The sequence below is a fragment of the Anser brachyrhynchus genome (genome assembly GCF_964034855.1).
Source record: "Anser brachyrhynchus genome assembly, chromosome: 8".
NCBI lineage: Eukaryota > Metazoa > Chordata > Aves > Anseriformes > Anatidae > Anser > Anser brachyrhynchus.
In genome coordinates this window covers 24,423,802-24,530,001 of record NC_137702.1, presented here as the reverse complement: position 1 = coordinate 24,530,001, position 106,200 = coordinate 24,423,802, and the positions used below count along the sequence as shown (strand labels likewise).

General features: G+C 41.3%; 3 protein-coding genes across 5 annotated transcripts; 1 reads left to right on the top strand and 2 right to left on the bottom strand.

Moving 5' to 3' along the window:
• Nucleotides 1-22,647: 22,647 nt before the first annotated feature.
• Nucleotides 22,648-25,500, bottom strand: LOC308198913 (regulator of G-protein signaling 2-like). Its single transcript, XM_080602158.1, has 5 exons — nucleotides 25,356-25,500; nucleotides 25,142-25,243; nucleotides 24,970-25,031; nucleotides 24,048-24,214; nucleotides 22,648-23,630 (listed from the first exon to the last, which is right to left on the bottom strand). Exons 1-5 carry the CDS (start codon nucleotides 25,466-25,468, stop codon nucleotides 23,436-23,438), a joined length of 639 nt encoding a protein of 212 aa, XP_080458284.1. The 5' UTR covers nucleotides 25,469-25,500; the 3' UTR covers nucleotides 22,648-23,435.
• Nucleotides 25,501-44,214: 18,714 nt separating this feature from the next.
• LOC308198975 (uncharacterized protein) lies at nucleotides 44,215-94,399 on the top strand. Of its 3 annotated transcripts, XM_080602285.1 has the most exons (5): nucleotides 44,219-47,362; nucleotides 89,860-89,928; nucleotides 90,033-90,137; nucleotides 91,192-91,294; nucleotides 91,906-94,399. In XM_080602285.1, exons 1-5 carry the CDS (start codon nucleotides 47,340-47,342, stop codon nucleotides 91,930-91,932), a joined length of 327 nt encoding a protein of 108 aa, XP_080458411.1. In that variant the 5' UTR covers nucleotides 44,219-47,339; the 3' UTR covers nucleotides 91,933-94,399. The 3 variants fall into 3 exon arrangements, 1 of the variants encoding a protein (XP_080458411.1); XR_013954303.1 differs by lacking the exons at nucleotides 89,860-89,928; nucleotides 90,033-90,137; nucleotides 91,192-91,294; nucleotides 91,906-94,399 and adding exons at nucleotides 64,012-64,228; nucleotides 64,996-66,903 and having other exon boundaries at nucleotides 45,672-47,362; XR_013954302.1 differs by lacking the exons at nucleotides 89,860-89,928; nucleotides 90,033-90,137; nucleotides 91,192-91,294; nucleotides 91,906-94,399 and adding an exon at nucleotides 85,246-85,488 and having other exon boundaries at nucleotides 44,215-47,362.
• On the bottom strand, nucleotides 82,970-86,738 carry RGS1 (regulator of G protein signaling 1). The gene is made up of 5 exons (XM_080602281.1): nucleotides 86,426-86,738; nucleotides 85,968-86,051; nucleotides 85,282-85,343; nucleotides 84,552-84,715; nucleotides 82,970-83,839 (listed from the first exon to the last, which is right to left on the bottom strand). The coding sequence occupies exons 1-5, from the start codon at nucleotides 86,527-86,529 to the stop codon at nucleotides 83,654-83,656; spliced, it is 600 nt and encodes a 199-aa protein (XP_080458407.1). The 5' UTR covers nucleotides 86,530-86,738; the 3' UTR covers nucleotides 82,970-83,653.
• Nucleotides 94,400-106,200: the final 11,801 nt, after the last annotated feature.

Genomic DNA, 106,200 nt, shown 5'->3' with positions numbered 1-106,200 from the left:
AGCTAAAAGGTGTGATACACATTAATTTTAGTCAGTGGTGCAAATGCAGTTCTCTGAGTGTTCAGGCTTTTAGAACAGCTGTGGTTTTGTGTAGTTTCTTTGTTCGGTGTCTCTTTTTTCACCTTCGTTCTTATCTCTAATAAATCCAGATTCTCGAGGAGATTAAAAAGGTCTTTGACCTGTACAGAAAGTTGAAGGGATGGAGTTATACGCAGGGAAGTAATTTGAAATGTGATAGCAAAAAATAAATAAGTATCCATTCTAAGCATAAAATAAATGAGTTTCTGAAGTCTGTACAGTGATGTAATAAATGTGAAATGACTCCATCCCTGTGAAGGTCATAAGGGCTCCACTGTAACTCAGTGACATTATGAATGCTTTGTTGCATTAAAAAAAAAAAAGTTTAAAAAAAAAAAAGTTTTTAAACACTGAGATTCCCCAAATCCTGAAGGTTCTTATGCAACAGAAGCTGGACTGCTTGAGTCCTTGGTTATGCTTCTCATCTGTGATAAGGAAAGAGTGGTAAAAAAAGTAATGGTGAAGACTGGAGTGTTCTGCACCAGGAGTGAAGTGAAAGGACAGAAGACACTAAATGTGCAAGGGGTTAAGGATTCAGCTCTGAACTCTGACCTGTCTTCTTGTCATCACCACTTTTTTTTCCCCTGGTGTGTAATGAATAGAGTTCTTTCTCTTCTACATATTGCCAGTTATTGTAGTAATTTCCACAAATGTCTTTTTTCAATCCTAAAAGTTTTCTGTTCTGTACTACATTTTCATGCTATTTTTAACTGTTAGATGACTGTAAAACAAACTGCATTTCATCAGCTGTGCTGGTAATACAAGAGGAAGCATCCTCCTAAACCTCCTCTTTCCTGGCAGCCTTCATCACTTGTGATCTTTTTCCAGCTCTAATATTCTCGGCTATTGGATACTGCGGGTAACTGGATAATGTGAGTAAAGAAAGTTTGTCTTTGGACAAAGTGGAGGTTATCTGAGGTGCAGGTTGCATGTATGAAGATACTGGTTTTTAAATGTCCAGCCTTCTCATTTTCATCTCTCCTGTCATTACATCGGTCATCTCTCCTACATATTCATGGGCACCCAGCTCAACTGGAAGTGCCGTAAGAGTGTGAAGGTGTCTCTCAGTGAAACATCGTTATCTTGGCAGTCGTTAGTCTTTTAGATCTTCTAGAAAAGATTTGGTAAGAAACATCACGTGGGATCTATGCGGGAAATGTAAGCTGAGTGACAAAGCAATCCAACATAGGTAATATTTATAGAAGCAATGCAATAAATTATCAGGGTTAACAAACGTATAATCACAGAAATAGAGGGAAGTTGCAAGTAGAAGATAGCTCCACCGTGGTTTTAAACTGGCTCTATCACTCAGAAGATTTTTCTGTTTATTGGTTTGCTAGTTTCTGATAACTATTGTATCACTTGGCTTTTGCAGGTTTTTAAGATTAGTGTTGTTATTCCACCAAATCTCCCTTCTTCTCATCTTCCCTTATTATTCTTTAAGTTCCAGCCAACGTATATCTTGACTGCCAGGATAAAATGTTTGAGGTATTCAGCAATGCTTTCAGTGGCAGTCTAGCCAGCGGAATGGCTCAGTGTGTTTCTGTTCCTCCTTCCCTGCCCTCTCCTTCCTCAGCTCTCTGGGCTATGCAGTCCTGCCCCTCCCTGGGACCACTTCTGAGCTGTAAGTAACCTAACTTACCTTTCTAAAAATAACACAAAACCTGTCATTCCCAGCTCAGTGGGGTTTTCCTGACTGGTGGGACGATGGGCCTGGACTGGAATTTCAGGTAAATGTGGGGGAAAAAATGGTTGCTTCTGGTGTTTTGAAAGGATACTGCAGCACCTGAAGGAATCCTCTCAGTCTATCCTTTCTCCTGATCCTCCTCCCAGGAGGAGGGAAGGATCCACCCTTTCTTCAGCTGGGCAATGGCTGGAAGATAAATGGTCTGTGCAGGTAGATCTTACAGTAACATCATGGTCTAATTTGCATCTGTTTGTACTTTTCCTGCTGAAAGACTATAGGGGAACTGTAGGTTCATATGGAAATAGTTGGCCGAAATATAACAGTCCGGTGAAAAATTATGGTTTAGAGCATGTCTATCAGAATAAATGCAGCCCATAGAGCAAGCCCTGAATGGCATAATGGCAAATATTACCCCAGTTATCCTTGCCTCTGTTGTTTCCTTCCTACCCCATATGAAAAGCATTCTCTTCCTGGACTTTACATTGTGTTTCCTTGAAACATTTCAGTCTCTGCCATGCAAATTATGCAAACATCAGCATGAGCGCTTAAAGATTGTGACAGTGGCACAAAAAGTACAGGACCCAAATAGGTTTTGCTAAAAACAACCAAAAACATGGCAATGAGAGACCTGATTTCGCTGTTACGTATTTAAATTCTTTGCGGATAAATTCTGTTTACCAATCAACAAATCTGACAGTCAAAAAAAAAAAGTATCTGGATGTTGTAAGGGAGGTTGGGATCTGTGAATACAGTGACAGTGATGAAGCAGAAAAGAGATCTAAGAGTGAATTAATTTGCTACCATGCAGCTTTGACAGCTGAAAGAGTTTATGGTCATGTTTCAGAACGAACTGACCTTCTAGCAGGGGGCAGGCACGAAGCTTTTTGCCAAAGGTGAGTGGCTGGAAAGCTTCTGAGCATTTGCGAAAAGGGCAACAGTGGAAACTGTTTTTTGTTTGGAACGCACTTGTATGCTGAAACGCAGTTATGTGCAAATGTCAGCCTCCTTCTAACCAGGTCTTTTTTCTGTGCGTCTAACCAGCCTCAGCGCTCTCCACGTTCCGTGTCGTGCATGCAGGTAGTTACAACCGCTGTAGTCTATGGATGCATTTTAACGTTTTTAGTCAGACAGTGCTTCCCTGCCGACCCTTTCATGGGTACCACTCCAAATCCTCCAGGCAGGAAGCACTGAGACATTGGTCTAGCAAAGCATGAGTAATGCTGCTTAAGACAATATAACTTCTCTTAGAGTTTTGCTGATGGCTTGAGGTCCTAAATCGTGATAGGAGCCATCCAGAAACAGCTGCTTTGAAGTAAATACATCTATTACACATTGCTACTTGTATATTTCAGATTTCAGTCAGATTTTAAGCTCGTCCAGGACCTCCTGAGGTGTAAGAGGCGCAGGCATTAATGGCCTAAAATCAAGCGTCATTTGTCTGACAGGAAAGTTAATAACGTTAGTCTTTGAGGGAACTATTACAGAAAACATAAATAGCAGAACACTGTGTTCCTTTTTCAGTGTCTTGCACTAATCCTGACGCGTGAGCAATCTACCACCACAAATAACATTATCAGTTCAAAATCTCCAGCCAACCATAAATCACTCCTGGGCTAGCGAGGCTCTTGCTGTGCAGCAATGTGACCTCTGGCCAGGAAGAGGCTTTCTGCTTTGTCAGATACGGTTGCGTTTGGTCAGAAGCAACTCGAGGCAGTACAGCACAGGGCGGAAAAACTGATAGATGTGGGAAGGTGTAAATTCACACGGAATATGTATTGATGAAGCTGTCTTCCAGCTACCCAGAACAGCTGCAGAGGCCAGTAAGTGTTTACAAGTGGGCGGACAGCAGGTGCTCGGCAGCATATGGGTTATAGCCCAGAATTAGACACTGTTGATTGCAAACGGCTCGCTGCTAGCTTGCGTTGGCGAAGGTAAACCTCTCCATACAAAGGTGTAATACTTGAAAAAAATGATTATAGATAATGAAACATGTCTGGAAAGTTACCAGCACTTCCACTTAGAGATTTTTTTTTAATCCTAAAAACAATTTCAGAATAACCAGTGTAGATACCTCAATGTAATATGAGGATATAATTCGCCTCTTTTTAAATGAGCTGAATGTGGAAGAGCAAAACTCCGCATTTTTTTATTTATAGACACCTTGGTGGCAGTGGGTGTGGTGTTGTAACTGAGTGCCTACGCGCTGTCAGCATACAGCAATGTGTTTGAGCTAGAGCCCAAACCAGGAGCTTGAGGGTTTTCCCATCCTCTCCTTTGCATTTTACAAGCTTTTGTAATCCCAACTGCAAAACAGTATCAAGAGTCACAACAGGTGGATAAAGCATTAGCAAGAATATCAAGATACTGTTTGTCTCAAAAAAAAAAAAAAAAAAGTAATATTTGTTTTGAAATTATTGGCTAGGATTAAAATCTATTTTGAAGTCAATGAGAATCTACTGACCCTAATACAAGATGAACTATTCCAAGAGAGCCAGCATAAACATTCAGAGCTACTTAGCTATTAGTAGCAGGCTCAAAAACAGAGACAAAATAGCACATTAAACACACACACACATTGCTGTTTGCATACTAAGGAGAAAAAGAAGGGTGTACAGCACACCAGAGCCACAGGAGAGAGAAGGTAGCTCCTATTTTATGCCATGACGCTGCAGCTGACAGCACAGTGCATCTAATTATGAATAGTGTAAATGTACCCGAGCCATATAGGGAAGTAAATAAGATGAGGTCTGCACAGTCAGGTGTGCCTCTGAGAGCTGAGGGCATTCATGGTGCTGTTCGTACTGTGCTGAGGGGAAGGAAGGGAAGGTTGTGCGAAGGCACCACCAGGCAGGCAGGATTTCCTCCTCGAAAATTTTACCCCGGTGAATGACACAGAGCATTGTGTGTTACACAAATAGATGCAGTGTCAGTGTGTGTTATACGTGTAAATTTGTCCCAAAAGAACATAATTATGGATGCAAAAGGGGGCATGCAAAAAAAAAAAAAAAAAAAAAAGCTTGAATTATTGTTGCTTGTAAAATTTTGCTTAGTCTTCCCTGAGTTTATACGCATCTAGACATGGTCTTTAAAGCTAGAATCCATGTGCTGCTTTGGTTTCTGAAGACGCTTGACATGCTTACTGTTTTCCTAGCCCAGCCATGGCAGCAGCCCACATGAACTCCCACCTCCCTGCAGATCGTTCACAGGTAGGTGACATACGAAATCCGCCTGGAACTGGTAATTTTTGGTGCCCTTCTGTGTTCCCTGGTTTCTGTACTGCTTTGCCACTGCACAGTACGTCTATAAACATAACCCACAGTCACCTTTTGTACTTTCTCATTTTCTCCCCAAACAAGAATGGTCTAGTCTGGACTTTGCAGTAATCTCTGATGTACAAGGAAATCTATCTCCAGTGATGCAGGAAAGGAGCCGCAACCTCTGTCGGCGATCTGTTCTTGTTGGTAGGAGGTGCCAGGCCCTGCCTGTGAATGAAAGCAGGGCAGAACTTAGCACAGACCAAGGGGGCTTGGCTGCTCTTCCAGCACACGCAGAAACCTGCTGGGCCTGCAGGGTGGTGTCGGAGCCAAAACACCTGAAGCCCAGCCTGTGTTTCCCTGCAGTAAGGGCTGGCGGGTGATGGAAATGTCCTCCTGCCTGCTTGCACCCTGGCCTGCAGCACCGCTCTGTCCTCACCCTGCAGTCTCACCATGACATTTATCTGTGACCCTGTTCCTCATTTCTGCTGAGACCCCGTACAGCCCGCGGCCTGCCTCGGTACACGGGGAAGGCCCAGGTCTGCCTCCAGCCTGGTAGAAAATCAGAGAGTGACTGGCACTGGGGGTCTTTACTTGGTAGCACTTTGAGCTATCTGAGAGGCCTGTGTATTGCGCTAGCAGCTTCTCAGAAAGAATAATCAAGTCCTCTAAGTGTTTTAGGAAAATATGGCAAGAATGTTAAGTCTTCTGTTAGAAAAATCGTTGGTGTCATTCCCCAGGGAATTTATTTATAAATAATGTTGCCTTACACTAACTTTCTGTGTACCTGGTCTTAACCCCATTCTCTTTCTGGCTATTGAAATGTTTAAATAGAAAATATAAATATATTTTGTTATGCTTATTTACTTTGTCTCTTGTATTTGCAAAGATACAAGGCTGAGCGCTAAACTACAGCACTTGTACAAAAATATGCAGTGTTAGCGACTCAAATGAAATGTCTGAATTTAGGGTTTAGCTTGTATTTTATTCTTTCTTTCTATAAATTTTTCTTCCTCAAGGTCATCCACATTGAGGAGAGCTTTTGTGTGATAAAAAGTGAGGTAAACCCAACGTATCTAGGGCAGTTACACTCATCTGATCGGATCCTACAGCCAAGTAGATGGAGGTGTGAGGTGTGGCCTGCACATTTCAGACAAGGCCTTTCCCCAGGGACTGTCCCAGCGTCTGTAAATGCTCGCTGCCCGAGTCCACGGGTTGTCCCTGGAAGCCAATGACGCTTGTCACAAGATAATGTGCTACTAAATAAATGGGATCGAAACTGGGGGTACCCAACTAGCAGGAATCAAGAAAAAACACCCTGAAACTGTTCAGGCTCTTTCATGCCACATTTAGGATTTCATTTAAAAAGGCCCTCATGTGTGAGACAATAGCTGCACCCATTTAAGCACAAGGTGTTTCACTGAAAAGTGAGAGACTCCCATGCCAGGGAAGAAAGTACGGAGGTTGCAACACTCCCGGGGAGCTGTGATGAATTCAGCAGCCTGTTTCGTTTCTGCGCTAGTTGTGAAACCATCTCTGTTCTCAGCGAGGTGAGTTTTGCCTGCCCTTGTGGCAGCCTGCGCTTGCCAGGCTGGTGACCTGACGGGGAGCAGTGGCTGTAATGAGCGGGGCCCACGTTTGCTGTGCTGTGCTTGCACACCTCACGACGTTAAATCGAGGATGCGGCGCCTGTTTCTGGATTCACGTGCGGTTCCGTGCTCCTGTGTCGCCTCCCCAGCCTGCCCACAGGTTTTCTGTGGTGTGTCGTCATTTTGGCAGTTTGGTTTGATCCTATTGGTCCGAAACACTAGGTTTGTATATCAGAAGGGAACACACACCCCCTCTCTGTGGTGCTGTGTCCATAAATGGTATTTAAATTTATAAACTGAGAAAAATGGTTGCTATTTTAAGCAGCTGCTGCTGGAAGTCTGGCTCTGACCCTCCACAGCGAGGTCTAAATAATAATTTTTTGAAGTTCCACACTGTTAGGATTCTGCCATCTGCAGCAGCAGCAGAGGCTGCAAGCAGAGACAATGACATTGCACCACTTTATGTTAGTCCTAAATGTTAAATTTAATAATAATTTAAAAACTAAAAACCTTTTACATTTAAAAAAAAAAGAGGATTTACGTTGGGGGAGGATGGGGAGAGGTTGTTAGCCTTGCAGTCTCTTGGACATTTGGAAGTTGTATTTCAGTATTTGTTTTGCAACCACAGGTGTTGTAAAAAGAAAATTGAATTTGTCATGTTAAGCCACAGCTCCAGCAGCTGTGGACTCTCAGACAAGCAAAGCAGATCGCAGGAGCTAGAAGTGCTGCCTGAGGACAACGTACTTTTAATCTGTGTGCAGCTCTAAGTCAGAAAGACCTAGTCCTGCTTAAAGCAAAATCTTGAGTCTTAAACTTTCACTTTTCATTTTTCCTTGCTGAAACCTTGTCAAATAATCTCACTACAGCGTATTACTAAATACCCACTTAATTAATGTGCCATGATTGATTGCTGCCACTGCTATGGCAGCAGCTAGGAGTTGTTTCCTAACCACCCGACTTTTACTGCTCTGCTTAGGAAGCTGTGTCACGAGGTAGTGTAAGTGACACCGCGCTGACATCTGTGGCGGTGCATGATGACATTTCTGAATGAATCAAAAGGGAAGGGCAAATTTCAATATGTATATCCTGGTGTGCAGCAGTGACTGATATGGAAAATATTAAGAAGCAGCATAATGAGTGGTGTAAGTGGGAGTGCTGTGTGTATGTGAGACTTTGCTAAAAAAAAAAAAAAAAGCTTCACGCTGTCTGACAGTTGTTTGAATAAATCTTAAATCTACAGAGCAAGGGCTGCACCTTCCCGGGCTCACTGATGTGAAAAGAAAAATCAAACAAGCAGAGAACATCAGATTTCTATTCTTAAATTCAGTACACTTTTTTTGTTTTCGTTCAGTGCAATGTGTGAGCAGCAAAGGGTGCAACCTCTTCGTGGTAGAGATGGGAGGATGGCGAATGGATGTGAGTCCTTGCTCCTGCTGACTCCGAGCGTGGGAACGTGCACAGACTCTGTACATAAACACTGTCCCAGCACAGGCTGGTGCACTGGGATGTGTGTGAGGCGTAATTAGCTGCCGGGTGGTTGTTAATAATGTTGTCGTGGCTCACAGCGTGAGAGGTCATCCAAGTCGACTCTGTGGGTCAGGCTCTGGGTGTGTTGCAGACAGCTCCTACGAGAACTGCACGTGTAGGTTTATCACTGTGTGCTATTGAGTATTTGAGAGCTCTGAGTCACTTCTTAGCATTTTCTCAATCGATTAAGTGGCTGGAAGTGAGGAGCAGTTTTGCCACCAAGTCCTGCCTCACCGTGGGCTCTCGCCCCAGCACATGCACAAGAGCCAACACTTGTGACTTTGGGATTTAGGGAGCCAGCACACTCTCGGCTGCAGAGATGCCAGAGCCAGCATCCTGCTGAGGGTGAGAACGTGTGGGTGAGAGGGTAGGATTGCAACACCCTAAATATAGATGGGAAGTGCCCAGCCCAAGTCTCTGTGGGACCGCATTCCAGCCTCTGACAGCAAGAAATGATTCTCAGACCTCGCTTTGGCAGCACAATGCTGCTTTTACCTCTTTCTCAGGTAACGCATCCCTAAAATAAAAGCTAGGAAAGCTTTCATGTTGATGTGTGCATGGTTGTCTGTGCTGTTAAACAAGCTCATCCTAAGGTCTTCCAGTGTGAGTGCAGACAGAGAACTTTTAATACCTTAGATTTTTACCATCTGCAAGCAGCTGCATTTTGCCCTTCCTTAGCTGCACAATTCAGTAGCTGTCAGCACTATCTGTGTGTGTTTACAGGAGTGTGAAAGACAGATAAAACACGCTGCTCTTGAGCCCTAATTACAACCTCAGCAAAAGCTTTTCAGCTCTGCTTCAACCCTTCTTGGTTTCCAGATCTGCTCAGTCAGCCGAACCCCTGGTCTCAGCACCTAAGGGTTCTCTGCTCCAGCCTTCTAGCCAGGAGCAGCAACAGCCACCGCACCTCTGCAGGCTTTTGGGATGTCCCCAACACACCAAGTCCCTGTGGTTTTGCCCGCTGCCAGTCAGAGGGGGTGAGGGAAGGGCACAAATCGCTGCCTGTTGCCTTTCACACCCCTCTCTGGGTAGCATCAGGGTACCCAAAGCCCAGAGCTCCAGTATCGGGGAGCCTTCTCCTGCCAGTGGCTGGGAGCAGGGCGTTACTGTGGGGCCGAAGGGGGCAAACACAACATGATCCCTCTCCTTGCATGCCCAGCTGCAAACCACCCCTTGGAGATTTCTCACAAGTGAGCTATCAGCTCTAATAACCACGCAGACCAACATCGCTTTTGCTCTACGAGTCATACATTAAAGCTGCTGATACTTTCGGCCCCTGGATGATCCACAGAGTCACAGCAGAGTGTGCGAGGACGTGCTCCTGCTTGTTTGTTTTAATCTGCCGCCTGGCAAGTGTAGCTGGGTGCCAGGCGCTTCCCGTAGCGCAAGAAGCAGGGAGGGCTTTTGTAAATTTATATGCTATTTCTTTCCTTCTCTGTGCTATTTGTCAAACCATGAGCAGAACCCTCGGCCACCCTTTTTTTTTCTCAGCTTGAAGCATTATCCCTACTCCAAGCTGACGGCGAAGTTGTTCCAAGAACTGATCTGAGGGAAATGAGCGTGACTCGGGTTTCACAATCCGGGTCTTTCTGCCTGTCCTCCGTTCCCATGGGCTTTCCTGTGGGAAGTTCTTTGAAAGGGAAAGTTGTAAGACACAGTGCAGTAACGGGAGTTTCCTTAAAGAGCTTGCTACTGTGCTCAGCAGGATCCCGGTGAAGCCACATCCCTTTGAAAACCGTATTGAAGGGGATATCTGGGGGTTTTGTACATTTCTTCATTTTCCATTTCCTCCCAGGAATGTACGGCAATAAAATAAGGCCTAGTGTTAGGAAATTGCTCTGGAGTTAACTCTGTTAAATTTTAAATTTAAAGAGATTTATGAACATCTCTGTTACTGGAAACTTATTTCAAATGAGAATCCATTTTAGCTTAATGTAATTCCCCAAATGGGCTAAACTAGGAAAAAGCTGTGTACCCAAGCCGGAACATTTCTATCCTGGACCGGGTACTGGGGAATATTTTATTCCATGTTAACTATTCCAGCAAATTCTCCTGTGAGGAAAATGCTTAATGGAGCTGCGGAAAGAATTAAAACCTTTCATTTTCCAGTAAACTGAAGCATCACTGTAACCTCATTGAATCGCTTCATATTTTCCCAGACATAAGAACCAAGAAGGATATTTTTGAACAGAAAAGTCAAAATTTCTGTTAGACTGACATTTGCAGATGCCAGTCTTTGTACCAACCATCCCTCTTTTTGTAAAACCTTATTCTCTGTTTAACTCAGAATTGTCTTCAGAGTGACAGGCCTGGTTTTGGTTTGAGAAGCAAGAAAGATTTACCAGTAACTTCCCTTTTTATAACAAAAATATGCCAAATGTATTGTATGACAGAGCCAAGTTCAAACCAGGGTATATTTCCTCATTTGTATAAAGGTATCCCCCAAATCTAGGGTACTTCACACAACGAGGTGTCTCATCTTGTGTCCCCATGCACCTGAGCAGTAGCCTGGTGGCTGGAAGACCTCGTGGCTCAGCTGCTCACCAAACTGCTAGTGCTGAATGCGGTCCCAATTTCTCAGGCAGCCCTTCTCAGCAAACACTGTTTTCATGAGGCGAGGGCAGAGAACTGCACAGTTGGAAAGCTGATGCTTATTACTTTTGCCTGTTCTTGTGGCTTTCCTGCCACCCAGTATTGTATTTCTTTGTTTTTCATGTCATACCAATTTCAGTTCAAGAAAACAGTCCTCCTCGTTGCCTTTTGATGCACCAAATCCAGACCAGGCCTCAGCCCGAGAACTGAGCAAGGACAGGGTTGATGCTTCTGTGGCCAATTATTTGGTTTAAATTTCAGGCTTATCTGAAAGGCTGAACTTGAGAGGAATGTCTGTCTATTCAAAATGCGTGTTACAGATACCTGCTAATGTTAGAATAAGATATATATGAATTTTAAATAGAGCCATTTAACTTCTAAGCACTAGCTCCCTCTGCGTTGGATCTAGCTATTGATCAATGATTTGGATGTATTATCTAACCAGTCAGAAAGAAAATTCACTCTAGCCACTTACAGAGTGCACAGGTATCTTGTACCTTACTGTGGTGTATTTTGGGTCTAAATCCAGAGTTGTACCACTTACCTTTCTGTATCAGACATTTTTGGGCCATTTTTGAAGCTAAGACTTCAGGCAGGCAGGTGCTTGGAGGGCTTGGTCCCGGTCCTGAAAGGGAACTGGACGGTGCCACTGCAGTGTCACCTGCCAGGGCTGGTGCTGGCCGAGTGTCCGGCGTCTGCTCAATTTCAGACAAACCCAGCCTGTAAAGGTTAATCGGAAATGTCAGTGCTGGCTGCACAAGGAGTCTTTTTGGAAAACTTGCGCCGGGTGATCCCCAGGGAGGAGAGTGGCTGCTCTTAAGAAGGTCAATGAAAAAATAAAGTTGTGCTGGCAGTGCGAAGCGAGACGTGCCCATCGGTAACTGGCAATTGTTTGGTGGCATAGAAAAGCTGCATTTCAGAGCTGTTTCCAACCAGACATGGAGCTCCAAGATCATCTCACAGTTGCTTTCTATCCCTCGGATCAGCTTTATTGACCAAGGACATATCTGTTTCTCTATGTTTGCAAAAATATGACATGGAGAAAAAAAGACATTTGACACAGCTGACTTCATTTTCTCTTGCCAAGGAGGAAATATGGGTGAGAAGGATTCCCTGGGTTTTGCAAGGCAAATTCAGGGAATATCTTTGCAAGCTAGGGCAGTAAATAGAAACAGTAGTTGTGGAATCAGAGAAGACTGCAAGAATAGAAATAATTATCTTCGTGCATCAGGGCTTGGGAAAGGGAAAAGACCTCCTGCTTCAACTTACCCCCGTCCCCTGGTGTTCCTAAAACTGCAACAGGGCTCAATCACGGGGCTTCCTTGCTGGAGCCCTAGCAGAACAGCAAGTTACATACCCCCCTGCCTGTTTGGGAGAGAGCAATTTAGGAGGTGTGGGTTATTTAGAAGCATGTATATACTCTAAATACATTTTCTATGAAGCTTTAGCAAATTTTAGGTGAATATTCAAGCAAGAACTGTTAAAATTCTTGCTTTAATCGGAATCAGTTTGTTTGGCCTTAGTCAAACTGTGATTCTGGATACTGCAGAAGAGACCATGCAGTCAATAATAACAATAGCTTCAGCTGCTGTGGCTGAGTTGTGCCTGTTTCTAGTAAATCATTTTCTCCATTACAGGTAGTGCATGGCAGGGAGAGAATATTTATAAACTACACAGTAAGAAATCAGCATCAACAAGCAAAATTAGAGGTAACATTCATCTCAAATGTACTGAATTCTTGATGACGTCAGTCCAATCCTATCTAGTGTAGGAAAATATCACTGCTTGGCGGTATCAAAATGCTGTTGAAAATGGCAAATTCAGTTGGTTACCTTAATCACCAGTAAATCTGACTTCTGGCAATGGATCTGTAGCAAGGTGTTATTCAATCTGATATTTGCCTTGTAAAAATCTCTACAGTAGTTTTAAAGTGTATTTCCTTGTTCCATAACAGCATGGGTTTTGCTTGTACTGGAAACTGCACTCATCACCGGAAAGCCACTGAATACATGAAAATGTACTGCTGGAAGGTATGAATTTGCACTGGTGCTTTCCTGGCTCTATTTGGAAATCAGCTGAGCTGCTTTGGGAAAATGATGATGCTGTGCTGCTTTGTCCATTTACACTTTTACCCACTTGTATTAAGCCAGTGACTCATATCAGGACACATTGCCAATGTGCTAAAATTATTTTTAGGCTGTATTTGACCCTTGAACCTCCCAACAAGGCTGAGTACCGTCAGTAGGTATTCAGGTGATCTGTAACATGAATTCATTCATTGGATCTTAAACCAGCCAACAAGCTTTTTTCTGGGAACCAACCCAAGGTGTCCCCTCCCTATCTGGGCATCACCATGCTCCCAGCTTTGCTGCTGATATCCAGCACGGGGATGTTGCTCCCGCAGTCTTTGAACATCTCAATGTGCTGTTACATGACCGGTCTGGTCAGGTTTTCGAGGAAGGAGGGGCAGAAAATCAGCAGTGCCGTTTCCAGATTAATTGCATTCCTTACAAGAGGCTGGTGATGTGCCCAAGGAGGAGCGCAAAGGGAAGAGTATGACAGGGCGGTGATGAGGGGTGTGAACCTGGAGGTCGGTCACCCCACCTTCCTGCCTGTCTGGCCGTGTCCTCACCAGAGAGAGCAAAGGCTCTCTACTTCAAAATACAGCCCAGGCTTCAAACAGCCTTCCCTTGAAGGCTCCTTTGGCTGAGGGGAAAGGACAAGGACCCTGCCCCTCACCCATGTTCACTATGTTAACACTGCTCCCAGCTGATTCAGGCAGGATCCCTCTTTGAGCAATCTGAACAGTTTCCCAAAATAGCTGTTTCTCAAGGCAACCTGCTGCAGCAAGGTACCCTGCACCCTGCCATGGTCCTGCAGCCCTAGCTGGTGCAGCCCACTGAAAGCCAATATATTTTACTCAGCAGAGGGTTTTTTGTTTGTTCATTTTGTTTTGTTTTAAGAAGCAGGGCAGAAAGTTTTTGGCTTTTAAGCAGTGACCTGGGACAGAGAGGGAAAGGACGTGTTTCTGTACCCAGGATTGCTGCCATTCCAGCTCCGTCTTTTCACAAATCCTGGTGTCACACCAGGTGACCCTGAAGTTCTGTTTCTCAAAGGGAGAGCAGATCAAAGAAGCCTGTCTTTTCACAAGTTTTGTCGTTGGCAGAAGGAAGGAAATTTCGGCTGTATGGACAGCACAGCTTAGGGTACTGCAAAAGATTTGTCAACACTGGGGCCACAGATGCTGCAGACTGATTTGAACTGCATTTTAATGACCTACTAGAGCTCTCTGGCAGTACCAGCAGATGGACAGACTGCTCAGCACAGCCTGCAAAGTGTACCCAAGGTGCTGGGTAAAGGGTGGGAGGATGATGTGGTTGGAGGCTGCAACGGACCAGGCTGTGTACCCCCACCAGAAGGTTCCTCTCTTCCCATCACCGTCCAGAGGCTGGGTGGCTGGACAGTCAGGTGGACCAGCCAGCTGATCCCACGGAAAAGAAGAAAAACTTCCTGCCAGATCAGCTTCCTCATTCAGCTGCGCAGCAGCTCCACAGTTGCTAAATCAGATGCAAGGACAGCGAGGGACGTGCAGGGAGCAGGGATGGGGAGGGAGCTCTTCCCAGTAAGGCAGCTGCTGCTGGTACGTCATGCTGCAGCGTAACGTGCAAACCATATCCTTAGTCCTTCTGAGCAAAATTCCCTGAATCTGTGCTGCTAGCAATACGCAAGTTCGACCATTGGAAAGCTCACGTGGGAAAGCTGATGCTGTCCCAAAGCATATCCTGTGCAGTGTCACTCACCGAATGTGGCGGGGGAATTGGGAAGGATGTGACAAAACAGCTGTCATCCAGCTGGGGATGTTGCTCAAGGTCCTTTGATACGCATGTTGACATCATGCTGAGATTGAAAAAAAAAAAAGACTTAAATGTGGCTGGTTTTGGTAAACTGCTACTAAAATAATTCTGTGTATCCTTTTGTGGTTATATGCAAGTGGCTTATTCCAGGAATAAGCAATTGGCCACATTAGCTCCCACAAGTGCAAACTACATTTTGCTGCCAGTAAAGCAGCAAAGCAGCTTCATTGCTTCTTTCCTTGTGGAGTGTAAATGTTGATGCTTCTGCCAGCACGCCTTGATCTGAGGGGGGATTTCTATCTGCTGGTGATCTGCTATCAACTGTCCCCATGCTTCCTGAGTGCCACTTCATCCGTGCTCCTCTGTTGTTTGTGGTGCTAAAGCCTCGTGCAAACCCTGCAGCTGGCATTGTTCTTTGCCTATAAAAAGAACTTTGCTCCCCTTGTGTTTGTTGGTGGTGGTGTTTGTATTTTTTTTTCCTGGTAGCATCGACACCACAGTCCTCCCACTGCCAGGACGAGCACCTGCCTGCGCCCAGCCCGCCCTGCAGGGCAGCAGCAGGGCGATGCTCCGCCAACCTGCGCTTACTCAGAGGAGCTGCTGCTGTCTTTGGACGTTATTTCCTGACTCGCCTTCTTGTTAATGACTGCCATCGTCATTAGTCACTTACTGTTTCCTAGTGGAAAATATGCTGGTCTGTATATTGTAACCCTTCCCCTCCGAGTCCGCACTGATCCTACTCGTTCACGTACTGACAGGACTGAGTCCCCCCAGCCGGGGATGAGACCCCAGTGCAGCAGCAATTCATGGGGCTGAAGCAGTGCTCGGTGGTTTGTTTCCCTCACTGGTGCCCAGCCAGCCCCACGATGTCCTTCCTAGCTTCACCTGCCCCGTGTCCACCCCGACACAAAGGCCCTGCTGGTGTGGGGAAGCCGTGGCCCATGCCAGTGGCTCTCCTCTCTCATCTTGCCAATCCCCGTGCTCCTGTCATGAGGGTGCAGTCATGTTTCAGTCCAGAAAGCCCCCAGGGAGTGCTGAAGTGGTGTTTCAGAGAGAGTCACCCCGCTCTGAGGCCTCTAGGTGCTACTTTTGGGAGCCTGTTGTTACAGTCCAGTCACAGGCACACTCCCTGCTTTGCTGCGCCAGCCATGCAGCACTACCTGAGATCTGCTGGGTGCTCTAGGCTGGTCTAATTGCTCTGTACAAAGCTGCAGATCTCTGATATTTCCTAAAATATCATTCCGTCTCTTAACCAAGTCCTTATCTCCCTTGTGGGAAGAAGGGCCCTGTCGCTGAGGCACCCACGACTGGACGTGAAGCAGGGCCAGGCCGACATGAGGCCACAGGGGGCTGACAGAAACTGCTGACAGAAAACCACTGCGTGTGTTACGGTACCCAGTGGAGCTGGTTGAGAAGTGAGTTTCCTTGAATTTCAGCTGTGAAGAGGCAAGGCAGTTAAGAGTCATTTTCAGTAGGTTCCCCTGTAACTAGCAGCCTCGGGAAAAACATTCGGGGAGATTTGCTAAAGCTCCTGTGTGTGGTATAGGTGCCTTCTCTGGAAGCTGAAGCACATCTGCATGCCAAGAGACAAATGACCTTTCAGCGTGCAGGCTGCTTATTCCAGAGTACAGTACTTTTTAAATTATTATTATTATTATTATGTCAGTGTAATTTGTTGGTTTTGTAAGGGAACGTACAAGAAGAGAAATAGTTTACATGTGTCTGTGTTCCAGAACACCACGCTTCATAAAAACCGTGCACTCTCATATCTCCTCAGAGCCAAACAGCTTCAAGACATTATTAAGCAAATGTGACGTTTTAGACAGGGTAACTTTTTCAGAGAAGAAATATTTGGATGTGGGGAGAGGGGTGTCAAAAAGAGAAAAGAGGTTGGCTAGAAAGGAGGGCTGGTGCTCTTCAAGCCATTTCAGACTCTATCTACACACATAGCTTAAGTGTTGATCTCTGGAAAGATGATCTATTTGTCTTCTAGGTATTAAATATCCCAATTCTGCTGCCTTGTTCTAACGTGACCTTTCTATGGCCCTGTGTGAAGACCCACGCCTGGTGACCACTGCTAGCTTCAGGAAGATCCCTGGGGCAGAGGGAAACTCAGTTTAGCTGGGAGCTGTCGTAGGGTAAGTATCGTTTTTCACCACTTTCCAAACCTGCCTGCTGGCAATCGTGCTGCTCCAGAGCTCACTTAGCACAACCCCTTATCTTGGTTCACTGCACCAACAGACCCCGCAGGCAGCTCTGAGGCACAGAGCACATTTAACACAGCAAGACCTGCAGAGGCCTTCTTAACCTTTGGGAAATTGCTCTGAAAAAGCTCTGCCACTTGGATTCTTCCAGTTATTGGAAAGGTTTCACTTCCATGATTGTCACAAATAGCTGCCAAGGATTCCAGCTTCTCAGCTTTAATAAAGCATACATACTGCTGTGGGGCTTGGGGGTAACTGAAGGATTTCTACAGTACCTCTAGCTGCTATAGCTTCTACCAGGATCAGGAGTCTAGGCCCAACAAATAGTTAGCAAATGTTAATTATAGGAAAATTGAAAGGGTGACAGTATATATTGCTGCTTTGGTGCTAGCAAAAGGCACGTCCACTATTCCTTCCTCACTGACTTATGGACAGAGCCATACGAATGCAGATCTGGGTCCTGGCCCAGTGAGTTCTCCAGAGTGATAGATTTGGCCCTTATTTGTAAGTGGCTCTCCAGAGGCAGAATCTATCTGTGAGAATTTGAAATTAAAACAAATTTGGTCTCTTTGTGTTAGGATAAACCAATTTATTCACACAGCTGGCTCTGGAGAGTGCCTTGTTTTTTCCTGTATAAAAATTAAGCCAAGAGGCTTTATTGGGAAAATTCTGTGCATATTCAATAGCACTGATGTGCTTATGCAGGCATCATTAACCTGTTGAAACAAGCGTTATCCCTCTAGCAGTATGAAGATGCAGCCAGTTGGATCGTGTAACTACGTAACTCCACCCTTCCATCCAAACGGCTCTTTTACCACCTAATCCTAAGGTCACAACTGTTCTTTTTCTCAGCTCTCAACCGTGACCCATTTATGCTGCAGATTTTACTTGGCACTTCCACCCGGAAGAGCCAAGCTGCACTGCTGCAGCATGAGCTGCACTCTCCCTGTGGGAATGGAAGGAACCTGCTCCCAAACCTTTGTATTCCTGCTGGGAATATAAGGTGCAAAAGCAATGCTTCAGACCGCTGATGGCACTGAGTGCAGCTGGAGGAGCCCTGGCCTTCCTGGCCGTCATTTCTCTCCTTGGTCAGACTCCTGGTCCCAGCCTCGGAGTGGGTATCAGGCAGTGTAAACAGCAGGAATCAGATGCAGCCAAATCGGGAGACAGCTCAGCTCTGCAAACAGACGCATGAAGCCTGGGTGGACGCCAGGGCGGGCAGCCACACACGACAGATAATCTCCGTGACGCAACACGAAGCCTGCTGGAAGCAGGAGGACCTCCGACCTCCATGAGTCTGCAATTGCCACGGCCCTGTCCTGCTGCAGGACTGCTCTATCACCTCCCGAGCTCAGCCCTGGCAGCAGCCCTCATCTCTGGCAGGTCCAGGCAGAAGGGTTAATCCTGTCAGTCTTTACAAAATGGCTGAGCCAGGAGGGTGCTAGCACAGTGCCTCACTTACCCTCTGTAATACTCGTGTCCTTTCACGTCGCTGTTATTTCGATTTCCCTTTGACATCCATGAAGGCGAAGGAGCATACCAGCTAAGTAAACAGCCCGCTCTGATCCTAAGTGCCTTTTCCATATTGGCCAGCCGACTTTCCAAGCCCTATAAATTTTAGATTAGTACCATGTCCTCTGAAAACCCAAAGGCAGGCTCCGAGCCAGGAGGCCACAGAGCTGCTCTCTGTCTAAATCTGTAATGCAGAAACACAACTTATTCCATTAGATCTGAAGTGGGAAAATTGGCTGGGAAACACAAGTACTAATTTCTGTCAATTAGATTATCTTGAATGGGATATTTAATATTTTTAATGGAACATCATGTAATTGCTGCTCATGGGTACTCTGTAGCTGTTGGAAACTCTGATCTCAATGCTTACTCTAATGAAAGATTGCCAACAGACACAAAGGACTCGCATTTGAAACTCCTGCGTAGGAGAACTGTTGGGACTATTTTGCCCACGTTTCTTTGCTGGCCAGCAGTCATTTCTCAGTTACAGCGCTGAGGATAAAGTCAATTAGTGCATCTACAAAAGCGTATGAGGCTAACCTCTGTGGGGTGTTTCTGAGGATGCTCACCACAAATCCTGCTGCAGAGACTCCATAAAAAATCAGAGTGCTTAAAGATGGTGAGCTGATGGGACCATACAGCTAGCCCAGTAACCCTCAGAAAAGAGCTCCTACACAGTTGTGTCAGGGCCCTGAGGGCACTGATGGCCTCGATGGCCCTGATCAGACCCACCTGTGTCCCCCACACCTGCTGCAATGGAGTGGGAGCTCCATTTAAGCTCAGCCTTGATTACCCTGCCCCTCCTTGTGTTGTAGGTGCAGCTGTGTGTCTGTCCCTCTCTCCTGGATGGATCTTGGACCTATATTGCAGGTAGGTCTGTCTCCAGCCCTACTTCTGCACTGTCTGTGGCATGGACCGTGGGTTGATGTTGTAGTCTTGCCAGCAGTCATCCCCATCTCCTGCTGCTCCCTGGCAGTTTGTTACTGGCATGCGTGAACCAGTAGGGACACCAGCTGTCGCTGTACTGGTGGGATGAGGAGAAGCCATAGGTAATGCTTCGTCACCTGAAGGAAGATGAGTTTGGGATGTTGTCCCAGGCTCCAAACAGTTTTTCCCCACTTAAATAATATTAAGCCAAGTTTGCAGAAATATATTTACATACAAAAATCCCCAGACTTCTAAAGGTTGATGATTTTGTGCTGCACAGAAGTCGTGAAGCCCCATCCGAGGAACCCTTCCATGCACGTGCACACATGCCTATAAAGCCCTGCAAAGCCGTCATCAGCCTCCCCTTCTCCAAATAGGATTTTGGAATTTCAAGTGGAAATGCATTTTTATTTATAGTCTTGGTACATTTTTGACCACAATAAACAAATACAAGGAGCAAGAGCAGCGCATTTCAATTTGTTTACGGGGTGGCATTGTTTTCCCATTGGCCTGGAGTGGTGAGTCAGCTTTGCTGTTTAGCTCACCCTGTTCTCAGAGGTCCTCTCCAGCCTTTGGGCCAGAGTGCACTTGCCAAGGGTCAGCTGCCTTGGCTTCACGTTTTAAGAGATTATTTTACATGTTTCCTTCTTGATAGCATGGTGGGCTCTCAGTCAGATAGCCCTGTGCTGCAGTATCAGAGCAAATTCTTTAAAACAGGCTATTGCCAGATGCATTCATTTGAAATTCATGACCTAGTTTCTCCAAATTGTGAAACTGTAGTTAATAATTCAAAAAATATATACAACTTAAGCAGAAGCGTTTATGTTCTGGTGTGGGGATTTACTAGGGGTGCACAGACTCAGTTTGCAATTTCAAATTTTTCTGCATAATTATAAGGGTGAGAAATGTATCTTTCGATCTGAAAGCAGGGGAACCACTTGCCTCCAGCAACCAGAGCTGTAAGAAAAGCACAAAATACTGGGAGACTAGAGGCTAAAAAAAAAAATTGATACATAAATAGTTAAAAGTTTCTTTTGTTCTGGATTTGCTGGTGTTTTTCAGCAAGTCAGGATCTCCAGACTCACTGTCCCAATGTTGGTTGTTGCGTTAATAGTGCATGAGCTAGCGCTGACTTCTCGGGATCAGCCAGGACTTGTGGTGCAGCTGGAGGCTGTGACAGCAGAGCTGGGGTGAACCCCTACCACCACCCTCTGGGAGGTGTCCACTTCTTTCCATCCTCAGCTTTCTGCAGCAAGTCCTTTCTCTAAAAAAGCGAGCTTTGTTTGCAGACTGACGTGCTCACAGCCTGTTCTCATTTGCAGCTATGGTTCCTGGAATGATGTTACCTAGAGGCATCCCTTCTCTTTATTTTTTTCTGCCTGGGAGGCTGTCAACATGGCCAAGGGCTGGAGCAACTTGACAACACGATGAGAGCTTTAAAAAATGAAAATACAACCATGCCCTGGCCTTACCTTTGCTTGCAGGATCCCAGCTCTGCTGAACCTCCCTCTGCCATTCCCAGAGCTGCCTTTCCCCACCAGAATCACTGGGGAAATCAGCAGCTCATTTGTTGCTGTTGGGTACTGATAGCAGGGTACCAGTTTTAACTGTAGCTGTACGGGTGCCCACAGTATGGCAGCAGCACCTCTTAAAGCAGTTGGTATGCTCGTGCTTCTCCACAAAGTGTTCGTAGCAATCTCCCACGGGTTGTAGGGCTCCCGACATGCCTGTACCGACCTTTTCATGATGAAGCTTACCCTGGGAGCTGGGAAAGTAGGGCTTTCTGCAAACTGGTAAAGCATAATAGATGTTGTCTCCACAGATGTGTTAAGCATTTTACTAAAATTCAGATTATTTTTTTTGTAGTTGTTGATGCACCAAACTGTTGTGCTGCAAAGCTTACCCTTAAAATCAGGGCTCTCAGGCTGCATGAAAACCTTCCTGGGGGCATGGCCCAACTTGGCTCTTGGTACCCTGATGGCATGCTCAGTGCAAGCTAAGGAGCTGCCTGCACAGACTGCAAGTTCCATGTAAACAACTCAAATATTAAGAATATACAAGAATAGCCCTCAGGCAGCGATGCCTTGCCTAGCAGCCCCACCTAATTTTCCCCTCTGGACTTCAGGCTGTGCTATAAGTAGTTCTGGCACCTGCTGAAATTAGAAATGTTTCTTTCCCTGAAACCAGACACCAGCAATGGTTAATTACCACGTCCCAGATTGGCACAGGTTGATGAGGCTTTACTGAAGCCAATGAACTTTCATGGAATTATTCCTGCCCTGGCTCTGAGTCATTAGTAGGTATAATTCTGGCTATTTTTATGCTCTTCAAATTTTGTTGGATTACAAAAGCACTTATCAGCCCAAACCTTTTTTCCTGGTTAGGTGTTGGGGGAAAGCTTTCTGTTACAGTAAATTATCGGCCAGATTTTATTTTTTATTGTGCTTATTTCATGTAGATACAACTAAACTGGTCAGAAAGCTTGGTTGTAGGAGCCAGCTCTCACAGGTAAAACTCAGCCCCGGAAACAGGTCTATGTTGCCTCTGTTTTTACCTCTTTCCATGCATAGAGGCAGTATAATGTGTGTACTGGTGTATGTGTATTGCAGAATATGTAGCAGCATATAGATGCTTAAAATAGTTGCCTTTGCACAATCTGTAGGTGCACAATTAAAACAGGAAATTCTGTAGGGAGTTTTCTTGGTGTATGAAGTGGATCCCTGTGGAAGTGACTGCTGGGGGTATATAGGGACCAAACAGGTGAAGCTGGGACCTGAGGAGTGTGGTCAACACAGCTGGAGCCAGGATGTTGAGCAGCCCAAGTTCAGAAGTCAGGAAGCTTGCAAATTATGGCCTACAACTGTGGGACTGTTGGAGGTAATATTTTGGGATGTTGTCAATTAGAAAAAGCATCCATGGAGGAAGGATGACCAGTAACTCTCCCTGCTAAGGAGTGCTCACCCAGCAGGCAGTCAAGTGTTTTTATTATAGTCTTACCTCCACTGACACTGCACAGGTTTGCAGCCTGAAAAATCAGGTCCTGCTTGAGCAGCTGTACTGCTGCAGTAGTACAGGTACCTGTATTCCAGGGAGCATCCTGGGCCTTTGAGCTCCAGCAGCAATGCTGCTGCTGTTTTCTGGTTGATTTGTCATCACTCCTAGCCCTGCATGCAAACTGCACCATCTAAGAGATTATTTCCATGGGGAGGTAGTTAAAACAGGATGCGCTGAAATTTATCGCCCCTGTTAAGCTTTCAGGCTCTGAGGATTTTTACTTTGCTGAAAACAACCTGCCTGGTAGATTAGGAGCTAACAGCTTAAAAACTAGCCTGGAGATCACCCCCATGAGAAGGGTTACTGCAGAACACCCCATCCAGTGCCAGACCATGTATCTGTGTGTGCAAAACAAGCAACAAAAGCAGCTTTGTATCAAAATAGTTTATTAAAAACAGTAAGACTTCACTGAAGCTTGCTGTCCTCGAGACAGAATTATGACATTATTGCAGAATTCAACACAATCCTAACCCACCTTTAAATATAGTACTACATAGCTCCTGTTCGCTGTGGCCAAGTTTTGCCCTCTGTCTGGCCTTGTGCAGCCCTGCTGGCACAACCCAGCCCTGGATGCTCAGCTGTACAACCTGTCCCTCTGGGAACAGGGGGATCTCCCTTCCTCACTTCGCACAGCGTAGTGACGGTGGTAGCAGTGTCTACAAGTCACACACAAACCCAACGCATTTCTTTTCAAGTGGTGTCAGTTTACACAACCGGTGTTAAAATACCAAGTGACTGATGACAGCAATACTGGTTGATGTTTAGGAAAAATAAATACCCAACTCAAGTTCCCAGCACTGCCCAACTGTACAGAGCCACTTCTGTTTACAACAAGGAAGCCCTGTTCTGACCTGCTCTATCAACACCACAGCTGTGACAAGGACTTTACACTGCACAGCTCAGTCTGAGGCATGGAGGCACCTTTCCACTGCAGCACTCAGATAAGTGCATTGCCAGCAGCTGCCTGGCACACTTCTGCTGCCCTCTGACAATGTCATTCTTTACCATCAGCTTTCACTGAAGTCAGTAGTTGTCCTTTTGCACCGTGGAAAACAGACTGAGTACTCAGTACCTCGGTCTTTCAGGTCAGCTGTGGCTTGCTTCCTCAGTGACTAAAAGGCTTCTCCTTGCGAAGAGCAAGCTCATAGCTCCACAGCTCATGTCCCTTGGGCAGCTCTGGTGATAGGTGTCTTCTTGCACAGCTCCTGGTAGAACTCAGATTCCAAAAACCGGGGGTACGAGTTGTTTTCCATTAAGCTGTAAACCCTCTTCTGTGCTGCGCTGAAGCAAGTATGCGTAGCTTCTTGGATGTTCTGCGCGATTATGTTCTTGGTTTGGAAGTCTATATTTATCTGAAACAGAAAGGACATTTACTTCTGAGAACTGAATTCAAACAAGTATAATACAACAAAATTTCTGAAGAGGTTAAAAGATCCTATTAGTACAGGGTTAGTTTCCTTTAAGAAAATTCTTTAATGCAAAAACCCGAAGTAATTCAGATGATACTATCTTTCAGTGCTAAACTCAAGCAGTTGTACAGGTGTTCAATGAGACCATTGGTTTTCCCCAGCTTAGATGGGAACTCCCTGAAATGCTCTTTGTGCCATATTCCAACTTGGTGAAAAGGCAGTTAGTGGGGAGTTGTATTTGGTGAGACACGTATGATGCATTTCAGACATCTGTGTCTCAAAAGGAGTTCAGAGAAATAAAGTAGGGCCAAAATTTCATAGAACAGGGAGGGCAGTTATGTTTAAATAGGTTTTCTTTACCTCTTTGGGAGCCTCCTTCTCAATGAAATCATTGTAGATCTTCTTTGCTTTTGATGTGAGCTTCTGGGGTGACTTGGTTTTCTTGAAGTCCTCGCAGGCCAGCCAGAACTCAATGTTCTCTTCGCAGAACTCAGACTTCAGAAAGGCTCGGAAAGCAGCAAGACCATCTAGGGAAAGGAGGGGAAAAAAATGCATCAAGTAAGTATTTCAGGCATCTTGAATTTACCCATTTATCACATCTGTTCCTACCAAAACACTTTGCTCTGTTTCTGATCTGGTTCTTTCTGGGATGGCAATGAAAAGTCTGCTTTTACGTATGAAAGCAGACTAACGCCCTAACAGCTTGGCAGGCTTCAAGTTAGTCATTTTTAATGAAACACAAATGAAAGGCATTTCTAGTCATTGTGCTCCCTTTTGTGATGCCCCCATGCATAAAAAAAATCTCTAGATGGGATCTCCTGTATTAACCTTCAGACTGGAGTAAATATTTATGACGGGGCTACAACCCCCTGGAATCCTTCTTGCAATGGAAAGGATGACTCAACGGTTCAAAGAGCAAACAGTAATATTTCTTAGTCTCTTTTGCTCTGCTGTTGTGTGCTCTTCCTTGTAGAGCTACAGCAAAACCTGGAGAGCACTGAACCTTGTTGCAGAACCCTTCCCAAGTTTTAATGCATTTGTCTTAGATAAACAGAGAGCACAGCGCACAGCCTTTGGCAAAGCCAAGCTAACAGGTATGGTTTAACTACACAGTTTACAGCTACCTCTGGGACAAGAATACTCCACAGCAGGGGAATTTCAAAGTTTTAATACTGGTTTACAAAGCAAGGCACAACGCCGACGTGCAGGGAAGCAATCTCTTCAAGACACAAAGTTCCCCATCATTTTAGTGTTAAATGCTACAGTTTGAAAACAAACTTACATTTATTAGCAAGGAGTTCATCAAAGGCTTCTGACCACAGCCGAGCTTCTTCAGGGGAAGGCCTGCAGAGAGCCACAGAGAACATCAGGATCTGCTCCAGAAGCTTTAGTCTTTCTTTTTTTTAATTTTGTGCAATACTGGAGTTATTTAAGCAGAACCGGCCGTAACTTACCTGAAGTAGGCGTGGTGCTTCCCCCCCTTATTGGCTTTCATGTTGGTGGAAGTGGAAGAGTTCTGCAGAAAGTAGCTCAGCCTCTTCTTCCAGTCCTTAATGCTGGGAGAAGGGAGAAGCGCCTTCAGCACCGGGAGCACCCAGCGGAGGGGACCCGACCTCCCCCGACAGCCCTGCCCCCATCCCCACCGCTCCCCGCCGGCGGCACACTCACATCGTCCTCTTCATGCGGCCCTTCTCCGCCTCCTCCAGCTCCCCGCGGCGCCGCCCGCCCCGCTCCGAGTGCCGCCCGCCGGGCCGCAGCGCCAGCAGCACCGCGCTCTGCATCGCACCGCCACTGCCGCGCCGGCCGCCGCGCGCCCCTTATATAGGCCCGCGGGCCCCGCCCCCGGCCCGGCCACGCCCCTCGGGGCGGACACGCCCCCTCGCCTAGGCCACGCCCACAGCGGCACGGCCCCGCCCGGCCTGTGGAAGTGGGGATCCCCCTTTTTCCCTTTTTTCCCTTTTTTCCCTTTTTTCCCTTTTTTCCCCCTTTTTCCCCTTTTTTCCCCTTTTTTTCTTTTCTTTTTTTTCTTTTCCTTTCCTTTTTTTTTTCTTTTTTCTCTTTTTTGGGAGGGGCGAGTTTGTTTTTTTTTGTTGTTGTTGTGTTTTTTTTTTTTTTAAAGGGAATTTTTCAAGGAGATTTAGCGCGCAGCCTGCACGCCGAACAGGCAAGCGGACAAACAAGAGACAAGGGGCCGCCCCTATCGCGCCGCGGGATGGCCGCACGTTTGGGGGGCGGCTTCCCTTTCCTCGCAGCCTGCCGCCCCTAAATCGGCTCTGCGGCCCCGTGCAGCGTGCAGCACCACCCTCCTGTCCTGCAGCCCCACAAGAGCAGCTGCAGACTCCTCGTTTCCCAAAGACCTGACTTCAGCACAGCCCTGCAGCATCGGGGCTGCGGCAGCACCCCCTGCCCCTCCCAGGGAACCAGCCCCCAGGCTGACATCCCCTGCTCGCAGAACATGCACAAAGCTGTGCAAAGGCGTTTTGCCTCAGGTGAGATATACGCAGGGCAAGCGGATCCTGTTTGATTTGTGAGCACACTTGCACAAGGATGCTTTTCAGCACTAGTTGTAAGTCCTTTGCAAGACGTGTAGGGGCTCTGGTACAAAAATCAAGTCCCATCCCCTACGCGTTACCAAAGGGCTTTTGCAGCAGGTAGCCCTTTAGCCTCGTACCTCATATATAAAGTTGTTACGGGAAATTATTACGAGGCTGTTACCCCGGGAGGGAGGGGATATGGAAATATTAGTGGCGGTGAGGCGCCAAGTGCCATAAGGGCACCAGCACCTTTGCTGACAGGAACTTGCCAAGACGGGCCGAGGGCAGCCCGGGCCTGCGTGAGGGACGGAGCCGTGCTGGCTCGCTTCCAGGCATTAAAATCATCGCCCGCCTCGGCGAGCTGTGCAGCTGCAGATGGTTTGGGCAGGAGCTGGCCAGGGGCTGCCTGCAACGCATGAGGGTGGGGGCATCGTCTGCACGTGTGAAACTCACAGCACGCAGCCCCTGCTAGGGGCAGGCAGGCTGCTTCCGAGTAAAGAAACAGCTCGAAACTCAGCCCTGGGCCTCATTTGGGCCTTGACATAGCAGAGCCTATGTAAAGGACCACATGCTCTGCAAGGAGAGTTTCCTTCACCTGAGTGCTGCGATGCCACAGTGCTCAGTACATCCTCATCTCCCTCATTTGTAGGAGGTTTCCCCACTTTCAGTGCTGGCTTCAAGTTTCTTTTGCCCTGATTCTCCTTGAGTTCCTTTTCTTTGAACATCTGCCCTGGATTTAGGGGCGTGCTACCAATTGTAACCTGGTGAGCTTTGGGGTTTTGTACTTGTTCGCTGGACAAACGCACCGACCTCTCCTAGGAAGCAGGATCCACAGCTAACATGGAACTGGGGGGAAGAGAAACTGCAGGGAAGCTCCAAGGGAGAGAGAGAACAGTCTGTGTGAGGAATGGGTAATTGTTACAGGCTTGACAGGTGTGTGAGGTATGCAAAACTGATTAGAGGGAAACATCCAGGGTAGTGGGAAAATCAGGCAGTAATTGCAAGGGTACGGAACTGGTGACCATGGGAGAGACATAAGGAGGGATGTGCTGCGGAACAGGGGGATGAGACAACTTCAAAGTCTCATAAGCTGCAGTAAGGTTTGGTTAAGCATTTATACTTTGGGAGCTTCCCCGTAGCACACCTGAGGACCTGCTGTTTGGAAGCTGATGAAAGGCTTTCTTGATACCTCAGGGGGAGGCTGGCAAGGTAGAGCAGGGGCATTCCCATGCCTCTGCCCAGCTGCGGAGCTGGCAGCAGTCAGTGCATGGAAAATGGCCACGTGAATCACGTCTGTGACAGCTTTTGTTCTAAACTTTTTAATCGCTTCTTTCAGAGACCCATAAAAATGGAAGTGACTGTTAAGGGAGGTAGTTATAACAACCGTAATATCTTTGGACAGTGGAAAAAGCGTTTCAGGTTAAGAAAAAAAGCAGAATATGGAATTGTGAGTTCAGATGGCCTTATAAAATGTACTCACTATAACATTTGGTTTAAGAAATATTTAGATTAAAATTGAATTTTATTGGCTGCATTAGTATGTATTTTTAGTTTACATTTTTATTACGCCCTTGAAGCACGGATACTACTGTTCCTTCAGTAAAAGGGAAACTTCACAGAACCGTTTCTTGCTTCACCATGCTGTGCAGCGTGCTTTGTGGTTCCGATACTAACCTTTGCCAGAAGGTTAAACATTTGCATGACAGAAGATCTTTTGCATTTGCATTTTTTTAAGAAAGAAGAGGCACCTGGCATCAAGCACCGTGACCAGCGCCCTGCCGAGTGACCCAGCCAGGCCTGAGGGGGCCGCGGGCTGCCCCGTGCTGCCCCGCTGGGAGCTGGACGTGTGCTGCTACCCAGAGCTTGGGCTCACCAAGTGGCCCGTTTTGGACATCCCAAACGTAATATTGCCTGATTTCACCAACTTCTGGTTTTCTTCTGTGTTGTTTTTTTTTTCTCCGACTCTGTGCGCGCTGACCTCAGCTCTGTCAAAACAGCGAGGCTCTGGGTTGCAGAGGCCAAATACAGACGTGGTGCCAAATCTTTTCCTTTACGCGCTTCTGAGGACTTCATCTATTTCTGTAACCGTAATCTCGTTGTAAAGCAGCAAGGCCAGTGGAAAGTGGTGGGGGTGGGGAGCCTATAGCCCCAACTTTGCAGCTGAAGTCGGTGAGAATTTAGCTATTGCCAGCGACGAAATCTGATGTCAGGCACTTAATGACACAAGCTCTCACCCTGGAGATCACACTTCTCGTTGCAGAGGCTTTCTTGAGAATGTTCTGTTCTTTTTCTGCTTATGCGTTTCCACTAGCATCAGTGATAGCCAGATGTACAGAGGACTGTAATGTATGCAATAAACATCCAGGATGGAAGATGAGGTTTTTTCCATCTTGGTTACGTTCTGTGTTGCAATAGCTGTGCTGATCTCTTCCAAGTCCCCAGTGAGTTGCTGTTCTCACTGCATAAAATTTAAATCTGGGGCTGCGTTTTCTAAAATGCCAGTCCTTGCTTCTTCTTTTTATAGTGGAGATTTGGATGATAGGAAAGAACATGAAAAATGCTCCAAAGACTTTATAGTTGTGTTTTGTAAAGCCAGGAGGAGAGAATATGCTGTCGCATGGCAGCTCAAACTATATGTCAAAGTTATCTGAGGAATGGCTTACAGAACCCTTATTGTCCGTGACAAACATAATAATCATATTCAAAAGAAAGTATAAGTCATTGAGATACGTCTTTTTGTTCTGCGATATGTATTGCAAATGGTACAGGTGCACTTTCACGTGTTTTCAGTGTTCTTTCTGAATTTGCAGCTACACAGTCCTCACAGTCCCAGTGCTGTGTGTGTGAGATGGAAGCACCAGCACAGGAGCTGGGTGAGGAACGCCACCGCGCCACTTGGGACAGCGTTGGCTGGGCCTCTGCTCTCACCTCGCCTCGATGCTGTGCCTTCTCTGAAGCACCCAGGATTGATATGTGTCTGTGAAGAGCCCAGAGGTGCCTGGCTACAGGTGAAAGCACGTGCTTCCACGCTGAACTTTGGTCAATAATAGCAATCGTGTGGCACGGTAGGGCGCTGTTTTCTAGATGGATATTACAATTGTCAGTCTTTTGATATTTTTGTGTAAGAGGAGTTGTTTACTCCTCCTAGAAGCGTTAGTCTGCTTCTAATTCCCTTGTTTGCGTTCTGACTTTCTAGTCCCGTTTACAGCTTCAGTGGTATGTAGCATGAGGGCGTGTTGGTTTTCTAGTTATTTTTGTTGCCGTTTTCTATAAATTGCTTGAAGCTTGTTGAGGTCAGCTTGTTGCACTCACTGACTCGGGCACTGCTCTCCCTGGGCAGCTCTTCTTCACCCAGCACTATTTTCCAGTCGTAAAACTGCAAACCTGCAAATAATAAGGAGCCATTTCTGGATCTAAATTTAGCACTACCGTGGCTTAACACTAAGACTGGAGCAATTAAATGTTCAGTCTTTGCTAAACAAAAAATAAAATATATCTTATTACAGATGGATCTCATTTCACTTAACAACAAAATCGTCTGAGTAATGTATAAACTAGACAGCTCTGTGAGCGCTCATCATTCCCAGCTGTTAGCCACCTTGTTTTACATAAACAGCCATGGCAGCTTACAAAGCTTCCAAAATTAGAGCTGAAATTTATCCAAAAGTGGATAAACTGGGACTGTATGCCTACTTGCAGCACTGCTGTGATGTGGATGTATACGTCTTTATTTATAGCGACACTGTAAAAAGAATCCGAATTTAGGCATTGAACAGTTGATTCTGATTCCACCTCTGATCTGCTTCTTTAAGCACTGGGAAATGTTGGTTTTCAAAGGTGAGACCATCAATAATGGGAGTCAGAACAGCGGCTGGTGTGCTGTCCTGCTGGTGGGAGACCTGCTCCATCCTGCTGGAAGCAAAAGCTGAATGGAGGCCCACTAAAATAGCCTACCTTGTAAAGGACAGGACATTCTCATATTCCTTACATCTTTTGTCAACACAGAAAACAAACAGCTTAGCAAGAAGCAGCGTATTTTTAACAATGAAATTTTCTTTGCAGACACTATCTGGGTTACACCATCTCAGCTGAAGAGATGTGATTAATCTTGTTTGAGGTTAACTGGGTGATGCAAAACACTGGCTCTATGTTTTGTTCAAAAAGCAGTCTATTTTGTTTTCTCCCCAAAGGCCATATTTGTTAAACTGAGTGTGCAGAGGGACATTAAACAATCAAATACGTTTGTTAAATCTGGATATGGGCACTGTCTTTATCGTATTATTTGTGTGTAACACAGTCAACATGCAGTCCTTTTGAGGACTATTTAATCCAAGTTAATGAAACTCTCTGTAAGTGCCTAAATGGCATTAGTCAGATACTGAGCTAGAAAGTCTCCGTAGCTTATAAAACCAATCCCTTTTACAATTCCTACAGGTGAACACAGTCAGGAGCACAGTGCTGGGCAAGCTGAAGGTTAGAGAGGAGAAAAATTTGTACCACCTCCAATGTTCGCATTTTTGAAAATAAGCATTTCATCTGAGCTGGAGACAAAAAGTCAGTCTTTCCTATTTCATGGTGGGGGAAAGTTTAAACAAAACCATTTCTTGGAAGAACCTGATTTCAATGTTGGGTGGAACTACCAGTGGATTTAATTAGACGTTCTTAATGAAAAAAAGGCAAAATATTATTTTTTTCAGTGGGAAAAAATCATTCTCTTTATTTAAGGATAGTATTTTCTTTATAATATTCAGTGTTAGAGTATAGGCTTTTCTGTGAAAAGAAGCAAGGTAATAAATGTGTTTCAGATGCAGTAAAAGACACATGATAATCGAGGAGACAGAAAGCACTGCCTGAGCACATCCACTTATTAAAGTCAGAGGGCATTGCATCTGAATAAGGGCTGCCACCTCATAGAGTTCCTATTCACCGTATTGACAAAAGCAGTTGCAGAGTTTGTAAAGGCAAGCTCTCTGAATCTAAAGAAGGCCGGAAGGAAGGTTTCCTGTGCAATATTAGTAATCCCACTGTATATATCCAGTGGCATCCTGATCTACTCCCAGTGTGAAGGGAGAGACAAATAAATGAATGGTCGGGTGATATTTGTCTGGTTTCATCAAGCCCTGGAAATTCCCTCCTGGCTGGTGAAGGAGTGCACTGAAGAGGTCAGGCTGTGGCCAGGACTGGACTGGGGGTGCCGACTGTCTCAGAGCTAGCCTGGGAAAGAGGCACAGGCGAGCAGCTCGACAGATTAGTCATTCACTTAATGCTAAGCATTGCAAAACAACGTCTCAGTCCTCCAACTGAAGTGCATTAGTTGTAGGCAGGTACATTGTTCTCCTGGAACATTTTTCTCATCAGTTATTTGTTCAGCATTCAGACAGATCTTCAGAAGACAGCAGATCAGAGCAGCTTCAGGTGAGTCATTCCATGCGGAAAATAATGGTCCAAACTTTTAAACTATGTGAACAGAGTGATAAAGTCACTTCTTGTATTTCAGTGCATGCTAAACAAGTAAAACTCCCCAGAAATCAGTGGAGCTATGTTCTGCTGTTGTTCCAGCAGTAGACTTGCTCATAGCAGTTACTGCCACAGCAGACAAGGGTGACAGGTAATTTTACATTAAACAAACATTTTCTGTTTACCACACTAGCAAACAGCAGTGCAGGACTGCACATTTCGACAGGTTGCACTTAGAAGTCTGAAGGGGATGCACGTAACTGCATGTACCTTACTGACTGTGTTTTGGCAAGCTCTGTTTTAAATTGACAGCATTTGGTTCCACTCCACGTCGCAGCCTTCAGCTGGGAACTGTGATGAGACCTCTACTTGAAAGTACTCCGTATTTTTCTGGTTGCAAAAAGAGGCACTCCAAGGATGGACTGAAGCATCATTGACAAATGAGAGCAAGAAACATTCATTAAGGTTCAGATTAGATTTTCCCACTTGCACAGGAGTGGCCAAATGTTTCTTGAGACCACCTGTGGATGCTTCCTTTGCTTTCCTCAGGTGCAACCCTGCCAACCAGTGTTTCTTTCTAGGCTGGTGGCTTCTCAGAGATGAGCAGCTACCACATAGCAGGTGCATACCCTGTGCTATTAACTGTGATTTTATCTGATCCTTTCATTAAACTTTTCTTAATACCAAATTCTTTTAAAAATTGAACCAACTGTGTGGCAGTTTCTAAACCCATACTTTGAAATATCCTTCTCTACTTTTTGTGATATACGTTGCTCTGAGGTGTGACATGTGAGCTACAGTTCAAGTTCTGGAATGGTAAGATTATTTTCCAGCTAACATAAACTAGTGTTTAGCTGCTGTGGATTTTATTTTATTTTTTTATTTTTAAATCAAGTTGTTTACTTAAACTCTGCTTTAAATAAGGTTGTGGATTATTTTTTTTTGGTAGCTTTCCAACCAAAGCTGTTATTTGAAGACTGAGACAGCATTCCTGGCGAGACTGGAACTTAGGGGATAAGATGGTTCAGATCAACCCTTTGGAATATACTTGAACATATCAGATAAATTACAAGAAGAAAAAGAAAGAAGAACAAAAAAATATCTTGAGGAAATTACTCCCTGCCATGTCCTATGCTAATATCCACTAAAAACTAATGTCCATTATATTAATTATCATCTGCTTCCTTCGGGTACAAGATAAGAAGATATTTTCCTCCATTTATTATGGAATGATTATGGAATTATTCCTCCCTTGCATGCTGTACTGTGTTTTCTTTATTTCAGACAAATGCCAGTGTTGTAATCGTATACAGTAAGCGGTTATGCGAGATCAATTTCACATCTGTGGAGAAGCCTCTGAGAAATACAGTGCACTTCAGGGGAAGAGGAGCTGTTAGTTCTAAGAAGAGATTCCATTTTAAAATATCATACTTGCCCAGAAGCCAAATTAGGAAAACAACTGTACAAGCAGATTAAGTTATAAAAGAAAAAACAGCCACTAAAACCTCCCAGGGCTTTCAGCATGTAGGCCCGCCTGGGGTGGCTCTTCCAGCATCATTCAGTGAAGGGTCCGTTCAAAGATGCTCAGCTCAAACATCCGTTGTTTTCTCATTCTTTCCATAACTCATTCAGAAGTAGCCCCAAATTTATTCAAGGCACTGTGTTTACTGTGATGGGGAAGAAGATTAGGCAGCAAAAAATCACAAAAGATGCCTGAGTTTGAAAGCCCAAGCTTCTGTAACTAGTCTAAAATTGGACCAACACTGGGACTCAGCAGCAGAGAGGACCCTCAGCATTGCTGTTGACTGCTTCTTTCCTGGTTTTGTGAAAGCTGCTCTGATAGCAGAGAACCGCCTGCAGTGGTAAACTGCATGTTGCAGCTCACAAAGGGATTTCTTTCTGAATAAATGTCAAATCATCACCTCCAGATCAAATGTCAGATCATGTCTATCTTTGGTTTATCTTTGCTGGACATCAGCAAAGTACTGGTGGGGTTAGTGGTTTGTGGATTTTTGCACTTTATGATTAACGTCAGCTGAAGGGAGAACGTGAACAGTGTAAATAAGCATGTTGTCTTGGTATGTGTAAAGAAAATAACATGCATTACCATTTACTCTTGAACCTGAAAGAGAAATTCAGAGACTGGGGGGAAAAGCAAATGGAACCAGGATGAACACACGCAGTCTTCTTGGTTTATAATGTGCTGCGTGTTTTGGGAAACCAGTGAATCAGATTTGCAATGCTTTTTCCTGAGCAGACAAGGGAGAGTTACTCTTGCTCGCTGCCTTAGCTGTGTGGTCCTCAGTGGCTAAAATATTTTAAGTGTCAGCTCTCAGGGGTAAGTTAAAACGTGTTTGTAATCAGGGATGTAACCTCGCAGCTCATTTTAAACGAGTTCCAAAGTATGAAAACATGAGTGCAGACATGCAGAAAATACTGTGTAAACTGAATATTAACTTGTTTTTTTAATATGTAACAGCGTTTTTATTATTGACATTAATTACTGATGCTAACATGGTTTGGCACCAGTTTCTTAGTACCATGCTTGTGTTGCTGCTGCTAAGAAGTAAGGACATGGTTTCAGTCACTACTATGACTTTGTCTAGCTGCCTTTACTATGGCCTGCGACATTAATGCTTGATTTTTTTGTTTTAAATAGTTCAAATTAGAAAAAAAAATAGAAATGCAAATAGAATTGGTATTTAGTTTTCCTGGTTTCCCTTCATATGCAGAACGTATCATAATTGTATTTTTGTTATATATTTCACAGAGAAAGGACAGATATTTGGGACTGGGACTAGATGCAGAATCAACACAAGAAAATCCTTTTGATACAAGAGGATATCCTTGCAGTGATGGCTCCTCTATAGGTAGTTTGCAAGGAAATGGAGAATAAATATATGTTGGTAGCCAGTTTCTTCTGTGCTATACTTTCTGCTTTCCTGGGGCACAACTACTCTGTATGCATGATGCAGGCTTACTACTTTGAATATGTACTTACTAAATCTTCTGTCTGTCCCATGTTATTTTATTTGTATTTATTAAAACTAAAAAATGTGGAACTAAAATAAACGTTCATTTTGTTATAATCCAAAACAACTAAGACATTTATTTTCTTTGTCAATGTGCATTTACATTTATAACAGCATTACTAGCCAGCTCAGTCTTCTGATAGACTTTATTTCCAGTTATACTGGTAACTGGGAAATCACCAGCTTTTTATTCAACTAAATCCTCATTTTTTTTTTCTACCCTCACGGACACAGGACTATTCTGGAAAAAAAGAATCAAGAAATCTAAAATCAGGTCTCTATTACCTTTTGCATTCACAATATCCTGGGTAGAATCTGATGACAGACTCAGAAGGCCAGAGATCAGCTTGCAGCTACCCAGCCCCTCGATAATGATCTATGGCCCGTCAGCAGAAGAAATTGTTGCAGTTTGCTCAAGTTCTACTGTTGTTCCTGGATTTAATCTCCCTCTTTTTCTATTTTTTATGTCTTGGACTACCTAAGTTTTAATCATCAGCTCTCCCATTTTGTGGTCGGTATCATTTCTGTTCATATTTCAGCATCACTTATTTATAGAAGGATGTTTTATCCTGTTTAAGCGATAGAACTGTAAGAATCCGGTCTGATAACACTGTTAACAGATTGCAGATTTACAAGATGCTTGCAAATATGTGTTTCTTTTTTTTACATATCATATCTCTTGGGTTATATATAATTTACATCCATAGAGGATAGTGACTAACTTTTGCTTAATAGCAAGAATCATAACTCTGGATTGCTGTTTGAGACACGTGTTGAAGTTTTACAGCTAGTCAGAATACCACATAAGAAAATTGTAGAAGAAACTGTATGAGACAGTGACAACACTTGCTGTGAAGAGGATGTGATGAGGTTCTTAGATCACTTTAGTTAGTACTGCATGATTTTTAAGTCATAAGCAGCTGGGTACTTAATTGTGCAGCTGCATTGTCTTTTGTATGACTAGGCTATTACATTTTAGGGGAGAAGCATTTATCCTGTGTTTTGTCTCACGTTTCTTTGCCATTAGCAAGAATTCACGTGCTCAGAGACTTTTCTTCCTTAAGATGCATGTAACCTTTGAATATTTTCAGCCATCATTGTAATACATTGTCTGCTGAATCCAGTTTCCGCTTTGAAATAGGTACCTTTTTTGAATAAACCTTTTGCAAAGCAGACCCAAATGCATGTGGAATTATCCACATCTATGGCACACTGCAATTTGGACAGGAATATTCTCCGAGGGTGATAACAGCATTTTGTGCTTTTTGGAATTTAGGATAATTGTACATAGAGAGAGCTCCAACCATTCTTTTATGAAACCATTTTCATGTGAGAGCCTGTCTGGAGAGAGAGATCTATTTGTGTTGCTTACTTTGCCATAGTCACCCTTTGCTCAATCCTTAAAACGCTGGTTTTCCATCAGCACCTAGATAAGCTGAGCTGCTTTTCTGCTAGTTTCTTAGTTACTACACCACCTTTCATGACCTTACAAGACATCCATTCTCTACGCACACACTTTGAAATTCCTAAGCATTTTTCTTGCTCTTGGTTTCTTTATCCATGTTTTCTAACTAGATTTTAGTCAGTAATTAAAAGTGGATGCCATTGACAAGTGTTCCAAGTACTCAGATGTAAGACAAAAACATTACTAAGCAGTTCCTGATTACTGCTTAATTGTCAATCTTTTTGGAATATCACGTTCAGAGCCACTTGGAAAATATAGAGAAGGTAAATCTTGTTATTTTGTTTCCTGATGCACAGGGCCTTGTGGCACTTGGTGTTCTTGTTGGGGAGCAGGCAGGGATGCTGCTGTTGATGGACAACAGACAAAGATCCTCTAGCACGCCTAATACAACAACTGTGAATGTTGAAGGACTGTCTGGGAAAGGAGCAGGAAACTGGTTCCTTATGCTTTCTTACCTATCTTCTTCTAGAGACGTACTGCTGGGCAAGATCAGGCATTACTCCGACCCACTGGGGCATTTCATGTGTCCTTATGAGATTTACTTGTGCAGACCACTGCACAATTAGGATTTTAAGCATTTACCCCTGAAAAGCCTACAATTAAGGACCTTGTATGTGCACAAGATTTTGCTAGACTCAGGGCATATACTTTATTTGGTTAAATAGCACCATGAACATTTACACGGCTATATAAATAATCACTTCCAGTTAGAGCTGTCAGCTGAGCCAAAGTAGAGATTTGAAGTGCCAAGGACTTAGAACATCTCCTTCTAATTTTACCCCAGCTCAAAGTATGTTTAGAAGATGAGGTATAGATAAAAATCAGATAAGCAAAATTATTTAGTGTTCTGTCACTTGTAAAATGTTTATCTGTTAAAAATACGAGGTGAGAAAAACATGTTAATCTTTTGCAAGAAACAAAACCATATCTAAAGGCTGGATGAGGAGGCTGTGTTTAGTAAGTGACAAGAGATGATTGCAAACCGTCCACGCTGGATGTTGACAGAGATCCCATTATTTGTAGTTTGTGCATGCTTCACAAACAGATGCTACCTGCAGAGGTAGAAAATCTCCACGCGTTGTCCTAGCAGTAGCTAATTAGCTGGAAGATGGGAGTAAAAACACCAGTGACTAAAACGAGTGCTGGAGTTGTTTGTAGATGTTCCAGCTGACTGCTCTGCTCTTAGAAAATGCTGATTCTTCCAAAAGAAAACATTTTGCTGGAATATGTAGCAGCGTGGAGACTATAATCTGTGCTCCTTCCAGGCTGTTTTCCCACTTTGCCAGGCTCCTTGGTGCTCTGCCAGGTGGCTGGTATAAAGCTGAGCTCTTTGCCTTTTCCTCTGCTGGATGTGCGGGGCCTCCTGGCTGGTGCGGGCATCCCAGCTCTCTGGGCTCTCCCACGCTGGGCTGGGTAGCCAGCGACCATATCTGTTCTGCCAGCTCCATCAGCTGACTATATTGGTTTTTCAAGTCTACCATTCCAGATGGGATCTTTAAATGTGTTTGAAATATTTCACAGGTTAGAAAGTCTTCCAGGCAGGTCCATCAATGTACAAAAACCCTAGTAGCAAGCGGCACCTTTAGAGAAAACACAACAGATGCACTTTTACTTCTGCAAGAAAAAACTTCCATAGGTTCCTGATTACTGATTTTCAGATCAGGAGGGATCTTCAATGTTTTTCTTGTATTCTTTCCAGTTAACACTGGGCTTTTCTTTTCCTTAGCCTGAAAAAAAAATATCTAATGGTATGTACTAAGTTTCACCCTTAATTTGTTTATAAAATTGTGGTACAATTGGGTTTGTGGCACAAAGAATGCTGAGATAGGTTCATATGCACAAAAAAGTTTTAGTGGGTTTTCATAGCTGATAACAAACATCAGATGTAATGATCAATGTTATTTCGGTGGAAGAATCAAAACAACATTGGAGAGTGAGAGACAGAGATGGGAAAACTCAAAATCTCCTCAGTAGCCACCAGAGAAGAAATAAGCTTCTTCCCTTGGCCGCCCGCTCCAGAGCAGCAGGTGATTCCTCCATCTGTAATACTTTTCTGATAATAATCTCCTTCAGTATCTCATTTGTTATCAAACATTCCTTTTAAAATTCACAGTAAGCCCACTGTTTTTTCATATGTTTGGATGATTTTGTATTAGTCTGGTAGATCATTAATCAAGAATATTGCTTTAGCTATTTTACTGCTTTTGCAACCATGAATATATAGCTGGAATGACAGAGCAGAAACAAACAACTGACTGATCCTCTTCATCAGCAAACAGTTCTTTATCTCAGTTATAAAATGTGCATGACTTTTTTCTTTTCTCCTCTCTGAGGTGTACAGTTTCTCCATTAGAGAGATTTATTTTGTGCCTGGTAATTTATATCTTTGTTTCATGGATGTGGAGGCTTTCCATCATAAAAGGAATTAAAAATGTTGAGCTCAGCAAGTCGTATTCCAGGAAGAAATGTCAACCATGGACTTATCCCTGCTGGAAGCAGAGACAAGGTATTACCTCAAGGAGAAACAGAGGAGTCACTTATGCTTGTTTATCAAAGCATAAGGACAAACTTACCACGGTGGTGGGAAATTTGTATTCATCTTTGTCTTTTCTATATTAAAACTACTGTACTAATAAGGAAGGAAGGAAGAAGAAAAATAGGGCTATTACTAGACAATTAATTCTTGCAAAAGAGAAAAAATATGTTTACAGAACAATGTTTATGTTATGGGAAGGAACAACCATCAGTGACTTTAAACATTAGCCGTTTCAGTCTCTGCAACCTCCAGATGTTCCTGCTGGCAGAGGCCCACTGTTCCTCAGCCTTAGCATTTGTGCATCCTTAAAAGGGATGTGGAGTGATGTGGTTTCACTTTACAGCTAAACAGAGCAAATGGTGCTTTGCTTCTGCAGGGAGTGGTCTTGCTCCTGTTCCTCTATGTGCTGGATCTAGACCGCATGCAGCTTCTGGGTGCAATTCAGCTGGCTATTCCAGCACAGATCACTGGCCTCACTTGCCCAGTCACTGCAAGCGATAGGAGAGAAACAATGGGAAGAAGGTGCAGGGGAAAGCTCTTGTCGGTGTTTCTTTCTATGTTGTCCAGGCTTGGCTTCAAGGCATTATACCCTAAGGACTGTGCAGATTACTCCTTTTTTTTCTGGAGTGAATCCTGTGCCTGGAGATGGGGGCATCTACAAAAGGATCCTCTGAGGGATAAACGTTTAGGAGGAAAAAAAATAGTCTTTGGTGTGCCCCTGAAAATCAAACTAACTTCAGAAAAAAAGTAGATTCCTTTCTATAGCCGACCCTGTTTAATATTTGCACAGTTCAAATGACTTACCCACGTTTTGGATAACTGAAGGAAACACAAATCGCTTTTTGTTTCTTTCAAGTCAAAATCCAGGCCTTTACAGATGGTGAGGCTATAAAGACAGCATTAATTTTTACCTACACAATACATATTTTGTGGTTCAGATGACTTCCCCTGTTTAGTGACAACTGCTGAAATAAGAATGGAGCAAATTTTTAGAACTGTGTGTCGTAAGGATGAGGAAAAACAGGGTTGGGCTGAAGGACTAGATATGGTCCTACAGCACAGCATTTAATCTGCATCTGGAATCATGCATTTTCCCATTGTTTTCCTTGGGACTCTGTTTTTGTTTTATTATTATTTCAAAGTAAAAAAATAAAGTCCAGTACAGCAGCTAGATGAAGCCAGATGTTTAAAACAAAACAAAACAAAACAAAACATTTTTTCTCCTGTGAAACATGTTCTTTTAATCCCGAACTGATGGACATTGGAGAACCAAATTATTATTCCTTCCCTTTTAAAGGAGATTGCACAAGTCTTTCCTTATTTCTGATCAGCAGATTTCACCAAGGATAAACACAACATAAAATACGTATTTTTTTTAATGTTATATACACTAGCAAAATATACTAATCACAGTTCAGAGTACTTATGAGATGGCCAGGTTTTAATCTTCGAACAAAACTATGCCTGTCCTTTCCAACCTATTTGTCCTATTTATTGACCTTTTTAAAGATAACAAGCTAGCTCCCAAAAATAAGGCAACACATGAGAAACGTTGTGGCAGGAATCTCAGTGCAGTGCAGCCTATAAAGACATTCAAAGAAAGGCTGTCAGCGCTAAGCCAGAGTTAAGGAGAGGGCTCAGTAAAGGATGGCTGATAGTACTTTTTAAATAGATCATTGTGGACTAGAAAAACTGCAATAGCAGCAGGTGTTCATGATGATTTATGCTGAATTTTAGCTAATAGATGGTGCTGGGATTAGTGCTAGGTTCTGTAAATATTATTGCTGAACATTGCATGGTCCAAAAGCTAGAATAACAGGGTCCAGTAACTTACAATTGGTTTTGGTATATGTATTATATGGGCTGTCTTGATGGGCTGAATACTGCAGTCAGGATTGAGCATAAGTTTCAAAAAACAAGTTCTTTAACAACACATCTTGGGTTTGTGGTTGCAATGATTTCTGCTGTGGTCAAGTTTCAGTGACAGCGGCTTAGTTTTAGTACTGGTATGTATTATAAACAGGGCACAGCAAGTTTGTCTGGGGTTTGTTTGTTAAAAATATAAACAATCAATTTCTTCAATGAAATCTCTAGTTCTCAAGTTCTCACGTTCCTTAGGTCCCTGGAAAGGGACAGGAGAGGCACAAGCTCCAAGAAATAAGAACATCTTACATTTTTAGAAGGTACTTTGGAGAATGCGTTAGCATTATTTTGCTTATATGCATTCCAAAATTAATGGAAAGATAAGCATTTGCAGTACAGGAAGATCTTAAAATAATCCAATCTCATCTAGAAAAAGCGGAAAATGAACTTTGCAAAGTAATATTTAAAGGTTTTGAAGTCTCCTTGTATTAAATTATCCTGTCTCTTGCAGTGCAATACCCAAAGAAACAACCATCTAATGACCAGAGCTAAAAAAGATGAGAAAGAATAGCTGCCAGACAGAGCAGCTTTTCTAGGAAAGATTCTTCTTGCAAGCTTGCTGGAAAAGAAGCAAGGAATAAAAACAAGAGTGCTTAGCTGCCTTCTTTTACTCCAAATATATTCTAGAAATGACCTGCAAGATATTCCTTCTCTAACCTTGCAATGGATGTACTCATGTCTCTCCAAGCTCTCTCCAGTAATGTGAGAATTTCTTTAACAGGATAAGAACAACTCCATATCTGGGTATTTTTAATTTATTTTATTTTGTTTTACTGGAAATAGGTTGTTAAAAGAACAACTTGGAACTAGATTTGCTCCTCAGTATTTTGTAGAAATGCTAGCTTGGCAGTGTGTGTATAAAAGTCAAAAGAATATCCTCAATGCTCTAGGATTTTTGTTTACTAATTTCGAAAACAAAAAATGTGCCTCAGAAGGTAAATGATCTCAACTATTATTTGCAGACATTCCCACAAGGCACAGTTTCAGTGCCTATGAGAATGTAAACAGATCTGTATCATTTGGTTTCTACTGATTATATATTTTCGCTTGGCTTTGGTAGCATAAACATTAGAGTTTTGGTTGGTCTACTATAAATGCCATGAGGTTGCAGAACATTCAAAAATGCATTATTACTGTCATGTGCTATTTTCTTTTACCTGTGTAGGATAGCTAATGACCAAACCTATTCTATTGTGTAGCTTTGCTACATGGAATAAGAGATATTAGTGCTAAGGTTTCTTAACAGGCCTAGAAGGACCTTTGGGGCTCCCAGTTCTCAAAAAATGATGTCTGTTGTTCTGTCTCCAAAATGTGTGTCTTCCACATCTGTCATAATAGAGTATTAGCATTATGAGGCATTCTGCATCCTGACTCTTCTCTCTTTCTCATGACTAGATGGAAGAGGCTTTATAAGAGTCCCTTTCAGAGGGATATTGTTTGAATAACAGCTCTCTAATACTGGAACAATTTTGAAAAGTAAAGTGCAATGTTTAGTTAAGTTTATTTTCTGGACAGCTATTTAAGATGGTAAGTTAATACACTTTAAGTCATCATGTTCAACATATAAATTAGATGATTCCACTTAACATCTGTACCATTTATCTGTAAACAAACGAAGCAAATAAAGGAGGATTAGGCAGCACTGGCTTGTTTTCTTCACGTAGCTCTAGGTTCAAAGTCAGAGTGGTCTTCCAACCCAAAAAACACAACAGGCTTCTTGGATATGAAGTGCATGTTGATGGCTGTTTTGAGAAAAAAAAATAATGATTTCTGTGCAAGAGCTCAGAAATTCAGAAGCATCAAGTTGGTAAGGGGAGAAGGACATTTTCTATGGCTTCATTCAAAGGATAACAATAAGCCAAATTCAAGAAACTACTCACCAAGAAGATGAATTTAAAAGAAAAGAAAAGAAAAGAAAAGAAAAGAAAAGAAAAGAAAAGAAAAGAAAAGAAAAGAAAAGAAAAGAAAAGAAAAGAAAAGAAAAGAAAAGAAAAGAAAAGAAAAGAAAAGAAAAGAAAAGAAAAGAAAAGAAAAGAAAAGAAAAGAAAAGAAAAGAAAAGAAAAGAAAAGAAAAGAAAAGAAAAGAAAAGAAAAGAAAAGAAAAGAAAAGAAACACCCACCACCACCACCAAATAAATAAATAAATAAATAAAAACCCAAACCAAAAACAACAACAAACAAGCAGAAAAGGCCTAATGGTTTGCAAGCTGGAGGTGATCTTCCATACCCAGAAGGTCGACAAGTTTGGACGACATGGAAATTCTTCTTCTATCTTAATGAGAATAAATATTTGTAGTCTAGCATTGTCTAGGGTGAGAATTGCTTGTATATCTAATGACAAATAAAAGCATATTGAGGATTTGGATGGAGGAATTGGATGGGTGTTGCCATTTCTGGGAACAATCTCCCAGGCATGCCCACACAGCTCCCTCTGTGCCTCCTGCCTGCCTTCCCCTCAGCACACCGAGCAGGATGGCCACCTGTGGCGGAAGACCCCGTGGCCATCCTGGCTCTCCTAGCTCGCCTTCCTTGTGGAATGGTGACAGCTGGTGAGGGTAAGGCCCCACAGCAGTTGCCAGCGGCCATGGCCCCTTCCTGAGGGGCCTCTCTTCAGAAGGGGAAGGCCCGGCCATAGGGAGGTCACCAGCAAAGGAAAAATCAGGATTCCGGATAGGATTTCAGAGAGGTTGTGAGGCAATAGCTCCACTGTGGAGAGCAGTGCAGTCATCAGGAGCGAAAATGCAGTGTGTTGGACAGAATGGTTGTGTATGACAAGAAGGCCGTGCCCGGGCTGGGCAGCTGTGACTGGCCTGGGCAGCCGTTTCGTACAGGGGATCTGCTGCAGGTGTGAGGCGACTTTGTTCCTGGCAAAGTAGTGGACAACTGAATGGGAAAAGCCAAGCTTGACACCCTGCCAGCATGATTTTCTGCCTGTGTTCCTGTGACTGTACCTTTTGATTTCCTCATCTGCACATTTGTGCTTTATTTGTGTCTGCCTTTTCCAAAAGAGCCAGTTAGCCTGTTGTCTCTCGTTGCCTGCCTGTGTGCACCAAAAACCATCTCCAGGTGTTCATGTTGTCTCCTAATCGCTCCCCTGGAGAACCTGTCAAGCACTGCTGGCCGTCCATGCCGAGCTCCTGCTAGAGTCTCTGACATTAATATCACTGCCCTTTCCTCTCCCTGAAGAGAATTTGTACTGCTATAAATATTCTGACTTCAGCCATTTAAAAACTTATACAAATGAACAACACAGAAGGATAAGAATGCATGTTCTGGGCAGTCAGAAGGGCTATTTATTCCTGCCGGAGAAGTCAAAACCAGGGTACACAGAAGCAGTTCCCCATGCTAGCAGAGGGGTGCCTGCAGGCGCTGCTGGGGTGAGTCTCTGGCTAAAAAATCTCCAGGGAGATTACTCTTGTTTGCCAATATTCCCTTACCAGGAACGTTACCTTAACGCTTGTGGATTGATCCCTAACAAACAATTGTTATCGTAAAGATATTGAGCCACTAAATGTTCACAGATATTTTTGATGACTGTAATAAACTTATTCTGGAGAAAGCATCGTATCACAACCGTGCTATAAGCTCTAATTGCAGTTATATTATTAATGGAGACGGAAATATGCTTACTCTTTTACTATTAAGAGAATGAGTCAGAGGACTTGTTTAACCCATATAATATAATATTTTTTTCCTCTTTGTGGTTTCCTGGCTTCACCTTACTAATCACAGTGTAAACACCAGACATATTTCCAGGTAAACTCTTCTGAGAAGTCTTATATGCATAAAACAGTATTTTACATTATTGACCAAAATATTTAATCCTCAATTCATAGGAAGGAGGCTGAAGGTCTTTCATAGAAAGGAACAGTCAGGGTTTGCAGGAACTTCCTTTAGCATGAATGTTTATTTTTGACTGGCTTTTCTAGCAAACCCATGACAAAACCATACAGCTGCTGAAGTACTCTTGTAAAAACAGAGTTGCACAGGAGACAGTGAAGCCTAGCTGAAGCATGCTTTAGACTTCTTCCTCTGGATGGCTGCAGCAGTTCCTGCCTTGCCTTGCTTTAAGGAGAGCAGCTCAGCTGCCACCACCTGAGCCCCTTCTGATCTGGCAAGACTTGCAGGCTATAAAGACAAACTAAAATTTGTCTGTATTGTGGGTGTATGTTAGGGGTAGGGGTTTTGGTCTTCAGCAGTTGTTTCGTTATCATTCCTGCAACAGGAAAGGAAATCTCAAAATAATAGGGCGGGTAGCTGGATATAAACTGTCCATTCAAGGAATAAATTGTCCCCAATAGGGAAAAGGTAAAAATGGGAGATAATTAAATTCCACAGCACAACTGCAAAACAGAAGAATGGTAATAGAGAAATGGTAATAGAGAAATGTGGGATAAAAAAGAGCTACTGAGAAGGTCAGGAAAAATATAATGGGTATTGCACGGCTTGCAGGATCCCATGATTTCTTGTTTTTGAGTATGTGTATGTTTGGAAGGGAATAGGAAACTAGAGGCAAGTTTTGGAGTGTTAAATTTGGCAAGCAGTTCCTTTAGGAATGAAGCAGTTAGTTTTAAAATGCCTATATTTACAGCCAGGATTTGCTACATAATACTGAAATGAACATTGTAAAAGGAGGGTCATAGGAATTACTAGGCTCTTCCAAAGCAGTTTCCTTTGTCTCTTAACAGCAATATTTTTCCTTCTTTTTGGTAGGGAAACGGAAACTTTATGAATAGGTGCAGTATTTGTGAATTATATCAAATACTGTTGAAGATTGGATTAATAATTGGCATGTAAAATACAGCAGGAAAAGATATACCAAATTCTTCTTGCCCATCTTGTATGTCTTGGACAACCCACACTGTATGCAGGAAAGTTCCTGTGTGTATAATACATTGACTTGAAACGGCAATAAATCTGAAACGTTACAGTACAAACTGAATGTACTGAACCATGAAATTTACGAAAAATGGTCTTATCTTATGTTCTGTTGTAGTTCAGCTGTTTCCGAGCTGGATGCCAAAATTCAGTTGACTAAGTGTTTTTTAAAGACTAATAGGATTTGGAAAGAAAATATTTGCATAGGCATCAGATGCGCTTTTTGTTCCATCCTCTTTCTCTAAACTAATATTAAGGATGTGCCACAGGTACTGAAAGCTAATACACCCTTTTTGTTGACAAAAGTTTACTACATTTTGGCAAGACATATTGTAGCAGTCACATTTAAGAAAATCACAATAAATCTTTAAAATCTCTTCGTTACCTGTCAGTACTAAGACCTAGCTTTGTCCACAATGGTTATTTAAATGCTAAATTCAGTCTTTCAACAATGGCTTCTCCCGGTGAAATGACTTCTTGTGATACCTTGCGAGGCTAGTTATGTTATTAGCTTGGGGAGGATTTTTTTTTCCACTTTGCCTCCCAGTCCTAAGCTTCCAGCTTTGTGTAAAAAGCATGCAAATAAATGGCTGGAATTTAAGAAAGGGCAGAGTGACCGGATAGCTAATTAAAACCTTGCACAGTTGTGATTCAGGCTTCTAAATCAAAGTTCATGGGCACTAATCACATGCAGGCCATATAACTATGTGCATAAACACAGACAAGGATCTCACTTCTGGCACCTGGCTTTTGGAGAAGTTTGGCTCAGGTCTCCTGAAGTGCAGCATACAAGCCATTGTTACTTGACACCTTCTCCAAAGAGTAACCATGAGACCTACCTTGTGATGCACCTCTATTAAGAAAACAAGGACAGGCTCAGATTTTCATATTTTAATCTCCCCCTCTGTATTTCTTCTGAACTTGGAAGGAATTCAGCCAGGGTTCGTTCGGCAATAGTCTATCTTTACTGGAAATTCATGCTGAATTAATTGGCAGGCTCAAATTCTTTTCTACTTTTGCTGATAGTGATTACAAATCATTGCAATAGTGATGTAGAGATGGTAACTGTTCAGTTGCTTCAAAAAGTAGTAGATAGCTTTTCTCCCAGGGATACAGAATACCAGCAAAAAGTTCTCTTTTTGTTAATGATCCTCAATGGAATGTCTGTTTCAGGTTTCTCTAGCTTTCTAATTATGGTGTGATGTCAAGGAGTTTTGCAATTTCAAATTTAACAGAATGCCTTTTTTGCACGCCAAGAATATGTACATATAATAAAATGCAGTGCTTCAAACTAGACAAGAGAATGTATCAGAAAACACTAAAGAGAAGAAATAACAGGTAAAACATGCAATGTTTTTTGAGGGAGATATTCACATCTAAAATTAGCCATCTGAGTGATATGAGTCAGGACGGCCTCAGTTGGAACAGGTAGTTGTTCCTGCCTTACTGTAGATACAGCTTAACAACTCACATAGCAGCTGCTGATGATGATTACAGTCATGAATCTCTATTGATTTGGGGCTGCCCTAAATGGTAAACAGGTGATGTGGTAACTAGTATTTGAGCATCTAACTGCCACTATACAGAGATGATAAAGTTTTTGGAGGTTTTGAGTGGAAGAAGGGGATGTATTCAGAGGAAGGGAGGTGTTTTGGAAATTTTAAAGTGATGAGTTTATTTTATAGAGGGTACTTACATAAAATACATGGCTGAGTGACTTAGGAAGTAAAAGCTATGCTGAATTTACCTATTTAATCCAATAACAGGATTTTTTGCACCTGAGTGACCAAGGCTAAAGCACTCCTGTAGCAAGCTCCTGCAGTACAGATGGTTGGATTTACAACTTGCAGGTAAATTAAGTAGGATTCTAGTATAGTAAAACATTGTTTTAAGTATTCAAGTTTAAAGAATTAAATAATTGCTCGCATTTTATCAGAAGCTTCCTGCAATGTGGGCCTGAACCCCTTCAGGGAGAGGAATGAACAGAAGTTGGGTTTCTGGCATCCCAGCTAATGTCCCTTTGCTTGCTGCCAATGGTAGCTGTATTTTAAAGTAAAGATTGTGACCTCTGTTCAGCCTGTTAGAGACACAATTTAGAGTAGCAAAGTCTGAGTGAATGCTATGATGATGTTGTTCTAGGTATTACAGTGCCTAGAAGTGGTATTTCTCAGGAGTTGTTTGCAGGCAGCAGTGACCTTGCTCTGTGTATGTGTTGAGCTGTTGGGAAGGGACATCACTCCTGCTGCCTTGGACCCAGCAGTGCGTTAGGCTTGTCTGCAAGGCCAAGAGTCTTACTTCAGGATTTTTCCTGTACAACTTGTGAGCATCTTGGAGAATAGGCAAGAACCTGTGTCTGATTTGATAACGAGCAAGTCAAGTGTGCTTCTGCCTAGCAAGTATGAGGACAACCTATAGGTTCATTTTCAGACTGAGATGTATCAGGCCAGAATATGCTTGTGTTGTCTCTTATCAGTTCTATTTCTTCTTTGTATTTTCCATTATCTTTTGATAAGGAGTTGATTATAATGCTTCCCATAACTGGTGAGAAATACGCTTAGGGAGCGGGGGTATAGATTTGGACTGCTACCAGGAAGGAGGACAGAATGTACTCACTGCTCAGTACTAATTCATTAAAGCTAGTACACACAGCAGGGCATGTGGAGCTGATACTTAGGGTCTGACTAGGAACATTTCCCAGTGTTACACAGAGATACGTGCATACATTTTTTTGTTCTCACTGTTTCAAACCCATCTTTGTGCTGTGTCTGGGAAAAGAATCTTTAGCAAAGGTTTGCATTTGCCACCTTCTGCTGTCTGTGTGCCCTGCACCCTGGGATGCTCAACAGAGAGCAATGCTGGTAGATCTGAGCCCACACCTGCTCCAACAAGCTGCTTCTTTGCTCTTCTGGCACTTAGTGAGCTGCACTAGCTGCTTATCTGTGAAACATGTTATGTTACTGAAGCTGTTTCCTTGGGCAGGTACATGACCATCTCAGAAATAAATGTGTGCCTTTTTTTATTGTTACTATGTGGCGCTTCTGTAGCTTTCATATAATTCAGTTTTGAAATCCAATGTGGAGTCTGGGAGTGTCTCCTTTAAGAGCTGTAGCATTTTGATCACATTATAGTACGTGATGATGTCCAACATGTAAAGTATAACATATGCTTTAGAATGAATAAAGGATGGCTTTTGTTTTGTTACTGACAACATTAAATGCATCAAAAAGAAACTGAGGCATTGTTTTGTTGTATGATCTGTTATGTCTGCATCTACTGGGCATAGTACAGCTATGCAGACCTCTACCTTGGTGAAGAATGTCTTTAATCCTCCAAGTAAGAAAAATGCCATCAATATACCTGTTACTTATATTTGCAGCTCTGTTCTCCGGACTTGATTATCTTCAGATTTGGGCATCACAAGAAGTGAGTTCTTTTCTCCACCCAAGTCATGTTTATATGAAAACTGCACTGCCTCTAAATTTGTACAAATGATGTTAGGTGTTTCATGCAAACACCAGGAGAGTTTTTTTACTTTGCTTTTTCTTGTATAATGCATTTTGTGGTCATTAACAGGGAAAGGGGAGAAAGTTATATTACAGGTTCTTTCCTAGATTAAAATTAGGCTGCAGATGAGTTTTAAAAACATTTTACAAATTAAAGGGTCAAAAAAGTCAATAGGTACAGAAGATTGCAGTAATGAAAAATGATCACAAAAAATGCTGACTATTGCATGTCTCATCCTGAAGAGAATAAATGTCAGAGAATGTTTCCCTACTTCCATCTGAAGTACTTTCTTGATAATAGTTGTAGAAGATTGGTGTAGGAATGTTTTTGATATTGCAAATGGATACAATATAATATTATGTATGCCTTTTACATCAAAGAAATCTACCTGGGCTTAACAAATTACTCTCCTTGCTAGCCTTCCTTGAAGCAATTTGGCACTTGCTTTATTAGCTGAAGTTTGACATAATTATGTTTTTTGATATATTGCTACTATGTCATAGGAGATAGTATCTGAAAAAGAAAAACAGAGCAACAATAAGTGTCACAGAGAATTAATGTTCCGGTTATAAATCTGCAAGCAAATCTGAACAGTCTGTTCTAAGATATTTTGTACTTCTGTCAAAGACAGAAAAGCAGTGTTGGTAAGCTGCTGAAAGTTGTGTTTGTGTGTATGGTGTGTGCGTGTGGTTATTTTGTGTTTTATATCCAGACTGATCTGAATGTGGTCTGAAGTTGGTACAGCTTTGCTGGTCATTACGAGGCTTATTGCTGGCTTTAATTTTATGTTGGAGATCACACTTGATGTTCCCATCCTATCTTTTATGTGTGAATTTTTGCAAAACTCATCTCACAAATCGCCTTTAATTTCTCTATAAAATAAAAACAAAGCTTACTTAATCTACCAGGAGACCAGAAGGATTTAAATTGCTAGTGACCATTAATACCACGCCCTGGGTGAAGCTGGATTAAAACCTCTCCACCTGTAAACTCTGCCTCCTTGAATTTCTCTTCTTGAGAGACAGGATTATTCACCTCTTCCTTTTCTAAAGTACTTTCAAAAACACGTTTTCACACTTTCTTTGCAGAAGCTAGAAGAAAATGTGGCTTAAAATGTAACCCCGAATGAACTGATCCAAAAAATCCCTTGCGTTATTTCAGTTTTACTATGGGTTTGGTGTACTAACAGGGCACACACTGTGGCTTGGACACAGCAGGAAAGGAAAGAAGATAAAAGCACCCACCACTCACTCCTCTTGACGGTAATCCTGGGCAGGGGAAGGAGGAGGGTTGTCTTTCAGCAGGCTGGCCTTTGCTGCTGAGGTGTTGCACGTGGCTCTGCTCAGCTCCGAGAGCTGCATGATGCAGCTGTGCAGTGCAGCCCCATGCACTGGGGGAAGCAAGCAAAAGTTCCCACCGCAGAGATTCTCCTGAGGTAGCAATGTTGGTGGAGAGGGACGTGTAACTTTTACATCGTTACTTCTGTATTGCTTTAAATTGTGCTGTAGAAGCCGCCCTTCTATTTGCCAGCTGTCACCTTCCCTTGTCACCTTCTGGTTCCTTTCCTTGATAAAAGAAAGTTATCTGTATGAACAAGGCTTGCTAATCTCACCAGGTAGCAAGTGCTCTTTCTCCTGTAGCTGAGACTTTGAGAATTTTTTGCCCTACCCCAACAGAAAACCTGACAGAGATCACGAGTGGTCTTCTGAAGGCACCACTGAATAAATGTTTGTGGTACAGGTAGGTTCCCTGAATGTGTTGTGCTCTTTCCAAGTATACCAGAGGAAGTACGCCTCATCGACTAGGGACATTTGTGGTTCTACTGAAAGACAGAAGAATGAATAAACAGAACAATTTTTTTAAACAAAAAGGGAAAAAACCCACCCCTTTCTCCCGGGTGCCAGAAGCAGTGCTATTTGCTTTTATCTTTTATTTGCACGGTACCAATGTCTGATACCAATTATAGCAGTAAGTACGTGTTGCCCATTTCACTTTTGTTATTAGCTTTTCTGTTCCGAGTTTCCTAGTCTGTGTAGGATTGCCTGGGAATGCTAGGCTCATTCTCGAGGTGAATTCATTGCAGTCAGTTGATTTCTGAGTAGGGTTTTGGCCTGTATCTGATAGATGAGAGATCAGCAGTGGTGTGTTATGCATGATGAGGAAATAACAAGGGCAATCTCTTTATCTCATCTAAGTGTCTGGAGAGGATTCTTATTTTTGCCTGTCTGATTCTTTAAACTTGCGCACTTAAACACGAGGCTGATGTTCTCCTCAATTACACATCTCATTTGCTGTTGGATCGTTTTCTAAATAAATTTGATAAACCTATGTAGTAATTGTGCTCTTTTTTCCACTTATGCCTTTGATTTCCCTTTATTTTCATTGGAAGACTTATTGACATGAGAAGGGAGCTAGAGCCATTCAGCAGATCCATATGATAAATAATGGAACACTTTACTTACAGCAAATATCACTTGGAGATCTGTAAGTTAGAGATGTAGCTGATGAACTTCAGCTTTCTTGTCCTTCCTTCCCATGTTCATCTACAGACCTGCTAACAAGCTTCTTAAAAACAACCATTGTAAGGTTGGTTTCTTGTCTTATTCCAGTCCGTTTCCATAAACAAACCCAAAGCAAAATTCATGTGGCTTTTAGCTGCAAGCTTTCACTCTTGTCAAAAATAAAAAGTTGAACACTTCTCATGAAGCTGAACACGTCAGCTGCCCTGGCTGCAAACACTGTGTGGTGTATAGGAGACCTGGCTCCAAAACCCACCTTTCTTCTTTCTTCCCTTTTCCCCTCCTCTCCTTTTCTCCAGAAGTCTGACTAAAGCAGCAGACTGCTCCTTAGCTTTGTGCAAATGAACTTATCAGTCATTTTTTTCCATACAGCAGTTGAGGGTGCTGATTAAATGGTCATTTCAATCAGGTTTTTGTCTGGATGTGAAGAGACACTGTGGAATAACCTAAAGGTGTCTTTAGGAATTTGAGGTGTCTACTCTGGGTTTTGAATGAGGCACAGGAAGGACTAGCAGCTAGTGATTGCCTGTGGTATGACTCCTGAAAAATGCAAAACTGACAGGGGTCATTCCTAGCTTGTGCTTGGCCTTAGTTAAAGATTGGTTTAACTCATTGACTCGTTGGTTAACTTCATTAACTCTAAATGAACCTTTTGGTAATTCATAATTGTGCTTTGTGAGATGGCCTGGACAGTTTGTGCTTTACAGGAGAAGCTTTTCTGATACTGATGTTGTGATCACAGCGCTCATCTCCATCAGCAAGTGGGAATGAAATCAGGTGTTCCCAACAGCCTGAGTGAGCCCTGGGAAAAACATGCAGCTAAAACTAAGCACAGTAAGAGCCTCAGTCACTGCCGGTGTCCTGAGCAATGTGTATTTTATTTGATTTTGAAATAGCTGGTTTTCGAGACTAAACAAAAACCTGCTTCATAAAGGCTAGTTTATTTCTGTTGCTAACATTATTGGGTCTACGCTGAGCTCGTTCTGGGTCTTGGATTATTTTCTGATCTGCTGCTGATAAACCATAATTTTGGAACTAGTGCACCATAACAAATAATCGATTAACCGAAACGTCTGCTGTGCAGTAGTCGTGTTCTCTTTCTTCGATTGTTGAGCCAGCACTATGAAATACTAATTTACTGTAAGGGTATGTTACCATCTAATGTTTTGTTCATTTGCCCAGTGTTAGATGGTTGAGTTTTTCAGCAGCGTTACCATGTGGAACTCTCTGGTTTTCTTGATTTTCATCCTTTTAACTAATTATTCCACGTCACCAGCACAATGACTCACCCAATATGCTAAAGTTATTTGGTAATATTCCTGGAACACTCCTTAAAACAGTCTTTTCTGAGAAGTTGCCAACTAATACTGACAAACTCTTACTCAGCAGATCTACTCCTCTTACTCATTATTCCAGTTGACACTAGAGGCAGTATGGTTCTTGCTACTTTTTGTTCCTGGTAAGCTTTTGGTCAAATATATCACTTTCCAAATCTGTGGTATCACAGTGCCAGATCTATGTGGAAAAATTGCTGTCTTCAGATATCTCCAAGAGGAAAGTGATCTCCAGTGACACTGCAGTTAAGTTTAATCCCATTCCCTCAAAACTGCAGAGTTTATGCACACAAACAGAGGAGAGGAGGGTAGAAAAGGATGACAAGGTAACTTACATGACTTTGTATGATTAATACGTTAGAAAAAAATCCACATGTATTATCCCACATGTTGGAAATACCATTGTCTCACCTATTTGTTGATGCAAATTCCAGCAATGGGCAGAGAGATTCATAACGAGTGCTCTGGATTTTACAAGGCTGATACAGCCAGCTCTGTATGTTCTGCTCCCCCCTTCCTGTGAGCAATACAAGAACAATTGATTATGCAAAACGTTCTGGAGTTGTAATTTCTCGGATGAGGGTTGTTTGATGGCAACAACTGTTGCTAAAGCAAAACCCTGTGTTTTATATATATCTTTAAAGAGGTTTAGACACCTCTCTTTAAATCGTTCCTGGAAAACTGTGGTGGTGGAAGGTATTGTTTTGCAATCGGCTAGTTATAAGCTTGCATGCTTTCCAGTTGTATAGCCTCTGAGAAGAAAAGGATCATTTCTGAAAAATCCCTTCAAGACCTCTATTGGTAAATCAATGTGATTTCTGGCTCCCCGCCAAACCTCAAGGTTGCATCCTTCCGTTTAGAGTATGCCTTGCTAATGCTGAGGACACTGTATTGTTGCATGTTGTCTCTTCTAATGGGAATAAGTGTGATTTTTTTGAAGAATTATTGGATTTTTCTTTTTTTTTTTAATGATGTTGAATGAAGGGCTCAGTAGGTAGCTGGTATTCCAAAACACCTAGGCATCATACACATACAGTTTTGAAGAGTTCAGTAGCTTTTACAAGTTTGTTTACTTCTGTGAGCAGTATTTAATTAGCTAATAGCTGGATTTGAAGGGTAATTTGCAGATGATTTAAATGCTTTTGTTTTCCCCCTTTCATTCTTTATACTGGCAGCTATGGATGGGACAGGGGAAAGGCTTTATGCTAAGCACTGACTATGCTTTGCCATATGATGAGGGACCAAGTTGGTTTTTTTCATTGGTCATCAGATCACGCAGAAGAGCACCCAGTCAGCTGGTTGGGTGCTCAGAGGTGTTGGGAATCCACCTCTCCTCTGTGCCACCACCTGCAGTAACAATTGACTAGATGAGACAGGCTGGAAGAGCTGTGTTAGAAGCACAGCTTATCTTCCTGCTAGAGGAAATTACTGTCTTTCAAGTAATGACTTGAGGGGAACTGTTTAGCTGGCCACATCTAGAGGAGTTGAATATAAATTATGAAAAATTCCATTCCAGATTTTTTCTTCCTTCAGATAAGGGGCCCGAAACTGACTTAGTATGCTCACCAGTATGGGATGTTATTTCTTTTGATATTGCTGCTTGCTGTATTTTTTTATTACTATTTTTATTTAGAAAGTAAAAGAAGCTTATCAATACTTCATGGAGGGACAAAATTGCAGTTCCGATTTGTGTGAAATTCCATCAGTTTTCTATTTATACAACACTTTTCATACTCTTGGCTTATTTTAATTCATGTTTGAACTTTAAAAAATATTTTTATATTATTCCACCTCCCCCCCCTTTTTTTTTTACACGTATCTCAGTGTTAATTCATTCATTTGTGACTAATAGCTGGCTGTTTTCCAGAATTCAGAAATCTCTAAAGAAACCTGAAACAGAGCCACATTGTTTATAGTTGTGGGAAGAAATAAGTGGCACCTCTCGTGGTAGCAGCTTTTTAAATTACTAAAAGGGAACACAAGTGACGCAGCTTAATGAATATTTATTAATGTGCTAGAACAGGATGAGCTGCTTGATTGGCTACTGTGTGTTCTGTAACGTGCACGTACCCATTACGGTTTTTAGCAATAGCAGCTATTAGCCACATCACCTTCCTCCCATTAAACAAACAAACTGCTGTCTTCACAAAGGGGAGGTAAATATGAATTTCACTGCAAACAGCTTGTTGGGGCTGCTTCATGTGGACAAGACTGTGACAAGACCAAGGGCCAGTGTAGCTTTTGGCAGGCTTCCAGTCTAACTTGGTCCAAGGCAGAAAAGCAAGTTTTCAGTGCTTTTAGGACTTCCTTATCAGTAATGAGAAAAGAATTCCTATAAGGAAGCTGTCAAGGTTTAACAAATTTTAGGCCTTTTAACATGAGATAGAAAATTCTAAGAATTAGACTTGGACAGTTGTTCAAGCGTATCTTCAGATTTTTTTTTTAGCTTGGTTCATTAACTGAGCCCTGCACAATCCTGACACTTGAATTAAAAGCATAGGCTTCAAATGCACCCCTAAAATTTGAACAGTCTTCTGCCTCAGATTTTTTTTTTTTTTACTTTCTGTCAAGGTAGCCTGTATGTAAAGAAATGGAAATGAAAATCCGTTTCTACACAGAACGCGGTTAGTGTGAGCAACAGTAAGAGAAGCTCCTTGTCCGTTTTCTACATGGGGGCTCAGTCTTCCCTGGGTGAGTGATCTCTACCTGGTGACTGTAAGCTGCTGAACACGCTTCCCCTTACACAGCTCAGTGCCCTAACGTGTGTGGTGCCTTGGTGTTTTGAACACCCAGATCTGCTCAGTTAGAGTGGTGTGAATGTTGTGTCAGTGATGAGCTGTGCTTCATGAAAAGGGCTGTGCAGACTCAATGGTTGGGGGCTGGAATACCTCCTCTGCAGCTTCAGGTCATGTCGCCTGTAGACCGGCCCCCCTCTCTGGAAATTCTGCTGTGTTTTGGGGAGGAGGAGTAACTGTCTAGTCCTCTTACTGAAGGGTAAGAGTCTTGGGCTTAGTCTCCTCAAAGTGCCATGGAGGCCTGTCTTTCAGTCCTTTGCTTGGTATGTTAGGTGTCAGTGAGGAACGTCTTGCAGAGGAGAAAATGGGCCTACAGGCCCAATATTAGTCATCTAATAACCAACCAATACCAAACATTTTGTTTCAAAATATTTGACTGCTGTTTGCCACCATAATTGGTTGGCTTAGGTTTGCTGTCCAGGAGGCTGGCCTGCTCTACAGCCATGATGCCCAGTGTGTGGGTGTTGTAAAATGGCGGCCTAGGCCCTAAACCCCTGCTGCGTTTAGAATTAGTAGTTCAAGCTTTGTTCAGAAAACTTCAGGCAAAGGCTCAGTGATGGTAACCACCCTGGAACTTGTGCTCTTGATATCTGTCTCAGCTGACACAGCTGTGACAGCTTTCAGCAGATCACATCAGAAAAGTCAGCAATGTCGGTTCTTCCTGCCTATATAGTGTGTTTGTGTTACAGTGTGCTGCTATGGTGGAGGCACAGGAACAGACTTTTCTGGAGGCCTGAGAGCACATATAGAGTGTACCACCAGGTCTCAGATCAGTATGGAGGTTTCTTTCCTAAAGAAATATTGTGGTTCTGGGGCAGATACTAAACTCCTTGCCCCCAAGGTTTGAATATGCATATTCCCCCTAGGGAATATGCAAAACAGATGAAGGCCTCTTGATTTCTTCTCCTGCTGTCTTCTGAGTGAAAAGCACTCAGCTTTGGGTGGTATTCCCATACTGAAATGTAGCAAGCAGATGATAATAAAGCAATAATTAAATACTGTGTTGGGGGAGCTTCCTTCTGTATTGTAAGAATTGCCATTTTTTGGTAGAATTTTTCTGAAGACACTGAAGATGGTTGACATGCACTGATCCCTTTCAGGATCATGTTAGATAACTATTCAACATTTTCAGTACATCTAGAGTTACAGTAGCATGGTCTTAAAAAAAAAAAAAGTGGGCAAAGCAAGGCTCCCTTGTCACGGTGGCACTTAGCACGCTTAAGGCCCTATGCCAGATGATTTCATGTTCCAGCTGTTACTGAAAAGGTGAGCTGCTAGGCCCAGCAGCTGACTGAGTAGCAGAGTACATGAACCATCAGCAAAGGTGTTTGTCTTGTTTCTCTAACACCAGAACTTCAACCTGCTTTTAAGGGTTAATTCTCAGAGTGTCTGGAAAAGGTGGAGTTTCTCTTCTCTCTGTGAGAAGGATAAAAAGCAGTAATGGGAAATTAGACCTACCCTGCCAGAGCTCACGCAAGGATTCTGCCCTCTCTTACTGACAAGGCTAGCTGCATATGGATTCCTTAACCTGTAAATGCTGATAGAACTGCACGTGAGGCAGAATAATATGTAGCCATAACAAAAGGCAGATAATTCCCCACACTTTTCTTACTTAACATATATATAGTTCTGATCCCTGTTTGGTTTTTTTTTGTGTATATATATATACACATGGAGTATGTTATAAAACAGTTTCTCTCTAACCTTGCCTAACAGCTCTTATTAACTTTTTGAAGACTGACAATTATTACTCTTACCTAATCAGAAGTAGCACCTGAATATCTTGGCATGTTGAGGCCTTGTGTGCAACATACTTACAGTGGGTAAATAAAGCCACATTGTTCTTCAAAGCTGGATGGCAGAGAGAAATTTTCTTTCCAGCAGCTGCTGCTTTCCAGTTACTAAAAGAAACCAGCAATGATATACCCCAGTATTTCTTGATAAACAATTGTCAGGTAGGGAAGTGAGAGGAAACTAGCTGGCACAGGAAGCTTTTGCTTGATTTTTTTCCCCAGGCGGAAAAGATAAGGAAAAATATATAGTAAGTCTAATTGTATAATTTGTGCTGTGCTAAGAAAGCTCTTAATTTAAGCTATTTAAAACACTACATTCTTCTCTAAGAAGAGAAAAAGTATATAGTTTAAGAAAAATAATGCAAAACATGTTACTCATGCTGAGAACCAAGAATGGCATGCACATCAACCAGCACAAAGCATACCCAACATGACTGGGCTAATCAGAACCTTTCGTGAGGCCACATGCTTCTGCTGGCATGAGGGGAATAAAAGAAAAACCCAAGCAGAAAACAAACACCTCCCTCCTCAAGAAGGTACTTGGGGAAAGGCTGATGCAGTAAGAACTTGACAGGTAAAGGAAGGACATAGGTGTTTTACTTACCCCGACCACCACCGCCACTCCCTGACAGTAGTTATTGTACATCCCCATCTGTTATCTGCAGTTCTAGGAGGGCTTTGACATCATATTTCACTAGATAGAATTGCTTTACTGCTTTGGTATATTAGATTAGTAGCTGGCTAATGTAATCTGTGTTGAATAGTAAAAAGAAGAGTTACAACCGCAGGTTGTGCAGATATGGTGAGGTTGTAGAGATACCATTATACTTGAAGTAAAATTTCTCCCACCAAACATGTGGGTTACATGTCTAAGAACAAAAATTAGAAGTTGTAATTAAACAAGGAAGTCAGACTTGTGTATTTTGTAATGGGATCTTCAACAAAGAACAAGAGAGGAACAAGAAAATCAAGAAACAAGTACTGAAACAAATCTTCATATACACCAAAAGGCTACAATTTTTTTTAATGCTGTTAGTGAGCTTACTCTTTTGGAGCCCAGTTTTTATTTTTGGTGTGATTAAATTATTGTGATAAGTATCTTCTACTTTAAGCTGCTGAGAAATACCTTTCAGATGTCTTTGCTTTCAAACTGATGCTTGACAGTGTTACTTTTAAAAGCATGAGTTATGAAATGGAGCAAAGTATAAGATCTATGGTTACATGACAGAAATTGTGGATTGTATTTACTTGCTGCTTTTCCCCTCTCTGTGGGTAATTTTGGCTGAACAGTAATGCCAACTGAGGGATGGTCCCAACTGAACGTTAAGTGAGGGAGTGATACAACTGGTCCTTCTGCGTGTTGAAATCAATGCAGCATTGAGGAGGTCAGAAAGGGTATAAAAGGGCGTAACTCGCACATCTCCTCATGTTTTTCTTTAAATGCTCTTCTGTTCATGGAGATACCCTTGAAATCTCACTTCTGTACCACTGATAAATTCTTTTGCTATCCTCATGCATGCCCAGATGCTGCTGCTTGTTCATCCCCTTTCCTGACCAGTATGGGTCAGGACCAGTACAAGACCAAGACAGGAATAAAATATTATGTACCTTAAATTTTTTTTACGTGAAAGCTGTTCACTTTGTCACTTCGCTTTTAAAGCACCACTTTGTGTTTTGTTTCTCTTGCTCTTTTCTGACTGATGCTGCAGGTATGGGCACATGCCTTCTTGTTATACTGTGCTTCTTTTTTCTTTGCTTGTCTGAGTCTGTTGTAGGATTATTTCTGTGTGGTTGCGTGGTCGCATCTGCTGCTTCATTGTAATGCTGGAGTTAAGTGGAGTACAGTTTGTGCTTTTAGCTTCAGTGAACTTTATCATTCATTAATTGCCATGGACTTAAATTATTTGTTGATGTAAATTACTTCTAAATCTTTTACTTCACACTCAAAATTACGATAATTGTAAGTAGATGAACCAAAACGACAAACCTAATGATGCAATTGCTTCCTGATAGAGCTCTTTAGATAAGAGGCAGTAACAACTTTAGTTTTGTCAGTGTCTCTAAGGACTGTATTTTTCTTCATCACGTAAAACTCCTATAACTATCCAGGCTGGTCTGATTTGTACATCTATCAGTAGAGCTGCTTGGCCAAAAGACGAGTGGTGCTCCAAACAAAAAGATAAATAGCCAATATGGAAAATTGATTAAAAGCAATCTTATTTCATTGAGAACCAAAGGAGTGTTGAGTTCCCATATGAATGTTTCATATGGGTTCTGAATTGTACAGCGTTGCAAAGTGGATGCAAATACTTTCCTCATTGCTTCACTAATACGATTGCAAATCTGGGCAAATATTACAAATATGATGAATCTTATGTCTTGCTGTTCCAATATATGCCACAACTGTGCACAAGCTGGGAGGAGGAGGAAGAAAACTTTCAATCTCCATATATGGTAGACTTTAAAATGTGAGTGGTATAGAAAGTTTTGTGTTAGACAAAATGGGAAAGCAGAGTCTTTTTATAGTTCTGTTCTTCTTCATTTTTAGCTCTTGTTATTCTGGTCTTGCAGGAGCCAGTGTACTAATTAAATCATTCTGCCTTCTGAAGCCTGTTGGTCATGTTTTAATTGTGCATTCAATGATTTTTTCAAATAAAATGGAATGAGAAAAGTCTGTTGGAAAATTTTGTGATTTATATTTAGATTTTTGGTGCAGTTTGCTTCTCTAAATGCCTCTGTATGCCTAATTGCTTAAGCCTGATTGTTTTCTAAGCTGTATTAAAAACACTTCTAATATAAAAATATGGAATTATACAGTCTTACTGAAATAGAAACTATAACTTAAGATGGCTTGATGTGGATATTCTGGTTTTCAGACAAATTTTAGAAGCGTCTTGCTAAGAAGTTGAGTTTTATTCATATTGTCTCTGTTCCTTTGAACACTTAACAATTGCCTGTAACAGCACAGCAGTAGCATCTAAAATCTTCCTGTAACTGATAGATTACAGAAGTACAAAGTAGTGCTTTGGTTGCCCCCTGAGGGATGGGGCAGCTTTCGGCTCGCCGAGTAAAGCAGGTGCCCAGGCCGTGTGGCTTTCTGCTCCCTGAGGCCCACAAACATGGCCGCCCTGGGGCAAGGCCTGTGCCCCTGGGGGCGGCTGGAGGCCTTCCGCAGCTTACCCAGTGTGTCCGAGGGACTCTGCTCCAGCTCTTCTTATGGCTGGCAGCACGTTCAACAAGGGTGTAGGCCCTCGGTAATGAAGAACAAGGTAGAGGTGACGCTGGCTGTGAGCCGGCCTTCTTCCAGACTCTTCAGCTGTTCACTTAGGGCTGTTTCCCCAGGAAACAGCATGCTAAGTTCTTCATCTAGCTAAGTTTCTTACCTGCTGGCATTTCAGCTCAGTGGTTCCTTCACAAGTTCTTTAAAACAGAAAGCTCTAATGCCCCAAGGTTTTCCAAGATGACTGCTGGCATTAGCATAATATAAATATGACAGTCTAGTCCTCTGTGTCCAGAAATCCTTCCAAGTTACATCATGGCTAAAACCTCGCTGCTTCAGAGTCATGAGATGTGCTTTTATCAAATCAATTTCTCTACAATTATTGTAAACTTGTGCTAGTGGGGCCAGATCGTTCTTGGCAATGGTACTCTTTCTTCTGCTGATGTGAAGTGCAGGCAGGGCAGATTAGCACCTTTCTACAAAAGGCTGTAGATGTATTCTGGCTGGTTGACTTCACTTCTAAACCTTTCAATGCTGGGTAGAAAAAGCTATTTTTGTAGCCAAAATGGCTAACAGAGCCAGTACAGATACAAAAGTGAAAAGAATTTTTTACAGAGTTGTGGAAAAAAATGGATTATTTAGACCACTAGCTTCGTTGTAGCACTGCACAGTGATCAATAAATCCAGACAAAGTTGCTAGAGACAAAATAATTAGTATGCTCTTTTAAACCCTTTCATCAATAATTAACAGTTAATTCCCTGTTTGCAGAGCAGTTGACCCTTTGTCAAGGCTGTTGGAGCAGGTAATTTGTCTGCTGGATTTCTTCCTTGTTTCTGGATGTCACCTCTAAGGCTGGAAAAAAAAGTACTGTACCTTAGCAAATTGGCTAGAGAGGCAGAGCTAGACAGAAAATAATTATCGCAGTAACTGTTTTTATTTTTTACAGCAGTGTATATTACTTTTATGACTGATAGTAGAGGTGGATTTTTCCTTCTCTTCAATACTCAGCAATGTAAGACTATCTGGTCTTAAATGTCAGTGAACAGTTCATCCAGTGCACTCTAAGTGCAAAGACAATACAGGCTTATCATCCTCTGAGCAATTTTATCCTGCCTTAGCACTAACCATGTTGCTAGGAAGTAATTGCCATGCTGATATAGCAGCAATAGAAGTTTAACTAAAGCAGACCCGGTGTAATTTGCTCTGTGGGACTCCTGCTGCGTTTGTATTCTGGAACTGAACTTGATAACGTGGTTGGTGTTCACCCTCCTGATCCAGTAACTGCTCCACGTGAGGAGTTGATGTGCAGGCCGGGTTGGACAGGCAGGTGACATGCCTTCAGAGTTGTAGGGAGCTGCCCTAAGTCCTGCCTTATCATGGCTTGTTAGTGGGACTTGCAGGAAACCCACATGTGTTCTGTAGGAGCCCTACATGAAACAAAAAACAGCGCTTCTGGGAAGGCTTTGTGGTGCGTGAACTTGTCAGTGGTGCTTTGGGCCATGCTGTTTGACCTGGCTGTGAAGACAGGCTGCGGTAGTGCTGCAGGGTGCTCCAGCCCTGCCTGGAGTGCAGGGAGGTCTTTAAAATAGCCTCGAGGCTATTGTTGCCAGAGCAGGGATTTGTCCAACAGGGCTATGAAGCGTTGGCTGTTAATCTAGAACCAATTCAGGATTCATATGCCATAAATTGTATTATCTTAAAAGCATAACAAATAAAAAAATCCTTAAGTATGACAGTGTTAAGTATGCTTTGGGGGCAAAAAGTAAGTATTGAATGTAAAGAGAGAGGGCAAATAAAAAAAAGAGAGGGAATTTGATGGGCTGAGATAGATACACAAAGAAAAACTGTACTGGAAAACAAGAGCAGGATGACCACCAACAGAAACAGTGGCGAAATTACAGCTAAAATGAGAAGTAGTGAAAGTCAATAAGATAGAAATTACTTCATTCACTGTATTGGCACCTGAAACTGAAATGAGATTATAAATATCAATTATCAAGTCATCTTTCATTATTGTAAGATTATTTCAACACCAGACAAAACTCAGCGAAGAAAACACATGGTCAAGGGCTCACAGGCTGGAGTTTCTAGAGGCTTCTAGATTATTGTTACTTTTAAATATATATATATATTTTAAGTTGTGGACTTGAACTAGACTAAGCACTTCTTGGTCTTGTTGTGGTTTAACCTGGACAGCAGCTAAGAACTCTCTTGGGAGAGAGTAATTAATAGAAAATATTGATGGTTCCTACTGCTGAGAAGTGATATCATCTGCCACGGTACTGAATGATTCATTAATAATTTACCAGAGCACGTGAATGGCAGGTCTTTATAACTGCAAACGTCTGAAAAACTGCTTTTAGAACTTTGAATTGAAAGGTTTTTTTCCCTCGTGTATTTTTGCAAGTAGAGTTACAGTTTTGTGCTGTTTTTTTCACCACCAGAGGAACAGCAAAACAGATCATGACATAGTAAGAAGGAAATACCTCCATGAAATGGAGTATGTAACCATTTCTTCGGGGGAAAAAAATAAAAATAAAAATCTTGTTCTATTTGCTCACCTGTGGTTACTGAGGTGATTACTGGAATCACCGTTTGCAGACAAGAAGTGTGGGAGAAAAAACTATTTGCCTTGGCTGGTGCTGTATGTAGCAATAGAGCTGGTGATGGATGTTCTGGGAAATTTTTGACTTATCAGTCTGAGACTAGTGAGATAGGCAAGCCAGAACACAAAGCAGAGGTAACTATTTAAATTAGTCAATAGATGAATGCAGTTTTCCTTCAGGACTTGGCAAATAAAGTGACAATTTGTCATTTCTGATTATTGGCACTTCTGGCGTTTACAAAACGCAATCTTTCAGCTGTGCTTTCACATTATATTGTAGGCCTTTTTACCAGCCCAGCAGAACACATGCTCTCACCACAATGTAAAAATCTTCTGCCCTTTGCAGCTGAACAGACAGGCAGTGCTCATACCAAGCCTTTGCTGTGACTTCTAGGTTTGGGCTCGCTGACTTGTTTCCCAGTGAGAAGCAGAGGCACAAGTCTGTGGGGCTGAATGATCTGCTGGGGGGTGGGATTGTGGAGGAGGACCTGCCGCCATGCCTCCTATCATTGATGTAAATCCTCTGGTGTTTTTTCCCAACTTATCCTCAGGTTTGTGCATCCATCCTTTCATCATATTCTGAATGTTGTTTAGAGGGTAATCTAATAACTCATCTTCATGGGTACTTGCTCAGTTTCAATTTTTTGAAAACTTGGGCAGCTATTAAGCGACTCTCTATTGCTGAGAACAAAAAATGAAAAAAAAAAAAACACTTTTTTCTGTGCTAGATGATACCTAGTTGTTTGGATCGGAAACATGAAGTTGCGGGACTCCTGTTCTGGAACAAAACGTACTCTTGCAGCTTTTCAACACACGTTCTTTTCAAGCTCTTGTGAGCACCACAGAAGCTATTTGCCACATCGGATGCAAATGCTCTCATTCTGAATTGCATCACTGCATGCTGGAGAGTCTGGAGGATTGCAGCTGGACCAGTGTCTGCAGGAGGTTTGTATTCGAAAGCAACCAAAACATCACGTTAGGTAACTCTGGCTGCAGGGAACCCAAGCCAGGCTATTGAAGTAATGTGTGAATAACCCCATGTTTGGAAGAGGTGGAAAAACTTTTTTGTTTGTTTTTGTGAGAAATTCATTCGTTCTGCAGAGATTGGGCTGAGGAAGACTGTAGGATGAAAATGGTAGAGCATTTAAATGTAATACTAAATGGTAGAGCGCACAAATAACTTTTATACACAAACACATGATGTGCTCTCAAAGCTGTACAGTTACTCAGTGCTACTGACAACTTACTTAATGGGTAATTCTACTAAGAGAGAGATTACTACCACTGTGAAACTTCATTGTAGAAGGCTTTGGGCAAGCTTGTGTTAGGCTTTCCCCAGTGCTGGTCCAGTCTTTGCACAGGAAAGGCCATAACCGTGTAAGCCAGCTGTCTAATCGGCACATGCAACAAAATGTTGTTTTGGAGGATATTTTCTTAGATCGCACTCTTTTCCTGGTATCTAGTGAACATTAGACCAAATTAAGCCTTCAGTTTCCGAAGGGACCTGTGATTGCAACAGTAGTATATACTTGGCAGTACAGTCACTTCCCTTTCCTCAGGTTGTAGGCTCTTAAAAATCCTCATCTGCCCTGTAATTAATGATAAACATCTCTGCTCGTATTATTTGTTTAAATCAGTTGTCTGCAGTATCAAGTTCTGGATATCACTTCATTACTACGCTTAGAGTGAGTTTGCCTATCTTTTATTTCTAGGGATTTAAAATCAGAAGGATCCAGAAGTAATCTGGAAGTACAAAATCCTTGAGAGAAAAGCCTCCTAACAGTTTATTTTGAGAAGACTACAATGCAGAAACACTGTACATTATTATTTACCACCAATCTGTGTAAAAAAAGAATAGCCTATGCTATTCTTAATTTTATTTTGACTGACTCTAATTATATGCATTTTTTACTTTATTTTTTATATATTATATGCAATATGCATTTGTTATATTTTATTTATCATCACCCAAACACCAGGAGTGGATATAAAACACATGAAAACAGCAGTATAATAATGGAGCATGAATTTCATCACTTCTGTCAGGAAAGTAGGCCAATACAGGTCATGCTTCAAGACTAAAAGTTAACTAATTGTCAGTTATCTGGGGGGGGGGGGGGGGGAATACTGGCCATCTGTCTAATAAGTTTCAGGTCAACAGTTTCCAGGACTGGATACAGTCAATTGGTGTAGTGGTTTTTATTAATCTGCAATTTATCTTGCCAAACTTAATGTTATAAAAAAATCAAAACAATGGCAGTTTTTTCAATCTTATTGTTTCCTCTAAGTAAGGGGGAAGAATGACAGAAAATTCTGCCAACTTAGCTATTTTTAAGTTTTTTTTAATCTTTGTTAACAGTAGCTTTTAATGATTAATGCGAGCAAATGCCTTTTAGTGCTGTCTGCCAGTGGAAAGTGTATCTGAGCTTGTTCAAGTGCTATTAATGAAAATGTGAAAGGCAGTGAGTTGTTATTGCTGCTGCCATTAGTTACTGTTGTTCTCAATCATGTGATTCGATGCAATGCGCTGTTACTGCTGTGCATCTGGTAACGCAAAAGGAAAACCAAGCGAGAGAGAGATCTCTACCAGTTAAGAATAAATCTGTTCTGGGAAAATAGCACCCTTCTTCCAGCTTAAATCAAACAAAAAAAAAATCCTCCAGAACTTTTAGTCATTGGTAGATTTTTAGGAGGAAGTCTTTAATGTAAAACTGATAAGCTTGCCAAAGATATGGGTTGTGACTTGTTAGCAAAATAAATCCAAAACATTGCATTGCCATAAAAGTGATTTCCTGGTTGTTGCTTTTTTTTAAAAATTAAAAAAAAAAAACTTTTTGTTTATGGATGATCTCCTTTCTACAAGGAGAAAGGCGCAGTATGCCAACATACCACCTGGACAGCCCCCAAAGGCCTGAACAATGATTTATTTATTCATTTTTAGGAGGGATTGAGGCTCTTCCTTAAAATAGAAGGGAAAGCATATAGAAAGGAAAGCATCTTAAAACAACAGCTATAGTTTCTCCTGGCTACAAGATAGACGCTGCAAAAGCAAAACCCAGTTTTATTCCTTGTCTGTCTGCACTGACCTGTGTTTTTAAGGTTGCCTGGTAAGGAAAAGACTTAAAAATTTTAGACTAGGGAAAAATAAGAGTGAAAACAAAAATTTATTGTGCTGTTGCAAAACTTGCCTTTTTGACTAGGCAGCCAAGCTGCAGTTGAAAGTAAACTGTTAAGAAGAGTGAACTAGCAACATGGTTGAAATAACCTCAAATAATGTCAATTAAGTGTATCCATCTGAATAAATACTTTATTTCTCCAGTAAAATCATCCCAAAGGATCATGCTACTGGGGTTTATGGTGCTGCTGTCAGAATGACTTGTTCTTTGTATTCCTTGGAATAATGCAGCTTGAGAGGAAACTAGAGAAGTCCCTGATTTTCCATGGCTTTTAGCATCTATGCTTCAGTCTGTTAAAATTGAGATCTCTTAACACTTTTAATGAGAATTGAGAAGACATTGTCAGGTTAGGTTTTGAAGGAAACCCAGAGTACTCTGGTACCCGACTGATGCATCAGTGAGTCCCCTCTTACAGCTTGTGTGTGAGACAGACACCTGCTTTTGTTATAGGGTGTGTTGTGGTTTAACCCGGCTGGCAGCTAAACACCACACAGCCGTTCGCTCACCCTCCCCCCTCCCTCTCTGGGATGGGGGGAGAGAAACGGGAAAGTGAAGCCTGTGAGTTGAGATAAAGACAGTTTATTAAGACAGGAAAATAATAATAACAATAATAATAATAATAGTGATAATGGTAATAGTATTAACAATAATAATGTGTAAGAAAACAAGTGATGCACAATGCAATTGCTCACCAACCGCTGACCGATGCCCAGCCTATTCCCGAGCAGCCGGCCCCCCCACCCCGGCCAGCCACCCCTATATATTGTTTAGCATGACCCCAGATGGTATGGAATACCCCTTTGGCCAGTTTGGGTCAGCTGTCCTGGGTCTGTCCCCTCCCAGCTCCTGCTGCACCCCCAGCCTGCTCGCTGGCAGGACAGAGCGAGAAGCCGAAAAGTCCTTGGCCTGGTGTAAACACTGCTCTGCAACAATTAAAACATCAGCATGTTATCAGCGCTCTTCTCATCCTAATTCAAAACATAGCACCCTACCAGCTACTATGAGCTACTTAACTCTGTCCTAACTGGAACCAGGACAGGGTGATATTCAAATGTCAGCTCTGCTTGTGTCTAGTTATTAGGGACCCTGAAGAGAAAGGGCTGTATTTGAGTGTCCATACCAAGGAGAGGAAAAAAAAGAAGTTTTATCACAGGAGATAAATTTGGAAAACTCTCTGGCACAGGGTGTATATATAGTACAGTAGACTATATCTTTGTAACATATGTTGTAATTCAATATAAAATCAACCCTACACCATATGATTACTACACTTTGTAACTTAAGGTTAAGCAAGAAGCTGTACTTCACATTTTTTTTGTGGTTTATTTCTTTTACTTGGAAAGAATATGAGTAAAACGGCAACAAAAACTTGGTAAATGTAGCAATGCAGATTTTTTTTCTTGGCTGCACGTAAAACAGCATTTATTTTCTAGAAGCAAAACTTATTTCTTTCAAAACAAGTATACTGAGTGTTTTTAGACATGTTGCACATCAATAAAGTCTACAACTTCAGACTACTTTTCTGATAATTTGTAAGCTTTACATTTTTCACTAGTTTTTAGAGAATTTGCTGAGGGGAGAGGGAAATGAGACAATCAGAACTCTTTCATGGGAAAAGAGAGGACAGGGGGAAAATAGTTAATCAATTCTAACATTAGCAGAACAGTATAACAGATCATTATTATGTCTACTATCTGATTTTTTTTTCCTGTCTACTTTTAAAGCTTAGAAACACTTGCATGCCAGAAGAAACCTTTCTAAATTTTCAACCCTTCTATTTAATGCACTGATGAATTATTGGTATTAGTCTGAAGTCTGTGTTTGAGTTTTTGTTGGAGCTTTGATTCAAGAAAATGGGGCTAAGAATCTCGTTCCATAAACGTGTAAATAATTCACTGTGTTTCATTAAAACAGGACTGTGTTGGTTCTTGAATGTTCCTGATAATTCATTTCTTCACAGGACTGTCAATATTAATTGGAAAATGTAAAACAACATTACTAAAGTATCACTGAGTATAGGTAAAAGGAAGTGTTACGAAAGTGGAAGCTAGGTGATCTGTACCGAATGCCTATTATGTCCATATGTATCTACCATTTTAAAATCAGCACCTAATCAAAAATATTGATCAATTTTAGGAGAGAGTCCTGCTCCTTATAATGCTAGACAAAAATAATCTTAATAGTTAGCCTATCTGCTCTTTCGGTTTTGGATTTAGTGAGAGGTAGTGGCTGGATAAGGAGCTTGCTCCCTTTGGGGACCAGGAGCCTGGCAGACAAGGAGCAGTCTGAATGTCCCAGCCTACTCACATCCTTCATGGAAAAGTGCGTACGTAGGCAGAGGAAGAAGTCCTGAGGGCATGAGCTGCATAGAGCTGTGGAAGAAGTGTTTTTTAGCTGTCCTAGCGATAGGAAATATCACAACTTCCTATTTAATTTGGTATAATCCATTAGTTTGTGATGAATTGCATTGATGTTGTTAATGGGCTGGGATGTGGCTATTCCCGACGAGTCATTTGAGTTGCACCTTTTAAAATGAAAATAAACTCTGCTACAGTCCTCATTGGGATCTACTTTTTCAGAGTGGTATCTAGTTCTTGTATTAATGGTGAATACCAAGAAAACACAAAATCAGTGTGTCCTGAAGACCTAGAAACTAGACAGCCAATAGCAAGATTCGAATACATGCCCTTTTTTTTTTTTGGGGGGGGGGAGGGGGAGGAGAGATTACACAACTTATTTTTAACTATCCTGATTTAAGGTTTTTACTTTTGGTTAATGGCTTTGTGGTTGGCAATACTGACACTTCTTTCTTGAAAATGTGAATGTCTTATTGGGTTGCTTATAGCAGCACATGCTAAAAATAGCCATTGTTCTCCCCGCCCCAAATAAATAAAAATCTTCAGAAAAAGAGAAAAATGCTTTGTATTGCCAATTGTGTTTTAAAAGCAACAAGAACCTTCTAATTTCCTCTAGTTTTATAAGAGTGGGAGTGATTCAGTCATTAAAAGGCGTGAACGCTTTCGGCCAACATCTGGGAATCAAGTGGAGTTGTTTTTGGCTTGCCCTTCTGTGTCAACAGGGAAACTGTGTTCTGAGACTCTGTAATAGTTTTATTATTATGCACAAACCAGAAAATAAGTCTAGTCGGATTTCTTTAGCTATGCCAATCTGCTAGGGGCAGAGGCAGTAGAAGCCAATATTAACTTATTTTTGCAAGGAGAGTAATAGGCAGGGATAGTTAAAGGTCACAGCACGATCTGCTGAGCAGGCTATGCATTCTTGCATAGCCACTTGTCAGAAAGAAATCACCCTTGAATGTTTTTTAATACTCAGATTTGCTATATTTTCCCTGAACATTCTCCTTCTGTAAGCAGAAAATTATATATATATATATATTCTTTTTAGATATATATGTATTTAATGTCTCTATTGGTCCATTTTGTGAAGGGACAGGGCTGGGTGGAATACTTAGTTCATTTCTCTTTCCTCTTGCGAAGACCAGACTAATATATGTATGTGGCAATGGCACTGCCAAAATATGTTGAAGTGAGATCAATGGCCTCTGGTTCAGACCCTAAAAAAGAATAGAATAGATCCAAGAATTTTGTTCTTTATCTGGTTGTGCCTCTTGTGGTTGTGGATGTGGACAGATGGTGGATATAGCTGAAAGATTTGCTTACAAACAAAGCAGTGAAGGCAAGTATTAAAACTGAGTGCAGAAGAGGTTAGGCAAGATGAACAGCAAAGGTCTTCACTCACTGTACTACAAGTGCTAGGTATTTGTTGTTGCATTTGGTAAGCTGCATCACGCTTCAGACATTTCTAGAGGAAACAGAGCTCACGTTATGGTGTGTGACCTCGCTGGGAGCCTGGGGTTGAATGTAACTTGTAAAGAGTTTCCTGGCCACAGAAATCCTTTTCCTGTGTGACGTGATCTTCTTATAGGCTTTGCAGGCATGCAAGAACTGTTTTCATCACTGTACTCCATCTACAAGTAGGTCGTAGGTCCCATCTGTAAATATTTTGGAAGCCAAGTTTTGTATACCATACCACAGGTCTTACCTTCAGATGCCTTTGAAAGACGGCAGGGATGTTTACAAGACAGTGTAGTTCTTAGTTGTACACCTATAGATGTTCTTATGAGACAGATTTTTGCAATCTGGGAAGTCAAATGAACTAATTCACCTGGAGCCCTAGACTTAAACACTGCATTTTCCTACGTGCATGGAACTTCCTTTAAACCTCAGCTGCATTTCACTCTGCAGGGACAGGGCACTGAGAACTGCACTGAGCAGTGTCTGAGCTGCGGGAAGCCACAAGATCTTCTGCTGGTGCAGAGATCTGAGTCTTCACATTCCTAAAGATGTTAGCAGTAGCCTTGATCTTACACCTGCTGCAGCTTTTTTAAATGTGTTTTTCTGCACTGTTCTCTCCGTGCTTTCCCTGTAACACACCAGGTTGGTTTCTGTTAAAGACTTTGATGGGAAAGTCTGTTCATTTCTTTATAGCTGTTACAAATCCACATTCTGTTAGTGGACTTGCTCTTTGTGATTAATCTATAGCTTGAAAATAATGGAAGCCCTCAGGAATAATTTCAGGTTTGTGATGCACTCTGTACCTGACTGTTTTATGAATATTTATGTCCAGCAGTGATGTTTCAGTCAGACTGCAAGCTACGTGGAGAAATATGGGAGCACTCTGAGCCCTGAAGCAGGCAGGGGGATGCTGGGGGAGTGTTCAGACTTGGAAGAACTGTAGCCACAGCACCTATACCTGAGAAAAGGATCTGAGCTGCCTTCCATGGCATTGCACTGCATAAAAGTACAGTCACCTAGGATGTCTTTGCTATACATAGGATTTGCTAAGTCACCTTTGCTTTTGCTTTCTTCTAAAATAGTTTGCTATGCAGTGCTCTGACTGGGGATGTGGCATGTAAATGTGCCCTTATCACATGTCTTTGAAAGAATTGCATGCCCTTTGCAGATGGGAGTTTATAAATGGTAAGTCTGGAAAAGCATTTACAGCATGCTTCATTCAGCTTCAGTGTGATGCATGGTAAGCATGACACCCAAAGTTGTTTTTCAGTAGCTGTGTATATAAGATAGAGCATACAGTATACTGCATGACTTGCTGATTTAACGTCATGGGAACTTTTTTTCAGTAACCCAACTGGGATACAAGCATGCATTTACTTACATTTGCTTGTTATCAGCTTTTCAAAAAAAAGACTGGGGCCAACATAGTACTTCCTCCAAAGACACTCTTTGGGGGGGGAAAAAAAGAGAAGGAGGTTATTGTAGGATTACCTATGGCTAAATATTGAAAAATCTGTCCCTTGATTTAAATGAGATGTAGGAATCTTGCATTTAAAAAAGCTTTTCTATATGCCCTAGACCTTGTGCTCACTATGCCAAAGCAAATATTCTCAATATAGCAGGTACGGTTCTATGTTGAGGTGCTCCCATATAATTCCTCTGGAAATGGTATTCACTTATTTAGACTTGTGCTTAGGTTAAACACAAGCTAACTGCTGTCCTTCTAGAGTGTAATTTCTTTGGGACAGGAATTATAATGATTTGTTTATGAAATGTTAAAGTTTGTATTTAGTAGCAAAATCTTTTAGGGACTCAAGCTTTTATTGTAATTTTTAAAGGCCTTTCATGTCCAAGTTGCCAGATAATTGTTTTACCAGTTGAGAGCTGAAAATAAGCTCTGAATTTAAGATAAATAACGTAAGCATAATACAATCTGAGCTATAAGGGATATCCTCTCTATCTCTCTCCAGCTGTTTACAGTGTAGCATGACACATTATTACTAATCTAGACGCGGTTCTTGAAGATGACTAAAATCAGATTTCTTTGGTATTTGTTATTCTCAAGCGACAATTTCTTAAGATTGTAGGAGTTTCCTGCCTGACTCTGGGAAGAAGTATGGAAGTAGTTAGGTGAGAGACTAAACAATAAAAGGAAAAACAAACGTTTGATAGTGAGATTGTAGGTGCATGTAGCTCCTTTTACACCAACTGATTTTTAAGCTTTGCAGTTCTAGGATCTCATTACTGGTAACTTGGAAAAAATGCTCATGCTTATGTTACTAGAAGAAAACAGGGATGTATTCCAGTGAGTGCTTTCCATTATGAGTCAGCCAAATTGGGAAGAGATCTCTTTTTTGAGTGTTCCCTTTCCACATAAATTATAACTTTAGTGATTCTGAAAGTATAGTATGTGAAAGGCGCTTAGTATCACAGAATATATATATATATATATATATATATATACACACACACTTATTTCTTAATTAAAGCAAAATTAGGTTTGGTGTGCAGGCTGCATGGTGCTTCATAGGCTTCTGCTGCACAGCAGACATCAGAAGCTGTGTAGCTTTTTAAATTGGTCTTTACCCATTTATTTTAACTTGATATAATTCTCATTTTTCTCTCTCAGCACGTGCTGTGGCTTGCTGATTATTATTTCAAGCTTCACCACGCTGACCTGATCAGAGAAATATCCAGTAATAGAAATTCTACCACTGTCAAATTGCAGTGTTAGTAACTCTTGCCCATATGCTTAATTTTTATCAAAAGATTTTTTTTTCCCCTTTTCCTCATGAGCTACTGGCCCTCCTCTCTGTAAACTGAAGTACGTGATTATGGGAGGTGAGTCTTAAGGAAAAGAAGCATTCAGAGGACTAGAGAGCTGCTTCTGAGTCATATTCACTGTTACTGACGCAGATGATTTTTCACCCCTGTCAGCAATAGCACTTGTATATAGAACAAGTGACAATCTCGTCTGTCTCACTGAGTATCATCAGCAGGGCCATCTTATTTCCATGTCTATTTGCCTTTAGCATTAGTCTATGAAGCAGAAAGAACACTGCCTGATAGGGCAGCTGACATGGAGGGAAAGCTTCTTACTTTTTTCTTTCCTTTAATATCATGAATGTTAGTAAGGGAAACATGAATGCGAGTTATTGGGATGTGTATTAAAGCTACTCTCAGAGCTGCTGTGCTGACCATATTTTTTTCTGCATTGATTTGCAAGATGATTAAACGTACTGGAGAACAATATTACACTGAAAAACTAATTCTCCAAAAATATCTGAGGCTTTATAGCTGGGACTTGACAATTTAAATCGCAATGCTATTGCAATGCCTTGTGGGAGTTGTAGTTCACTTATCGTGCTCTTCCCAGTGCAAGGGGCTTCCCTGGTTGCACTGCATCATTTTCCTTTTGGCTCAACTGTTGCTGTGTGGAAAAAAAGTCCTTGTCCAGGAGGCACTTCTGGAAGTGCTCTCTGGATTTCTGATGTGCTGTCACTTAGCTTCACTCAAATGATAGGACTCGAAAGAAAGACCTATTCTCAGTACTGCGATGGAGCACTCCTTTTGCTCCAGTCAATAAATCAGCACAGTGTATGAGCGGGTACCAGTTCTTTGGCAGGTATGTTGGATGGAAGCTTTTTAGCCACTGCGATGTGCCGCACTGACTAAGTTCTGGCTGCATGAAAAGTCACGTTATATAATGAGATGTTATTGGTTTGAGGAACATTTTTGATTTGACTTTGAGGTTTTAAAGAAAATGTTGTGTCCCAGGGCTTGCTGAGTACACATATTCACTGTGTATGCAACCAGGGCTTTATGGTTCTCTCTTCTCTTTACATAAGAAATATTTCCTAATAGGAAAAGGAACAAAGCTAGCTAGTTTTTTTTATTATTTTATCTTATCTTTATCTTCTTTAGAATTTCTTCATTCCACTGAAGTATAGTCTGTTTCATTAATCTAATGTCACTTGTTACTGCTGGCAATAGTGTTATTCCTAAAAACAAAACAGGTATAGTACCTAGTGTCCTAGTGCAATTTGTGTCAATTTTAAATTGGCTAAACTTCACAAATGCAGCCTGTGACTTTGCCTACAATTTTGCCCTATCTTCTGTTGTGAATGGTAACAAGTCTACATCCTAACAACTCAGATGTAGTACTTAAACCAACTAGTTTAGGGCTACAGGAGCTTTTTTCACCTAATACATACAAATAAAACATGAGTGAACAAAAAGGCATAAAATATAAAGACAAAAATGTAAGATTTTATTGTAACAAGGTCACAACTTTCCTAACATATAGGATCCATGTTTCCCGCAGGTCTTGTAATAAAAAGAAAGTCACGTGGTTACAAGATTTTGAGATGAATTACCTGTCTGATGATAAATTAACCTAAGACCTGAGCTTATTTGCTTCTGTACAAGATATAAGTGATACTGATCTGGAAATCACTGTTTAGCAGCCATTATATTTTAGATAGGAAAACTATCAGGAAAACTGTCGGTAGATCACAGAACACTTTATCTATTCTCAAGCTGCAACACAAGCCTTGATTCTCAGCTTCCTTAAATGTTAAAATGTTTAATTTATTAGTTGCATCTGTAGGGATAAGATTCCAAATTTCTTGACCTGTTTTCTTGCTTCGTTGTTTTCTGTTAATGCAGAAGGCCTTACTACCTTTTGGCTATGTCTGCTCTTCTTGTGCTGGTGCCTAGCTGCTTGCCGCAGGCAAAAAGTGTTTGTGATTTCTACCAGAAAAAGTTCAGTTGGACTCTGTACCACTGTTATATTCTGTTTGCTCTGAATTATCTTGACATTTGTACCCATCAGCTGTAATGAAACAAAGCTGTGTGTTACTTGGTTGAAATCTTGCATGTGTTGTCCGATTTTTGTGACTAATATTTTCTATTCCTATATCAAAGTTCTTTATACAAAATTTGAAGTCCACGTTGAAATGAGGTGAGTTGCACTAAAAACAAGGTTGGCCCTCTTGTGGGCAGCGTCATGAAGCAGGAACTTTGTACTGTTATGGAAGAGCTCTTATTTTCTGCTCTGACCCACTGGTGTGAGGGGTTTTATATTTCTGTAACTTGGCATTGCGCTCAGCCTGAGTGATGGTAGAGCGGAACTTTGTTTAAGCTTGTGTGAGGACCTTTGTCATTTTTCTCATAGCTGTTGCCCAGGTTATGACCTCATTTTAAATTAAGCCTCGAGTTATCTACATTTCATTTATTCTTCTCTAGTTAAGTGTTTCAAATGGAAGCAGCCCTGCAGTGCAGCAGCACTGAAGTTGCTCTCTTCATGCCTGTGGTAGACTTGTAAAACTGGGGCTTGGGGGAATAAGCACCAGCTCTTAGGGTTCTGGTAAATCAGAGGAAGAAGGGGAAAAAATCTTTCTAAAGATTTGTCCTTTCTAAAGCCTGTCCTTTTTGGGGGTAGTTGTGACTTCTGGGAATTTGCCAGTGTCTACACTGGGCATGCTGACTGGGTCAGGAGGGAAAGGCCGGCCTACTCTGCCCGACAGCCCAGCTGTGCGCAGTGAGCTGTTTCCGCGGATCTTATCTCTCTGTTTTGATTCATCGTTCTTTTTCTTCTACTGTGGCTCCTTGGAAAAGCATAAACTCTGCAGTGTTTGAACTTCAGTTGAAGTTTGAGGTGACAGTAAATTAGTACGCTCGCTTGTTTTATTGCAGCTCACCCACTGGTGTTGGGGCGTAGTGTAGAAGGATGAAATAAATTTATTTTGACTTTTTTTCCCCCCAATACATTTCTTCCAAATATTAACCTGAAGAAAGTTCTTCTCCATACCTACTTTTGACTTGACAGTAGGAGGAAATTTAAGTGCAGGATTAATGGCCTATGTCATATCTTGTGGTTTCATTGTGTCCTTCAACTTGACCATGTCCTAAAGCAGCCTGTGGAATTTAATGGTTATCTGCAGGCACTTAGAATTGCCGCAGTACCTCAGTGTTGGGTGGTTGACTTGCTGGCACGCATATCCTTAGATGGGCACACATATCCTTAGATGAGCACACAGGAACTGTAAAACTAGACAATCTGGCTGGCTGGCAGGTCCTCAAAAATGGAGGGACCCTCAAGGGCTACCGATGTGCCTGCCTGCCACCATCGCACCTCCCAGCCACTGCAAGGGCTCTGTCCTGTCACAGGACTGCTGCCATTCCTGCTTGCTGTTACTTCAACGCAGCTCATGGCAAACTTTTTTTAACAATTTGTTTATTTTAGAGACAGCTGCTTTCCACTGTCCTTTTTTCATAGCTTGATACTCAGAATATTGCCTTTCTACTTCCCATTCCAGAATATTTAAAGCACACAAGAACAGTAGGTTTAGTCATTAAAACGTATGCTTCTTAATGAAATATTGTGATCAAGCCTGAACTATGCCCTCCATCTTATTACATGGATATTCCACTAGATGTCATCTGACATCACCCTGAAGGAAAAGTCACAAGTTCTCCTCCGTGCATCAGTTCAGTCGAGTGGATCAAATCAGTTCATGAGGGTGGATGAACAGCCTCTGCAGAAACTCTCTGCAGTTTGATTGCAATGGATGGTTTCACCTGGCCTGAAAGGGACTCCTTGTTCAAATAAGTCAGACAGTGAGACAAGCAGGCAACTGAGGCATATGTTGAACAGGCTGGTTAACGTGGCTTCTGATACAGCCTTGCTCCTTTGAATCCTTCCTTACATTGCAAGTGTAAGGGTGCAGAACAACGTCAGTGTCATGAGGGAGCGTGCTATTTAGGAGCCAATTATTGCTCGGTCCATTCAGTAGTTGAGATGGACATGCTTTTGAGAAAGAAAAACTAATGAGGGAAACGGAAAAGCCAAAGAAACAAAATGGAGGAAAAAATGACTAGCAAGTCAGAGATGTGAAATTTGACAGTTGCTCTGGCCTGTTCTTTTTCCACAGATAACTGTCTAGTGCCAGCAAGTTGCAACAGTATATACTGACCATCTTGATTACAGCAATTTTATTCTCCTCAGTGAGGACAGTGCTTCCAGACAAACTCTTGCTCAAAGCTTTGTATTTCTTTCTCTGTTCTTTCTTGCATTTGCTTATTTAGTAGCATTCTTGTTAATTCTTATGGATTTTCTTTATTTTTCTCTTGCCCTTACGTTCACTTTCCTATTTGTGTTTCTATTTTAATGCTCCTCTGTTCGTTAAATTCCTCGCCCACCTACACCTGTTTCCCACTAATAAATTTGGGTGCCCTGTCTGTCTCATTCTATGTTGTACCCATTCTTTCCATCCACCTACACACTCCCTTGCTTGCCCATTGCAGGAGAAAGGAGGTTGGGTAGCAGTACACCCACACGCTGGCATTCATGAATGTAGGAACGCTGCTTGCTTGGGCTTGCCTGGTATTCACCTTCTTGAGGCGGTGTCTCACAAGGGTATGTAAACAGGAATGCTGAAGATGTGGCTGGAGACCTAGGATCAAGCACAGGAAGAGAAGTAAGACATTAAGAGGCCTCTTTTTTAATTAAAAAAAAAAAAAAAACTGAGAGCACAAAGTAGATGTTCTGATCTAGGTGCTGTTCATACTCGCTCTTTGAGTGGACGTAGTGTAGAAATAGTGGATCAAAGCTCTTGCTTTGCTTCTATGCAGATAAGGTGCATTCTTCTAAGAAATGAGCATAGCTTACAAGTACTCACTGACTTAAAGAATTTGGGTAGTTTCTATACTCATGACTTCTTCAGGTTTTGGCCATAGAGTTGGACAGACTTTATGTTGCCAGTGCTCTCTGCAAATTTGACCAGTAGTCGTCATCTTAAAAACCGACTGAAGTCAAGACAGAACTTATGAAAACCTTACGTCCGTTGTGTGCTATGTCATTTCTCTTCCCTTTTTTGTTCTGAAAAGCCGTGATGTCACCGTGTGAGCCTGACATTCTGTAATCATTAAAGCAGAAGAGGAAATCATGCGACTGAATGCTTGGACTAGATTTAACGTAAACTCTCAGCCCTCCCATTCAGTTGGGCTTCGGAGAGGTGGGTACCACAGTTTGGGTACAAAGCACCGTGTGCCCTTAGCTCTCTGTCAGACTCTGCAAGCGCACTTGCGTAAAAGCTCAGCAATATTGCAAGGCGTACTTACACATCATGCAGGTGTACTCATTTTCAAGATGCCAGTTCTCCATGGCTATGTCAGCATTAAGTGATTTTTTTTGTAGTTTGTTTTTAGTGTGAAATTATTGATTACAGGTTGGTCCATGTAGGTCAGAATATTTGACCATGTTAGCCCAGGTACCCTAACTCCAGCTGTTTATTCCAGCATACGAACAGTTCCAAGTAGGACTTCAGGCTGTGTTCAAACATCCTGTATTCGTTGTTTCCTCAGATTGGCATGGATAAGCATGTTGTCTTGCTTAAATTCATTGCTGGTCAAATTTGGTTCAATAGCAAGTCTCTCCTCTGTATCTCTAAAGCTGTCTGCTTGACCTTTATTGGATGACAAACCATATGTGAAATACAATGTGGCCTCTTTCCAAAAGTCTGAAAGTAAGAAGTCTGAAATTCAGGGGTTTGTAAGTTATTACCATTATGCATAGTGTATTTATTTTATTCTGATAGGTTGTCCTCTAATTGCAGAAGCCCTCCAACAACGCTTGGTAGATCTTAAGTCTCCTTTTTGTGACTAAGACCTTTCAGACTGTGTTTATCTAAACAAAGCCAGGGGATAGCCTTAATTCCAACTTTGTTTCTGAGCATCCAGGACAAATTTAAATCATCCAATGAAGCAAGAACTTGTCTGGCAATCTGTGCTCATGTCTAATGACTAAAGACTTCCTTTCAAGAAGCTTCATTTAGAGAGATTATGCTCTGATACAATTAACCCATGTCTCTGAATGGAAGATGAGAATATCTAATTTTCCACCTATTGTCATCTAGTCATCTTTGTGATCTTTGCTTTTCAAACCCATTTCACAACCACAAAGGAAATGATAACATCCAGAAAGTGTGTTACTTTGGTGTTGGCACAGATGGATGGCATTTAAGTGTCTAAGGTGAGGAGTTTATACTATTCTTCACCATCTCAGCTTGTCCTGGCCTCTAGCTTCTTTCACGCTTCGTTGTGCAGGATGCTTCTAATAGGAGGCTTTCATGGATGTCCTTTTCATTATATGTGGGAGACTAACACAATGTTATATCACATTTTCAATTCTATAATATTAAAACATCCATTTTGGGGAATGTATTTTCAGGAAGTTTTGGAAATTGAAGAGACTAAAATGAGCCTTGCAGTTTCACATTGTGTCTGCAAAGTTGGACTCTTGAGTCCTTCCTAAAGAAAACTCTCTACAGCTGTGAGAAGTTAACTCTGAAAGTTTGCCCTAAGGTGGCACCATGATTATTTTTTTCCTACTGAAACACTGATAACTACTGAGACACCGACAAACACTGAAAATATTTCCTTGAGCAGTGGAAGGGAACTCTTAAAGAAAAGTCTGAGTCACAACTGTCAAATCTTAGTTTCTCCCTGTACTGCATCCTGTTTTCCTGTACTGATCTGTAGCTGATGGCCAGTCTGATTCAATGGTTTTCCTCAGAGTCCATAAACAGAACTACAAATTTCTTCTCTTATGGTATATTTATTTCCAAAAGAGGAAAACTAAGATTAAAAACCAACCAAACAAAACAGGTAAGGTGGTTCACCCATTAAATATTTTATTATGTTGGCTGATAGAACCTGTAAGTGCAAAAACTTAATTCACTCTTGCACAAACCAATTCTGGAAAGTTTTAAAAGGTAACTGATAATTAACTCTAGCATATGTTGAAGAAGGACAGTTTCCACCAGTTACCTAACGTATTTACAAGATAGCAACTAGACCTTTTGTTCACAAGTTTCTCTGTGGGGGTCACGCTTACGGCATGGGCTGTGTAACATGCACTGTTTTGGAAGAGTCTGCCCTGCTTGGCAGGACATGACCCGCAGCTGTGAAACCGATTTACAGCACTGAGGCTATTTATGTGCATGGGTGGGGGCAGGAGGAGATGAGTAAGAAATCACAAATGAACTTGATACAGTGCATGCACCTTGTCAATGATCCCGGGTCACAAAAATTAATCCCTTTGATCTGGATGTTCTGTTGTTTTTCAGAGCCCCAAAAAACTTCCATTTAGGTCCAAGGGAAGAATTCACTGCAAAATAAGCACTATATACTGCGTTTTGAAAAAGATTTCACAGAAATCATTTAAAAAACACCCACCCTAACTCTCGGCTGTTTTAAAGCATGTGTCTCAAAGTACTTTTAAAACTGTTTCAGTTGTACCATTGAGCTATTATAGCTGCTTCTCTCCATTAGGTAGATTAATATGGACAGCACAATAAATTTCTGTAAAAATACATTGAGATCTCCTGCACCTTGTTTAAACAACCAGCTTTGTATAGCCCTGCTGTAGCAACAGCTGTGTAACACTGGGCTTGTGACAGCATCCCAGAGACAGCTCCGCGTTTCTGAGCGCTGTTTATCCCTCGGTGAAGCACAGCCACGTCGCTCGAGCCCTGGAGCGGGCTGCGAGTGCTCTGGAGTTGATGACCTGGGCACCTGACCTGTGGGGCTAGTTTCAGGCCCGTACTGCAGGGGGATTTATGAGATTTAGGGTTGTAAACTGAAATTGCTGGGTTGTAAGGAGCATAATTTCCTTCTGGGGAGGGGGAAAAAAAAAAGGTTTTAATTCTCAAAATGTATCAAATCACGAACTGGGGGGAGATTTTTGTGGAAAAGGGTGAAAAGTCCCTCTAGCCCTCCTCCTCCAATAATCTGATCTATACTATGCATAACATGAGTGGCAGTTGTTCCCTGGGAGCAGTGTTCATGTCTCTTCTATGCCTAGGTTCTGGGTACCGTCAGAGGGCTATGAGCAGCGCGCTGCTGTTGCTTCCTCACCAGGAAGCTGTTGGGGCGGACCTGTGCTGGGCGCCCAGGGCAAACAAAAAAAGGTTTGTTTGTTTTAAATAATAATAATAATAACTAACCATACTGTGAAATATGATTTCTGTCAGAAGCTTCATGCAGGTGTTTGGCTAAATCATGGCAAAATAGTGCAAGTGTAGATTTGTGGTGTAAATTAAATTCATGTCTATACTAATTTAAAAAGTTTTACGAGGATAGCATCAGTTAAAGGCACTGCCTGTCTAGAGTGTAGCTGATGTTGCATCTTTGACAGGCTTGTGGGGGCGCTTTGGAAGTGTTGTAAGGACATTGTGTGATGTACAAAGTAGATGTAGATAGATGCTGCTTATTAATTCTGTGAGCATGTAATCAGTGCACACAGGGGCCCGGTTTCCCAAGTAAATAATAATAATGAAAAAAAAAACCACTGGCGGTACTCTTTTGTCTTCCGTGGCTTTCGAACTATGCGAACAGTGACGTTTGGTACATGCGAAGTGTGTCAGCAAAGATGAGGATGCCCCTGGTGTGGGAGGCAGTGTTATTTCCTACTTCACAGGAACTCAGTTTATTCCTACTGATCTTGGAAAATCAATTTATCTAAGACAGCCAGCTGGAGACCAGTTCACACTGTCTCAGGAGAATTCAGGTTTTGCAGTCGGAGACTCCCTCGGGTATACGTGTGCTTGTTCTTTCTCTCTACACTAGTTTTAGAAGTAGGAGGCTGTGCCTTGCAGTGACTGCCAGGCTGCTATGACAGTAGGCGATGGAGGAAGTTGGCAGCAACTGCCACGTGGCCTCCAGCAGAGCCTTTGTCCTCCCTCGGAGGCCCCGAGGTCCCCGAAGGGTGGCAGTGTGAGCGCAGTCTTCTCTCCCCAGGAGGTGACGTCTGTGGGTTTACAGCTTTTCTCCACTTGGTACAGACTGGCAGAGTGCGCCTGATGAAGCTCATGTTATTCTGGAAAACGGAAAATCTGTCGGGGTGAGCTAGTCTTGTATTGCCACCCATGTGATAGCTTTCTCTCATGATGGTAACTCATCAAGACAGGAGCACACTTGGATTCATTTTCATTATGAACTGTAATGTCATCACAAGATCCTAAGCACTTCAGATTTGGTAGTGCAATTCTTCTTTCTTTGGTTCCCATTACTATCCAATATAGTACAAGCTATGTATAACATTGCATATATTACAGAGCAAACTTAATGCTACATCTGCAGTGAAATTAAATTACTATTGACAGCAGTATAGGTATTGTAAATTAGTCTGAGTCTTGCCAAAATTATATTGTGTAGTATTAATACCATAAGAAATGTGAATGCTAGTGAGTCACACCAGTTACTGCCTCTCTATGTAAGTGAGCATGATTTATCTGCTGTATTCAACACATTGCAGTTAATCCACTTCAACACTGAAGTCAGTGATGAAATGGTATCTATATTTGAGATTTGACTCAAATGCTGGTAGCTGGGGGAGTATGAAAAATAAGCAGGAAACTTAGACCTCCTTTTTCTTTTTTGTTTGGGGGTGGGTGGGTGTTGTCTATGTAGGATCCTGTATTCCATATAACTAAGGCTATGTCTCTGTAAAGTGAGTAGGAGAGAGAAAAGGGCTTGTGGTGTGAGAGGAAAAAAATAATATTTGAATAAGGAGATGGGAAGTAGTGACATAGTGGGACAGAATAGAACCGTGTGCTTCAGTACTTGTTTTGGCATGTTTCAGTAATTGTAATGGAAAGAAAACAAAAAATAAGATGGAAAATGACCATAACTTTTTTCTATATTTTGAGTAGATTTAATTGAACAGTTGCTTATTATTTTGCAATAAATTAAACAGAAAAGATGCTACATATCTGCTTGTTGAATACAAACTTTAAAAAAAAAAAGTACAGCTTATAATTCTTGTATAACTTAAAATATATCAATTTTAAAATAAGTCAATTTATAATATATACATAGCACGATATTATCATGGAGCTGTGCTCACACTTATTAACACTTCACAGATTTTTTTAAAAAAGCCATTAAACAGTCTTGTCTGGGCATTTTCTTGTTATGCACAAAGTTGTCAGTTGTCCTTATTTTTCTTCTGAACTTGATCATCTTTTCCCAACACTCAGCTTGCTAATCTTGTGTTTCCTAATAACCAGCAGTTCTTTGGGATCTAAGACTTGGTTCAATGTTCACAGTGGAGTTCAAATAATAAATAGCATCCAGATCCTGTCTCGTTTCCATGGTGTATGGCAGGAGAGGATCTTCTCCATGTACTGCTCTCGCCCTTGTAACAGTCTTGATAGCTTTTATCCTGCCTTCTCTTGGCCATGGAGCTGTTTGCATCTCACTCATACCTCCTCCCAGGGCGGGCATTCTCCTAGCCAAGATCCAGCCATCCTGGAGGATGTTTCCATGGGATGTTTGACACAGAGTCTACTTGCCTCTTCATTATCTCAACCCCTTTATTTTGAACTGTTGGTCTGCAGCTGGTTCAAAAGATTCAGGTAGGCTTTGGATTTCAAAAATCTGGGATATGAATCCCTTTCCATAAGGACATACACAGTTTTCTGGGCTTCATCAAAACTTGTGTGAGTTGGGTCTTGAGCCCTTTTGGCTGTCGCTTCCCTCATATGATAGTCAATATTGATCTGGAAAGTAAAAAAAAAAAAAAAAGTCATCAACATCTTTAAAATGTACTCTTCTGCTGTATCTATCACTTGGTCTTGTCAGTAAATAAGTTCCCAGTCTTAGAGCTCAGTGTGATATTCAGTATCAGAACTGTAAAATGAGGGAACTTAAGTTTATATCCTAGCTACGCACAATAGAAATGCAGTTTCTTAAGAAGTCAGAGGCAATAGAGCTGAACAATAAATTACCATCTCCAATGAAACCTCAGAATAAAACAAGGAGAAATCTTGTGTACAATGAGTTTCCAGTTAGAACTATGATCACTGTACACAACGCTCAATTCTCTAGCATGTCCCCATATTTTAAAGGAGAACAAATAATCCACAGCTCTCTTACAAACCAAGCTTACTCCAGCGGTCTGACCCCAAATACCAGCAGTAATTCAAACTGTGCTGAGATGGAGAGAACAGCATCATGTGTTGAGCCACTAGTGCTGCAACTGAACTTCTGCTGGCACTGTAGTAGTGCTGGCCTGTGTTGTGTGACTGCATTTGTGAGATCTGATAGACTCGTGTCTGAAGGCACTAACTGTGCAAGCATGCATACAAAACATGTGGCTGTCATCTTCCTGTGTAAATGAATTTATATGCATCTCAGTGAAGTAATGCTTCCCTCTACTCAATTTTCAGAATCCCTTTACTGTAAGTTTATACAGATGAAATTAACACTTACCTGTTTAATAGCATCTGACTGGACAAACTCCTCGTAAATCCTCTCTGCTTTGCCATGTAGGTGATCAGACTTGGTTTTCTTGTAATCCTCGCAGGCCAGCCAGAACTCAATGTTCTCCTCACTGAACTCTGACTTCAGGAACTCCCGAAAGACACCTTGACCACCTACAGACAACACAAATACACCATATATAGCATGATGTTTGTGACCAGGGATGATAAAAATAAAGTTTATAGCAGGAGTTTTATTGAAATCTCTGGTATAAAAATCTTGCCAAAATATAGTGTTCTCCCTTTCTTTTTACATACTGCAAATACTCCAGTTCTAAGGGGGATAGGACTCTTCCTAACCGTGTTCAGTGGCTTTTAGATCTAGACCCCGGGTACCAAAACATATCATCAGATTCTAGTCTTCCCTAAATACACTGTCCTAGGGTACAGCTGAAGGCAGAATTCCAAGTTAAATCAGCATTGTACAGGGACAGAGAACTGGTCAGAAAGCAGCGAATCGAGCTTTTGGGGGTTTATTTGCTATACTAGAGGTATGAAACAGGGCAGGGGAGACAAATTTTTGGAATCCAGTTGGAATATTGGAGCTGTGAATAACTGAAATGCAACTGGTCATTCTTTGTCAGTGTTTGCAGGATGCTACAGCTTTGCATATTTGGTGAAATCAGATAAATTTTTATCTGCAGAATAAGAAAAAAGTAATACTAAAGTAAAATACTTACTTTGGCTGGCCAAGAGCTTTTCCAAAGACTGGGACCACTGCATTACTTCCTCTGCAGAAAGCCTAAATTGACAAGAGAAGGAAAAGGCTTTAGGTAAGAAATCACATTTTCACTTGTACGTTTAAAGCAGACAAGTTTTATAATTGATTATTCTATTCCAGAAATATGTAACGCATTTATTAAACTTATGGCTTTCTCGGTGCAGATCTGAGAGCCCAGACTGAGGAAAAATAATTGGAGAAATGGAAAAACAGGCATCTATGCAGTCACTCTGAGTTTTGTTCCCTGAAGGATCAGCTGCTACTGTGACTATGACCAAATCCTTTTGAATCCGTATTACTGTTTCCATATTTCTGAAATGAGACAAGTAATACCCTGGCTATTCCCTTGAGTGTGAAGCGTTCTTTCATGTCAGCCTTTACAGATTGGATACGATATGCCTCTGAAGAAGATAGATTTAAGAGAGGCTTCTTCTTCCCCACCATTTGATGCAAATATAATCATCGCTAACAATGAATTTAGGAAGCAGAAATTATTAATGGAATTATAACATTAGTCTCTTTTGAAAAGTTCAGGCACTATTGTTGTATTAGAAATAATTTGTTGGTCTAGGAGTAGTTTAGAAGCCAATAAAAAGGAGTTGGAATATATAGCAATCTAACCATAGATTTATTTTTTGTACTTACACGACATTTCTGGAGTTGGAAGCCTTAATCCCAGATTCAAGATGTGGGACCATGCACTTCAAATAATTCTTGAGATCTGCACCACTGAAACCAATGAACAGACATTTTGTAATCCTTTACAATTGCAATTGCATTTCAATTCTACATAAATTCCTTCAAACTTAAATAGAGGCAAACAGCTCAATCCTATGACTGAAGCCTGTGAAGTTGCATATCCATGTAATTCTTCTCAAAAGACTGACTGCCACTGTATCCAAAAATCTCATCCTGCTTGCTTAAATTAATCAATTTGTTGGTTTGTATTAGCTCAAGCCACTTACAGTGATGCTATATTCCTGGGCTTTGAGCAGGCTTTGTAGTCATTTAGCCTGAAAAAGGCACTAATTCTTAATCTTCAAGATCTAGTGTTATTTTCACTTCTAACACATTAGAGTTTATACTGAGACATGTATACTTACAAAGTCTTTTGCTTCTTTTTATGGATTTTGCCTTCTGCAAGCTTGCAGTCTTCTTTTCCATTTAATTCATTCATGTTGTGGTGGGAGAAAAATAATCCTGGCATTTTACTTAGCCTTGATGTGAAGCGCCTTGCGCAGCGATAATCCTCCAAGCACCAAATGCCAGTTCCCTGACTGCTACCTCCTTTTATTGACGCAGGCAGCCCTGCTAGTTGGTGTGAATAGATCTGTTTATCATGCAGCCTCACCGCAAACTGTGGAAGTTCCCTTTTTTCATTGCGCGGTGACGTGAGTCTTTTGAGAAAGAAAACAGACAGCAGAGTCTCGTGGTTGAGGTTAAACCGGATGAGACTGAATTACTTTGGGTTTGTTTTGTGTGTCTGTGTTACACCCCCCATCAAAAAAAAAAAAAAAACCAACCTTCAGAACCTTGAATTCTTGTCCCTCTCTGATTGGTCTTTTCAAATCAGCAGTTCTTCTTGAGTTTATCTAATGGGCTCCGAATATTGCACTTTAATCTTGACAAAACCCACCTGCTACATGCCCGTTATACCAGGTGTGCTCTGAAATTGCATACTCTTGCTTCAACCCATCAAATTGGTTGTAAACTGGAAATGAGTGCTTTCAGAGATGCCAATATTAATATTCCATATGTAACAAACTATTTGCAAGTCGTGTATGTACCAGTTGCTCTTCAAACAAGAATACTGTTAGAATAGAGGCATCTGATTTGTTCAGCCCTACATGCAGTGCAAATGTTTAAAAGTGATTTTCATAGGAAAGGGTTTTGTGTAGTGAAAACTTGGGGAAATTCCATTTAATTTCTCCAAGTCAGATTATTTGGAAGTACACTGACATATTTCAGGAAAGTCTCTGAAACATGAGGTGATTCAGAACAGTCTAAAGATTGATGTAACTTACAGAGTTGTTTTTTGTAAAGGCAATGTGAACACTACAGGGTGTTCCAGGGAGATGTGCGTTTTTCAGATATACTTGAATTCCGCTGCAAAGATGACACCATGGATATAAGGCAAGATGAATTAATTGTTACCCTGAAAAGAGAGAAAATGCCTCTGTATTTGTCTGGGTTGCTTTAGAGGTGTAAGTACTTCATCTGGTCCCTGGACATCTCCATGTGTTTTTTTTTTGCGTGTTTTTTTTTCTGGACAATTAAAATTTTTTTCTTAAATAATGCTTACAGCTTTGATTACCTAGAATTAGCTCATGAATGTTTTGTACAAAGCTGTGTATGGCTGTGGTAACTGAGTTGTTCACTTATTTACAGTCCTGTAGTGGACTGTGGTACAAAGGACTCAGGACGATGATGCACATGCAGGGACACTCTGTATCAGGATGGTTTTAACCACAGGAGGCTACTGATCCTCTGAATGCTAGTAGTGACATAAATGCCCCTGTATAGTCTGTACCGCAGGAAACATTTATCTTCACGTTATCAGGTAAACACTGACCTTCACGCAGACAGACTTATTTACCAACTGTTCTTAACCCCCCTGAACAGGACGAGAAAGGAAGGAAGAGATGGTATCAGTACCATATTTGTTTTCATACCTAGTGTGAACAATGAGAGGCTGAGGGAGCCGAGCTTCTTCAGGTTGTAGCTCTCCTCAGTGAATTACTGGGAGGGTTATAGGGATGCTAGATCCAGACCCTACTCAGAGGGTGCACTACTGGTTTTCTTCTGAAAAAAAAAAAAAAAAATTACAGCAAGAATGGAAACAGTGGAGCAGGCTGTGTAGTGACTGAGTAATCTACCTCCCTGGAAATATTCAAAACAGACCAAGTCATGAGCAACCTGATGTAATTCTTAAGCCTATTCTGAACAAACGTTGCACTAGATAGTTGCTAGAGGTCTCTTCTGAGCTAATCTATGATTCTGTTCTATAAAAAAGACTTACTTGAAGTGCTTGGACTTCTTTTTTTCTAAGGTAATGCAGGATTTTAAAGTAAATTAAACTGTAGTATACTGGACCAAGTCCTCAGACATGGGCAGCGCACGGTGTATTTGTATGCTTAGATTGCTAGATGGGTAAATGCCCACTTTTACATTTGGGGAGATCTGGATATATAAATGAACGTTCATTTGGAAGTCGAATTTAAAGACTTTGTACTCCAGAACAGAGTGCAGACTGCTGGTTCAGCTCTCACTGGAAACAGAGAAGGCACGGGAGCCTATTCTCTACCACATCTCTCTGCACTTTGGAGCCTCAAGTTAAAAGAGAGGAGGGCACCACTGGTACTTCCAGTTACAAGCAGCTGTAAGTCACCAGTTAGGTTCTGTGAGTCTGGGATGAGGGACTAGACAGACGTGCTCCTCTGAAGAACTGGCTGGTTTGTTTCTTTGTGCCCAGTATCGACGCAGGACTGACGGTTTGTTTGCCAGACAAGGAATGACTACTGCCCATCTGAAATGAAGTTACTATCTTTACCTTTGAGATATATTAAAAATATCAGTACATGTTGCAGGTGTTGTTTCAGACCTTCTTCTGGAAAGGGATTATCATGTGCTACTGCAAGGACATTGAAGATAACCTTCTTGCGATAAGTAAGGACTCTGAGTAAATAAGGAGTAATATTCCTTTCACTTACATCCATGTAACACTGCTGTGCCACAGGATCTGAATTATGTTTACCAGATAATTTGTTTTTTGGTAGAGGAGATCAGTTGTGTTGGTATTGGACAACCGTGTAGTTTGCAAAATGAAACAAATTCATTTCCTATCCTTGTTTCCTGTAGACAGACAGTGTAGTCCAGGCTCTGGTAAGACTGAGCGTGATGCTATGAGCAATAGTTGTGTCCTGCCTCAATAGAAAGCTTTTAAGATATTTGGAGGTCAGAAATTTTGCTTTTTTTTTTCATCATGTGACAGTTGGTAACAGACCCATCTGTTTCATCTCCCACCATCTTCATCTATCTAGAAAATAGTTTTCCCCACTTCTGACTATGGATTATTGCTTGAAATGCTTTCATTTTTAATAGTTGCTCTCCTTTTCTTCTATTATATATATATTTTTATTATTATTTATATATATAAATAATATATATAATTATATATAATATAAATATATATTTATATATGTTATATATATATTGATTATTATAATAATGTATTTTGAGTCTGACAGTTTTACAGCTTATTAGAATATCCCCATTATTTGATACAAATAATGTATGTTTGTCCTGAGGCTGGTATCACCTCTATTTAAATCTGCCCAATGGATAGAGATTTTTTTTTTCCAGTAGTACAGTTGGCTATCACTAGCTGTTTTTACTGCTTTTCAGTTCTCTTACAGACTTGTGATGAGTAATTCATCTAACTTAATGCATATAGAAGAGATTAACGTACACAGAAAAAACTTCTAAATACTTGCTCTTACTCTACCTGTTCCCGGGCTTTATTTCCCATTCATTCTAGCAACCACTTGGTGGAGTGCAAGAGAACATGTGAGAGAATTTCCAAGATTACAACACTGGACAATTTTAGGTAAAACAAAAAGAATAAATTCCTATGAACTTTCTATGTGCCACTTGCTTGTGTAAATGACTTCAAACTTCTCCTTCTGACTTCTGTTTTAAATTTTCTTTTAGGTTTCTTCTGACAGACCTTACCCTCATTCCTTCTCCACTTCAGCCCAGTTTTGTTCGTGAATGCTACATTTTGGTTTTAGATGAGCTGTTAGCTCCCATGCTAGTGTAAGGCCAGCTTTACAGGTTTTTAGCTTTACTGTATTCTTGCTGTTCACCATACACTTCTCTGGATGTAACTGGCCAAACTGGTGCTGGGCTGGGGGGATGAGCTCCATGGTGCCCGGACAAGCAATGCTGTCCCAGTAGAGAATATTCATGCCCTTGATAGTTGTGTCGCTGAGCTTTAGCTCAGCTATGAAAACAAGTGATTTCTTTGAAATGCTACTCTTTCTTACGTGACCTAAAGAGGTAAATTACTGATAATCCATCTCTTAAGCAAAAGAGGCACTTAAAGGAAATAGAAACTAGTTTCTGTGTGAAGAGGAAATAGTGCTCATTTTACAAAAAGCGGGGGGTCCGCTGTTGGGTGGTGGGGATAATTATTGGGAACATTAATTTTATTATCTACTATCATATATTTAGTCCATAATGGAGTGATGATATCCCTTATGAATTTTCTTTTAACTCTTTGTTGGAAGTGAACGACACACATTAATCTGTGTCTAGAAAGACACAGATTAGTATCTTGCAAGTGCTTTTAATGGTCTCACTCTTGGTGTTGGACTGATTTGACTGAGAATTGTTTTGTTTGTTTTTTATATTTATTTGGCTTGAACTTTTTGATATTCCCCATGTTAGCTTTTATTCCTAATTAATTTAATGGGAGTTTTATTTTGGCAATCACTGAGATGTAACCAGCACTGAAAGAAAACTTTTATTTTGAAAAATATCTGAATCCTAGTGCCAGCCTACAGCAAGGGATGCCATGCATTGAAATTTGGGTAGATATCTTCCACTTAGTTCTGTTATGTTTTGTTCTTTGGGCAGCTTAAAATGTGCAACAGACATACTTAGTGTTTAAGTTCATGCATGACAGAGCCAGAGACTTGAGTCTGGAGGATAAACAACCAGACCTTTCCAGAGTTTTTAGCTCTTTCACTTCCTTCATCAGTATAAAATATCTTCATAGAAATGCTCCTGCAAACAGCCAGTTCTGTCCAAAATTGCCCTGTTGTCTTCTGAATTATCAGCAAAATGCTTTCAGGGGATTTTTTTTTAGGGGTTCCCCCAGCTTCTGTGGAGGACCTCATGGAATTTTTCATCATGACAGCGAAGGGGTGACTTGTCAGGAGCTCTTGAAAGCACTGTGGAGAAGACAGCCTGTAAGTGAAGTGTTCCACGTGGATCACTTGGAGATTAAAATATAGTCCGTTCATTGCATCCATTATGGAATGCCTATAGTCTGTGTAAAGAAAAAGAAAACCTGTCTACCTCTAAATGTTTTTACACTGTCCCAATGGACACTGAACTCTTGGTCTGTGTGACTTCAGTCACGTTACTAGCTTCTCTGGTACTTCATGTGGCTGTTGTGAGTCACCATTAACTATTGGAAATCCTTAATTTAAAAAAAAAAAGCTGAACAAGCATTGTTCTTATAAAATTACTGTTTTCTCTGTGACATCTTTTAGAACTTTCACGATTTCTCTTTACAGAGAAATATTAACAATATTTTATGACAAATGTTGTTAGCATTTAGCAATCCTGTTTATACTGTAGAGTCAGTGCAGGGAATTATATATGCTTATTTCGTCATCCTGCCAAAGCACATCTCTCATAATCTGAGATATGCACATACCCAGTAACTCTCCTTTTTCTTATGGCCATTTCTTATTTAGAGTATAATAAGCTTATGCAGTTTATCAAAAATCAGATCATTTTCATTCTGGGGCTTTCCATCAAAAATAAATTAACTGTTTTATTTCTGTGAATTCAGGGGACTTCTGGTTCTCAGCTGTACTGACTGACACCTGGATTGAAGAAAATGCAGTACAGTGAGTTTTGGCGGCTGATGGTGATGCTTCCTGTGTCTGTTGTTCAGCAGTGCAGGAAATGTGTTCACCACGCACTATCTGGGAAACGCACACATTTCTGATTGCCTACTCCACATTTTGTATGCGCTCGCATATTGGTGCACTGAAGCAGGGCAACATTTCTTTAAGCAAGAAAATGTGAGAAGAAGGTCTGAGGTGGTGAGGTGTGAAGCAGAATTTGCTGAGTGTTCTCCCTGTGAGCAGGGAAATGCACTATGTGAACACAATACCAGTTTAGCTTTTGAAATTAGCAGGCTTCCTCTTCATCTGAATCTTAATGGAGAAAAATCAGATGCTTTTTCTTTTACTGATCTGACATGTTAAACTGAGGTTCCCTTTCTTTTTTAAAACAGTGGTTTGGGTTTTGTTTTTTTTTGATTGGATATGGACAGCAAGTTAAAACTTTGAAAATGTTTTTATGCATTTTTGAACAGGAAAAGTAGTACCAAAGAATTAGGTGGAGTTCTACAGAAAACTTTTTTCAGCATAACTATGAACACTTTCAGGAAACTATTTCATACTTGCTGTTGTAAATTTGTTAGCTGAATTATCACCTCAATGGAGGCTTAGCTTTCCCTCTGACCATAAAAATCCTCGCAGGAATGGGTTCACCTGAAAATTGCCCTATGTTACTGGAAGCCATTCCAGACACAAGAAGGGTCCATCTGACACTTGGGAAAACAAGTAACTGTATTGGGATACTGGCTTGGCTAAGCAAGGCACTCAGGACAGCTCGGATTCAAAAAAGCACCACCCTAAAAGGGATGGAAGAAGGGACAGATTGCGAAGGAGGAATTTAGAAATGTCACCCAGATGTGTAGGGATGCTGTTGGAAAGCCAAGCTTCTTGGAAAACTTGGAGAGCCAAGAGCTGAGATTTGTATGGGATGTAAAAGGACACAAAGATCTGCCACTGCATTAGCTGTGAAAGGCTAAAATGGGAGGATGAGGGAAGAGCAGTGGATATCACCTTGACTTTAGCAAGGCTTTTGGTGCTGTGTCCTATAGTATTCTTGTGGAATATAAAGTTAGGACATTACAATCGTACAGATGAACCACCAGATGAATAAACAAAGTGGTTGGATGGTTGGACTTAGAGACCATTGGTTAATGGGTCATAATATACCTGAAAGGCAATAATAAGTGGAGCACTGCGAGGGTCTATCCTAGGATCTGCTCTATTTTACATTTTGACCAACATCCTGTTCTTGTCAAGGTTTCAGATGACACCAAAATGAGGAGGCCTGGAGATACACCTAAGTGCAGGGCTGCCTTCCAGAGAGAACTAGACAGGGTGGAGGAAAAAGCAGTTGTCTTTTGATATTCAATAAGAACAAATGCAGAGCCCTCCAGGTGGGAAGGAGTAACCGTGTGCATCAATGCAGGCTTCGCGCTGACCGGCTGGGGAGCAGCTCTGCCAAAAAGGTGGGGTGAGGGGGGTAAGCTCAGGGCTTGGCAGACAGCAGTCAGCATGGGCTGGCAGAGTGCTCTGGCAGCAAGGAAGACCGACAGCATCCTGGGCTACATCAACACAGCATAGCCAGCAGATCAAGGGAAGCGATTTACCCCCCCTACTCAGCACTCCGTAGACCACAGTGAGAACTGTGTGCAGTTTTGGGCCCCACCAATACAAATGTCACTGACAAACATGAGCAAGTTCGGCAGGAGGCAACCAAGATGGGCAGGGCTGGGGCATGAACAAATATTGTTATACAATTGTAATTCAGTTAAGAGTCCTGCTCAGGAAAGAAAGGTAATTGTAAAAGCTAATAGAGGGTTCCAGTTTGTCTTTCTTGAATGAGAACTACATACTGAAAGTGCATCGATTAAACTATCGCTTCCTCCCTCTCCCTCTGAAAATACTTGCCTGGTATATAAATAAAGTAGCAGCAATTTATTTCAAGAAATAGGAAAATGGAAGACAGCTATACATTCTCCATCTAAGTACATATGAAGATATAAGAGCTAGCAATCTTCAGGGATGTTATGTTAGAACCAGTGCTGTTTGTGATGAACCAGAGGAAGAGAGTTTATTTCCCTTTCTTGTCATTTACTTTGAATCTCACCTGTTCTCTATTTCCAATTACCAGGTATTAGAATGTGTGCAACAGAAAAACTTGAATTTGCTCAGAGTCGTCATACTTGCTTTTTTTATGTGGGAACTTGGCATTCCCCAAGCTGTACCATAGGGAGAGATCTCTCTCATCCCATCAGTCTGCCTGCCTCTCCTCCCATGTGCCTCACACCTGACTTGGTTTCCCTAATGCTCAGGAAGGCTGTTTCCTGACAGATGTGCTGCTTTCCTCAATCTGTTTGTCCTCTGAGACAGTCAGTCCTAGTTCTGGTCACACAGTGAAACAAAAGCTTCTGCAGTTGTGCTTTGAGATTGCACGCTCATCCCTGCAGAGCTTGGGCTGGCTGGGAAAGCGTGGATATGCTACTAATATTTAGTGTGCTAAATATGCTGCTGCACGTGTGGGGGCTGCCAAGGAAGAGCTGAAAGGGGCAGGATGAAAGAAGGAGGTGGGGGATCTGAGGATTCAGAGTCTCCAAATGCTTAAAGAAAATGGAGCTAACCCTGCACAATGGAGTTGCTGAGAAGCTCTAGTTTAGTCGGGGAAGGATTTTGACTTTTGACTAGCAGGGTGGTTATTGTCAATTTAGGGTAATGAGGAAGAATCCTGTAAGAAGTCTCCTTGCTAGAGGTGGCTGCTACTTAGGAATTGCTGGTACCAGGGGAAATCCAGCTACCAGCAGTTAGCATTTCATTCCTGGTCAGAACGAGGGCAAAAGGATTATTACAACGTAGGCCTACCACGTGTCTTTGAAAACTGACCTCTTTAATCATATACTTTTTAGTAAACACAAGCTGTTTGTAACAAACAGGTGGTTTTGGGTTTAACAAGACAAATATTTCTGAATATATCCCCCCCGTTTCCTATGCTTGGCACTCACTTTTCAGGCATGCATCATTCAAGACGCCAGTCTGAATGCTTAGAAAAGTTTTGATGCGTGATTTTGACCGAGAGCAGCCTAATTCTTTACAGAACTTCTCTTTGTGGAGTTAGGTAACTTGCATAGGTGCTAACAGTTTTATCAAAAGGCATATTTGCCTCTTTGGGTCACTGAGCATCTGGCCTCTCTCTGAAATGGGTAGGAAATTACACACTTTTAATTTCCTTCTAAGTTCCAGGGCATAGAAAAGCGGGCCTTTGTCATTCAAAGTCATTGTACAGTTCCTCAGAGATTATCTGAAAGTCTACTTCCAGAAAAAGGCTTTGGCTATTATGAGTACTGAATATAATCTTTGCTCAAAAGAGGGGCAGTCATAACCTCAGAATGTATTTTCCTAATGTGTGTCATTATTAAAACACCAAGTGATTACCGTGTCCCTCCAGTTTCCCCACTAGTGATGAAAACTAATTACTTCAGCCTAGTTTCTGTGACAGTCCATAGAAAGGTTAAAAAACCCCACACTCATTTCTGCAGCGTGGTCTGTACGTTGCTAGGCCTGGAATTCCCCACCGAGCGTATGCTATACGTGTCAGTGCTGCTGTACTGTAAACCAGGTGAGCTTTAATGTGTGTGTGTGTCCATTTCCCTTTAATTTTTCAACTGAATTTGAAGACGAGAACAGAAGAAAATGCAACGTGCAAACCAAGATAACCAAATGTGGAGGGATGGCTTCATGCGAGCAGCAGGAAGTGCAACCCGCTGAGTTTCACGACAGTAATAGTTTAGCTGTTAACTGCTGAGCTTTTTTGTGCTGCTCTGAGTTACTCTGAAAGCAATCGTGAAAGCTCGATGTATGTTCTCCTAACCTCAGCCTGAGAAATGGGGCCCAGAAACCGCAGGATCACAACTCCCTTATGAAGATGGCTTTCCTATTGATTGGCACTGCCTGGGCAGTGTAAAAGGAAAGGAAAAAAAAAAGAAAAAAAAAAGAAAAAAAAATCCACCCTCTGAACCTTTCTCTTCTTAATATCTTTTCTGTCTTATGAATGAAAGATATTTCTACAAATATGGATCTGCGTGTCTGTATAACTTGATCTCAAATATCCCTTTTATGTAGAGGTAGAGTTGTTCTGTTCTTTACATGATATATACCCATATCGCAATGTTTGCAGGTGGTCTGATGAAAACAGCTGTTAAGAAATGTTTGTAGATCTCTAAATGTGCTCTACTAGTGTCATTTAAAGCACTTTTGCAACTTTCAAGTCATCTTAAACACTTTATTTGTGGTTTTCATTTAAGGTTAGGCTTTAAAGTGTCATCTTTAACACTTGCAATGTATAGGAACATGCTGCGTTCAGTGACGAACACCAAACCCCATGTTGGTGTTGCAACTACATAAAAGAACAATGTAATAAAATGCTAGTCTGTATAGAAGCACAGCAGTGATCTTAGAATTGCTTGGGGTCTGAGTACATTTTAGGTTTATCATAAACTCAGTTAATTTAGGGATATCCACGGTAAATCAAAGAAATAGAAGATAACTAGATTTTCAGGTATGACTTTCTCATTTTTCATGTTCATTAATGCTCTTGAAATGCTAACACTTGCTGAATTTCTTTTTCTGAAAACTGTAGGATAGCCCCCCACTTATTTACTTTTAATGGAAAAATCAAGTCAGGTAATAATGCACTTTGAATTAAAATCAGTGTAGCCACACTGACCTTAAAGTCTCCACCTAAACCGTAACGTTGAGACACTTCCCTTTGAAGAGCTGAAGATTTTTCTTTCTTTTCACTTGTCACTTCCTTCCTCTCATTATCGTTTTCCGGAAGGAAGAACATAAGACCGTAGTAAATTCATTACTTTGCTGCTCTGTTGAAAGTCAGAAGCGTGTGGAGCAAAGGCATCCTAGATTTTTTATTATAAAGCTTGGGACCTAGGACGCAAATAAGTAAGGATGACAATTCAGCAAGTAAGTTAATTGCTGAACTGAATAAGAAATAACAGCCTTCAAATGCACCAGAAAAACATGGATAAACAGTGGAAGATTATTGATGAAATTCCTCATGCAATTGGAACAAAAAAGGCAGGATTTTTCCTATGTTATGGTTATTTTTCTCTACTAAATTGCCATGCCACACCACTTAATTTATCAGCTGATTATTGTTTGTACAGAATTTATTTCATGGATTCTTTCCCATGAGATTTTTTTTTCCTGTTAGAATGATTCTACTTTGTTATATTTGGCTTAGGATTATGAATAAGGTAGATTCCCCCTCCCGTATACAAATATTACTGCTTTGACAATTACAGAATGAAGATGTGTTAATACTGCTGGGCGGAAAAAAAAAAAGTATAATTGGACATTTTGCTTGATATGGCATCTCTAACTTTGACCATCAAGGATGGTATAAGCAGAATATGCTGAACAGAAAGCTACAGTGGGGCTTGAAAAGCATTTAATGCATCCTTACTGTATTCTCTTGTTTCATGCAAATCATCCTCTGAGGACAGGCCATAACAAAATAGACCTAACAATGCTTGCTTGCGTCATTTGAAGTTCAGAATACTGTTTGCATATTGTTCTTTTTTTTTTTTTATTGCTTTTGTCTTCTATTGCAGCAAGTCTTGTGTTTTACAAGCCAAATTTTTCCTTTTTGATTCCTTTTGCATTCACTGAATAACCAGCACCACTTTCACTTGTCATCTGGTTTACTCTCACTGTGTGTTGCTATGGAACACTCCAAATATTAGGGAGCTGCGGTATAACAGAGCCCAGGGCTCCATGCGGCTTCCAGTCACAGAGCAAAACAATAGGAAAAATATGACCTCAGAACCCAAGGGACTATCACAGACCTCACAGCACTTACAGTATGCAGAACGTATACCTTACAAAGTGTATGACTATTTATGAAGGAGGATGCTCTTTACCTGATTTACGTGTTAACAGGCACAGTTCAAGAGCAAAGAAGTTTTCGGTATATATTGCTATTTCTGTAAATGTCATTTCTGTGAATTTTACTTTCTCGCTTTCACTGGTGCATGTTCGCACCTGTTTCCTTTTTGCTTAATTTTTGTTTTATCCTGTATTCATAAAGAAGTGCATGTGCAATCTATAAGAATCTCATCAGGGATTTTCGTCTCTGAAGACAGACGACCACAGGGCTTTATTTTATTCAGCACTGTGTATGCTTGCATTTTCAAGAAACGAAGTGAGGGCTAATGCTAAGATTAGGAAACAAATAATGTCAGTATTTAAAAATATAAATATATATATATGATCATGCTGGATATGTCATTTATCTGTTTATTCCCCGTATGTTCATCAACTCTTGCTTCTCATCCTCTTCTTTCTGTGAAGCATCTGTCAGTAGTGCTGAAGAGACCACTCAGCTTAGCCTTTCCCTCATGTTATTCCTGCACAGGAACCTCAAGGAGCTGACAGTGTGCAGAAGGCTTATGGGTGTGAGGTAATGGTAACAGCTGACCGAAACTAGCAGAGGAGCTGGTAAGAAAGGAAAAACAAAGGTAGAACAGAGTGAGAGAACACTCTTCCATATGACCTGCAGCTGTGCTGTGGAATGAGGGTGCAAAGCCTGGACTGTCTGAGGTCAATAGTGAGAGGAAAAAGGAGGTGTTAAGCTCATTTTCTCCCTAAACACGATAGTGGAGTTTAGCTTGAAATTTCCTCATGTTCACATTCCATTGAAAGTACATTTAGGACAGAACTGAACTTCATTTTGTTAAAACTTGCCAAGAGCTGTAAGGATATGTGCAGTGAGGCTTTAGAAAAAAATGACTCATTGTTTTAAACGTCTCAGTATTTGAGGGTGCTGGTGAGGTCTGCTTATTATCAAACGCTGGCTGTAGGAATGACACAGAAAACCCAACCTGCACAAACCTATTTGTTCTAGAGTTAACACCAAAACTGTAAGGCATCCATCTCTCTCTTTCTCATGGGATCTGAGACATGGTGCTCAACCCTCAGAAACACTTGAAGCAGTCGTGGCCACTATAACATCTGCAGCTGCTGTCCCTAGGGGCTGGCAAAAGGAAACCACTTCAGAATGTGGCTTTCCGCTGTCTGTGTAATGTTTATCAGCCTTTTTCAAAAGGTAACTGATTCCTTTTCAGTGTTATAACAGCCAATAAGATGGGGTAGGGGTGGCATACTTGAATTTTAAGACAAACCCAAAGCCATGATTCTTTGAAATAAACTTGAAAGTCTACTGTCTGTTTTATACAGAGTATGTATGCAGAAGTATCTTGCTAACTCACATTCTCCTTCTGTACTGCTTTCCACGTAAATGCACCCAACCTCCTTTGCTGGGATCTCTGCTCAATTGGCAGCTCATTACAGAACTGTTTGCAGGAGCAGGTGAGGAACTTTTATGCAGCATTCACAGAACTGTTGGATGCTCTATAAATATGAATTAGTAACTACTAAGAGCCAACCACAACATTGGGAAGCACTGCTTATTTCATAAGCAGGTAAAAGGAAGTTATCTTGCTATGGACTCAGAAATCTGTGGCACTGCTTAAATAGCATTAGGAAGCTTGTTCATCATTGTTAGACAGGTTTGGATTTTTTTCTGTGTATTTGGTTCATTAGAAAATTCTAATTAAAGAAACCAACAACACTATTTCATAGAAATGCATCTATACAAATGAGAAAACCATCTCAACCTAGTTTGAGACAAATTTACTGGTTCATAGTCTTAAGATCCAGCTCAGTCAATGGTCTCTCACTTCAGGCTCACCACAGCTGTCTTTCAAGGTTCATCCTCATGCCCCTGCTCTGCTTGATGCTTTCAATTTCCTAGCTGTTTCCTATCAGTTATTAAGGGAAAAGCCTCTCTTGTCTTTACTTTATTCCCTTAACAATATGGACATGCACGTTACAAGCACATGTTCTTCCTCCTAGGGGTGTGGTTCACCTATTTACATGCACCTCTTGTTAGCTGCAGGTGTTTCAGCTTTCCATGCGTCCCTCCTGCTCCCTCTACCTGATAATCCACGTGCTGGCAAGAAAGCTGCCATGGTCATATATATGTGTTTAAAAAAAAAAAAAAAGTATTTTGTGAATTCGTGGAAGAAATTGGAAGAAATGCTGATGTGCCAACTTGGTATGCTCTTAGCACGACTGCTACAGGTTCAAAAAAAAAAAAAAGTGAAATTGCTAGATGAATCTCTCTTGCAGGATCCTTGGACCTGCAAAACTTGAATTCATTTCCTTTTTGGTCAAGTCCCTAAGCAGTAATGTTTTTGAAGTTTGGTAAAGAAAGGTGTCCCTAAAGATAGAGATTCTTGTGCATTGGCTCATAGATTATATGTAGAGCCATACCTTCAAATGGGCCAGGATCCCATTGACATACATGAGGATCCCATCCTGTTCTCAGAGACTGTCAAATGCTTTGCACAGTTCTAAACTGCTGACTTTTTGGAAATGATTTTAATATTAAACATTAACAGAATGAGAAGAAAATGAAGAGAGCCTACTGATAGAAACCTAGAGATAAATGCTTGCTAGCCTTTACCAAGTATCACCATATGATATTTGACTTTGCCTAGCTGTAGTTTTGAGCGGAAATGTTGAATGACGTTACTTTGTAGGATCAGGTGTTGATCCTAATTGGTACTTTTTAGCATGAAACAGCCTCTGTACTCTGTTAATGTGTCTCTAATATGAATTTTGTTCCTCCTTTTGTGCTTCTGTGGTTTTTTTCTTTGTCCCAAGGGGTTGCCTGCTGTTTCTTTTGTGTCCTCTGACTTTCAGAAGGTACACTAATATTCTAAAACCTGTTGAGATCACTCATATCAGCTCACTAGATGCAGCCATTCACCTGTCTGAATATCAAAGTAGATATTTGGAATTAGTTAATTGGTTGAAAATGTGGCCTTGTGGAGACATGAAACAGGAAGGCAGATCAGCTTGCCACTTGAAAACAAATAGAGGAATTGGAACTTGTGCACATTGAATTCAGAAACTTCATCTGGTGTTACTGTTTTGTGTTTTTTTTGGCTCACGACTGTTGTGTTATGAAGTTTCATTACATGAAGATCAACTCTAATCTGCAAGACATGATTTCACTTCTGAAGAGCACCCTGCTAATACCCAGAACATTAGACGTGTAGATAAGCAGCTTAGTGCTTCAATGGATCTTAATCTGGATGTTGGTCATGTATCAGCATTATTTACTGCTATAGCAGTGAGATCAGTACGAGACAGAGAGCAAGAGAAGGAAGTAGATCAAATGTTAGGGACAAAAATAGCTGAGAAGTCATGTCAGAGTGATTGGAAGATAGAGCACGTGGTTTTTTTTTTGGCGTTGAAGGATGTATAAAAAGAAGGCTGTTTCTCACCACCAGAAGGTGGTGATCTGTTTAAGTAAGTTTCAGTGCCAGCAGAATTAGGGGTCTTGTGGTTACTGGATGGCACTTAAGTGATCTGGGTCTAATTTCTGGGTCTGCCATGGGTTTCCTGTGTGAGTGAGAGCAAAACTTAACCTTTCTGAGTTCAGACCAGTTATCTGGCATAGGTGTCTACTCCCATCTGGAGTAGACATAGGGCATCTGGAAAGTCTAGACAGTGCTGGCAAGTATGACACAGGACCTATGGGGAGGAGAAAGAAGATCAGGTGATATTTGAGTGAATAGCAAATAGTATTACACCACTACGTGTGGGCAACCAAATTGAATCTTCTTTTCTGCTATCTGTAAAATGAGGGAAGGAGTAATTATTTCTTGCCCCATCCTATTTGTGTTCTCTCTAATGAGATTGTTTTCTATAGGGCTTCTAGAAAGCTTATTTTACAAAGTGATTATGTGACAACTTTCTAGCAGTCCTTTTCTGAGCATTCACAAAAATATTTCTCTCTAATAAGTAATACCACAGAGAAAAAACAATTTTGTCAACATTTGGCAGGGTGTGAACATGGGCTGTCACTTTATTCACTTAAAGGAGAGAGATTTTTTTTAAAGGTCTTTAATAAATATGAGTTTAAACTTTATCAGTACCATAAAAAGCCATTCTAATTTTTCCTAACTTAGAGAGTCTTGATGGTCAGTGATGTGAGAGGTCTTGTCCTGTTTCTGTCTGCTTTAGACACTGAAAGGCTCCAGTGCTGTGCTCTGCCTTTTGCAAGCACCAAACATCTCTTCGACAACCCACGGGGAGACCACCTTCAGTCTGGGGCATAGAAGTCTCGGTTCTGGGTCTTGCACATCATTGCAGGGAAGGCAGAACCTGTAATCTTTCATATAAAAGAAGGAAAAAGTTGAAAGTATTTACACCCGTTTTGGCCATTGATGAGCTAAGTGGCAAGAACCAAAGTCGAAGGTGAGGATTTGTATGGGATTTAGCAAACGTGCCGTAGGTGGTAGAAAAATCAAGATCCAAGAGTAAACTTATTAAGGAAAAAATGTGAAATGAACCTTGGCATGATTTTATGTGGGCAAAGACTAACTCTGAGTTTTATCATTAGAATGTTAGGATATCTGCATTTCACATAACCCTGAGCTAAAAGCTGCTTTTTTTCAGGGGAGTTTTGTCCAGTTTAGATGTGTGCAGCCTGGTCAAGGCTGAACTCAGAGGGTTATTAGCCCAACCTAAGGTGTAAGGTGCATCGGAAGTGAATTGATGAGTTTTATGAAGCTGTCAAAGGTACATGGCCTGGGGTTGACTAGATTTTCTCAAAGTGGTTTGCTCAGAGTATGAATAGCCAAAGCACGTAGATTTCTGGCAGGTTTAGACAGACTGAACTTGCATCACAGTTAACAGTGGGTTAGTTTAGCTGGTACTTGAGGTCTTTCAAAATGTATCTTCTGTTTTTTGCTTTATTGCTCCCTTAATTAACCGAAAACGGAAAACCTTTTTTTCTTCCTTCTTTCTTTTTCTACGGTTTTGGATATATAACTGACTACATCTACAGCTGTCTTTCTTATTTGCACTCCCATCTGTTTCCCTACATTCCCCAACTAAAAGGGGAATGTAGGGAGACTATGCTTCTTCCATACTCTTACAGTGCCCCCTCATTAGAATAGGATATTAGATTCGTCCTGAAAGTGTTTTGCCTACGCAGCTTTTTCTTTATCTAACTGTGAAATTACAGATAGTGAGTGAAATGAGTAACACAAGTCACAACTGATTAGTCAGTCTTTTAAAACGGAAGCAGAAGACTTCCACCGAGAACCACGTTATAGAGGAGACCAAACATAAAAAAAGGAAACTGGGGACAAGTAGTCTGAAAAACTGCGTTTGAGACATACGTCCCACATAACCACACACTTTTGCCAGACAGACTCAAATCTGGTCTTACGCACTGTCTCCTTGTTGTATGAACAAATCAACATACTTAGTAGAACTTCATTACATATTTTGGTACTATATTTTTTCCAGTTATGCTATGTCATTTTCTAAGGGAATATTTTCTAGAGGATATTCTTCTGTTTTCTTATAGTGTGATCAGTAGTAATTCATGCTAGATATTAAAGCAAATAGACTGTGTATTTCAGTATATGGAATTCAATTTTTAATGGAAATACTCTTCCCTGAACTATTCTAATAAATGTAACTGCAGTTAAGCCTGAGGAAAAATGCTCTAACATATGTTAAATATGTGGTCAAATGAATTTTAACTCAGTCACCCTAGCACTTGAATCTAAGGATGAAACAGTTTTTATAAAGCCTAACGTTGAAAGAAACATCTTCATGGTATTTAAATGGCATTTCTTTAAAATGCATCCATTACAGTTTTAAGACCAAGCACACATTGTTGATTTGTGAACACAACAGTTAGTACATAAAAGGGTAACCAACTGATTTGTAATTCAAACTTTTTAAAATTCCAATATGAAATTATTTACATGTGACATTTAGTTGTGCAGTGAGATGTAACATAGCTGTTTAGGGGATGGGGAGGATAAGGAGTATATATATATGTGTGTGTATTAATTTACTTATTTTACCAGGCTGAAATCTGTAAAAATTCAGGGAGATCCCCCGACATCACTTCAATTTATTTAAAAGGTTTGGCATAAATGACATATTTTAGTTAAAATATTTAATGGGGGGAAAAAAGAATGGGGAGGGGAGAGGGAGAGAGAGAGTCTGAAAACAAAGGATAAGGTGGATTAAATGAGACAAATGTTTGACAGTGAACCAGCAAACCTTCCATCTACTCTTTGCAATGCTTCTGGAAAAGTTGAGATCTGGGGAATATTTATTCAAGACTCTAAAAAGAAAGATTTTAGACTGGTAGATACACTGAATCTCAATAAAAATCAGTAGTTTCAAGGAACAGAATAGTAAGAGAGAGCAAATGCACTTCAGTGTCAGTTCTTGAACTTTAGACTTCACTGGGGTCTGGATAAATGTAACTCTGAGAGTGCTCCTCAATCAAGTTCATTACTCATTGGTCTGATTTTCAAGTTCTTGCAAATTCTGTTGACAATGAAACAGTACAACTGCCAGAAGTTGAAGACTGTTTCTAGCTGTTAATAGCAACCAGTGCATGTTATAGGTTACATGTCCAACAGCTAGGGTGTTCTGTGTTTTCTCTTTTTGAGAACATTATTTTATTAATGTTAGTACACTCAGCTTGCATTAAAAAAGATTTATTGATGGAAAAAAGAGATATCTGGCACAATCCTACATCTCATGTACATCATGAACAGCAATAAAACAAAAACAAAACAAAAAAAGTTCTGAAGTCCACGTGCATTGTTGTGAGATTCAGAAGGTTTACAGTAAGCCCTAGAGTAATTCTAGGTGTCAAATCAGAGGTAATGATGAGAATATATAGTGTTTAAATATACTCACAAAAGAATTCTTACAACAGATTCAGAGATTTTTTTAAAGCCAAAAGAGACCTTGGTGACCAAGTTTGACCCACTGTAAAATAAAAGCTTTAGAATCAGGTGTGAGTAAAACATGCTAGGATGTTCTCCAATCTGGATTTGAAGTCTCAGCATAATCATAACATCTCTTAATTTTTGTTGTTAAGAAGTATCTCCTTCTAGTTTGAAATTGTCTTGCTTTTTCTTCTCTGTTATAGTTAGTCATGAATCTGTTCCTCAGCAAATTAAACAGATTAAGCATTAATTTCTTTGTTCTTTTCCTAGAAAGCAGATTGCTGGAACTCAACCCTGATTCTTTTATAAACACCTTACATTTGGAAACAGTGTTTTTTAAACATGGAGATCAAAATTAGGCATGGGATGGTGTTTATGGCCTTCTTTGTATGCAAGATTGTTAATACCTCTCTGTATGAACAATCAAAATACAAAAAAAGAACTTCATAATCATAACTGAAACAAAAAATATGCAAGTGTGTATATAATATATACATGCATAAACATATATACACATGTATACCATAAAGAGAGTTCAGGGTTGTGGTCTGTGGGTCTGGTATCTGCTCACTTTGGGTGAATATGAACAGCTTCTGAATGTGATTTTGTATATTAAGAACAGAAAAGGTTTTCCTTTTTTAATTTTGCAAAATTCCTTCAAAGGAATTGCAGCACATGCATACACTGCTAGCTATTGAGAGATGGTCCAAATTCATTTTCAGTACCTGGCAATTTTACATGGTAACATACATTTTTGAAAATTTTTATTAAACCAAAAATGTATTATTGATATTGTTTCAAAAGTGGCATTTTTTCTTGTATGGCAAAGTTGAAAAGAAGACTATTTACTATTCCACTTAAATAAGAAATCCCTAGTCCTGATTTTTGCTAAGACACAGTTGGTGCAGGCAGTCTGTGATGGGGGGCTGCGTAAACGTTGTCATTCCATGGTGATAAGTGTCATCAGATCATGTGGAATGGAAAATCATGGAAGGAAAGCTGTGGTCAGGAATGATTACTTACATTTCTAAGCATCTTACCCACCCAAAGTACAGTAAGTGTGAGCCAGCTGCCTTAAATATAGCTGTTTAGTGTCACTGTAGGTATCCTAAAATACTGAAGATATGGAGGCTGTCAGCTATGACAATGAACTTTCAATTCTCTGCCATTCTGAATAGTACTAAGGCTGGGTAGGATTCCATTCAGCATGTAATATAGTGCTAAAACCCTTATTTTAAAATTTAAACCTCTCCTTGGATGAGTAAAATAGGGTGATGTTTGTATTTTTAATCCAAGACTGAGCCTTAAAATCTCTGTTCTGGGTCTTTTGCCATTGCTATCCTACAGCTCTGTCTGAATTTGAGCATTCATGACTTTCTTCTTAGAAGTCTT

Coding starts and splice junctions, on each gene's coding strand:
- RGS1 (XM_080602281.1), bottom strand. CDS start 86,529: ATGCCAGGATTATTTTTCTCCCACCACAACATGAATGAATTAAATGGA. Junction 86,052..86,425: donor AAAAAGAAGCAAAAGACTTT/GTAAGTATACAT, acceptor CATTGGTTTCAG/TGGTGCAGATCTCAAGAATT. Junction 84,716..85,281: donor AAAGCTCTTGGCCAGCCAAA/GTAAGTATTTTA, acceptor TGTTGTCTGTAG/GTGGTCAAGGTGTCTTTCGG.
- LOC308198975 (XM_080602285.1), top strand. CDS start 47,340: ATGGTTGGATTTACAACTTGCAG. Junction 47,363..89,859: donor GTTGGATTTACAACTTGCAG/GTAAATTAAGTA, acceptor CATTCATTCTAG/CAACCACTTGGTGGAGTGCA. Junction 89,929..90,032: donor ACAACACTGGACAATTTTAG/GTAAAACAAAAA, acceptor ATTTTCTTTTAG/GTTTCTTCTGACAGACCTTA.
- LOC308198913 (XM_080602158.1), bottom strand. CDS start 25,468: ATGCAGAGCGCGGTGCTGCTGGCGCTGCGGCCCGGCGGGCGGCACTCG. Junction 25,032..25,141: donor AAGCACCACGCCTACTTCAG/GTAAGTTACGGC, acceptor GGCTCTCTGCAG/GCCTTCCCCTGAAGAAGCTC. Junction 24,215..24,969: donor TGAACTCCTTGCTAATAAAT/GTAAGTTTGTTT, acceptor TCCTTTCCCTAG/ATGGTCTTGCTGCTTTCCGA.